At 39.2% G+C, this 144,179-nt stretch overlaps 2 protein-coding genes and 1 long non-coding RNA gene across 18 annotated transcripts; 1 reads left to right on the forward strand and 2 right to left on the reverse strand.

The window, feature by feature from the left end:
- The first annotated feature begins 514 nt into the window (after positions 1–514).
- Positions 515–104,110, forward strand: BLNK (B cell linker). Of its 11 annotated transcripts, none has more exons than XM_061459082.1 (25): positions 515–814; positions 10,670–10,732; positions 35,691–35,737; positions 74,432–74,497; positions 79,502–79,558; positions 81,535–81,584; positions 82,196–82,236; positions 83,093–83,249; positions 84,301–84,470; positions 84,990–85,071; positions 85,822–85,902; positions 87,324–87,349; positions 87,904–87,932; positions 88,243–88,329; positions 89,096–89,138; positions 91,445–91,472; positions 91,778–91,850; positions 92,405–92,435; positions 93,479–93,521; positions 94,301–94,379; positions 94,831–94,862; positions 97,507–97,586; positions 101,016–101,099; positions 102,110–102,265; positions 103,496–104,110. In XM_061459082.1, the coding sequence occupies exons 1-25, from the start codon at positions 740–742 to the stop codon at positions 103,613–103,615; spliced, it is 1,800 nt and encodes a 599-aa protein (XP_061315066.1). In that variant the 5' UTR covers positions 515–739; the 3' UTR covers positions 103,616–104,110. The 11 variants fall into 11 exon arrangements, with proteins under 11 accessions (XP_061315066.1, XP_061315074.1, XP_061315068.1 ...); XM_061459081.1 differs by lacking the exon at positions 515–814 and adding an exon at positions 5,334–5,716; XM_061459090.1 differs by lacking the exon at positions 35,691–35,737.
- Positions 42,588–55,282, reverse strand: LOC133272216 (uncharacterized). 4 transcript variants are annotated; one of them, XR_009744367.1, is made up of 6 exons: positions 54,961–55,282; positions 51,827–51,912; positions 51,222–51,284; positions 51,027–51,091; positions 50,397–50,632; positions 42,588–43,294 (listed from the first exon to the last, which is right to left on the reverse strand). It is a non-coding gene; the product is annotated as an uncharacterized LOC133272216 (long non-coding RNA). The 4 variants fall into 4 exon arrangements; XR_009744366.1 differs by having other exon boundaries at positions 51,027–51,094; XR_009744365.1 differs by having other exon boundaries at positions 50,397–50,654; positions 54,961–55,281.
- A 4,603-nt stretch (positions 104,111–108,713) lies between the features above and the next one.
- ZNF518A (zinc finger protein 518A) lies at positions 108,714–119,083 on the reverse strand. Of its 3 annotated transcripts, none has more exons than XM_061459077.1 (3): positions 118,926–119,083; positions 116,805–116,920; positions 108,714–114,387 (listed from the first exon to the last, which is right to left on the reverse strand). In XM_061459077.1, exon 3 carries the CDS (start codon positions 114,267–114,269, stop codon positions 109,611–109,613), a length of 4,659 nt encoding a protein of 1,552 aa, XP_061315061.1. In that variant the 5' UTR covers positions 114,270–114,387; positions 116,805–116,920; positions 118,926–119,083; the 3' UTR covers positions 108,714–109,610. The 3 variants fall into 3 exon arrangements, with proteins under 3 accessions (XP_061315061.1, XP_061315062.1, XP_061315064.1); XM_061459078.1 differs by lacking the exon at positions 118,926–119,083 and adding an exon at positions 118,172–118,328; XM_061459080.1 differs by lacking the exon at positions 116,805–116,920 and having other exon boundaries at positions 118,926–119,073.
- Between the last annotated feature and the right edge of the window lie 25,096 nt (positions 119,084–144,179).

The raw sequence follows: 144,179 nt of genomic DNA on the forward strand, positions 1-144,179 counted from the left end.
AATACTTCAAAAGTACATGGGAATATTGTAGAGACAGAAGTGGCTACTACAGGACAAAGAACAGCATACTGAGATAGGTTTGGCCACCCTATTTTTAAATTAAGATGGATCCAAACTGGAGTGTGCTGAGAATGAAAAGACTGAACAAGTTTCCTAAATTTCTACATATGGACAAATGCTAATGAAACTTGGTTTGCGTCTTCAGGGAAGAGATGTCCAGGTCCCGCCCATATGGAGTTTAGACAGCAATTATCCTTAGAAACAGACACTTTCTCTTGCACCCTCCAGCAGTAGAGCACAGATATTAGAGTTCTTCCTCCTGCTGTGCCACCCATGGACATGGTGAACCTGAATCCCTAGTTAGAAAAACAGGTTACCAAACTGGTTTCCAAGACTGAGCCATTTTGGTCTAGTTGTATGTGATCCTGCCCCTCTGCTGAAGCCCTGCCTGAGGTCCCTTCCAGACCAGATTTCTGTTGATTGTGTTATTTTTATTTCCTGTTAAATGAAAAAAAAAAAAGACATAACCAATTAGCAAAACTTTATCAAACTTCTACACAGATAGCTGTAAGTAAGCCTTCATTCTCTGACATTCTCCTTAGACTTATTCAGACTATGAGATTATTCTAGCTTTTTACTTTAAGAATGTTTTCCTCCCACCCACTATGAATGCCAAGCCTGTCAATCATGCTAACAACAACAAAATACATATGGGACAGTTTAAGGAGGAAGAACAGACATGAGAAACTGCTCCTTTAACTCATTTGGAACCAACTCCAGCACGCGTGCCTGGGAGAAGAAAAATGAGTATATGGTAAGTCATGTTGCTTTCATTATTTTTTTACAAAATGGGCAAAAAAGGCAGTGACAATGATTCATATTTTATATACAGTAACGCTTCACTGAGTTATTTTGTTCAAGTATATTTTCCCCAAGAGCAGTATTCCAGCGTTACATCCAGTAAAATAAGTTGCTTGCAGCTGCTATGGGTTTTTGCAAAGCAGAACTTGATTTTGAAAGTTTTGAAATAAGTTTAACACATTTAGCGCTTATGTTCATGAAAATATATAGCTGTATTTAGTGTTTAGTAAGAGATGACAGTGGTATGATCTAGGAATCAGGTTTTATACTGCTTATTAACTGTTTCTATGAAATCAAAAACTGAGAACTTACTTTATGAAACTCCAAGAAGCTGTAGCCTGTAAAAACATGTATTTTATGTGGCTTGCATGTTTTAAAAAGTAGAAAAAAAAAAGATAAAATCATTGAAATATATATTTTAAAGGTGTGTTAACTCTGCTTTACATACAAGTTATGCATGAGAGTGAATTTCTGTTCAGGTCAAATTACGTGGTGTGTAAAATGCACACAAGAACTACGACTCTTCTGAAATTTGGTAGTTCTCACGTACTAGACATCATTTTTACTTAGGGCTCCAGAAAAAAAAAATTTAATTTCTCAATGTACAGAATCAGATTTCTGTCCTTTTTTTTGAGAAGTGAAACTAAACAGTAAGGATGAAAATATTAATATGTCCAGTTAGATATAAGTTTAAAATGACACATTACACTCTGCACATGTACCCAAACACATTTTTGACTCTGCCAGTACCCATGCCAGATCAAGATGCTCCAGAGAATATTCAGTAGCAAATGAGCATGATCTGCCCAGGGCTAGTGCTTGTTGTTATTCAGCTCTCTACAATCTGCTTGAAAGTTATGTGTAGGCACCTGGACATTTGAAGAAAACAATCTGTGGCCTGTCTTCACTTGGTGGACTTGAAGCCTGGATATTCTGCTCAAGATTTCCCCCACAGCCAACATGTGTTCAAGTGCACATATTTTTACTTGGATTGCATGTAAGTGATATACTGCACAGAGTAACTAGAAATATGAGGTAAATAAGTAGAATTGGTAATCAAATCTGGGGTCCTTCTAGCCAACAATTCTTGAAATAATCCCCTTGAGGGCAGTGGAAAGCAAGCGTAAGTGCATGATAATTTTCTCCATTTTTGTTGCACACACTTAAGGAAAGAAAACTACAGCATTGATCAACATCAGCATCAAAAGACTAGCTACAGGATTTCAGATGAGCCTCCCCGCATACCTGCTGGGTTTTGTTGTTGTCGTCATCATTTTTAATCTAAAACACTAATGGCAAAATATTTCTTGTGAGCTACAGTCCCCGTGGTTCAATCACTTCTGCTACAGCCCCTTTCGGAACCCAAAACTGAATATAACCTTTCCAAATAGATCTCTGTCTCTCTCAGTGAAGAGGTGAACTCCATAAGCACTGGCCTCTTGAGAACACTCTCCTTACAAGCCAGAATACAAATTAAGGCAATGTCAGCACAGGCAACGAAAGGAGAATTAGACAGAAGGTAGTGCTGGGGCAGAGCAATCAGAGGTAAGCCAGGTGGGTAAGAGGGAGGCCTGGGCACAGGAGGTGGGTGAGCTGACAGGGCACAGCTTCAGCTCACACTGCAGACGACCAAGCAGTGTAGGAATGCGACAGTGGAGGGCAGCAGGCAGCAAGGAGCAGCTCCTGGCATACCAGTACTTCTGCAAATGCTAGTGGCCTAATGGGCAATCGTAGGAAGAGGAGGAGCAGGTACTGCTGGCAGCATGCACTGAATTGCAAAACCCTTAGCACACTATTTTTAATTGGCCTTTGAGATGTTCTGAACTGCTTACACCTACTCTGTAACCAAACCCAGCCTGCACTGCATAAATAGAAGCTTTGCTGTGCTTCACCTTATTCACGTTTCACACCTGATGCCATCTGTTATTTTGTTGCTTCCCCACTGCAGCCATTAAGCCTACAACTGATGTATCTCCCACCCAGCTGCTTCCCACCTCCACCATACATGAAGACCCTGGCGTATAAGCTGACACAATTAATTACTCCTGCTTTCAAACTAGGCAAACAAAATCTACTGAGGAATACTTGCACCTCTTTCCACTGGTCCTCGCACACAGTAAAAGAGTATCACTCCCTCCTGTCATCCAGGGAGATGTTACCCCCTCCCCCCCCTCCTTGGAACAACTCAGCCAACACTAGGAAACATTAACCACTATGAAACACTACGGAATTCCACATCATTTTTCTTACAGTGTGCCACCAGGCACTTGGAGATTATTCCGAGGCAGCCAAGTTTCAGTTGCAAGAGCTTCTATCTCAATTCTGCATTTCTGAAATTCCAGGAGTTGAGTTTTGCCAGATTCGATATTCTGCAGTCACAAGACAGCAAACTGGCAGCAATTGACCTGTCGGTCACTCTAACAGCAAAAAAGCCATGCAAGAAAATCTGAAGGATAGCACATGAGACATTTCAACTTAGCTGAAATACACTTTAATCTTTGAACATGTGCCCCAAATCCATTTTGCACTGGGCAATAAAACAGGAAGAGTAACTGGAAAGCAGAACATAACATTCCTTCGTCTCCAGCCTTTTATGGAAGCTTTCATGTTTGTCCTGTTGTGGTGACTCAGAACTGCTGAGCAAAATAATCTGGGTTTGTTTCAGCAGCTGCAGCTGCATCTTTGCAATTTTATTGCCCATTCTATAAAGCAATGTCTCAAGCATTTCCCCCTTGCTCCATTTTAGAAGATGCACCCTGCCCCCCCTCTCCAATTTAAGAATTGCATATGCTGCTCCTCCCAAACTTCATTCTGTGTTAAAGCTGAAGAGGCAGAGAAGGGCAGTGAGCGGGGCAGGCATGCAGCTCAGAGGAGATGGCTGGAGGGACAGGGGTGGGAAAGGGCAGAAGTTCCCATCCTGAGCCTCATCTGCTCTCCTCTCTCTTAACTCCATCTGAGCCCCAGCCTCCCATAAAAACATTTGTCTTCCTCCTCCTGCAGCCCAGGAGTGATTCGCGGCTGTGCCTGCCCAGACCACTGCACATCTCCCTCACTAAAGGACAACAGACATGGATCCAAATTAGGAATCATTGGTGTAGCATATCTCATAAGTACGCATGCAGCACATGTAGAAACTACACCCAAACCAGCAAGTCCCTGAGTTCAAAATGGTTGTCAACTGGGAGAATACTATGGAATTCTTACATGCTTGCCCTGCTTCTATACAGCTTTCTAGGTACCACACTTCTGACCACAGTCAGAAAATAAGATGCCAGGCTGGATGAACTTGTGGTCTGATTCTGTACAAGCATTTTATGCTAGCCCTACCTTTTGAAAAGATAATGTAGCACTGGAATGAATTTATTGAGAATTTGTTCTTTAGCAGTAATTATGGGAATAAAGAATGTGATTCTTTGATGTGACAATATGGAAGTAAAACTTCCGCAACTGAGCTCTGTTTTTAATGTCTAAACACCACTGCACAATATATCAAAACCCACAAGCAAAACAAATACAATCTGAAGGCAAATCCAGGCAGCTGGATCAAGGAGTTCAGCTTAGGGGAGAGACAGCTATTACTAACTGGTTTTGTATAGATATAGAATCATAGAATCATAGAATAGTTAGTTTTGAAAAGGACCTTAAGATCATCTAGTTCCAACCCCCCCTGCCATGGGCAGGGACACCTTATGCTAAATCATATCTCCCAAGGCCTCGTCCAACAGGTCTTGAACACCACCAGGGATGGAGCACCCACAACCTCCCTGGGCAACCTATTCCAGTGCCTCACCACCCTAACAGGAAAGAATTTCCTCCTTATATCCAATCTAAACTTCCCCTGTTTAAGTTTTAACCCCTTACCCCTTGTCCCGTCACTACAGTCTCTAATGAAGAGTCCCTCCCCAGCATCCCTATATGCCCCCTTCAGACACTGGAAGGCTGCTATGAGGTCTCCACACAGCCTTCTCTTCTCCAGGCTGAACAGCCCCAACTTCATCAGCCTGTCTTCATACGGGAGGTGCTCCAGTCCCCTGATCATCCTCGTGGCCCTTCTCTGGACTTGTTCCAACAGTTCCATGTCCTTTTTATGTGGAGGACACCAGAACTGCACACAATACTCCAGGTGAGGTCTCACGAGAGCAGAGTAGAGGGGCAGGATCACCTCCTTCGACCTGCTGGTCACGCTCCTTTTGATGCAGACCAGGATACAGTTGGCTTTCTGGGCTGCAAGCGCACACTGAAGCCGGCTCATGTTCATTTTCTCATCAACCAACACCCCCAAGTCCTTCTCCGCAGGGCTGCTCTGAATCTCTTCTCTGCCCAACCTGTAGCTGTGCCTGGGATTGCTCCGACCCAGGTGCAGGACCTTGCACTTGGCATGGTTAAACTTCATGAGGTTGGCATCAGCCCACCTCAGAAGCGTGTCAAGGTCCCTCTGGATGGCATTCCTGACGAAGGAGTTGCCATATTTAAACCTCTAAGATGGTGATGGCAGAAATGTTTTATAACCAATTTCAGCAGAATTTAACTAATTTCAGTGATGACAGATATTTGTATATGTTGATATAATAATTTACAGTTTCCTTACACTGGAAAGAGTTACAGAAGATTACTGGTACTTCCTAAATCATCTTTTATATGCGTTCACTTTAAGTGAGCAAACAGGAAAAAAATTGCAAAAAGGACTTCCTCCTAGGGTTTCTAAAACAGCTCAGTAAAAACCAGTGAAGCAACAGTTCAGTGTTACTCATAGATCAAGTCTTTCTCACTGGATAGCAACATGGCCACAAAACTACCATCTCAAGAGGAATTTGAGAACTGGACAGCTTTTCAAGTTGCAGATCTCCTAAGACAGGTACTGAATGTATAGGTAACACTTTAGACAGCCCAGTCTAGCTAGCAGAAGCTCTTACTGGATTTATCTTTGAAAAACAGGTATCTTACCCTAAAACTAGCACAGATATTCCAAAGTACTGAAAACAGATTAGTCAGCAATTGTCATCCCCAAGAACTTATTAATTTTACGTATTTCCTGGTGCTCTCCTGTTTTTTATAGAAATCTAATTCATAGTAGAAGCTGCTAGCTAAAATCGTCTACAAGGCAAATCATATAAAAATGTTCACTTACAGTGATATCTCTTATAATAGAAAAAGTATTTAATGCCCCAATTTATTTCCTGCTGGGAAGAGAGAAATGTTTCACTGAAAGTGGGTCTAGATTTTATATTTGAATATTGCTTTAGAATTTATAGCTTGTCAATAAGAATCTACTGTTCATCTTTTCTTTCCAATGCATATATACCAATGGTAGTTGATAGATATTGTTTAAATTTAAGATTTAAATTGAGATTTTTTTATTGGTGGTGTTTTGGTGGTTTTTGGTTTGGTTTTTTTTTTGGGCAGAGGGGTGTTAAATCATTCCTTTGTCTGTACATTTCCTAGTTCTGCAGTGTCATTTTTAGCATATGTAAAATAACCTGAATTGCACAAAATAGTCATCCTTTTACTACTTGGATAATCTCCTCCAAAATACATTAAATATATCCTCTGTGATACATTCTTTTTTCGTATCAGATTTTTTCCTTGTAAGTACTGAATACTGTGACTCAGGTTTTAGACTTCTACCTGTGTTAACTTACACAATAAACTCCATTTTGATATGTGGTCTCATTTTACATTCCTTTTGGGGTTTGGTTTGGGTCTTTTTAATGCAAATTTGTCTATACAATTTTATATATAGGATTTATCTGTCTTGTGTTCATCCTACTTCTAAATGTAGCACTGATCCATTAACTGCTTTACACCAACAGTGAGAATGTATCATTAAGTTTTCTCACCCTTTTCAACTGATGGAGCATACATTCTTTATCAAGGAAAATAATGCAGTGTAATGAAGTGTTTCTACAAGATTCCAGTTTGTAGTCATGTAAAAAATAAGCCAAAGTTTAGAATGTCCATGATATATTTTTATTTCTCCATTCTGCCTTGTGCAGAAATAAATATGCTTGTTCATGTACAGATTAAAAAAAAAAAAAAAGCAAAACCAACCAACAAACAAACCAACCCCAGAGTTTTACAATCCAGATGTATCACAGGTGGGTCACTATCCCCACACTGAGAAAGCTGATCTGTTCTATAGAATTAATTCATACCATAATGATAATGTATCAGCTAAACTGTGAACGTATTACTGTGAACAGCTACTCAGAGGATTAATTAGCTCAAAGCCTTTCAGCTTAAAGGAAATCAGACTAATTAACAGAAGATATAATGATTTTAAAGTACCCTGCAATTCTACAGCAGAATACAAGGTAGAAAATTAATCACAATTGTTCAACAACACAGAGGCTTCCAGGGAAATTTCAGCAGGCACACCGTAACTACTGGCTTCATACTTGCTAAGAGAGAATCTTCCAACTTTATAAAAAGCTGTTAAAGCCTATGCTTACATTCGCATCACTGATTAAAGCAGCTAAGTGATCTAATTACTACAGTATAACCAATATTAAGTACTTGGCCATTCTGCATATCAAAGAGTAGCACTGTGAAATAGCAGCCATTTGCCTGCAGCCACCATGTACAGAGCTGTTCAGTTCTTGCTACCAGCTCTCCAGAGGGCCACAGCACCAGACACTACCATCATTTCCACAGTCAGCTAACATGCCGGGGCCTGTGCTAGATCTCCCCTGCTCCAAGACTGGCCATACATGTGCATGAACCTTAAAATAATGCTGTTAAGGTTGCAGAAACAAGCACTTAAATGTGACAGAGCTGGGATTACCTCTATAACCTGAATTTACCCTCTTTTACATACATACCATGATAGTCTGTAATTGCTTCTTCATGTACTACCTTTTCTGTTCGCAAAAGCCTTCCTCTTTCGATACAGAGAAACTGGTATGTTTGGGCAGTACTCTGGACCATTACAGAAATTGTAAGGTGTGCAACGCCAGTGCTTGCTAAAAAAGAGAATGAATTCATGGTGACATTAATTAATTCTGCCTTGAAATATCAGATTCCGTCAGTACCCCAGCATTTTAACCTGAAGCCATGAAAGTCAACCAGAAAACACATGATAATTCTGAGAGCTTGACTTGAAATTTCAGGCTCCAATTTGCAGAAGTGGTGAGAGGTGAGATTTGCAACCACAGTGGCAGCTCTGCTCAGAAGATAAAAATGCCAAAATATTGAATATGCAAATATACATGTATAGCTCACAGATCCTAAATAACTATAATTAGGCATACAAAACCACTGAATACTGTATGAGTTTTATCATGCCCCTCAATCCCCCTTACTAATAGTTTTAATCTCACAAAAAACAAAACAAAACCAAAAAACAAAAAACCCACAGAAAACCCAGTTACTTAATGTCTCTGAAGCAACTGGACAATAAAATGGGTGTTGTGGAACAGTTCAGAACAAAGAAAAATGCAATTCTGAATTCAAAGAAGGTTTGAATAATGTACAGTACAGGTATACAAGATAGCAGACAAGCAGTGAGCACTAAACAGAACAAAATATATCAAAGGGTGGTTCAGGAAAGTCACATCAGTTTCTCATGCTGTGGTTGAGGCTGGGTCTTCTAGAGCAGGTATACTGAGGTTGGTGCCATAACATACATGTACAAGGCATATGTGCAGTGCAATTTTAGCATGTCCTTAACTTTGCCTTAATGATGTTTCCAAGATAGATTTTTGTGTGTCATAACTACAAAAGTTATTAACTAGCCATTTCCAGCCTCATGAAAGGCATTTGCATGAAATTAACAACTTCACTACTAAAAAAATAATCAAATAATTTTTACTTTTTTCCTCAAAAGTAAGTGAACATAATAATGGAAACCTGTTAGCCATGTGCATGTATTTCCCTGTTATCTTGCTTCTATGCTATAATTGCAATTACACTGAGATATTCCATGTTGCATTCAGTTTATCTGCTTCCTCTGTTTGACATGTAGTCTAGTCCCTGTTCTCAGCACTGATCTTAATGCTGTGGAGTTAATCTATTCGTAAGAAAATGAAAAGTTCTGTGGTCATTATTAAACACAGTAGTGACACATCTGCTTGTCTGACAAGCTAACAACATAGAACAAATAGAGTAAAAATCTAATTTTACTTTACACAAAGGTTACATGCTTGATTAACAGCATAAGACAAAACACAAAAGCAAACCATCATGGCCAATAATTGGAGATAAAGCAAATAACTAGAAATAGATGGGCAACAGCCAAGAGCAGAACGTGTGCATTACATTGATTCTTTTCCTATCCTCCAACATCAGTGCAACTGATGGTAAATTAACACATCCCACAACCATTGGTCCAACACCCACAGTAACCCTCTTCTCTGAATTGTGATCTAATCTGTATTGCGAATGAGCAAAACTCTCTTACTCATACAAAAGAACAATTTATAAACTCAAGCATATTGGCTTATAGGCAAAACAAAATATCTGAAATTCTGAATACGAAATTTTCATATCAAAAAAGTAAATAAAATACACTTTGTTTTTAAGTGGGATCAGTTTTAAGTATTGTAAAAATAAAGAATAATATTAGAAAAGCCATATAGGAATATTTATATAAGAAGAATTTATTTTCACTAATATTTCTGTGTTAGTAGTTGGTAATTACTGCTACAGAAATTTACCACTAAGCATTACAAATACTTAAAAGCTCATTTCAAATGCGCTACATTTTAAATAATAGAGTTGTAATTTTTTTACCACTTTCACAGAATCATAAAATGGTTTAGGCTGGAAGGGACCTTAAAGATATCTAGTTTCAACCCCCAAAGGTGTCCAAAGGGTATTCAAAACCCCATCCAGCCTGGCCTTGAATGCTGACAGGGATGGGGCATCCACAATTTCTCTGGGCAATCTGTCCCAGTGTCTCACCACCCTCGAATCAAAAAATTGTTAGCTAATGTCTAATCTAAATCTCCCCTTTCTATGCATAACATCGTAATTTCTTTGAAAAGCCAGGCTAAACCATCTAACATGTAGTGAGATTGTTGGGACATCTTCAGCCCTGCTCCATTCCTTGCTATTTTTAAAAAAAGGAAATCCAGTGTGTGCACTTTTTTTCCAAATTACTATTAAGCTTTCTGTCATAGATACTACTTCCAGACATTCCTGTTTCACTTCAATTTATAATCAACATCAACTTTCTTAAAAAAACACCACAACCATGTTACAGAAAAGAAATCCCGTTTCTGAACCTGAATTATTTCCAGCAATGCCCATCTATCATGGGAGTTGCAAGACACACTTAGCCCAGTCATCTGGTGCTGAAACCAAGCTACCAGCCAGAGCATAGAGAGGTTGGTAAACAGACAAGTAACAGACCTTTCTCTTAGATAGCCTTAATTTTCCAGCAGTCAGTGATATAACCACTTCCTGAATTGATTACACAGCTACTGATGGACTTTTGTCACAAGCTACATTTTAACCTGTTTCTGATGCTGGCCTCCTCTTATATCCATAGCAATTAAAGTTCCACAGTGTATTTCTGTTGGGCTCATTGTTCCATTTGAGTTACATTTGCTGCTTTATAATTCCATCTTGTCTACTTCATTCATGATATTCTTGTTAAGAAGTAATATTGTATCTTATCTCTGATGTGGGAGTCACTACCTATTTCTAATAATTACAGTTATTCTCTCCAATACTCTTTTTCTAATTATCCATGTCAAATAGTATAAAAATTTCCACAACCTCAAGTATTTGAGCATGGAAATATTAATTAGTTTGTTTACAAATGTCAAGTTTTATACTTTTGTAATAATTCTACTTTTTCTCACCTCAGTTTGGAATGCCTGAATCTGCTGTGGTTATAGAAAAACTGGGCATGAATGGATCTCATTTCTTGGTAAGCAAATATTTCAGAAGAGCTATCATTCAAGCATATTTCAGCATGAGGCTTGTATTTCTTACAGTGCCAGGAAATAATATAATATTTTTCTTCCTCATACACACTTCATCAGTTGCTCTGATTTTCCGCTTTAGTGGGTTGATTTACGTCTCTAACTCGAGGAACACCCTACACAACAGAAAAACAGCCTGCCCCATCAGAGAGTGTGCAGATATATAGAATCAGCCATTAGCAGAGAGCTATAACAGGGGATGTCTCATGAAGTATGACTTAGAGGAATTCAGGGCTTTTTAAAGAAAATACATATTTTTTAAAGCCATTGTTTATGTAATAGCTTTGTCATAAAACTTGCATGATTAAGAACATTTATCAGTACAGAATTCTACATGAATTTTACAATAGAAGTTTACAGATACCAGGAACAATTTTTGAAAAAAAAAAAAAAATCTGATAACTTCCTGTATTGACCGTTGAAGAATTTTTTGCGTAAGAGTGTGGTCAACTGATTGCAACTAATTAGAAGAGAGGAATAGAATAATGAACTGGGGTGAGTCCTCTACTTCTAATTCCATTTGCGTAGGTGCTGAAGTAAAATACCTTCAAGATCTATTTGAAAGGTAAAATAATTGTTATATTTATGCACTGCAGAGAAATCATGCTTGTTTGGCTCAACAAAACTGTTTCCTGGATGTATCAGGAGTTATATTTGCTGATTACATTAACAAGGGCTTCAATTCTACAAAGCAATTCATTAGATCACAGCTACTCAGGTGCACACAGGTTCACTTTGTTTAAAACTGCATGGTCACAGACTAAACCTGGGTTTTACTAACAGTTCATGCTAACATAGTAGGGCTAACAAAGCCAAATACAGACTGATTCCTGTCCTGTTCACACACTATACGTTGAATCGCTAAAGGTGCTGTAATCCCCATTGCCAGGGAGTGAAATTAAAGCTAAGAGTGAATGTGTTGGCTTCTTGTGCCTGCTGCAAGCAAATGCAGTGGAAAAGAATCTGACAAATATTTTCAGATATGAGTGGTAACCTAATCAAAACACAAGTGAAAAAAGCAAGGGGAACAATGAATGGTCTCTGGCGATGGTCTGTGATACAAAAGCAGTATGATTAAAAATGAAAGCGTCTGCCACTATGTTCTCCTAATATGCATTCTCTTTAACACATCTTTAAAGATTATTTTGCACTGCAGAAAACATGTCAGTGTATGTGTGATGCAATGAGCAGCATCCATTTTTGAGAGCATTGTAGAAAAAGTGAGACAGGTCTCGTACATGGCAGCAACCTTCTTACAGCTTTCATGTGTTCTTTAATTGATTTTTCACTAGCATTGTCAATATAATAAGTAGGTATACTTGAAACAGAATTATGAAAATACTGAAAAAATTATGATTCAAGAACCTATATTATGCTATCATTAACAGCAATATCTAAAAAACTACAAGATACTGTTCTATGTACAAGTGAACATGTATATTAACTTGTAAGTAATTCAATCAATATTCCAGATTTTTTATTCCAAGCTCCTAGCCTAGTATACAAGAAACCTGCACTATTCCAAGAATGAAAAGTTCCTTCAATGTTCGGAGGTGTATAATTTCAAAAGAGCACCCTTAGTAGATCCACCTTAACAATAGGAGAGAGTAACCAGGTGGCCAAGGTACACACTTCTACTCAGAAAATCTGAGTTTCTGTCTACACCACTTCAAGCACCATACCCTAAGCAGATCAACTTTTTTGCATAGAGGTGTCTGGAAATCCAAAATTCAAAAATCCTGATTCTCTTATTGTGTCTGTTTATTATCCTTGGCAAGAACCTTAGGTTTTGCACCTCAGTTTATCATCTAGTTATAAGGGACGTATGATTTATTTCACTACACTCTGGGGAAAAGCTGCCCATCTATCACTAGACAGCGGTGAACAACAGAAAAAAAGAAACAGCCTTCCCCCTGCCACCCCCACCCACCCCCCACCCCTCCCCCCCCCCCCGAAAAAAACACTACACAACACAAATCATAAAACAAAACACTTGAGCAAGCCTAATGCCATCTACTCAATAGGAGTAGCAGGTTTACCTTCATGCATTAATTATTATTAAAAATCAAATACAAGCTTGCACCTACACAAGTGTGCACAGAGACACTATGCACATGTGTAGATGTCACAGTATCTGCACAGCATTTCTATGTGTCTACCTGATGTTAGATGGATATTTAGATGCAGATCTGTAGCACTGGACAGATAATCAGGTATCTGTCAGGTAGCACTGGACAGAAAATTCCTTCTAGTCTGGCACATAAAGAAGAAAGCAATTCTGTGGTGTCTTCCATGCCAAAGTAGTGAACTTTTCACACAGTCAGAGGCACAGTTTTCTGTTTTACCTTTGCAGGGTCAGAAAAACTGCTTTCTGCAGCAATACCCATGGGTGGGAAACATGTCAGAGTGCCCATGAGGGCTGAGAGCACAGCCTGAGTGGAGCCGACTCAATGCCTCCCAGTAGCCCTTCACAATTCTCAGACATGCTCTTCTTACTATAAAACTTCTCCAGCCAGCCCAAACCTCTGCCATGGCACTGACACCTTGATCACGTGCAGCACAGGCTTTTTGTGTTAGTGAGACATGCCAAGAACCAGAGAGGCAACACTCCTCTGGGCAGGCAGCATGCTGGCCAACTGGTGGGCCTCACTGGATGGTACATTACCTGGGAAGCAACACATGCCACCAGCGTGCTGCACATTTACCTCAGGACATAACCGCCAGCACACCAGATGTGTCTCTGTTTGCTGTGTGGTTTCAGTGAGGATACTCATCTTTTTTATTTTTCCATAGAAAGAATGTTGCCAAAAGCTGGGGAAATGCTGCACAAAGTAACTATCCTAGGGTTCACCACTTCACTAACACAAAACTTCTTAGGGGCCTTTCCTGCAAAACCCATCCTTTGTGTCAAATGCAAATTGCGTTTTATTTGAAAGTGAATCGGCTGGATTTATCAATACTAAGGTCTTTTTGAAGTTTAAAATGTTCGAAGTTGACTCATGCAGGCACTGCATCCACATAATCTGTGATAAGGTGGCCACAGTATCTTAAATCAATTTTTACTGGTTTCAGAATAGAAATAATCAACATTTATATAGAAATTTCTTTGAATATTTCTTGCCTTTGAGTGGCTAAAAGACAATTGTTTTTATAGCAATATTATATTATGCTTCATAAACATACTGAGTATCAAACTGATCTTTTATAGGAAACAAAATTACAGGCATTTTATAAAAATTTAGACGTAATAGCTCTTCTATAACATCTGTAGAATCTAAAATTGCAGAGGTGTGGTATGTTAGATCTGAAGTGCACTGTGCAATTTCATTTTTTAGCAATAGTACTATACCGGTGATCCTTATTCAATATGCAGGTCACATCTGAATGGTTCTAATTGAGTCCTAATGTGCGAATCAGCATTTAGCCGCAGCTGCATTGCAAAGAGAATATTATAGTCTCTCTTACTTTTTAATGTCTGAACTTGCTACACTGTACTCTGCTTTTCAGTTCCCTCTAAGAGTAGGTTACTTGTATGATGGAGTTTTTTAATTGTGTTTAATTCCGAGACAGATTGAAAAAGATGTAAAAAGCCAATGAATTTTGACTTAAACTTCAGAACTGAAAAAAGGTAGACTTTCTCATTGGATTTGTAGGTAGAATTAAAGAATTATTGAACATAGCAAAATAGTCAGACATTGATTCTGATCAACTTTTGTATATTTCTCCTCTTGTTATTTCAAAATGTGTTCTGAATCACACAGCTGGAATATGGGTGCCTTGGAGAAAACTAGACCCATTTTCTTTACCAATACACTATTGGGGATTTTTGAATAACATTTAGAGAATGAAATCTGTGCCTTCCTGTGGGAGACTCATACCTCCCTGCCAGTGCAAAACACTGCCAGAGCCTGCCAGGTTCAACTCACTGAGGCTGTACTTTAACATCCATTTATGACAGCACTGTACTGAGATAAAGCAACCATCGTCTCACTTCGATGCTCCTTCCCATCCCTGCAATGCAGAAGCAGCAGATGGGAAAAGACAGGAACCACATTTTCTTTCTCTAGTGACCACAATGACAGAACACACCATGCCTAGAGGCTCCTATGTTGCTATGTTAATGCTGCAGAGTCCCACAACACCTTAATCACTTCCCCACTTTCAGCTAAAAGAGTGTTTCCCAATACTGCCAGTGGTATTTTAGCAGCATCAGGTAGGGGAATCAGTAGAAGAACAGACTAAAATTGTTTTGGCCTGCTTGGATATCTGTTAAGAAGGAGCTAACCAGCACCAGGTTTTGTTTAGTCTGATCTGCCATCCATCCATCCATCCATCCATCCATCCATCCTGTATACTTAGTTTCACAAATAAAATGCAGACCATGAACACCTTGAGTTCCCAGAAGGGAAGGGAGATTGGGGAGGGGGGAAGAAGGGGCGTGGGGTAGTTTCAGGGAAAGTGATATTACAGAAATACATATTTTCAGCTGCCAAACATTAATAGACCATGTAAATGCATTAATTTAATTGCCTTTTTGTACTGTTTCTACTCCTCTGACATTCTTTTCTCCTATTCACATTATCTAGCATCTGATACATACCACACTCTTCCCAGCACACTCTGCCAGGGCTGAGAACCACTTTTCCCCCTCTGCTTTACACATCCTTGCCTCCAACACCTGGTGCTCTGCTTCTGCTTGGCTTTTAGCCAGGGTCCTCCTTCTCTTTACTCCTCAATCAGGTCTTACTGTTCAGGACAGAGTTGGACAGAGTCTTGGGTGACATGATTTAGTGTGGGGTGGCTCTGCCCATGGGTGGGGGGTTGGAACTACATGATTTTAAGGTCCTTTCCAACCCTAACTATTCTATGATTCTATGAAAGGAAATTTCTCCTGTTGACACTTCTCATTGATTTGCAGTCTGACGGGCTTTCCTCATTTCCATCCTTCCCAGCTGTAGAGGCTCTCCATCAGAAGCAGCTGAGCAGGCTCAAATATAGAATCATAGAATAGTTAGGGTTGGAAAAGACCTTAAGATCATCTAGTTCCAGCCCCCCTGCTATGGGCAAGGATACCTCACACTAAACCATGTCACCGAAGGCTCTGTCCAGCCTGACCTTGAACACCGCCAGACCAGGCTAAAAGGGAAATATTTTACAGCTTCATATATCTGCTGCTTATCAGTCATCTTCAATTAAGTAGTAAGGTACAAGGGCATTACATATTCTTATATCTTCACCAAAGCGTAAGTCATCTGTAAAGTAAAGCAAAATTTGCAAATTTATCCTTATTCTTCAAAAAACACCAAAAGATAAATATGAAGACAGGTTACTGAATGTAGATGTTTCTGAAATCCAGGCACTGTAAAGTAATGCACATAAGAAAAGTGATTTTAGCGATCAATTTATTAACTTCAAAATATATTAATATTAGTAAACATTCAAAGGAAAATCAGACTAAGAGGCAAAGTCAAACATCATCACCAGATTCCCATGAACGTTAGCTTAGAAACTGAATTTGTATCCAATCATTCCGAATTAATTTCCTGCTAAGTTTTTTCAAATATCTCAAAAACAATTTAATAAAACAGTCTAATGTCATAATCTAGCAATGTAATACTGTAGTAAGAAATCCCAAGCCAGTGCAAAAGTATTCATTGCAGGAGTGTCCCCCTAATTTTTTCTGTAACATAACATTTCTATTCATATTCCAAATGGTGCTGCCAGAAATTATTTGAACATAAATTTGTTTAATGCAGTGGCTGCAAATGATGGGAAGTGTTTGTCTGCTTTCCAATCTCTAAGCTCTGGCACACAACAATCCAATCAAATTCTAAACGTCAAATTAGTCATAATTACATTAAATATAGATTAAAGGAATATATTTTGATGCAGAATTCTTTGTTCATAAAGTTTACTGTTAATTTAAAATATTATTAAAAATATCCTTGAAGTTTTGTGGACCTTTCAAATTCAAGGAACATGAAAAATAATGTGAAAAGTTGTGGAAAATTTGATGCCATTGTGTCATAGTTTCCAATGGTGACTTTGTAAGCCTTAGTCTGAAAAATAAGAAAATTCCACACAGTCACAGGCTTTCCAATTTTGAACTTCCTCCCTAGGTTTTGCTTTATTCAAAAATCCTAGTTACATAAATGCACCCCCTCTTTAAACACAATTTGTGATTTGAAGAATCTTCATTTTGGGTTCTTTTGTACTCTTTCCTTCCTGAAAAATCATGATTTTTTGCAACGTGTGCAAGTTGGAATTTCACAACACTAATGCCTAGAATCATCAGTCACTTTTTTAAAACCTAGCCAGAAACTATAATCACTCTCCCATTGTTAAATACCAGCTGCTAACCATCCCAGAAATCTTCTAGAGTCCCTAAATTGTCACTATTTAGTCCTTCTGCTTTCATATTAGCTGCTTCAAATACAGGGCTAAATACTGTAAATTACATAAAAATTATTTAACAAAGTAATTATAAGTTTTGGTGACCAAGTGCCACAGGAAGTCAGCAAAATATCTCAAACAGGGAAGACAGCAAGTTTTCTCTTCTCCCAATACATACTTTGCATATTAAAATTACTTATACATATATACACATATGTAAGAGTGGACCAAATGTGTCATTACATACTAATAGCTGCAGCTCTAGCAATGCAAAGTTACCAAACTAGACAATTATAGCCAGTTTCACCTGTGTTTGCTCGGCTGTCACTCAAGATACATAGCAGTTAAAAAACATCAGCTGATTGTGGGTTGTAGAGCATTTGATGAAGTCATACGTTGTGCTTTTCTATTAACGAAGAACTAAACTGGAATAATCAGTGAGAATTTCCCAGAGTCAGATTTAGACAAGGCCACATTTATAAAATGGCTACTCTACATTTCTGGCAGAGTGGAAGAGAACAAAGCTCAGCAATGCAAGCTTTGCAGGAGCACTTCTAAAAATTAAAGACTGTTTTCAAAGAATAAGAAAGACCTGAATTAACTGGTGGGAACACTAATCAATTTGCAAGTAGCATTTTCTTCTGTAAATACTGCTTCCCATGAACCCAAAATGACTGAAAAAGATTAAAGAATTAAAAAGAAAAACAAAGAAACAAACAAAGAAACAAACAAAGAAACAAACAAACAAAAAAAAAACCCCACATACCTCTTTTGCTCCTGCTATTATATATTTAATATAATGAGAGAAACAGTAAAAGATTTACACTCAATTTTGGGTCCAGTTTCTTTTTCAGGAATTTTTTATTATTATAGGGTTTTTTTATAGATTTTGATTTATAAGAAAATTTACTCATACAACATGAATTTATAATGGCCATAGAATTACCCTGTATAGTATTGTTTTTAGTAATCGTGATAGAAATGCAGCAGAGAGGACCAGAATAAACTCATAACTCAATTATTCCTTAACATTATGAAAATGAAAAGAAGTTGACAGTAAATTCAAAGTAGAAACAATCCAAATCTAACTAAACCAGGAATTCCACACTGATTTAACTGTCCTGTTGACGATATGAACCATAGTGCTTTTAGCCTGGAAGATATTTATGGAAGTTTTGGGGAAAATACATCTTTCTGCAGCAAAGACTAAAACTAGCAGAATATTATTGATTCTCATGAAAATTACGAACGAGGTTAAAAATCAATGTTGTAAAGGATTTTTTTAAGAAAGGGACAACTCTTACGAGTCTGCTGGTTTGGAAAGCTGAATATATACAATTCCACTGAAAACAAGGAAATCCTGTGAGAAAGACAATATAGCAGAGAGAAAGGGCTCCTTGGGAACATGCCAGGAGGAGTCTGAAGTTTGAAGTTTGAAGTAGTTTACTTCCTCCAGGTTCAGAAAGGGAAGATTTCATTAACTTTCTATGTAAATACAGTTTTACATTAAATATAGCTGGCTTTAGCATAAGTTTCTATTGCAAACAGAGGGAACCTGGAAAGGTCCCAGTTATTAACTACTTGGGCCAGTGAGTGATGCTAGTGACAAAATAAGATAAATTTCTAAGGAGATACATTTCAAGCTGATGAAATCAATGTATAACTAATTGAAGTCCTGATTGCAGAAATGAAAGATGACTAAAAATAATTATTAAAAAATAAAGTAACTTTGATTTCCAAAAAAAAAAAAGCAGAGAAGTATACTTTGTTGAAACAACTTCTAAACCTGTCTGCATATTGCTACTATAAAGCTATCAAATATAAAGTGACATCAACTGAAGCACAGAAGTACACAGTTATTCCCAAGAAGACATTCACAATGGTGTTACATGAGGATGATTATGCCAGGACTGTTCTGCTGGTAGATTTTCATATAGATGATGTTGGAACTTAAGAGCTAGATATAACCCGCAATAACCTGAGTGCATTTTGCTAATGCTGACTGAGCTGTTACAGCTGTATTCAAAGGCTTAACACAGCTAAAATGAAAATCCATGAAGTCTTCAATGAAATTTATAGAAACAAGAAACCCAGAGGCAGACAAAGACCAATTTACCAAGTGTCAGGTTTCCCTTAGTAAAATGAAGCCAGCCTGTTTCTTTTAGTTGATGCCATCTGCTCTGATTAAGCATGCTGCTGGGGGACCCAGAGGGAGAGCAAGCAAAACAGGAACAGCAAACCTGTAGATTGCTACAAATGTAGTGACTGCTAAATTTCAATGTAGTATTGCCTTTAATTTAAAATTATCAGCAGATGGCTTGCACAACCTGTCAGTTAACATACTGTTAGGAGTAATGAAAGCTGGCAGCCATTCCTAGAATAGCTCAGTGGACGCTATTAAATATTTATCAATCTTCCCATATCTAAAAACTCATAGAATTTGCCCACATTAAGGAAAAAAATAAAAAGAGAAAAATAAATAAAAACCCCCACAACAACAACAACAACAAACCACGCAAAAAATCAAACAAAAAAACACACACAAAAAAAAAAACACAAAAAAAAATCCACTACAACAAACAAATGCAATTGCAGAGATTCTTCATTAGGGAGTTTTCCTGGTGCCAATTCTGTGTATAAGCAAAGAATTTAGGATTAGGGAATCTGGCTCGGAAGTTTGTGTTGCATTGCTGGAAAACCACATCACACACTGTGCTGAGAAGGAGGCGTGCTGGAAAGAATTTAGAAATCCCAGAGGTCTCACAAAACCAGTGCTTAGAAGAGTTCAGAATTTCAGTCATTTCATCTATTTTAGGCCTCTGAAATACCAAAGGGTAAAATCCATCCACAATTCACATTAGTGTGGCAAATGCAGAAACACAGCTTTTACTTGTAGGGTACTGTATGTGAGTTACCATTAAATGTTAATAATCAAATAAAATAGGCACAAAATTCCTGTGAAAGGTATTTTAAATGAGTCATTGATATTCTTGAGACCTGCTGTAGAATGTTTTCATTTTGTCCTGTGCATTTCTTTTTATTTTCTCCATTGTTCCTGTGCAGCTGGGCTACTTCACTTAACAGTGTAACTATCTTGGCCCTCGCCACTTGAACATCATCTACATTTTTTAGAAGTCTTATTGTCTGCATTCATTGCAACACAGTCCTTGAAAAAAATAAGATTGAGAACTATTAGAAACTTACAAGTGCCCAGGATGGATTTCTCATGCCTGATAGAGTAAAAACTTGATTTTCCATTAAACTTATTTAAAAGTCCCAGTATACTAAAACATCTGATCAGCATGAGTAGGCAGGGTGCTTAACCATCTGACAAGATAAAAACAAATAACTATATATGTTGTACAAATTTTTTTATTATTAAAAAATAGACACTAAATTATATATGTTTATTTGATATTTATAGCTGACAACTTATTTTACTTGTTCAGAACTATCCAAGGAAAATGTTGACATTTAGCCTGAATCCCTAGTTTGCTGTGAGGGAGGAAATGAAATATTTTGCTTGTGCATTAGATTGTCTGGATCCTGTAGTATATAAAACGCAGATTAGAGAGAAGTCTGTATGTACCAGGATCATGTTTTCAGTGAAGGAGATTCCTCACTGGAGCAAATAAAAAGCCTTAAAACTCACCCTCTTAACTGAATTATTTTGATTCAGGTGGCTCATGGAGTATCTGAAACACATCTGTACAAACAGAACACTGAATCTTAAAGAGGCAATATGAAGAAAAGCAAATAAAATCTGTAAGAATGAGGGTATCATCCCCAAGGCCTTGGGCTATATTTGGCCATAGCACATGAACGTTCCCAACAGAAAGTCCTCTATCAACAAAATTGCAGTCTTTTTTAGAACTGTACCATGCATTATGTATGGTGTTATCATTTCTTCCTTTTCCCTGTCCAATTAAATATTCTTGAACTTTACAGTGTAACACCACATTTTTTTGTTGGGTCTTGCAGGATTTTTGTGGCTCTGTTCATGAATAAATTCAGGAACATAAGAAAATGAGGAACTCAACAATTAGGTCATAAGACATTTCTTTTCTTTTATGCTTTTTGTATTTTTCATCCTAACACAAACCACCACATTGGTTCCAAACAGGAGAAATATCCATTTGGGCAGCACAGATAAAATGGGTATAATCTGACATTTGTAGACAATAGCTGGATTTCTACAACATAACATTAAATATGGCTCCAAAGCCAAGAATTTCTTGAATATGATTTTGCCTTCGTTGAGCTTCAATTTGAAATAACACATATCCATGAATTTTAATCAACTAAAGCCAAACAGAGTCACTTTCGTCATGCTAAATGATACCCAGATCCACAGACACTCCATATAAGCATGGCCATCAGTCAACAACTACCCCAGCATCCATCATATGAAAATGCGTGCGCTCACATACACGTGAATGAGCTGTAGATTCACTCTTTCACATACATATAATAGTGGGAAGGAATATTAATTTTACAAACATGTTAAAACAGGAAATGTCAGGATCTTTACTTGGCAGGTGGTGCAGTACAAAAAAGATGTTTAGAAACAAATAATGCTTTTAAGTACTTTAGAATACAACTGGTCGTACTACACAGGTGTATTATACAGAATCATAGAATAGTTTGGGTTGGAAAGGACCATGGCTCAGTAATTCCAGTCAGGTAAAAATCAGTAGAATGAGAGACTACTTAAGGAAAGGTAAACGAACTTTTACTAATTAATGCTTTATTTTTCTGGAGTAGAAATATAATACTTTCATTTAGGTTTCTGTAGGAGGGGCACATTATTATGGGTTATTAACTTATAAGGAAAAATTTCTAAATGGATTTATTTTCTAAGTCTGCATGTCTGAAGTTTAAAAACTCTTCTTCCTTCCTCTCTAATACTGAGAAAAATAAGTGAAGATAAACTATAGATTTAGCAACAACACCCATTTTATGGCCATCTTAATTTACTAAGGAGAGATGGTTTTTTACATTTTTATGTTTTAATTGCACCAGAAATAGCTACAAGTGGTTGTATCCTGTAATTGAAATGATATGACCATTGTCAGTAAAGCATTAGTCACTAAAGTGAATGTGGAAAGCCATGCTGAAGAATAATACTTACTATATTTATTGAAATATGAAGAAAAAATCTGTAATAAAAATTGACTGATTTTATCCATGAAAGTTACTTTATTTTGCTTGTGGTCAATAAAATTAGGACTGAACTCACATTCATATGGAACTCTTTATGAACCTTTTAATAGGGAAGCGAATTAGCTCCTAATACCTTTGCAAAATTTATCAGCATTTTATATTAATTAATTGACCCATATAAAAATTCAAATGTTTTTCTCTTTGTGTTCTCGTTCTGTTTTACAAGTGTATGCCCCGGTGTAAGGATGGCTGTTATATATGATCATTGTCCATTATTGCCTCTTAACTTTCACATTTTCCATCATTTAGAGAGCAGCATAATATTTTTATATTAGTGCTCAATGTTCATTCAATTTCTAGTTTGCTTCTGCATGTAGATAATAGTACATGACAGTCACTCTGCAGTACAAATGGGTTTAAAACGTTGATTAAACATTTTAAATGGCATGTAAGCAAAAATGGAAATATTCACAGTAAGTTAGATTTCAGTGTTAGTCAATGGTTGGAGGGTGAGAAAGGGAGAGAAAGTGTCAGCCAACAGTGACTTTTTCCTAAAAAGAAACTTACTCCCACACACAAGGCAACTGGGGTTGGGAGACTAATTTAAAAATAATGTATTCATTTCTTTTGTGCTAGAATAAATACCACTGGCTTTCAGATACCATTATAATGATAGACTAACATTAGAACTGGCTGCAAATGTATATTGCATCCCTGGAATGAGCTTATTTCTGAAGCCATGTGAACCTTTTGAAATTACTAGGATGTGAAAGCATATTTGCATGTACAGTTTTGACCTCTTCTCTTGCTCTTTGCCCATTAATGTATCTCAGCTAGCTAGTCTTCTAACGTTCCAAAACTTTCAGTAGCTTTCAAAGCTTAACTTTTCTCAAAGAAAAGATGCTGCTTTTCCTTTCTCCTCCCACTCTGAACTCTTCACAAACTTGCTTAGAAATGTAAAGACGGTCAGATGGTATTGGACTGAAATTCAGATGTGAATGTTTCATGAACTGCCAGGAAAGGAAACAGTGTCTGTATCTCAGTGGAAATTTAGGATTTCTTGTAAACATTTAACCTTGGTTGTCAACATGTTGGGTCATTGACTTGAAAGGCTTGAACAAAGACACTTCTTTTTAGACATTTTAAATAGATACTCTACTACTGCTTTCACTGCAAGAACCCCACATGCTAAATATTGTAATTTAGATTCAAAAACCTGACAGAAACAGGTTTTTCTGAAAGAAGTTAATGTATGCTTTTATATAGTGGAAGAGTAATTTCAGTGACACTTGGCATCATTTCTATAACCTGGTTTTTAATTGCCTATTCAAAAGTAATTCTGGTCACTTAAAGAAAGAGCCAAAAGGAAATCTTTTTCATATCCATTCCTGAACAGCATCTAATGCTATAAAATTAATGCAGAACATACTAAGAGCAGGATTACACAGTTTGAATATTTAGAAGATTTGGGAACTTCCCATACAGATATGGACTTCACTTGCTAATGCCAAGTGTTAAAGGACTGATACTTACACACTTGAAGATTCACAGTGCTGAGAGGGAAAAGAATGAGGTACAAACTGTGTGTCTCAGGACCTTGAATAAGTACTCAGATCCAGCATGAAATTCAAATAAATGAGCATCTGAGTATAAAAACCAAGCAGCAACACAGAAGTAGGAAAACCAGAAATACTGTATTCATTTACGTACCAATTTTCTGCAGAGAAAAACACATGCACATAAACACTAGCAACTAATTTAACCTAATGAGATCTCCTTTTTCCCACTGAAATGCAACATGCAGTAGATTGATAGACATCACTTGACAAATGGGTCACTATACTGTTAAATTTCCATATAAGAACAAAGGAGATTAAAACATTCAAAGCACATTTTCCTTGGCTTCTTTCTAACTGGCATTATCTGTTCCGCTCATGATAGCTAAAGTAAAAGGAAATCAAATCTCTCAAATTAAGTTACTCTTTACCTTTGTAGCTATCCCCACAACAATCTATCATCCAGAAGCATCATTAGCATCAGACATGTTGCACTGACAGAAGATATTGTTTATTGCACTGGACCAGAAAAGATTTTAATTAAACCATTTATGCACACTAACAGATCTAATGACATCCCAGAAGGTAGGGGATGTTGGGGGGGGGGAGTGTTACATTTACAGGCTGTCTTTCTAATTTCCAAATTGGAACAATTAAAGCAGAAGTTTATATCAAACATCTTTAACCTCTTTGTAGCCAAGTACTTACCAAGAAAATTTCTGGAGCTCTTTGTGTCACTGGTAAGCGTTGATTAATACTCTACTAGTCTTTGTCTTTGCCCCATTAAGAGGTGGCTCTCAAGATTTGGGGCTGCCCCAGCCATAAACCACTAAGCAGCACTCTACATAGCATCACAAAGTAGGAGAGAGGTTAACACTCTATGCTACACGTCTCCCACCCCTTCTTGGAAGTCCTCATCCACACTTACAATGCTGTGGCCCCAACATGGATGAGGTTTATGCTTTGAATGGAGACATCTACTGACATGTGCCTTTCTCTGGTGGCTGTAATAGTTTCTTTTGTTTCAGTCAGCAGTATCAGCAACTGGTCTCTTCAACACGAAACAGTCATGAAAGCCGAGTTCTTAGAACAACTTAGATCTAGCGTATGTGTTTTACAGTAAGGCATCTTCATTGTATTGAACCTTGATAACACTGCTCCTTACCTAAATCACTACAGCTGTGTATGGTGTTCCTTCTCTTATTTGTAGTGACCTGACAACACCTTAAGGTCTATCTTTTCACAAAGCTATTTTGGCCACTGAAAGGCAGCAGCCATGCTCTTGCTGATGAACTCAGTGATTACTCACTATTAGTGTTGTTGCTTACTGTGGCAGAGTTAATATGATTCAAGCTAACCAACTACTCATTTTCAAGATGCCTACAGTTATACGTACACCACACTTTTGTGACTTTATAAAGAGTATCTACACCAGATAGCTATAACCACTGTTGTCATTAAAATGAAGCTGAACAGTGGAACTAAAGCACTACTTCAAAAATATAGAGCAATATCAAGGAAGGTACAGCAAATCTATCCCACTATCCGGGGGATACTGTCAAAGTTAAGTAGCTCAGCAGATTTCTGCGTGGGCATACAATATTGTTACTTCAATGTAAATGTGCAAGGAGCTTATGAATGAGGTTTATTTCCAAATAGAATGTGGCCAGCTATCACAGCATTTGGAGCTGCCAGGCATGTACAGTCACACTTGTTTTATAATTCCACAAGGGCATTTATTCTTAACATTAAGATTAGCTACTTCTCATTCCTGTGATGAAATTTAATGTACTTATAATTATGCATATGATCCTTCTTAATATTTCAAGAATACTCTCACATATAGGCTTTAGTTTTAAGACTGCTGTTGCAGTTTTAAGATTGCTAATACTATGCTTCTGCCATAGTATTTGTTCTGAGAGGAGAAACAATTCTCACATCCCTTCTGTACAGTCTTTTCAGGTTCAGCTGTTTCCCAGCCCTTGTTATAATTATTGGTTTTGTCCAGATGCAGGAAAGCAGAAGGCAGCTGCTTCTGCAGGAAGTGTCAGCAGGGAGCACTTCTGCACAGTTCCCAGGCCCCTGGCCAGCAGGAGAGAGCTGAAGGCCTGAAGTCCCTCACTTTCTGGGATTCTCCAAGATTGATTTCATTGCTCCCAATAGTCTGAGAGACCGGTGGAGCCTCTGTATTCAATTATTTGTCCTGGATAGCAGCATTTAACTAGGATGATGGTTACTTTCCCCAAGTAACAAGGGTCCTTGCTAGACTTGCCTGTTAGTGACCTGAGATTTGATTCCTGCTGTACTATTTCCTGTTGTCCCTCATGAGAGGAGGACGGAAACTCTTAATTCGCAGAAAACAGAGGACTTTTGTTTTTCAATGCAGTGCACAGAGCATCGTCCACAGAGACGGCCTCTTCCATCATGCCAAGACAATAATCTTCCTACTAAGTCAATATTCAAATACTGAAAATACCACCACCAATACCATTTTAATCCTTGCCTCCCTCTGCTCCCCCAGTAAGAAAATTAGATTAACTGAAGGCACCATTTCATACCTGGGCAAAGCGGAAATGTTCCCCCTTCCATGTTCCCATTAGACACACTCTTTTGCTAGCACTGGTTGTGATTTGGGCACAAAGACAGAGCGTCAAGCTTCTATGAACATCAAAACTTCAGGGTATTTTTAGTACGGTGATTTTTCAGACATACCTTGTCTTTAATCCAGCTTCTCATAAAACTGCTGGTGACAGCGAGGAGAAGGTAGAGGAGGCACAGTGCCCAGAGCATACACCTTTCCAGGAGGTTTAAAGCAGCTGTGGAATACAGCTTCAGTATAAGATTTCACAGAAACCCAGACAACTGAAAAATATGCTGCCAGGGATGGTGGTGGGTCTCCTCACCAATAATTTTCTTCCTCCCATCCCTCTCTTTCTCACCAGAAGCTACCCTTGGTTCAAGGGAACTCCCTTGTTTAATTTACAGATGGTTCAATTCACAGAAGCATTAGAGAAGCACAGGAATGGGAGAGACTCCTCCAAGGCAGGAGTGGAGGGAGAAGCGAAAGAGCAGGTACGGCCCTTTTAGTAGCTGCAACCACTGTGATGTTCAGGTGCCTCATGCTCCTTCCCCCCAGCCCTGCTTGGTGACATCTTGCTGGCATCAGAAAGCGAGCACCAGAAGGGCTCCCTGCTAGCTGTGTCTTATCAAACACACACCCCCCTTAGAAATAAGATACGAGGTAATTACCGTAAAACTTGTTTAGGTTATCTAGAGGCAAGAGATGCTGTAAGAGGTAGAGAGGATCCTGGAGGAGCCCCCCTTCTCTCACCTCAGTAAGAGCCTGGAAGACCATCCATGATGGAGAAGTCTGTTCACTTAAGAAAATACCAGGTAGCAAAAACAGATGTAGTAAGAGAAGATGAGCTAGAAAGAAACTGCACACAACCACATGGCCGAGGAAGAGTCTTTGTTTTCACAACTGCATTGTTTTAATAAGCTAGACACAGAAGGGCACCACTTGACCCAATTCACCTGCATGCAGTTATTGGAAAAGGATTCAGGTAGCTAGAAGCAGCAGCTGACTCAGACAAAGGGCAAGGTTATTAGAAGCAGCTGACAGAGTAAATCCTTTAAGATGTCACTATTAAACTGGGTCCAAAACTGGTCAACAGCATAGTGCATTCCCACCTTGGGCTGAGTCCTGTGGAAAGGTCAGTTCCTAAAGCATCCGTTTTGCTTCCAGCAGAGCCCCATGCTGAAGACACTTCTGCAGAATGTCCTATTTCTTGGAGATCTTGGGTCACTGGTATCTTGACTACAGAGTAGAAATATTTTCCAAGCCATTAATTCTTCAATGTGGCCAAAAATGGAACTTCTGACACTTCAATATTGCCCTTTGTTCTGAATCAGAATGAACAGTTGCAAGTTTCCCATAAAAGTAAAAATAAAATGCTTTGGAACCCCTAAAGCAGTAGCACCAACGTGCCTCATTTGGGCCTCTTACTTTATATTAAAAACATCAAAATAAATTGATTAAATTTTCCCAAAATGTTTTATAGACTCTTAATCATGATGAAGGGAAAGCAGTCCTGCAAAACAATGTTTTAATTGCTGAAGCATTTTTAGAGATAGATGGTTCTGCTAGAAGACTTTCAGCTGGCTATTCTGAATTCTATTTTCTCAAAAAAAGAAGTAAGACTTCCTAATCTTGCAGCCCACACCATCAGCAGGCTCTGCTATTTTTTGCTGAGGCTAAATTTCTAGTAGTCATAGTTATTATTTCTGTCTATGGTGACTTGCTTCCTTTTTCAAACACTAAAACCCATTTTAATTTGCCTAAGCATATAGCAGTGCATTACTATAAAAATATGGGACATGGTTTTATTTTCTGTGTTCCAGTAAATGTCCTTGCAACTACATGAAAACATAGAGGTCAGCCCAGAGATCGTTACACTGTTATTGAGAAAGACAATATAGTTTTTGAAAGAACCCTGGAAACCTCTCATCTCTTCATCAGGTTAACCTAAGACTAATTGGGACACTCATGTTCTAGGAAAAACAACATGAATTTTCCCATTGTGTGCACTAAAAAGATTTATGTTGCAGATCAAGCTTTACTGTCTTAAATCAAGACTATTTCTACAGACAGCTTTCTTTCAGCATTCAAGATTGAATACAACATGTTCCAAAAAAGTCTTGGCTATGCAAGTGTGAAAGATTAGTTCCTGGGGTATAGAATGGGCTGGACATCCTAGGTCATAAACAAATAAATCATAGGCAAACCCACTCATAGCATATATGAAAACAAAAGATCAACTAGTTTAATCTTGCATTGGAGCTCTTTCAAAGCAAAAACGGGTTAACCTTAAATGTGTGCACTATTGCAAAAGGCAGCTTCCTCAAGATAAACCACAAGGACTCACTGAGCTACTGCTGCAGGAAAATATCTTTCTTAAAAAAAAAAAAGTCAACTTTCTGACATCTCAGCAGTTAAATAAATGTGGAAGAATAAGCAGCACAGGCTCCTCAGCCTTGGAGTTCTCTCAAAACCATAACGTAGTACAATGTAGTGCAAACCTAATCAAATCATTCATTAAAATACTGTTTTTCACTCAACACAACAAAGAGATCTCCATCAACAGTACTAAAATAAACTTAATTGTCCTAAAAAATGTAAAATACTCTACTGTTCTTTCCAGCATGATGGACATCTGGATTTCAAACCCCTGTAACATGAACACAGCTCTTAGTAACACATTAGACAAGCAGTTTTGTTTAACTAAACCATGTCTGAGGACAAACACCAGCAGCACTTCCTGACGGCTGACTAAGAATCTCATCCCCACAGTTCTATTTACAAGCAATTCCCACATGTATTCCTCTACCTACCAACACTGCTCCCAACACAAATTCATTTGTACTTTGTGAGGTTTTATTGATATTTATATCAACAATTCTGGCACTACTAGCATGACTTATCCTTAATGTTTTCACTACTCTGGAAAAGCATAGGAGTCCAAGCAGTAAGGAAAAGCCTCAGTGAGTGCAAAGCCAGAGTGACTCTGCACACAACAATTGGCCTCATGTCATTGCAACCGCTCTCACATTCAGTCCCAAAAGGTCAGAAGTGTATTAGAATTGTTAAGCACCTGCACTGGATTATCAGCTTCAGGTTAGATAAAACTGTATCATCTAGTTCTGGCTGGTGCAACTCTTAACAAATAATCTAGTCCTTACAGAGCAGCTCTGTGACAAACAGGATTTCTGCTCATCTCTGCTTTCAGGTTAAAGCAGTAGGCTCACCTATCTGAAATGACAGCAGCTGTTTCTTATGCCACTTCTGTTACTATGGCTTTAGTTTCATTGCAGAATATCAACATTTGTGTTCAGCAAATATGATTCACCAGGTTTTGAAAGTAACAGAGACATAATGACAGAGGCAGCATAGCATGATTCACCTCAGCCTTGAAACTGCAGAGAGCTATGTTTCACTAGAATTATTTTACCAACATTTGTTACCTCTGAGATATCTGAAACAGTTATTATGAACCAAGAAGACTGTAAAATAAACATTTACAAGCAAAAAAATGACCAAAATAGGTTGACAATTCCCACCACAAACTGCCAACCCTGAAAAAAAAAATCAACTGATTTTTATTTTTGCCCACTCTTAATTAGACTTTCATTGAAGCATATTTCCTTTCCTTCTTCCTTCAGATTTGCTTTTGTCTTTACCCATCCTTCTGTTGCCGATCTCTTTCACTTATTATCTGGAATACAGATTTGAATAGTGCTTTTAAATATTTCTATGTCCATTTTAAGTTGCATCCTTTGACCATAGATACGGTACCCCTGAGCCATATTTTATTTTTAAATAAAATTTCTTTTTTTAGCAGCTTTGTTCTTTTTCTCCTCTTTATTAGCAATTAGCCTATTGTGTATATAATGGTACTAGAGGCAAAGCTAAATTAAAGTCTCATTGGGGTAGTTATCATGCAGAGTTTTAGCAAGGGCTTTTTCTTCAAAGACACCAAAACCAGAATAAGATAGAAAAAATGTGGAAGAATATAGGTAAGAAAAATATTTTTTAAAATACTATTTGAATAATAATATGGATGAAAAATTAGGATACCACCCATGACTCAGAAAACCAGTTAAGCACAGACCCCAGTAAATGAACCCTTCTTGCTTTCACTGGGAATGACTGAAGTACATGCCTGTATGCTCCGTTGATTCAGATCCCACACATCTTGCCTCAGCTCACATGAGATTTCAGTTTTGGTCATAAAGTCCTGCTTCCTCTCCCAGAGAAGCTTACACTTGTGAATAATGCCACACCTGAGACATGCATCACAGCTCTGAAGCCTGACTTCTGTTTATTCATAACAGGTCTAAAATTCACTGCTGAACAATTTTATTGGTGACCCTGCAGAGATTCTTTAACCCTTATGCTCAGCTTTCTGGATGGGAATATTTTATTCCTAATGCTCCTTCCAACCTTTTCCTCTCTAATGAAACTATTCATCAGAATGACACTTCTTTAGCAGGAGTCCATGCATTTGTAAAGATGAACAGACACCACCAACTTGAATTATAACAATCAGGTATTAGTAAAAGGAGAAATGTGTAATTGAAAGGCTCTGTAAAACAAAGAAATTGGATTTGAGTTAGGGTAAAGTACAGAGAATCAAAAATCTAATATATAATGCAGTTATAACCTGTTAATCTGCTTTGCAAACTGGTCTCACTATAAAACCATTTTGCACAAAAAGTGCTCTTGCTACCACTAGATGTCAGTTTGATACACTTCAAAATGGATAAATATCCTAAAAACAGTAATCTCTGCTCACAATAGAAACATACGTCTTTTTTATTCCATTTCTACTGCTCCAACTTTTAATTTTAAGCATTCCACACATTATTTACCTTCTTGTCACCTGCTTTTTTTTCCAACCCCCATGGGGCAGAGTTCTGCTTTATACAAAAAAAACAAACAAACAAACAAAAAAAACATAAAATTTTCCACTATGCATTAATTCCATTATTTACTCAGTCTGGGACACTCTGACACTATCTGCCAGATATCACAAGTCTATAGCTTGCGTTGTATTTCTAGAGGCCAGCATTGAGATCTTATTCTTATTCCACACAGATATTTTTATATTCCGTAAGGACATTTTTACTAAGAAATGCTGTATCTTCTCCTAAATACAGACAGTCTACTATGCCAGTTAATAAAAGATATCATTAACATGGCTTAGTACAATTCTATGATTTTTCAGATTTTTATTCCTATCGACTACCTAAATGTAGACCATTCTTATTTACACTCCAAATTTCTGTCTTTTGGAAGCAAAAAATACAGCTGTAGGTTCCTCCTGATCCTGGCTTCTTTGTCAATACCAAACAGGTTCCATGAACGTAACAGGTCTTAACAAACTTGGTCATACTGAATACAGAGCTTTTCTATTATGCATTTATTTTCACATAACAACCTTTAAATTGTTTTATATCAAGTAAAATTGGGTCTTTATTCTGCCCCCCTCCCCAAACATCTCCAAACTGGTCAAATCTCAGAACTGACCGTGCTACAGAATATAACTCAGCATTATTGTGAAGTAATAATACCGTCATCTTACATGCACCTTTACTGCCCAGATATTGATAGCTTACCTAGCAACACCGTATATTTATCATAAATTTAAATGAATCCTCTCATCCTCTTTCACACCAAAATTTGACCTCTTCAAGCTCCTACTGATCCTTCACAGCGTTCCTGGATTGTTTAGGGTATTATTTGCATCTGGCAGCCATAACCATTTTGTACAGGTGCTTACTACAAGAAGGGGCTGAAAAGTAAGGAAGAGGAAACAGATGTGCTTCTGTGAACTACAAAATATGGCTGAAAAGACTGTATCATATGATCAACTGTACCAACAACCTTCTTCAAAGACATATGAAATCTTTTTTGAGGCAATAACTGTTAAAAATACCCCTTAGCACAACCTCAGCTAGGAACTGTGAAAACATGGCAAAAAAATCTCTAAAGCAAATCTGTATGGCCAAACCCCATGCCTTCTGACAGCCATGTTTATGATATAGAAACCTTCCTTAGAGAAGTGCTAAGACTGGGGCAGGTGAACATGCCATATATGCTTCACAATATGTTATAATATTTTATCCCATGTCAGAGCCAACTTCTCTTTACCTTCCTACCATATTTGCTGTTTTCTCAAACCAGGAGTCACTTGCATGCTATTTATCCCTTATCAACCTACCAGTCATCTTCTATATGTCCCCAGATCTGCAAGATGCCATAAATCCCACCCATCTAAGGCATGTAAGCCACTTGCACATGTGCTGACCGCCTGTGAATCACGTGCACAGAACTAGAGCACCTCAGACATGCCAGTTCACTGTGTGTCTACTTCACAGTCCACGTGCATGAGTCAGTCTAAACTCTTCCAGTCAAAAGTGCATAAAACCTACTTACAGGTCTGCAGCTCCAGCTCGTACAGAAATTTGGCTTCTCTTTGCTTTTGATGTAAGGCTTCCCCTTTGTCAGCACCAATGTTGGCAAGCTGCTACAGCAGGATAGGCTCAGATCCAAGACACGCTTCTGTGAGTAAAGGAGCAAGAGACACACCTCAAACATTTGCAGTACTGCAGCGTTTCTTCCCTTCCATGATGCTATCTGCAGAACGAAGGTGGCTGGTTTGATCTGCAGAACGAAGGTGGCTGGTTTGATCTGCAAGCTAGGAGTTTTGATTACTCTTAGCTACTAAGTGAGCTACTGAAAACACTGATGTCAGGTGAATGAAGCAGCCAGTAGAAAAGAAAAAATCAATAGCAGGTTTGAAGAGAACATAATTTTTATATATTTTCTAAATCACACTCTAACCTGAAACTGTAAATATAAAGGAAAAAAAAAAAACAAACCAAGAAACCCAGTATGTCCCCTTAGTTCTCCATTGCGTATTTAGCAGCTCAAATCCCTTCAGAAAAAAAAATACTGTAACTTCTTTATCACGCATATTAATTTGCAATATATTCCATTCACACCAATATGAATCACTAACAACATACATCAAAAGCAACAACAGGAGCAATGGATAATTAGAACCTGGAAAAATTAGTCATGTTACAGAAGCTGCCATGTAATTTTAAAGGTGTTGAGTTTGCAGGATATTTCTGTATTCTTTCCTTAAGCCAGAACTTTGTTGCTAAAATGCAACAGCAACTCCTAGTTGCAATCAATGGTTCAATTTACTGGAAAGCAAAATAAAAATAAAAGGAAAACAACAACAACAAAAACATAAAAATACGGAAAGAGAGCTTTCAGCTGGACCCATAGACGGCAATCTCCTCGAACCTCAGGGAAGCTTGCAGCTTAATCCCCTTACTGAGGACAGTTTTGGAGGAGAAAAAAAAAAGAAAGACTCAAATTAAAACTCTCTCTATAAAACATTCACAAGTACAAGAAGTGCTTAGATCCTTAGCTTCCTCCTCTACCAAGCTCAATTGCTATTTTAAAAAGTGCTTGATCTGACCATGCAACACAGCATTTGCCTGTGTGGAAATAGCTGCTTACGGCAGAGTGCTGCTTAAGCAGAACATTCCGGCAAACATCAGCTTGAGAGGCAGAGAGAATTACACAAGCTATTTGGCTGCAATCACCAAGCAATTATACCTCAGCAACTTTAATACAGGCTAGTTAAGGTTTCAATATTCTATTTTAAACAGAAAAAGGAACAAATAAGAGTCGAATCCTTACAACAAAGAGCTTAAGTGCCTCCTCCTCTTACTTAAAAGGTGCAGAAACAGGGGAGGAAATGGCCGGAATATTTCTGATCATTGACCTGCAGAGGCATTTTTGGTGAGTCATCATTACAGTTGACAAAGTCTGAACAGCCCAGATGGCCTATGTCAATCAGACAGCTCAATATACTTTTAGATTTCCTCAGGAATTTGGTGATTTCTAGATCTGCTCAATCACCTGCTAATTACCATACCCACTGGATGAAGATATGCAGCTGCTTTTTGTTCCAGTATAATTACAGGCTAAGTATTAAATGTAGGCGGTTCTCTACTGTCTGAAATGGCATATTTTCCCAACAAATGTAACAAAGTATGCACAGATTCATATGAACTTAAATACAGACCGAGGAAATCTGCTTTCTCTGAGATCTTGCATGTACTCCACTTGATCTCCTTGTCTCATTGGCTTGTTATTAGTGTCTCCTTTTGTATACCTGATAAAAAACTCATCTATCATGCTGATGAGGTGATGAGAGAAAAGGCAAAAGAGTTTGGAATGGGTCTGATAGCTGGGGGATTATTCAGAAAAACAGCTAGGGCTGGCCAAACATCAGTCATATTACGATAAACTCAGTAGCACTAAAGTCACTGGAAAGTATTTGTTTCAGAGTTTTCACATCTATTATAGGTGTGCTTAGGAAGTTTTGTGGGGGGAAAAGGCAAATTAATTTCCTCTTCCTGTCAAAACCAGAAGGAGGGTTAGAATTGTATCGATTAAATGGATGTATTTTCAGCCTGCCCTATCTCCTGTTGAAATCTATGCTGAGAAAGAGGGGATTGTAGTATTAGCAGGTTTCTGGACTGAAACCATGCAATCACACACTTGCTCTGAGTACAATCCAGTGATTTTGCTGGAAATTTTGCACTAAAGGAAAATACATAGATACAGAAAAGGTTTCATTTAGACTAGCTTAAAACCCTGACTTAAGAAGTTCAGCTGCAAGCTGTGCACTAGCTTGGTCATTGGAAGTACTTCTACTGCTTTACTGTGATGCGTGGACTTTGGCACGTTGAGTGAAAGGTATATGGAGCTACACAAACCTAACTGGGAGTTAATAGTCTCCAAACCATTGTTAAAGTAATCTTCTACTCGCCCATTGTTATACTGGTCTGCTGACTTCAGTAAAAAACCCCGAAGAAATTCTGTGGTGGAGCTGGAAAGAGACCATGTAAAATGGCTTGCTTATCACTTTTTTGAATGATTCATTAACCAGTGTAATTTAATCGGCCTCATGCCCAGTTGCATTCCAGTTTAACAATGTAGTGTGTGCTACCAGCCTTCCAGAAATGTTACAACAGGCCAGTAATAAAAAGTTAAGCATTAACCAAGATGAGACAACCATGTAGCTTCAAAACTAAAAATTATTTTTTAGGTTTTTGCTTAGTTCCCTATTAAAAATGTGTTGAAATTCACTTAATTTGTCTTGATTATATTGATTTAAAATACAAAACCTATTTTCTCTCTTTTTAGAATATATCAGATTATGAGCTGAGCCGGTTCAAAATAATGCACCAGCCGTAAGTTTCTCATTATTTTCTGGTTCCCCATTAAATGACCAATACTCTGTTGTACTCTGACAGTTTCTCTGTTAATAAATAAGGAAAATGAGAATTGAAACCTGCTCATGTAAATGGCATTAATTGATGTGGGTAGAACTTCCTCAGGTTTAGGATCATAGGAGGGTCACAATAACTCTGGTTCAGATCAGCTGACATGAAAATCTCTTCTGCATCAGTTGCTGTGTGATATTTTTCCTCAAAACAGACAGGGACAACCTTTATAGTAGGGAAAAGTACAAGTTCAAGTTCTTACAGAATACAAAAGCTCTTTGCTTGTATACTGTATAAAGCCAAATTTTCAGAAGATCATCTGCTGCTTAGGGATCAATTTAAGTGATCAAATTAACAAAGTGCTATATTGAAAGTAGTTTAACAATTTAAACAATTTAAATAGAATACTGAATAAGCAAATACAGGCATAACAGTTACAAAACTCCCTCATGTAGTTGGTGACAAATCAAGTTAATTTAGAAGGATATCCTTAATGTTCAGGTATATTATTTATCCTGTGTTACTTCACAGAAATAATGTTTGGGAGTTTTATCTATGAGCAATGAAAGAGTTCAGTTCAATATGGAGTGAACTGTCCTGTTTCACATAATGGTTGTTATTATTTCCATGTAGTTGTTGGTAGTGTTTTGTTGTTTTGTTTTGGGGTTTTTCTGGGGGGAGGAGGGGGTGGCTCCTAGCTGGGAAAGTTTTATATTTATTTATATAGATGTAAGAATAGGATTTTAATGGGTAAAAGTGCTTCCAAGTTCCTCCAGTTTCTTACCAATAGAGTGGGATTCAAAAAACTGTTTCGGGTTTGTTTTAATAGATAAGTAAGGATAAAAGGATGTTCTTGCAAAGCAGTTAAGCTTAATGGGACATTTTGAGAGAAAAGGTGGAAAGTATGAGTATGAAGTTAACTAAGGGTGTGACCTCTGTTTCTATGATATCCATGAATAGAATAAAACTCCTTATGCTATATCCCTAGCATAAACTTTCAGTCTAAAATCTGTTGCTCTCACATCTTACTACCTGTTATTGCAAAAATTGCCTGAGTTTCTAGCACTCAAACAGTTTGCATGTTTTAACTGGAAAAAGTCTACATTGATCCACCTAAGTCAGATGAACAGGCCTGTTCAAGGTGTTAATACAGCAGCTAATCCAATGGACCAAAACACTATAGACAAAAAAAAAAAAGAAAGTAGTAATTACAAGGTGAGACCAAAATCCTGTTTCTCCTGGCAGTGGCCAGTGCTTCAGGTCTCTGCCTGTTGTGAAAGTTTCTTTAAGACTTCATTAGACAGAAGGTCCCTTGACATGTCACCGTCAAAAGCTCTTTGCCTTTCCCATTCTAATTCTCACTACCACAACACTTGATGTTCTTCTTTTACTTAAGAAAGATTTTGAGTCTAGAAGGCTATAAATGCTCAGTGAATCAAAACATGCAGTTATTCTATATTCTCCTAAGAAATCCCATCACAGGCGTACCAGGAGCATGGCTGCAGATGCAGCCATGCATGGATATGCTTTCCTGACTTCTGCACCAAATACCTCTGCTAACTCAATGGAAGGTTCTTTTCCCTCTAGTCAATACTATACCTGTTCTTTAGGGGAGAAAAGATTACAGGGGCAAAAAATACAAGATGTTTTCTCTGGGAAAAGTTTATCGTAGCAATTCTGGTTTGGTACTCGGAAATAAACTCTTTTTTAACTACTTCTGTTTTAGTTCTGTTATTTCAAAATTAATATTGATTTTCACAGCCTAATGACAACCTGATGTAAACTACTTCCCATCAACACATAAAGCCACAGGTCTACCCAGATTTCTTCGGAGAAGCTACTGAATATAGTAGAGAAATTATCAAGGTGCAATATCTGCTCGTGTCCTATCTTATCCTTGAAATGCAGTAACGAAAGATTTCCTTCCCCACTTCCAAAAACAATAACATGAGAGGTTCTGATTTCAAACAAGGGACAGCTAGTCCAAACCTCTCTGAATCTGGCTGCCAGGGCTGTGCAATGAACTGCTCTCACAGGTTTGTATGTTTTCAACAGTCCTGACATCATGTTGAAATCTTGAGCTTTGCTTAAAGCCCTTCTTCCTGCAGAAACACCACTTGTATTTTTCACTCCACACTGCAGACTCAGTTGATACACTCTCATCCTGACAGCCTAGGTTCACCCAAAACACTGAACCAGTTTACTGTCAAGAATGGCTGTACAACAGCACTTTCCAGATACTTCCCATTGGAGAAGTCTCAAACATATCACAAACTACAGTCATGGACTCACTTACTCAGTGTTAAAATACATACCAGGAAGAGCACTGTGTAGAACACGACACTACATTGAGTAGCACTCTTTAAGAGAGCACAGCAGAATCAACCTCATACCACAGATATTTCATAATACTGGAACTTAACTGCTTTCCAAATAGCCTGTCTTGCTATCTCTACTTAACATTTTAAGAAGCAGTGCAAATAAGACTGGTATTCGTATCTGTGTTCAGCAAAACTGGCATATAAACTATATCTCAATTATGAGCAGCCATCTTTGGAAGCACATCTTAAGAAAGAGATATAATTACAGCTCAGCCACCTCAGTGTAGATAGTCCAAGACTATCTACACCAGATGTTTACCAGAAGTTGTTTCACAATGCTTTCGGCTTACTCAAGTTTCACTTTCCCAGGGACTGTGAAATTAAAAGGCCTTCTTTATAGCTAATGTGATTAGAAATTCACTCCAAAATCAAACTCAGAATAAATTCTATTCTCAGCTCATGAGCTCTAGGGACTGTTTTACAAAATCAGGACTGAAATCTTTCATCAAAATCAGTGCTCTTTGTCACATGCAAATTTAGAAGTCTGTTCTGGATGTATTGGATTGCTAAGTAAATGAGAAATCTTCACCTGCAAATCAGGCATGAGATGTTAAGCCTTGAGTTTACCATTTGTGTATAACAACATGCAGTTATGGAAGATCCCGGATAATAAGTGAGCTATGATAAGGAACACATAATTACAAACTTTGCTTAATTATGGTGTGGGCAGCATTTGACCTCCTTTTCTTGAAATAAACATCTACCAATTTTCACTGCTGTGAAAAATGTTACTGGCTTATTTTACCAGAATTTTATAGTATATGCAGAAAAGTTTACTATTTATAAATCAAGTGTTCTAATTAAGATTGATTTCTAGACTAGTTTCTAACATTTTTTTTTTTTTCATTGTTCACAATTTTTAATAACTCTCAATGGAAATTTATCATCCTTGCCTTCTAAGCAAAAGAGATGTCTTTTCCTGAGACATATGAATAAATTCTCAAACAACCTAATGTGGAAAATTAACTTTTTAGCTTTTTCACAGCTATTAGAATTTAAATCCATGGACAAGTTCTTCACACATGCAAAGGCTTAGATCTCCTCTGAACACCTTTGCAGCTGGGTAGGGGAGTTTTCATAAGGCACAGTATTTTGTAGCAATAACATCCAATAATCACTAAACCTGGATTTCATAAATGTGGATTTGAGACCTTACTTTGCCTAAGTAAACTCAGCGATATTATTTTAGCATTCCCTGCTTTCTTTCCCACCAGCAGTGTGAAAAGAATAGTATTTCCCTATCTCACAGGGGTGCTATAATGGAAAAGCATCAGGAATTTGGATGTCTTAAAATAGTAAGGAAAACTGTACAACTGCACTGCAAGTGAAAGCTGTAACTTGCTTCCCAAGTTCCCATTCCCCAGCTGTGATGCCACAGGCCTACAGGAGATAAATGCACTGGGGACATCTGAATACTGCAGATATTTCTGGCCAGGCAGTGACCAATGCTACTCTCACTGCAGCTGCTGAACAGACCTCTTGTGTTGTCAGGGACCACCCCAGGCTTGCAGGCAACTAAAGAGAGTGATGGTTCAAAGGGCAAACAGGCCTCTGCTGGTAAAATGAATTGTACTCTACTCATGACAGAGATTTACATCCATCTTTTCTCCACACTTTAGTCAGACACTTCAATGCATTTTAACTCACTGTCTGTGCTTCAAGCAATAAGCTTTGTCTCAAACACTTGCATGCATAATGCATTTTCTGCTGTTACGTTTTTAATTCTCATTAAAAGGCTAGGATAATTAAAGGCATAAACAGGATGACAATAATTAAAATTAAGAATAAAATAAAAGTGGAGTCAAGAAATAAATCGGTAGAATTCTAACAGGCTACAATGACATTCAAATTGCATATGTAGAAAATTTCTAATCCTGTTTGGAGGGGAGATTACATAGTCATTATTATTAAATTTATTCTTAGTTAATAAATGCAGGGTGTGCAACATTCTACTTTCAGTTTCACTTAGAAATATTTTGATTTCCTGCTCCTGTATTTTTATTTCAGAGTGTTGCCTAACCAAAGACAAATCCTAATAAAAAAAATAATAAACCCAATGAGATTTCTATGAGAATTACACTGTTTCCTTAAGAAACAATAAAGAGAAAGAGCTTTTACTGTCTCTTTAAGCAAGTACAGCAGTACAGAAATCTTGTCACAATTTGCATTTGGACTTGTCCCACTCCAGAGAAAGCTCCAAGCTGAAAAAGCAAAGGTGATAGATGACTGCTATCCCAACACTTAGTAAGCAGGAATGGTTTTCCCCTCTCCTTGGGATATACTATAATGGATTTTTAATTACCCTATATCCTTCAAATACCAGTGCTGAATCAGGTTGAAAGTTTTATGCCTAAGTGTGTAGATTTAGTTCCTTGCTTTCCTTAGTTTTTGTTGTAGCTTAAATGTCATTTTAAAAATCTCCACTTATTCCAAAAACTGGAAAAGGCCAGGGCTGCAAATTCAAAAGATAGATACCTCTTCACACAGCGATGACCCAAACCTAAAAGAGATCTGAAGAGGTTTCCAGTACATAAGCACTCTAGTGTCATAAAAACATAATACAGGGCACTTCCTTGGTAGTTATATACACTCCAAAGGATGAAAAAGGAAACCCACCAACCTGCATTTGACTTTAAATAATATTTTATATATTATATACTCATTTTTAGCATAGAAAGGCTATAACAAAAGTCTACTCAGGCATCAAACATTTAGAGGCAGCCACTGCCTGCTGATTAGAATTAATTCTGGATAGTCTCCTGTTTACAGGAGGACCTAGGAAATATTTGCTCAGCAAAGCAGCACCATCTTGCTTTCTTTTACGGCAACAGATTATTACACCCCTGCAGCAGAAAGAGGGCAACAGACACTTGCATTATGGCAGTTTTATTTCCTTCTGCCATAAGCAATTGAGACTTTTGCAATTACACCAGTTACTTGAGGAGGAAAATCCCTCACAGCTCAGGAGCATACTGTGTTCCAAGACCTTTTAGGAAGCTCACTTCTGCTCTTGTAACTGTTCACCGTGCTATCTTGGATCTAAAGCCAGGCCAAACTGGTATTCTATATTGAAATGTTTTGTGAAAGCTTAACAATGAAAGAATGGAAAGATCACAGCTTTAGATGCCTTGTGGCACTACCATACACCACGTGGATCTGAACCTGAGACCACAGTTTTATCATAGCACTTCTCCCATCTCAGCTCCGTGTCAAAAAAACTACCTAGTCAGGTGAATACAGACAGACACATTCCAATACTATAAATCTGTAACTGGGCATTTCTTAGTACTAAGGGAATACAATTTTATCAAGCTTTGTCATATTTTTGGGATTTGCCCAAAATGTATTATATTCTACTTTGGCAAAATATGCTGTCCACTATTTAAGTCAAATAACCTTTAATACAATTCCATAGAGAAACAGTGAATTTGTATTTTATGCATTGCTTTTTATCAACAATAATACATAAAGAAAATAGTACAAAGTAGAAACTATTTCTGTACATCATATTCTCCTACAACTGCACCCACACAGAAGGCATTTTCAAACAAACTATCATTCAAAACTGGACATGGAGATGCAGGATGGAGTTACATTAATGGCGTTCTAGGTGGGATGAAAAGCAAACCCAATATAGAAGCTATTCAAGCTAGCAACATGTTCAGCTGAAGGGCAACTCAGGGTTAGAGATACATTGTCAGAGTTGGAGGTTTTTTTCCATTTTAATGAATATTACACCCACAAACGCCAATAAAATAAAATAATTTTGTCCTTTCTCCCATCTTTTCTTACTGAATATAATCCCGCTCTCAAACAGTGAAATACCAATCGATATTATCTGGATGTCAAAAAAGAACTGTTAGGATATGAAGATATCAGAAGAAATCCCTATTTTTCTTACCAACACCTGTGATGGAAACCAGTTTCCAAGCTGTCTGAGTATCTTCCCTACCCTCCCTATCCCAGTTAGGAAAACACAGAGAGGCACACAGAGTTTGCAGTTTTAACTGGCTTATGTCTGTATATATAAAATATAAATCAATACAAGCCTGAACCACCTCCAGAGCCTCCTCCTCTTCTTCAGCCCCAGGATTTTCCACCACACTCTGTTATAGAGCCTGTTCAGAACAACTTCTAAACTAGAAAATTTTCAGATTATTCAGTCTTGCCCAGTTTTCTTTCATGGTACCCTACTATGCTTAGGCATCTACAGAATGGCACTTGGGGGTGAGTTAACAGTATAATTATAGAAGTGTTTCTTTGATATTAGAAACACTATGCTCATTTTTAGAAATGTTAAGCAAGATAAATCACTGACACTTTTGATAAGTGTAACAAACTACTGTTAAATAATACTAGATGACTTTTAACTCTTTGAAGAGAAAGAGTAGATCAGCCTCTGAGAAAAAAAGCATGGGCTGATCCATCTCTGTAGAGAGAGCCAGGTCTGCAATAGCTTCACCTCATTAAGTTTTAGTGAAAGTAGAAATATTTATCTTTGTTAGTATGACTCTAGACCAGCCTAAATAGTAATAGGAGTTGCACAGCATCTCAAGTTGGTACCAAAAAAAAAAATCAAAGAAACAAGTCATCTTTTTAAATCACAGACCAGCTGAAGTTTGTGCACAAAGCCAGAAGGAGAACCAGAAATGGAAGCTGTAGCCCAAACTGGTTCATCACCATCATTGTATATATGGACAGAATCTTCTTCTTTCACCCTGTCAGTTGATGTGCTTTCCTTTTCTTTATTACATGGCTGTACTGAGACCACAGAGAAGAGGTCGTTGTAGTTTCAATTCACTGGTCTTTCTTCCCTTTCAGAAAATCATATTTGGTAGCTGGAAAGAGCTGCACCTGGGACTCCAACTCAGAAGAAAATAACTTCTGGCTCATTCAAGCAATGAAGTGTGAAAGACTATTAATTTATAATCTCATTTTAGCAGAATTCCATATGTGCCCCAGCTCAGGTACATACTGGGCACAAAACAGAGCAAATGTCCTGGCTCATTTTGTTCCAAATCTCCAAACTGGAGTCCTCTCAGTTTTTTAAAGGAATACAATATTTAATTTAGAGCATGTTGTCGACACACATTAATGTTCTCTGCAGGACAGACATTTCATTCTTCTCACTTTAGACTAGCCTCTGTAAAAATGAGTGAAAAACATAACCTTATTTTACTTTCATATAAGCATGCAGAACTTCATTCATTAGTTCATACATTTGTGCTGTGATGGCAGATGCAGTATTTCTAAGATAATGAAGGAGAGTATTAAACCCTTTCATTCAGACTTTAATTCAGAAATGATAAGAGAACAGGTAAATGGTCAAGGTAAGATACTCAGCCATGAAAACTGCAGTGCTTAAAAACGGGGTCAGCTAGGCAAGGATGGTAGAGAAGCTGAGCTGCAAGAAGTTAAGGGACTGTGGCAGGGAGGCCTGTTGCAGCTGCAAGCCAGACAGTTGGTGCTGTAACAACCAGCCACTTGAAACAGCTTCAGGAGAGGCTGCTCAGCACAGCTGGCCTGGCAAAAGATGAAGTACAGTTGGTAGGAATGCCACAGCATCCCTTTGTGCAACAGAATTCAAGACCTGAAACCCAACAGCCTGTATAGCTACAGGTGACAACCTATAGAATTCATAAATATGGAAAAAAAAATGCATTTCAAAGACTTGGCCTAAACAAATGCAGAAATTGCATTAAGTATGCAAATAAATCATAGAATCATAGAATAGTTAAGGTTGGAAAGGACCTTAAGATCATCTAGTTCCAACCACTCACCCATGGGCAGGGACACCTCACAACAGACCGGGTCACCCGAGACTCCTTCCAACCTGGCCTTGAACACTTCCAGGGATGGAGCATTTACCACTTCTTTGGGCAACCCATTCCAGTGCCTCACCACCCTCACAGTAAAGAACTTCTTCCTTATATCTAACCTGAACTTCCCTGTTTAAGATTGAATCCATTATCCCTTTCCTATTGCTACAGTCCCTTATGAAGAGTCCCTCTCTTCATACAGAGGGATGAAAGGGCATTCTCCAGAGTAGGGAGGCTGTTCAGCCTCCTGGCCAAATCTGTCTTGGTCGGGGCTGAGACTGAAGCTAAAAATTCTGATGGAACAGTATTGCCTGGTCTGTTTTAAATAATAGTTTATTTTACTCTTCCACAACTCATGCCTGACATTCTCCTTCTGTTCCCAAGAGTCAAGAGTTCTGAGGGGAAAAAAAGGTTATGTATTTTACAGTTCTTATACTGGTTCTCCTGTTTTCCATTGTCTTCCACCCACTGCCTTTGCATATTTTAGGTACCCTCCAATGACATCCTTGACAGAGCATGAAGTCTCAGTTTCTTCTTCACAATTCTGGCACTTCAGTTTCCCCAGACACCTGCTACCACAGCTCTGTCATTTCTCCTGTTTAGTTCCTCACTGCTCAGTTTCATGGCTTATTATTTTACGGAGCTCTCAGAATATAGACAATAACTTAAAAATACATTACCATTTCAGTTCATTTGCCTTATGATACATTTCATAAAAGTAATCAGATCCTTTTCTAAATCGCTGATCTGGCTGATATAATTAATTACCTTTATCAGTATATATCTTCCTTATCTCATTCTGCGGGCTGAAGCAATAATATTCTGAAGAAATACACAGGAATATAAGGCATACATACACATGCTCTTACTTTAATGAATAAATATTAGAGTTCAAGATGACAGACAGGAAAGGACTGTATTGCTTGAAATGTCAGCATGAACTACCACCTATATTCCTTTTGTATCACTGGCACAAACAATGTTTTAGACATTATTCACAACTAGGTGTTTTCTGTCCACATGTAGCCCACAAACAGATTTAAATATACCCTGTAAAAAATTTCAAAGTCAAATATTACCTGTCATTATTTTCTCTTTTTAAAGAAATAGAAATGTAATTCACATGTACAGTATTACAGGTATCCTCTACTATGTAATATTTTTCCAGGGATTTACTGAAAATTACAGATAAAACCAAAATTTCAACAATTTTGGCTTGTAACCAAAAGCAGCACTAAGCATGTGTGATATACCTCCATCACCAGGCAGCTCTAAGAAAACACTGACAAATAAATAGCAAGTATAGCTAATTCAGATCACAGACAAGAAAGAGCCTTACAGATTATGTCTTTCCAGCAACACTTCTCTACCATCATCAAAGTGAATACGGTATCATATCCTCTGTTAATCACAATGAATAATGGGAATAAATTCTTCAGGATTAAAGATGCAAATGGTCCAGAACCAGCCTAAATAAAAACCAACATATCAGTATATATCTATACCTACAATGTATCTTGCAGAGTCTACAGGATAGAACTCCAGTTTCTGGGAAAGCCCCACTTTCTGTGTAGATTTGAAGTACTGCTCATTCACAACAAATGCATCAAGAATGTTTTGAAACTCAGCCCCATGGCATAGCTCCAGCAGATACCTGAGCATTTATTTTATTTTATTTATTCTATACTAAAACTTATTCTACACTAAGCTCAAAATTTTGCTTCTTTATTATGGCATTTTTTTCTATTCCAATATTACAGAGTATTGGGTGGCTTAAAGTAAAGTAAGCCTGGGTCAGATCAAAGGTCTAATTCATGTGACATTTGTAACACTAGCCTGCATCAGGTGCCTTAGAGAAGATAAAGGCAAGCAAATGGGTGTGAGTGGGTGCCTCCACCTGCACACGTGTGAAGGGTACATCACTTGCTGAGCTGGTAAAACACTCCAATGCACCACACTTAAATAAATTTGCTCTGTGAACTCTGATTCAGGAAAGGGTTGGTGGTGTCAGTTCCACCAGGAATAAGAATAATAATAGCAATCTCTAATTTCTTTAGAGGCTCATGATACTTTGAGGAGTCTTTTTCATAAAAGGGGAAATTCTCCTGTGAACACAATTATGAAAGTTAACCAACCTCGAGAAAGGCTTAAGCTTGAAAGTAATCAGAACCCCAGGCAGATCTCTGCGACACAGAGAAGGTTTAAGTACCCAAGTCCAAGTCCATCCTGTAGATGTTGGCAAAAATCTTACTAGCTTTCAGAAATTAAAATCTCATAAAACTATCATCTATGCATATCATTTCTAAACTAACCATTAAAAACTTTCTCTAATCCCAAACATTTTAGATTGTGATTTCCTCAGTGCAGTGACCTTCTTCCTGTTCTTTATTATAGCAATGTACAATGAAAAGGGATAACACTTTATAAAGCAGACTGCTATGTACTACTGCAATACAATAAATATTCAAATTTACATATATGTATTTCTTTCTATGTAGATTTCTATCAAATTTTCCTTCTACTTTCACTTCTCCCCTAGTTCCCTCTATATTATAAATCTGAAGGGATGACAGAAAAAAAAAAGTAGAAATAGTTATTCTGAAACCCAATGTTTGATACTAAATGTAGATTTTTTTTCAACATATTCTGGGAGTAGAAAGACACAGGCTTTTATGATCACAAAGCAATAAATGCTTTGAAATAGTACATATAAAAATAATAATCCACTGATATATCGTGACACTCCTATTCATCAGCTACAGTTTTGTTGGTTTCATGCAATTAAAGTTACCAACTGTGTAAACATATTCTTTGCAACAATTCAAAAAATTTGCAGTGTTAGACAACAGAAAAAATCATGGCTATAGTTACAAATCTGAGTAATTTTTCTACACAGAGTATTCCATGAAACTCTTTATCTTTGGTCATGAAATGTTATCTTATTATTTCAAATAGTAGTTTGCTACTTAATTAATAAGATGATAATTTCTCTATTTAGAAAGTCCCCCATCTCCTTGATCACTTCACTGTCTTTTTTTCAAGGTGGTATTTCAAATGCACTATACTTGTGGGTGAGAAGGACTTTGGCGATATTTCTGTTCCCAGAACATAGTGGTAGGCAATTCCAGTTATCCAAGAAACAGGAGAGCAGTCTTTAGAAGATGGAAACATATGAAAACAAAAAAGACTACAGACAAAAGTATTTTTCCTGTTCCTAAGCAGGAACAGGAAAATGCTCAGACAGCAATTATTGTGGTCAGTGAAGCAGTGCAGATTACCAAATTGTACCAGACAAAAGATGCACCAACACATACATACATACATACAACTTGGTTGTATGTACTGCATCTTGGCTCTGCGTATTACAGGCCAGTGCAAGACAGGAAAGAAGGGGTTTAAAAACTATTGGGTTTTCAGCATTTTCCAAGTACTGAAGACATCATGATATGTCTAAACAGTATCAGCACTATACAGAAGTAACCTCATTTTAAAATATCCCTTTAAGTTTGAAAACATTCTACAATCTTTTGTTTGTGTGAGTGTATACACAGTGATTTTATGAGGGACAAAATCATATTTAGACCATTCACTATCAATGTCTAAATTTTGACTGATGCTCAGTTGGCACATGCAGAAAAGAGGGACACAAAATACTTCTTCCCAGTGCTCCTCTGCCCCATGCAAGTCTCATTCTCAGTGCCAGGGCTAAATAACCCACTCTGCTAAACACTCCCACTAAGGCTCCTTGGGTACTCTCCACGGTAAATCCACACCCCAAACAGGAGGACAGAGGGAAAAACAAATTTGTCCAAGGTTTAATCCAGTTGCAGCAGGAGGCAGGAGAGCAGGGTATGCAAGTCCTGGAGAAAAGTCAGAAACAAGAGAGGCTTGCCAGTCTGCAAAAAAGCCTGTGCCCCTACACCTGCCTGCCATGGTAAGGATCAGAGCTAGATTAAACCTGGCCAGCTACAAGTATGTTCATTCCAGTCACTCCTGATTGCTGGAAGGGGCTATTTGCAGATTCACTGTAGCTGTTGGCTGGCACCAACACAGGTCATTGCCTCCAAGGCAATCTGACCTCAAACACTTTCAGTTTAACATTAAATAATTAATCTGTCTGAAAGAGCAAATTTTGTGTTTCTGTGTGCATGTGGAACAGATGACAGTAAAATCGAAAAGCAGAAGTGCAGCTTTTTACACAGTGGGTTTGTCCCCAGAGAAATAAAACACATTTTCTCAGCAGGTGTTAAAATGAATTTGCTCAGAAGCCCCTTCATGAGAAAATCCTGTTAAATTCACTGTTTTCACATCTTTGCCTACCCCACAGTACATGCCTACACATACAGCCTGTTTCCTCCAGTAAAACTACAGACAAACCTAAATCCCTAACAATTGAATTGAATTTTCAAATGCATCTCCTACTGCTAGTGCTATATGAAAAACTTTTAACATGCCATTTAGTGTCCAAAGTGATAACAGATTAAGGCTTTAAGAGTTCTAGGGCAGTTGCTAGGAAACTTCCAAAATTAATACTGTGGCAGTGAACCATTTGACTCACAGTGAGGAGACTAAAACTGAAAATTAGTATTATTTAAAAGTACTTAGGACAGAGAAGTACCTCCCTCTCATCTGCTAAGACACACATAAATGCCCGCATGTAATTTTTCCTGTAAAAGTAGTGTTTTCTAGTTTAAAACAGCTTCTATGCATCCTGAAATTGAAAAAAATCCATTTAAATAGACTAGTTAATGAGAGTCTGAGAGCAATGCTTGGAAAAAACAGAGATGCAATATTTTAAACATGAAGCAGCAGTGTTCCCCTGTTTACAGCCATTCCTAAGTAGTAAATAGAGATAATGTCTTGACAAATCATGTTCCATAACCTCATGGTTTCTGAATAGCAGCCATGGGATGCTGAATGGTAAGTTAAGTAGGCAGTGTTATCAGCCAAAATAGAAATCAAGGAGAAACAAAACTATGTCTAAATTGGCATAGTTTTAAACAATAGTTTTGAGTGCTCTTTTGGCCTGCAAATTTGCATTCAGACCCATATGATCAAGCACAAAATCCTCCCGAGCAACATGTGACAGTCTACTGCTAACTCTCCATTTCCCCTCTGCTCTTCATCTGCACCGCATATTGCTGGCATGTCTTCCTACAGACATTCTGAAAGCAGAAGAGATCAAATACATACAAAATACTTTAAAATAGCAGGTTTTAGGAAAAATTCATGCCTCCAACATGGTTACGGTTTGCAGTTCAGATTCAAGTGGTATGAATTTGGGCTGTTTTCCAATTTAGATGTGGGTGGTATCCATTTGGGCTATTTTCACATTTCCATAGCCTCAAAAACCAGAACTGTAGCAATCATTTACTGACTTTCATGTGAACACAGACTGATCAAGCCAAATTCCTGTTACTGACCAACTACATTTACCTTCACATTACACTGCTTCCAAGGTTGGAGTTCTCACCTTTAGTGCTATCCCAGTAGTAGCATGAAGTCAGAGCTCAAGCAGTAGACACAAATTTTAAATAGAAATCCTTTAAATAGAGAATAAATAGAAGCAATTATCAGAGGCTGAGAGATATTTAAGACAGCATGTAGATATAGGCAGGGAGAGATGAAATACTAAGACCTCAAGTAAAATCAGATGGACATTTTTAAGTGAATTTTCAATCGTTTTGCATATTGCTCAGGAAAGCCTACATTGCTGCCCTTTTTTCTTCAAGGAAAAGCCAAGCAAAAGCTCACAAAGCTGTCTCATAGAGTAAAACCTGCAACATCCTGTGGTTCCCCACACTCCCCAGAAGTGGGGATGTCAAAATGAAAAAATACGCTAACCACTTGGCAAGAGAGGTTGTACATAAAATCCACTTGAAGAATTCTTTCCTATGCAGAACAGTTGCATCCTTGCCTTCTGAGTAGTTCTAAGAAAAAACTTTTGGCACAATCCTCTCTATTAATGTTGGAGACATTTTTTGCTAATTGAGAAGGGGTTAAGAAATGTTTTCTAGCATGACTGAGAGAAAAAGTAAGTCTTATTGAAACCTCATTATCAAAGCAATTGCTTACTTCAAACCATGTTTCTCAGCTGTTTTATATACATTGAATGCACTCGACTGAATCTATGAGCATTAATGTATTCTGTAAAAAAATAGCTTCTTGAAATAGTCATGCATAGTTCAGTGAGATCATCTGATGCAGCACTGTCTCCTCAAAGCATTAAAAATAAACATTAAAAAGATTTAGTGTAAACTGATATTTTAAACTAATCTATTGCAGAAATCTCCAAAATTTCTTTTATTCACCTTCTCATTGTTAAATTTTTATGCCACATGATACAGTTTACAAATATCTGCTTTTTATTTCAATTATGTGAAATCCTAGAAGTTCAGAAAGGGCAACTGAGAGCCAAGGCTGTACCTGTGCACTGGCTTGGACTTTTCACACTCATTCCTGCAGCTTGACTGCCCATCTGTCCTGTGTGCCACAGCTTCTGCCTGGAACACGTTCCTAGAGTTTCTTGTCATGCAGAAGAAACTATGGGCAAATGCGGTTGCATCACTGAGCCTCACCCTGCTTTGCAGTCAGGATGTGGCTTCGGCTGCCAACCCAGATCAGGAACTCCAAAAGAGTTTTTAAACAGGCCCTTAGGTTCCCTAGATTTAACACAGTCACAATCTGTAATCCAAATTAAGACAATGGCATGAACAGTCTCCATAAAAAGGTGTTAGTATCAAATCTTATGAATTTAAAATAAAGATACGCACAGCCGATATCTGATATATTAACATTGTAATACAAATTATTAGTAGCTTGAGCAGGAATCCCTGACAAACCTAAAATCATCATACAAGCCATGTACTGCTATTAAACTAGAGAGCATTAATTTTAGTGGCAATCACAAAAAGAAGTCATAAAAAGTGTCAAGGGAGAAACCTTCAGCCAGGAGAAATCACCAGCCATATCAAACTCTGGATTTTGCCTAAAGATTTCTCTACAACAGTTTGCTCTGTATCAAGATGCATGTTCTGATCTAGGTACAACACTTACCAATGACCAAAATGTTTCAGGCAAGTCTTCCGATCCCTTGTTTCTGTGCTACAGGAGTTTTTGGTCTACTTAGAGATGGAAAGTCAAGCTATAAATTATCTTAACAACAGGGTACAGAAAACTGGAGCCCTGAATAAACAGGAAATATCTGGGAATTCACAGCAAATTTTGACCAAATGAAGGTACAATACTCACTGTCTTGGACAGAGTTTGTTCCACCGAGTTTTGCTTTGGCCATGCCTCGATGACCTCACAGCTCTTAAATAGAAAACGGAACATGCCACCAGAGTGAGGCAGCATGTACAAGGAATGATCCAGTGGGAAGTAAACAGCAGAAAATAGCACAGGGGGTAAAAAATAATTATAGTTTCTGAACATACAACATAAAAGTTGCTTTTAAAAATCTTTTTTATTTATGAGAATAAATAGAGAATTACAGTCATACTGGTTGAGGATCAGAGAGACAAACCCAGACTAAGCCACAACACTTGCGGTGATGAGGAAATAATGTTACAACAGTCAGTGGCATTTAGGAAATCTGTCCAAGCATTTAGAAGGCTTTTCCAAAATTTCAATGACATTTTGAGCATCAAAAAGAAAAATAAGAAAGCATGCATGTTCTGATAACCATCCTGTCAAGGGAATTTACTGGCAAATCCTGCATTACCTGTGAAAGGTAATGGCAGCAGGAATTTATCCTGTATCTCCTGTAGGCGTATACAGGAAAACAAACTTAGTGGCTATCACAAAACCAGCAGTCTGTGTGAATGTGGTTCTTAAAACATTAGATAAGAAAACACCAGTTAGGTAAAGGGCTTGAATGATGATGCTCCAGAAGACCACTGCAGAGTGGTCTTCCAAGTGATCTTCCCAGGTAGGAGCACATCTGCAAAACACCTTATTTAAGACATCAAGATATATTCTCCCAGGACACCAGCATGCCCCACACCCCTGGGACATGTCCCTCAGGCTGGTTCAGGCTGCCAGGCCATGTCTCAGTGGGCAGCAGCATTTGCCAGCCAGTGACCATTGTGTCTCACACTGGCCCCATTGGCCCCAGATGTGCCAGGGACCATGGAGGTGGCACAGGCATTCCTCAAAACAAGTCTCCTCTACCAAGACCAGCTCCCGTGGCTGGGGAGAAGGTTTTTGCGTTAACCATCACTATGGTCAAGATGTCACCCACACGGTAAAACAAATCCCAGTTCCTCTTTGGCATTTTCCAAACAAACATATTAGGTCAAAGAGGGACAGTTGCTGAGGCAGCAATTACAAAAATAGCATGACATTATGTTTGCTGCATGGCTCAAACCTGCCACTGCCTCCACGCTCCCAGGGTTCCTGAAGAGGAAGACAGGGTATTTCCCCAAGAGGGGATTAGTAAGACCCTACCTCACAGGATCTCCTGAGGCACCGTTTTGGAGTGAAGAGTAACGCTGGAGGGATGGAGGAACTGCTGCCACTCACCTGTCCCATCTCTGGTGCAGGTCTGCAGGGCCCTTCTTGCCAGCTGCATGTGGTGGCTTGTTCCTCTCAGTACAGACTATATAAAAACCACAGGCAGGACCAGAAGTTTGGACTCTGAAACCACCATCTGGGCAGAAGAAGAGGCAGAGGGCTGTGTGGAGGGGCTTGGACATGTTCTTTTTATGTAAGGTTTTTCTCTAGTGGTTTTCCAATCTTGTTGATCCAAGTTTTCTCAACACTATGGCAGATGGTCAGATAGACTGATTTGTTGGCAGACCAGAAAGAGCTAAGCAGGCTGTAGTAATGTTCTAGTGAGGCTACACTCAGATCCAAATGTAATTTGTATCTGAGTAATTTTCTGGTGAGGTTACACTTAGATCCAAATTAGATCTGGATGTTTTGGATGCACATACATATTTTAAATGGGGAAAAAGAGGAATTTCACTGTAACTAGACAGGCTTTGTTTGGCATTTGGGGGACAATGGCTTCCTTCTCTTAATTTCAGGACTTTACCTGCACTTGACTCTCCATTGGTTTCCTAGGAACATCATATTCCAAGGCAGCCACAAGAAATTACTCTCTCAGATGCCTTGCGTTTAAGATAACTGTGGGACACTGGGTCCTGTATATGCCCTCTGGGGGGAAAGGGCCTAATTTATTCTTTGCCCATGTTCTGAATGAGTAAAGAGTGACTGTCTAGGCCACATCCCCTGCTACTAGTAACTGCTAATTCTAGGCCAGGACTATTTTATCCTCAAGAAGAAAAAACCCTTTCAGTGTGTCTTGCTATGTGTGAATATAAAGGAAGGCAAGATATGCCTTGGCTGTGAGGACAAGCATTTACCTCCTTTGCCTGTACTGCTTTCCAGACAAGTAAAACCAAGCCCTGATGGAGTTGTAGGATAGGGGTTGGTGGTTTTTTTTTCTACAAACTGTTTATAGATATTAAAGCGAAGCAGGACTGTGCACTGGGCCATGTGTGTGCATGGCAGAAGCAAGCAGGCTGAAGTATGACCAGTGGACAGGCCCCACAGCAGGTACCACAAATTCTCATGAGCAATTCTTATGCAATGGAGACTTTCTTAGGAGTAACTTCTTGGCAGCAGTACCAGTCTAAGCAGTCACACATCCTATTCCTCCCACCCCATGCTGCACCCTAGCAAACATCTGTGCACTGAATCAAATCAAGCCCCTAGCACAAGGGACTTGGGGACTGCGCTGAGCATGAGGCACCAGCAGCAGCCTCTTCCTGGGAGCAGCAAAGTGACAGCACTACAGAGACAGGAGTGAAAGCCCTCCCCACTGGGCACTGCAGAGCATTAATACTAAACCTGTAAACTGTTGGGTCAGGAAGAAATCAGGCAAAACCAGCACGGCAGTGCAAATGACAGGCTGCCTCCAAAGATCTCAAAGGGAAGCCGTCTGGAATTTCTGCAACAGTCAGCGAGGAGGTTATTGTGTAAGAGAAATCACTGCATGAGCCCTCTGAGCAAATCCCATATTCTGATACGTGTTTTAGATATAGCAGAAAGACTATACAGGCAAAATTACATTATTCCTTAAAGCCCACAAACTTCATGAGATACCCCAAAAATGGCAATTTCTTCACTATGGGATTTCCCTAGAGAAATACTGTATGCAGGTATCAAGTGACTTCCATGCTAAAAGCTCAGATATCAAAAATGTCAGCCCTGCCAAGGTCAGAGCAATACTATTATCAAAGACACAACTCTTGTGGCAGGCTGTTTCCCCATAGCCATCTGCACTAACCAGGAAAGTTTGGTTTACTGTTAGAATTTCATAAGAAAAAGAAAAATAGTACAATCTTGGGAGGAAGCACATGCATCTGAAAATCTAGCCTAAGTGGCAATGAGAATCTCCCTAAGAAGTAACTTTGGGTGTGCCGAAAACATATTGCACTTATCAGAATATATTAACATGACACAAATGTACATTCTTAAATAAAACAACAGGTTTCCTGCCTAGAGCACTTTGGCTTATAAACTAAGCTACAGACAGGCCGAAGATAGAGAAGAAAGTGACAAGACTCATCAGCTAAAGGTGCAGAATCCAAATTAATCAGTGCTTCAGGATAAAGGCTAAACATTATTATCTGCTTACACAGCCCCTCAAAATCAACCAGTTGCCTATAAAGCTCATGATTTAAAAAGGAAAAAAATATGCAAAAAAAAAATCCCAAGACTCTGAGATACCAGAGCCATAAAACACAGATCAGCTGCCTATATTTTGGGTGAGAACAGCCTGGTCCAGTGTCCTTGGAGGATCATCATTTACTCCTGCCTTAGTTTAAAGGTTTAAAGTTTAGAAGTTTAAAAGTTTAAAGGTGAGGAAACTTTTTTCCTCTTACAGGTATATTCAGAAAGATGGGGGTAACAGGATGGTTTTCTCTAGCTTTGCTAGAGAGCCTCTGGGAAGGGAGAATTTCCCACGGCAGCATGTTCCTACCTGTCGCACATCTTCACCAGGAAGCGCAGAGTGAGTAGGAGAGGGAAGCCTGCATTGTCCCCCGCAGCCTGCAAAGTCACCTGGGGCTGGAGGCGCGGCGAGGAGGGGGTTAGCCTGCCCTGCCACAACCCGCTGAAGCTGAGCTAAACGCAACCAGCTGCACACCAGGGCAGCCGAGCGGCCGGCACATCTTTCCCTGAGGCAGAGGCAGCGCTTCCCTAAGGCACAGCAACAGGTCTAGAGGGAGGAGCGGAGCAGAGGCCTCGCGTTCCCATTTCCAAAGACTCCACCTTGGCTCCCGGTACTGCAGCCACCTGTGCGCGCCGCCGGACAGGAGGCGGGCGTCGGGGCCGGGAGGGGCTGGCCTGGGCGCCCCGATCACCGGGTCCCTCCTCTCTCAGCGCCTGCGGGTAGGACGGGGAGAGGCTTCGGCAGCCCGGTACGACGGCGGCCGCCGCTTAACCCCGCCGAGGCAGTCATCGGACAAGTTTCGCCGCGCCCGGGCACGGCGGTAGGAGGAAGCCGAGTCGAGCCTGCCAGAGGGGGCGGCCGCGCCGGCAGGTGCCGGGTTGGGGCGATACAGCGTGCCCCGGCGGGTGCCGGAGTAGCGCGGAGCATGGACAAGCTCAACAAGCTGACTGTGCCGGCCGGGGAGAAGCTCAGGTAGGGTCCGGTCAGCCTTGGTCTCTTCCATGAGTAGCGAGCCGGGGCTTGGAGCTGGGCTTGGGGCTTCGGGGTGACGGGGAACCTTGTTCTGCACCGGGGTAGCGGGGATAGGGAGGCTCAGAGGCACGAGGAAGCTGGTAGAAGTCTTAGAGGAAAACGGAGTTACTTCTGGTTGCTAGGGTGGTATAGGGAAGCGTGGAAGGTAAATACAGGTCTGGAGCCATTAATCGGACACGGCTTTCAAAGCCAACTCTGTCTGCTTCATCTGCAGGGAAAAGGTGAATAGTTTTAAAGTGTCTGTCTTCAAAGCTGTGAGAAGACAGTCTTTGGCTGACTAAAATGTATGAGCCTCATGCAGATTAGAAAAATTTAATTAATTGCTTGATGGTTTAATCAGAGTGGCCTGTGAAGATGGATTTTGCAGTTAAGTTGCATGATATTTTCTAATCTTCGAAAGAACTGGTGGAATAGAGGGAACTGGAAAACGGGAAATGTTCCTAAGTGAACAATGTTAAATACAGGCTTTGAGAGGAAAAAAGCAGAAGCTGACCATTACTGAAGTATTTTTAGTGTGACTTGATTGGTGTGCTGCTGGAGTTGGCACCTCAAGGATCTTTCATCATGGTGATTTTTTCTGAATAGTTAAAATAAGCCCTGTTTCAGACTGAAGCAGCATCCAAACTTCTTCTGCTGCTGGAAAATAAGAATGAAATACTGAAGAAAAAGTTTTTCTAAAAAAAACCTCATACTTAAGTACTTGATACAAATTTATAAGCCATTCTCAAGTCTCTCTCCCTCTCCCCAGAAGCCTTCATGCAAATCAGAATAATCCCTTGTAAAGCTAATTCTGATGGAAAAGCATTTTGTGATATCTACTCTTTCCATTCTGTTGAAATACTGGCAGGGAATGGAGGGGATAGCTGAAGAGCAGCAATGACCCTCATATCATATTCCTTAGCCAGGCACACATAATAAAACCCTATCAGACTGCATCCTACAGCCCATAAAAGAACTCTGTGGAAGGCTCAATGGACAGAGGGAAGAACACAGTGAATTTCCGCACTGTCTGCAATTTACCTCCTTAAATAGTCTAAAAATACCTAAAATAGTGTTCAGGACTGGTCTGAACTGTCTATCTCAAGATAATAGGCTGAGTGATATGGTGGAAAGCTTGATGCTACCTAGACAGTTACTGGTGCATAAAGAAATAAACTACTTTCGTCTGTGATAAAATTGTAGCTGCATCTTTTGTGCCTTTGCAAATTATTAAAGCAGGATTACTTTCAAGTATACAGAAGATGATCTACATGTGAGGGTTGTAATACTCCAAAACTTGTGAACTGATTCAGAAGCCCTAAACCAGAAAGGCAGCCATCACACCCCTGCTGCATCTTTACTCTGGCTGACACCCTTCATCTTGTCTTGAGGTTTTAATATTGTTGTAAAATGAGGAAGAGGTAGCTCGGCTTTTTTCTGTTACCTTGAAGTATTAAAAGGTACTTTTTCTCTCTTCCTCAAGGCCAATTCACCCTAGTTGTGCAAGGAACATATGAGCATTTCTTAAGTGTGACTGTTCTCACTACGTATGGTGGAAATGCATGTATGCTTCTATTTTAGCACATCGAAACACCTCCTTAGACAGAAACTTGGGTGTTTGGCTACACACTCTTATTACAGCATCGGGCTTTAAGAAACTTAAAGCAGAACTGTCTGTGAGTACATATTCATAGCATACATTTAGGAGAGATGTGCAAATTTAGGAAGAAATCAGCATAACGTGGCAGCAGCCTTTTCTTCTTTGAAATAGCTGAATACCCCATTGTGCTACATGACTTATTGACAGTGCAGTTGACTTCCTAATATAGCCTCCTGTCTGCATGGAAGACACATAGATGGTTCAGAGTTTGTCCTGAATGTTACACAAACAAAATGGCTGCATTAAAAACCTACCTTCCTCCATATGCTAAGACGCAATGCCAAGAAATATTCCTACCAAGCATAGTTTCAATTGGTGTAATTATAGTTCACTTTTTTCTAAAGACAGCTTTCTTAAAATTTCCGCTTTATAGCAGCAAAAAATTAAAGTAGCACTGCTCTTGAGTCAGTGTCTGAGCGCAAAGCTTTTGATTTTTTTAAGTGTAGACCTGAAAAGCTAGATATTATGTGGTTTTGCTATGCTCAGCTGTTCTCCATGGTTATATTTGAGCCTACCAGATCTAGCTTTTTGTTGCATTAGCCATTCTTATGTCAGATCTGAATTCTTAACATACTCTGTTTGTTTGTTATTGCAACAATAACAACTGTTCAGTGTTTTTATGCGCCCCTGTACCTACCATGTTGTGGTGTGTTTACTGCAGTTAAGTTACTCAATTAACTTTAACATCAATTAGATAGGAATGTTGGAACTTCTTGGAATTCTAGTATTATTTTTATATAGTGTTTATTATAAGGTATGCACAGTATTATAGAAGTTTTCCTCAGAGTACATTGTGTGTTCTAATTGCTTCCATACAGTCAGGAAAAAATGAATTCCAAAGGTTGTTTATTTATCATAAGAAATTAATCTGTGATGCATGCAAGTAATTCCATATTTTGAATGGTTTTCTAAAGTGTGGAGTGAATATATGAGCAATAGCCATGCTGCCATGGCAGACTCTCATGTGCCTTGATTTCAGCAGAAACAGGAGTTAGCAACTCAAAACAATCAGCATTAAACATTTGCAGTTCAGCTTCTTGGACTATAAGCCTATAATTCTTGGTCTTCAAATAATTTCTAGCTACTATATACTACTCTGTTACAGCATCTCATTTCAAAGGCATCATTACCATTGTCACTACTGTGATGGGCAAACCATGGCATGAAGCATAAGTCTACCACATGTTTTCACTTGCCCAAGGTCATGCAGCCAACAACTTCCACATTGCAAACAGACTTGCCGAAGAGGACAGTTTCATGTTCATTTCAGATGGCTTCATTAATTTGCCATAGTTCTTCCTTCTCTCTCGCTTCACCCAGAAATAACGCAGACCATTAAAGTCACTGTTTCCAACCTTAACTCCCAAATAAAAAGCAAGCGGGGGGGGGAAAGCAACTGACTTTTTTTGCTCAGGTTGGACAAGTGTGACAGTTAATTTGCAATATTTTATTTTTACATCCTTTGCTAAATAGGAGGATTAAGTCCTAATTCTATTAAAATCAAGAGGAGTTTCTTTAAGGCCTGAATACCTGTTAGTTGTCCATCAAATCTGAAGATAGTTATGGTCTTCACTAATTTTCTACTGACAGAGGGCTTGACTGTAACTGCTAGGTCTTTACCAGATTTTCTGGTACCATTTCCTCTTGAAAGTGTATTAGCAGAAAATGAATTCATTTGGTAATCAAATTATATTTAACTGTAAATTGACATCTCCTATGTACAGGATGTTTTAGCATAGTGAATGTTTAATTTAGAGAAAATGAATGGGGAATAACTGAGCATTAGTTTTCCACTGCGAGAAAATTTACAGTATTATATTAGTATTACAGTAGTTTGACTAATCCTTATTAATAGTTAATTGTAGCAAGCAAACTTAGAAACTGAATCTTTTTTCAAGTCAGATTTTAACATCATTTAGTGTTATCAAGGGACTTGAACAAGATAAAAGAACCAAAATAAACTCAAGCAGGAAAGAAACTGGAGTTTCAAAGTAAGCTAGAGAATGCTCCCAGTGACACAACTGGGCACCAAAGTCCACATCCGACTTTAACATCTTTTCCCCTTTTTAGTTATATAGACTTCAGAGGAAAGGTTAATCAAATGCCCAGTTACTTGAACACTGCTCAGTAGCCTAAACACTTGCATCAGAACTATTCCACATACAAGATTTTTCCAGACTAACCTCTTCTAGTTGCTATCTCTTCTTCACAAGTCATGGCCCCCTTAATTCTGCTCTTCTACCTGCTCTGTTCTCTTTCTAGCAAAAGTCTAATCTGCCTCCACAGAACATAACAGCCATGAGGGTCTTCTGGGATACAACCCACCGCTACCTCCAGCAGCCTTCTGTCTCAGCTTCCAGTTTCTCCTGTCAACTTTCCACTGTGCAGTAACCCTTTGTCACAACAGCAGCTTTTGTGGCTACATTTTAGCCCAACAAAATGTAGACAATGTAAGGTCACATGAAATCGGTGCCAGTGGCATGCAGTCTTTAAAGTTGGCTTTCAAAGGCATGGAGGGAAAGGAGGCCACCAGCTATGTTTGCCCATGCTGGTGAGTAAAAATGAAAGTTCTTTCTGTAGGATTGTTCGGTCCAGTTTGCCATTAAAAGCATGGGATTTTGAGTAAATGATAAAGCTGTATAATCTCGATTTCCTCTAGCTTTCTGTCAGCTTAGACAGTTCATTAATCTCTCTCACCTCTGGACTTTGGAATGGAATGAGATATGAAATGCAAACTTCCCCAAATACCACTGTAAAACCCCCTTTCACCCCCAGTGTGACTTCTCTAGCCAACTCCTCCTGTTGTTTCTCTCTGACCTTGCTTCAGCGTAGCATAGCCTCCACCCCATCTATATTTGTTCTCCTTTTTCCTTTCTCTCTGCATAAGCATTTCATTCTAACAAGCCTTTTAAAGTTTCTTTCTTTTTCTTGCTTATCATCCTTCTTTCAGCTATGTCATCCTGCCTCAACCAATGTCCAAGCTGCCCTAGGAAAAAAAGGGAAGAAAAAAAAACCCAATGTAAACACATTAACATTTTTTGGGGTTTTGTTGGCTTTTTTAACCTAAAAAGCCAATGCTGGCTATAGAAAAATGTGTTTAAGTGTGACTGTGATCTATGTTTTAAATGAAAATATGGCAATGTAGACAAAATAGTCTACACTGAAGTCTAATATTGAAACTTTGGTGAAAATCCCTGGTTTAATCTCTGCCTGTTGGTAGTATGAGAGTATAATCTGATCAAAGGTAAGCTACACTTATGCAGTACCTACATTCTACTTGTGCTGGTAAAATTGTTCAGTCACTGGCATAGTTTATTCCACCAGCCGCTTATATGCACACTCTTCCAAACAAAATTAGATCTTCTAATGACATTGTAGCTTTGTCAAAATAACTGTCTATGGTAGGAACATTTGCCAACTATATAATCTCAAATGACATCATTTTAGGCCTGTGCCCATCAGTTTTACAGCAAAGGATAGTAATATAGAGTGGGTCTAAAGACCTGCCTTTTTTTTTTTTATTAAGTGAAACAATAAATGATCAATAGCCAGGCAAATAAACCAATAAATTAATATTCTTGGCCATGGAAGACATAAAATATTCTAGCAAACTGTACATAACCTTTTTTCACCATTAGTTTAAAACTATACCCCATACAGCTGTGCAGAGTGCTAGATATTTAATCATAATATGACATTGCAGGTACCCAGTGATACGTTGATACCAGAACAAAATAGGTTTGTATTTTACAGAATCAGTCAAAACCTGCACACGTACTGCACACTACATTATAATGTGATAGATGCTTTTCTTTTGGAAGGCAAATATAGAATCACAGAATCGTTAGGGTTGGAAAGGACCTTAAGATCATCTAGTTCCAACCCCTCTGCCATGGGCAGGGACACCTCGCACTAAACCATGTCACCCAGGGATTCGTCCAACCTGGCCTTGAACACTGCCAGGGATGGAGCATTCACAGCTTCCCTGGGCAACCTATTCCAGTGCCTCACCACCCTAACAGGAAAGAACTTCTTCCTTATATCCAGTCTAAACTTCCCCTGTTTAAGTTTTAACCCATTACCTCTTGTCCTATCACTGAGTTCCTAATGAAGAGTCCCTCCCTAGCATCCCTATAGCCCCCCTTCAGATACTGGAAGGCTGCTATGAGGTCTCCACGCAGCCTTCGCTTCTCCAGGCTGAACAGCCCCAACTTTCTCAGCCTATCTTTATACAGGAGGTGCTCCAGTCCCCTGATCATCCTCATGGCCCTTCTCTGGAGCACACTGGAGCCGGCTCATGTTCATTTTCTCATCAGCCAGCACCCCCAAGTCCTTCTCCTCAGGGCTGCTCTGAATCTCTTCTCTGCCCAACCCATAGCTGTGCCTGACAATCATAAAATGTTGCAAAAAAGCCCTTCACACTGTTAATGGCCTTTGTCAGCTGTAACAGTGTTGGAAGGCAAAATTACATTACCAAGAGGGAGGAAAAAGTGTTCCCGCATTGGCAGAAATTGCTATAAATACCTCTTTACTTGAAAATAAGGATTGTTTTTAGTGGCTTACTTTGGGAAATTCCTCTGTTATTTGATTATCCCTCTGAGCTGTCCGATAGTCTTTGGAAGCAAAGCTTGTGTAAGTCAACAGTTGAAAAAATTAAGAGTAATGTAATCAAGTTTTAGTTCTGCTTTTGGTGAATTTAGTTTTGCTAAACTGTTTACCCTTATCAAAAATCCTGACTAACCATCTTCACATTCATAACAGGCCATACAAGATAAAACTGGAACATTTTTAAATGTCCTAAGAATTCCATTGGTTTTGCTTTTTTTTTTCTTAAATGATGAGTGAAATCTCAGGTTTCAACACTGCTGGTAGTTTCAGCATTGTGACCAAGCCTAGGGGAAAATATAAGATTTCAATTATCTGCAGAACAGAAACTGAAAAAATGACAGCTTTTAGAGTTTAGACCATTTTTACTTACCATTCACAATGTAACTGAAAATTTTGACATGTAAAAAATTTGAATGTTTCCTTTTAGTTTGTTGGACCAGTGTAGTTCAGGATTCAGCTGTGCTTCTCCATTGTAGCACATTGCTGTATGCACACTGCAGTAATGAAAATCTGTGACCTGTTCTCTTTGATGTATTTAACGGAAATGCATCTTCAGATGGCTAAATCGCCTATTGCGGATAATTTATATATCCCTGATCATTAGAAAAGAAAGAACACATCTGCTGGTATTTTTTTTCTTATGTTTTATGTGGTTTTAAAAATGATTGCTGCATCAGAAGACTGACTTTAGTTTATATAACATCTTCTATAGCCTAAGTACCCTAAAGCATGTTACAAGATAATAAGCAAAAATTTCTTTTAAAAAGCAAGTATCACTGGTTTTATGTGCTCAGCAGTCAAAAGAATCGGAAAACTGATGGAAAACAGTGTCTGAAAGTGACAGTATTTGCTCATTTCGCTGTAGGGAACCATCTTAGATTTTTGGTAGACTGTAAAAGGACTTTACATACTGTGTAAATAAGTTTGGATCATGGCAGCTATAGCAAATGACTTGAGGGGTAAAAAGCTTGGAGATTTTCTTAGGATCTGTATCCTAATCTGTTAGTATATATATTTTGGACAGGTTAATTTTCCAGATGTAAGCAGAGCAGATGTCTAATGCTACAGGTTTATGACCTGAACATAAGTTATGTACTACACAGTAAATACTTTAGAATGAATTAAAATAATGCGTCCTGAGGCAATAATATGGAAATCATGAGTATATATTTTTCAAGCCTAATGCAAGGGCAACTAGGTGAAGGAGGATATTCATACAAGAGGCTACACTATGTGGCTAAATGATTCGTTCATGTCTTAAAATACAAACGCTATAGGCATCTCTGCAAGAAGCACATAGGCAGCTAAGTGTCACTGGAACTGTAGTTATGTGGCCAATTTAACTTGGGATAAGTCTGAGCTGCGGCCAAAAGAGTAGGTCCCTTTCTTCCACCCTCCCAATGCCCTGCTCTCCCTGCCCCCTATCTCCACCCTCACCCTGGCTCACCCGAGTTCCCATGATCACGTGATGAGGCTGGATCCTGCTGCAATCTACATTGGCAAAAGAAAAAAGAAGTTAGTTCCCACCTGGAAGTTCCATGATTCATCATAGCTGGGTAAGCACCGAGGGCAGAAAAGAACAGAATTTCCCCTTTCAGTGACAAACCACGTGGGCTCCATTAAAGTGAATGTATAACCCTAGGGGCTAAAATACTTCTCCAAAGTTCAGATAAAATTTAATCGATCTTAGTGCAAAATTAAAAAAAAACCCACCAATAAACAAAAAAAAAAAACCCCAAACCACAAAAAAGCAAACAGCTCCATCAGGAGCCTCTAGGAGATCCCTGCCAGCACCACCCCACACCTCTGGTGGATACAATGCTTCTGTAAGCCTGAGCAAAAACACTTTCAGCCCAGTTACAGCAGTGTTTGTTAGTCTTCATCAGATGTGTTAAAAATGTATCCATTATCCTGCGCTCCTGTCATTTGGATTCTGGTGAGGTGGTAAAATCACTTCAGCTAAAGGGGGTTTAATGCTAAAGGCATTCAGTATAATAATAATGCTAAAGGCATAAAATACGATAACCACTATTGTTGCTTTAAGCATTATATGACCTTAGGAAAAATACAGACAGGAAGTTGCTACACTTCAGTTGCCAATGGGTGAGAAAAAAATGGAAGTAAAAAAAAAGGTATGCATTAGAGAGGAACAAGAGAAAGTTCTTGTCTCCCTCCAAATCGGGCATTCCTCTGGATGAACTGTCTGGGAGAGGGAGAAATCTTACCAGAGAATGGGAAAGGAAGTACTAGGCCATAAACATGAGCGCACACTGCCAGCTCATGTTCAATTTCTCATTGACCAACTATATACAGAAATACTCCTGTCTTGGAACCAGTCTTAGTGACTTGTGAATACTGGGGAGCATTAAGATATCTGTGGTTATTTTGTCTAGGAGTAGCCCAAGGGAGTGTTCAAAGTTTAATGGAATATTAAGAAGCTCTGCCCTGTTTTATTTGGTGGTCAGAACGCTATTTCGTAGAGCAAATGCAGACCATTATACATATAAATGCACTTTTGGTTTAGGGAAGAGTTAAAAGGTTGTTTAGAAAAGCCCTTCTTTTGTCTAGTGCACACAGCACCTTGCCATCAAACTACTAAGTCCAGGAAGTTTTTCAGCCCACTGAAAAAGCACACCATTTTTCTTAGCCTTCCACAGTCTGTGAACTTACTGGATTAAAATCACATAAGAAATGTATTTTACTGGCAATCTTAAATGACACAAAGACACTGAACACTCAGATCATGAACTAAATTCATTCATCTTGTGTCAGCGCTTATGTGCCCACATTAGCAAGACCTTAACACAAAACCTAAGTGCTTGCCTAACTTGAAGGTAGTTGAAGTTAGACATGTGCTTAAACATCTGGCTAAATCTTTGTCAAGCCTTTATGTAGTTAGACTTTTTAGATGTCTTTCAATTGGTAATCAAGACTAAAAATGGCAGATTGGAAATTTGTGGAAGAGGTGAAAGAGGAGGAAAAACTGAGGAACTCACTCTGTTGGAACACCAAATCAAAGTTAAGCCTTTATTTTTCTGTGTTCAATTCACTCAGTTTTCTTACATTTTCATGTCTTCCATGTCCCTGTAGTAGTCTAAATCTCCATGCCTGCAGAAATGACAGAAATGTTGTCTTGCCTTTTAAAAATGCTTGTAGAATTGTGGCTGTAATTAATGTTACCATTGACAGGAGGTAATTTTCTGGGTCCGTACCAAATCCTGTCTTTGTGCTTCCTCTTTTTGGTGAAATATAAAAACCTCTTTATGCTCTTAAACTTCACCTACCAGGCTGTAGGGTACTAGTCCTCTGGGGAGGTACAGCACTCAGTTTTAATGGGAACTTCATTTTAGAGTAACTTAATGCATTTAGCTTCCTTCTGCTACTTGCAAATGTTTCAGAAAAATGGAGTAGGCCTTGTTGAGTGTAGCTTCGGGGGGGGTGGAGGATGGGAGAGGGGAGCATGGTCTTTTCTTGTCCCACTTGTCTCGGTCCCACCAGTAAATCTGCATAGGTTTTTTTATTTCACCACAGAATTCTCAATCACCTCAAAGTAATTACACTATTTAATTTCATTTTAGGACTGATTTGTGCGAAAGATGTATTATGCCTTTACATGCTACATATTTTCATTTACTCAGTTTATGTTAGTACTTGCTGCTACAAGAGAGGTTAACAGCTTCTTTGTGAAGATATCATAGAGGGCATATGTGGATGAATAGTATATTTAGCCTTTATTTATTTATATTTAAAAGCCAATATTTAGCCTTTCTGCCTTTCTGTGTGTAGCATTTAAACACACACCTGCTCTAATTATGGGGTTTGCCTTTTGACAAAATAGTGGATAATTGAAAAGCAAGCAGAATAGGATGTTACTCAAACACAGCTAAACTATTTATAGTCATTTCCTCTTGTGCATCTCATGAACACAGCAGAAGACTATTGCTCCTTCTTCCTCTCATACAGGTGTCTGCAACTGACTTTTCCCCATAAGCAAACCTCTTTCAGCTTTTATTCAGAGCTTTGAGATAGCCTTATAGATAAAGATCAAAGGCTGGGTGCCTTGAACTGATGATTTGATGTCACAGGTTACCACCTCCAGCTCCAAACTTCCTCCTCTCCCGCCACAAAAGGCATTGCAGGGAGAGAGCTGTGAAAAGCCCCAGAGTGGATGGTGGGCAATAACCTCTATCTTAGACCAGCAGCAACTGAAGCAGTTTATCTGATTGCACCTCAAGAATTCAGCTGTGTCTTTATGCATCATACACATGTAATAGCCATTGAAAACACTAGCTTCAACCCAGCCAGCTGATGCCAGCCTGCATTTATTTCCTCGCAAAGGAATTCCGCTCTTGTTGTTCCAGTTAGCATATGATATAGGAGTGCGTGCATGTATATGGAGGTCTGAAGTGCATGAAGGAGACCTAGTAAGAGGAATTAGTTGCATTCTATATTTGGGAACATCCTTTTCCTTTCTACTGAGCAATTGGAAGGTGGAATGGAAGGGGATGGAGTTTTGCATCTGAAGCAACCCAATTAATTACATAAAGCAAAATTGGCAAGTAATATGAAAATACATCTTATGGAGACACTCACCCAGTTCACTGTGATAAGTTTTCTTCCACGAGGATTTTGTCAGGAGCATTATGTTAATAGAAGCCAATTGGAAGCAAAGGTAGTCTTTTCCTGTTTGTTAATTTGGTTTCTTTCTTTGGTACTTTCACAAATCCCCTTCTAGGTGACCAGGCCTGACCATGTCCATCCCCTGCCCCACCAAGCAGGAGTCTTCCCCTTTGTCCAGAAACAATTACTTTCTTAATTTGGTCACCTGCACACCTGTATATAAAACTGAAGGCTAATAGAAACACAAAATAAAGACCAGGTGGTGGAATTATTGTGTTGTGATAAACAGTAAAGGAGGGGGCTGGGCATGCTGTTCCTTCTTTAGTTTCATGTTTTAATGTGGGTTTTTTTAAATAACAGAGGTAGCTGTACTCATTTTTAATTTTCTGCTCTTTATTTTTCTTTTTTTGTCTTCTAGAAACTTAGCTTTTATTCTCCAAATTCCACTATACACTTCCTTGCTTTCTGTTCTTTTTTTGTGGTTATTTTCTCTAAAATTCTGTAGCTGACGTAGGTGGGGTCTTGGGGGATTGTTTTTGTTTTAAGTCTAGATTTGCACTTACTAAATCCCATTCTAGGTTTCCAATGATAAGCATTTGAATTTGCCTGAAAACCAAGAGATAACTACTTCATGTTTTTACATCATTTATTACGATGCTTTTCTCAAGAGAAAAATGAGGGGTACACCTACCTACAGTCTAACTGAATGCAGGTAGTAATGATTTTCAGAAAATGGGACTTTCTAGAGACAGAACTGTAGGGGTACCCTATCAGTAAGAAAGAGATGTACCCAAAAGGTGTAAGAACTAAAACTGGGGTGCAAAGTGACTGATTTACAGTGTGATTTTTTTAAATTTTTTTTAATTATGATTATGAAAGCAATTCATCAGTTAAAGACCTAACTGATGTTAGAATGAGGAGAAGGAATGTGCAGGTCACTTAGTACTGAATGTATCAATATTGCTTACAAAGCTCCCCTTGTATACCTGTCTGAATAGATGCTATTCAAAATTCTGCCCCTTTTTAACCAAAGAAGGAGGTCTGTGGGTGCAGATGGAGATTTTCCAACAGGCAAACCAGATAATTCAGACGTCCCTGTAAGCACCAGAAACTGAAGGTATAATTCTGAACCTCCAGATAAACAGAAATAAGCATACTTGTAATACCCAGAACTTCCTGTGATTCATTTGAAACTGGTTTTTGTTTTGCCACCACTCCCTACTGATGTTGCAGTCCGCCCTGTTTCCAAAAACATGATCAGGACCACTCCCAACTGCAAGCGCACACAGCTGTGCTCACAGCCAGATGCACTGAAACAACTGCGCCCAGTATGCCCACCCCAGACCATGTAATATATTCCTAGAGCAGAGGGGTATTAGTTGCTATGGGCTGTCACTCACGAAGTGACATAGGCAGATGCACAGCTAAAATACTGACAACCAGTGTGTGTGTCCTGAAGGTCCAATGTACTTTCATTTAGTACAAGTAGGTGAACCAAGCAGTTCATGCACACCAGGGATCCCTCTCTGTTCCCAGAAACAGGGGAATGGCATGGCCACTGAGGAGCCGTTTGTGCTAACTGCTCTGAGCCATACTATACATATGTGCGTAATATATATTTTTAAATGTCTTCATAGATTTGTAATACTGATAAATACAATTTCTCAAAAAATTGCCTAAATTGTAGGAGAATTCCTTGTTACACAGATCTGTCTGAAGACAGGCTCCTGTTTCTCAAGTACGGGAATTCTGTACTTCATCTCAGATCTGAGTTGAAAGCTTACTACACGTTATTGTTTGTGTTACTTATATTTCTCTCTTTTTTTTTTCTTTTTTTTTTTTAATTATTATTTTGACTTTGGAAAGCTTTTGTAGGATAGCTTCTACGCAAAAATGTCAAAAGCTTCCAGCTAATGTTTGAAAGTGGGGATGTGTCAGAGGCCAGGCCCACCCATTGCCCTTCACTTGACATACACTCCTCATACGCTGAGCTGTGACCAGATCAAAGAGAAGGTGGTTTTGTTTCATTTTGTTTTATCTCAGGGCATCTCTGCCAGTCCTTGAGCACAGCTAGGCATTTTGTGACACAGCAAATCATTCTTTCAGGGTATGTTGTATCTGCAATGGTAAACTTTTCCACCTGCATTTACATACGTATCACAGCTAGTGATCCCTTTGTCAGTACATCTGATGGTCCTGAATTGCTGGAGGTCAAAATTGGTTAAGATATGAAAAATAGCAACACAGGGCGAAAAAGTGCTTCCTTTTAAGAGTCATTGGAAAGTCTTTTTTTGTGATTCCCTCCAACATACAGAATTTCGAATGTATTTATTAGAAACCTAAAAGTTTTTAGAAGCCCCTAGAGTCAAGACTTCCGATTTTCTTATCTGCAGAAGTTTGAAAATCCGTTCTGTGTGCAGTGAGTTCCTGATGAAATGGTCCATTTAGTCTATACATGTCACAATTAAACTAGATCTCAGAATAGCTATCTATTGCTGAAACGTGCTTTCAAAGATCAGCAGTGACACATACCAGACCTTTATCTGCAAGTGTGATTTTACAGAAAAAGCTCTCAACCAAGCTGAATGAAGTTAGCGCTTGTAGTTAAGAAAAAACTCTTAAGTTTGACCTCTTTAATTATCTTTAATTACACATAATGTATGGTAAAACTAGCATTACTTATTATTTTCATTTACGGTACTAGCCAGTTGAGGTTCTTGAATATCTCTAGTATCTGTTCATGCCAAGAGAACAACTAGAGAATAAACATTAGTTGGTAAATGAGGTCCTGACTCAGATGTGTTGTGGAAAAAAAAAAAGGTTGTGGTTATGTATCTGAAGCAAGGGATGTCTACATTGGGCCGCAGTAGCCTCCATTTCCTACGTACTCTCAGTGCTGCTGCTCTGATAAATTCCTCCCACAATGAACCTCTTTCCTTGTAGCATTGTCTTAAGTAAAGAAAAGTATTTGAGAGCTAATCAGATATGCAGATCCAGGCAAAGTGTTAAGTAAATTCCCTGCTGTGCTTCACTTTCCTCATTTCTCTGGAATGGCCTTTGGGCTTGGGTTTGAGACCTGTAAGATTTGGAGACTCCTTTTGCCACAGGGTTCTCTGTCTGCCTCTCATTTCTACTGTCTGAAATCACAAGTCAGACAGCTCTTTGTAAAACTTGTCAGTTGTAGCCTATTGTACCAGCTGGCACCTCAAGAAATCTCAGCCTCTGGATAACTGCACAGACTGGTTTTGCAGCTTGTTCAACTTCATGGGTCAAAGGAGATTCCACTTGAACTGGAGATCATCCATTCATGACGACTTCCTACACTTACAGCTCTAAAGTGCCCTGGTTATCTGCCTACTCTCACAGGTTAAGTTGTCCAGAGGTAACAAGCTAAGTATTCTAGCAACTCCTACAAGAGCTACATAACTTTAAAAATTGAAAAAAATCACACAAATACATGTTAGGTACTCCCTAATTTATTGCAACATGTAATTAGAAAATTAAATGGCTCCAGAAAAAGAATGAGAAATACAAGGCAGAGACTTTGAGGAAATCTCATTATGCAAAAATGAGAATGTTTTAATTTCAGTCCAGCAGGATGTGCAATTACCTTTAATTTAAATGCTTTTTTTTTTTTCATAGAAATAAGTATAAAAATGTTCTTTTAGACTATAGCTTTATTCAGTACATAGGGGACACCCACGATAGTCTGATCAATTCACCTAAATATGATGAAATGAAAACTGTTCTGGGTACTTGTAGTTGTAAATTTGGGGGTGGATTTTATTTGTGTGTGTGTGGATTTTCTTAGAGACCAAAGTGAAAATGTAAAATAAAATCAGTCACGTGAAAAATCAAACACCTTGGGTCCTATCTCTAACAAACAACAAACACAGGAAGAAAAATGACTTACACTTGCATGCATTTCTAGTTTAAGGCTGGCAAGCTTTTCTGAAAAGGACACAAACACTTGCAGACAACCATTCTCCACAAACTAGAACTAAACCATTTAAACCTCCTCTTATTCTTTTCATTACTGATTACTTTGCATTTATAGACATTGCCAGGCACCAACTGGTGTACGAGACAGAAAGAGCAAACTGCAGAAGGTGGGTATTTGTGATGTTTCAAGCATAACCAGAAGTTGGCTCTATTTAGGGAAAAAAAAAAAAAAAACAACAAACAAACCCAAACAACCAAACCCCATGGAAAACAAGTACTTCTGAGATCTTCACCCCAGATTTGCATATTTAATGTATCTGTTTAGTGTAGATAATAATCCTAGCTTCTTACGGAGGTAGTGCATTGTTGCAGGAAATCTCAAAACATTTTGCTATGCAGCTGTTTCTGATACCTATAAGTATCAGTATTTTTTTCCCCTATATTAGCAGGTAACACTATATCCTTTTGCTGTAAACTAATAGTGGTAGTTTTGAGCTAAAGACATGCTTTATTCACTTATTATTTGATTTTTTTGAGTTGACAAAAGAATAGGTTGACATTGGTTTTTTTTTAAGTAAAACTGAGCAGCGATTTAGGCTCTAGGAATAGTCTTTAAATATCAGACTTTTGACATAGCCTGTCAGAGCAGGATATTCCATGTTGTATTACAGGGCTGCTGAAAATGTGGAATAGTTTTCAATCCAGCCAACATAATGAAAGGAGCAGTTTGTTGTGTTAATAAACTGTATTAAGACTAAAATTAATCTTTATTATTTAATTCAGGACTCCAACAACTTACAAGTACTCAGTTATTTAACTGTTCTTTTTAAGCAAATCTCATAAAGTGAGATTAAACGTGACTAACTACCACAATTGCCCTAAAATCAGTAGCAGAGGTAGGAAGGTTCCTTTCAGCCTAAGCCTAATACTCAACTGCTGCCTGATGCCTTTGTTGGCTACATGTCTATTCAGCCTGAACCAGGGACTGCAGACAGATAATCACATTAGTTCAGTCATTTCCCAGTTTTGTTTAGCTAATTCCTATCTAATTCCCATTTCCTTTGAAAAAGCTATTTTACTTTTTTTTAAGAGACAACCATAATTACTAATGATGAAGCTGCAAGATAGCTTTTTTTTAGCGCAGCTGTATGCATTACTCAGCTTTCTGAATAATAAGGTTTCAAGTTTAAAGCAAGCTTTAAAAAAGAGAAAGAATACTTGGTGCTTGTACTTATCTTTGTAAGCCAAGCTTCCAAGTCATTTGGTAGCCTTATTGTGCATCAGAGATGAGGTAGTCAAGACTAAAATGTGGAATGACGTAGACAACTTGTTATGAAGAATGGATAGCAAAAATTCTTTTAAACCCTTTTTGAAGAAAATGATTGCTTTCTTTTATTTTGATAAAATCTTCAGCTCAGGTCTAATAAAAAATTATTAGTTTGGGTGAATGGGAAGAACATATCCTGTGTGAAAAAAACCTAAAAAAAGTATGCATTCTGTGGCATTTTCTAGTATAGCCAGACTTCCAACATGTTTCAATGTAAAATCAGTCTTTTGCAGAAAGTTATGTCTGTGTTCCTGACATTGACATGATTTTAGTGGTGTGGGGTTTTAAATGAAAAGGGAAGTGGGATTCTAAATTATACTTACTGAGTGAAAAATGAGATTCACTGCCTTGATTACAAGTAAAAATGCAATGAGGTCAGTGCAGGTGATGAATGAAAACAATCTGTGATTCCGGATATCAGTCCATGTAGCTGGAATCTTAAGATAGCGAATTTTCACAGCTCAGAGTTACAGGTACTCTAACGGTTTCTCAGATGGCCTGGGCCTGGGAATGTACCAGTTCCCCCCTCCTATTATAACTACAAACACTATGAGAATGAGGTAAACTGACTACTGATAAAATGACTCACATAAAGTGAGAAATCAGAGGGTATTCCCATTAGCTGTGAAATACGCTAAGCTATTAATTCAGTCAATGTTGTTATTTCTTGATGCACTTAACTCGAGTGTTTAAACTGTGCTTAATTGTATTAAGAAGGATAACAAATCACGCCAAGGAGCTCTGTTAAAAAGGAAGGAAAACTTCATATAGAAAGAATTTAGCAAGTAAACTACTTACTGAAAATACATTCAGCATAGGTTAGGAAAGCCAAGGCCCAGTTAGAATTAAACTTGGCTAGGGGTATTAAGGATAACAGGAAGGGATTCTACAAGTACATAGCAAATAAAAAACAGACCAGGGAGAACGTAGGCCCCCTCAGGAAGCTCTCGGGAGAACTGGCTACACAGGATTTGGAGAAGGCTGAGGTTCTGAATGACTTCTTTGCCTCAGTCTTCACTGGCAAAGGCTCTGACCAAACCACCCAAGTCTTGGAAGGCAGATGCAGGGACTGTGAGAATGAAGACCTTGCGCCCACTGTAGGAGAGGAACTGGTTCAAGACCATCTTAAAAATCTGAACATGCACAAGTCCATGGGTCCTGATGAGAGGAGAAAATGGATGACCCAGGGAATTACAGACCAGTCAGTCTCACCTCTGTGCCTGGCAAAATCTTGGAGCAGATTCTCCTGGAAGGCATGCTAAGGCACATGAAAAACAAGAAGGTGCTTGGTGACAGCCAGCATGGCTTCACTAAGGGGAAATCCTGCCTGACCAATTTGGTGGCCTTCTATGATGGGGCTACAGAACTGATGGACAGGGGTAGAGCAGTTGATGTCATCTACCTGGACTTGTGCAAAGCGTTCGACACTGTCCCACACGACATCTTTGTCTCAATTAGAGAGACATCAATTTGATGGATGGACCACTGGGTGGATAAAGAAGTGGCTGAATGGCCACACACAAAGAGTTGTGGTCAATGGCTCAGTGTCCTGCTGGAGACAAGTAACGAGTGGTGTCCCTCAGGGACTGGTCTTGTTTAACATCTTTGCCGCTGACATGGACAGTGGGATTGAGTGCGCCCTCAGCAAGTTTGCCAATGACACCAAGCTGTGTGGTTTGGTTGATACCCTGGAGGGAAGGAATGGCATCCAGAGGGACCTCGACACGCTTGTGAGGTGGGCTGATGGCAACCTCATGAAGTTTAACCATGCCAAGTGCAAGGTCCTACACCTGGGTCGGAGCAATCCCAGGCACAGCTACAGGTTGGGCAGAGAAGAGATTCAGAGCAGCCCTGTGGAGAAGGACTTGGGGGTGTTGGTTGATGAGAAAATGAACATGAGCCGGCTTCAGTGTGCGCTTGCAGCCCAGAAAGCCAACCGTATCCTGGGCTGCATCAAAAGGAGCGTGACCAGCAGGTCGAAGGAGGTGATTCTGCCCCTCTATTCTGGTCTCGTGAGACCTCACCTGGAGTATTGTGTGCAGTTCTGGTGTCCTCAACATAAAAAGGACATGGAACTGTTGGAACAAGTCCAGAGAAGGGCCATGAGGATGATCAGGGGACTGGAGCACCTCCCGTATGAAGACAGGCTGATGAAGTTGGGGCTGTTCAGCCTGGAGAAGAGAAGGCTGCATGGAGACCTCATAGCAGCCTTCCAGTATGTGCAGGGGGCCTATAGGGATGCCGGGGAGGGACTCTTCATTAGAGACTGTAGTGACAGGACAAGGGGTAACAGGTTAAAACGTAAACAGGGGAAGTTTAGGTTGGATATAAGGAGGAAATTCTTTCCTGTTAGGGTGGTGAGGCACTGGAATAGGTTGTCCAGGGAGGCTGTGAATGTTCCATCCCTGGCAGTGTTCAAGACCAGGTTGGACGAGGCCCTGGGTGATATGGTTTATTGTGATGTGTCCCTGCCCATGGCAGGGGGTTGGAACTAGATGATCTTCAGGTCCTTTCCAACCCTAACTATCCTATGATTCTATATTATCTTAATTTATACAAATGTGTTCAACCACATGCTAATTTTAATGCTTGTTTTCTTTACTGTCTTACAGGAAGCTTCAAAAGATGGTGCATGACATGAAGAAAAATGAAAGTGGGATAATAAACAAGTTCAAAAAGTAAGTTTTGAAATGCCAATCCTAGTTTGCTAGAGGAAGTTCAGATTGCTAGTATAGTGTATAGTACTTTAGCGATGGGACCATGTTATTCTAGGGGAATGTAGTTCAGCTTTTGTGAAGAGCTTCAGTCCAGACTGCAACATACAGAATTGTCATCATTAAGATTTTCACAAAGTAGGTGCAGAACTGGCCTCAACTGGGAGGTGGTGTTAGGAGCCCTGAAAAACAGCATTTGGGTAAAATGCATTTTTATTCTTTGGGAATGATCATCACTTGTTTGAGTGTGTGCCTTTCTCCTCAGGCCACTGCTGAGGTTGCTTGCTGCAACTAAACTCATTTGAGCTCCACTTTGAACAAACTGGTCGGACATCATAGTTAGAATTCCCATAAAAACGTTAAGTCCTCCTGTGTTTCAGTCCCAGCATTACCTAATATCCTTATTCCAGTAAGAAGTGCTGAAGAGCATGCATATTGATGTCACGTGCATATGAGTATCATAAAATATTCATGTGTATTTATACATGGAAAGAAATCCCTGTAATTCTGCATCCTTGTCAAATGAATACACTATTCACTGTTTCCAGTCAAACATCTATTTAAACCAATTAGCTATTTACTACACTTTTTCTTAATGTGCTCATTTGCATTGAACTTCCATTTGGGTGCTATTTTGTCATTCAGATGTCTGTCTTTACATGGGTCATTGACGACAAAAGTACTGAGTACTTTGAAAGTTAATTAGTACGTTGTATCTGCAGTGTTTCTAGGCTCACCATATTAAATTCCAGAGATAAGAGCTGTAGTACATAAAATCACAAACAAATACTGTTTAAAATTGCTCTTTAAGAGTGACTATGATAGGCTCAGTTCAAGGCAAAGAAAACATTATTTTAAGAGCTAATTCTAGGTATATACGAAGTGACCAGTAGGTTGGTGGGAAAAGCAGTAGGGCCCTGCCTGGCTTGGCTATTCAGGAGCTCTGGAAAGTTGTGCTGGCTCAGCTACTGCCCCTGCTGCCAGCCCAGGCCCCTATTCTTGGCAGAGGAGGGGGACACACTTCTAGGAGCAGCAGCAATCACCTGGTTCTCCCATTCCCTATGCAGGAGTAGTAACCTGAGCTTACAAGCCCTCTTTTGTGGCCCCTTTATCACAGCTGTGTTTCTGTCCACAAACCTTGAGCAGGCTCTGATGGTGACAGCTGATGTATTATAATGTTGAGATCACTTCTTTTCCTTTACTCATTCTCTTTCATTCTAGCACTACTGCAAGTTGCAGTAAATCATAGTCACATGGTATATGTACATGTTATTTCCACACAAGCGCAAAAGCAAAATTTGAATTAAAATTACCTTCTTTCAACTATTTGCATCTTATAAATTAAATCTAAGTGTGGTTTTGTATTTAACACAGTGTGTATGTAAACAGAGATCCATCTGCAAAATCTCATAGTTTCACCTGGGACCTGCTCACAGGGAAGACCTTCTGGGCCTTCAATACTTTTGGTGGGGTTTTGGAGAGGAGGGAGGGTTGGATTTTTTTGTTACTGCCTTTTAATAAAAGGTGGCTTCCTACTTCACAGTAGTAGTTTAAGTGTAGTTAGTGTTAATAATGCTGCAGTGGGTCCAGTTCAAATGCCTCAGAGGGGAAAGCAGATGGCAGAAACAATAGAAGCATCTGAAATGTGTAATTTAAGGCAACACATTGTCTCACATAATTGTGTGGACTTGAATTCTGCTATTAATCGGTATTGCTGTGCCTGTGTGTCCTTTCCTGAGAGTGAGAGGGGAAGGACAGACAAGGGAGAAATAACAAGAACTAAATGTAGCTAAAGCTGGAAAGGTCAGGGGTGCCATCATTAAATGTCACATACAAGATTGCTGCTATAACACTGCAATTCTTTGATTCTCTAAAGATTAAAAAGAAAATCTACAAAAAAGAGCAGGCTCATAAAAACTCTCATAATATCACTGCAGCACAAAGCTCACATTTCAGCTCCCCCAGAGATAAGAATACAAATGGAGATGTAAAAAAAATAAATGTATATATAATTAACTTTCTGATACTTGTATGGTTCATCTCAGTTATATTCATCTCTTCTGCAGTTATGAAGATCAGAAAGTTTTGTAAAAAATGAAGAAAAAATTCTCACATTTGCACATGGCTTCAGAACTCTGATCTTGAACCCAGCACATAATAGGACTTACAATAAAAGCCTGAGTTGACAACACTGATAAGGATATGTACAAGAGATGCCAAGCTTTGCAGAGTTAGAACTAGCTGTGTTCCTCTGAATGTCCCTTTTGGTTTGTTTTGTATTTTTTTTTTCTTTGATTTTTAGATGCTTTTCTAAAAAAAGACTGTTTTCCAGTTGCTGACTTCCTCCATTTCAGTTACAGGATTATTTTATTAAATATCAACAATGTAAACATGAGTTAAACAAGAAAAAATGTATAAAAAAAATTGGCATTATGTAGCACAGATTTTGAATTTATCTGTATGATGGAAAAACATCATTTTGACTCAAGTTCAAACTTGGGTATAAATAGAAACCATTTCAGAGAAGTCACATAATGTACATGCTTATCCCAGACCTAAAGTCATCACACAGATGTATACTGTAAGCTTCTGCTACTGAAATTGAAAGTGATCAAATACTCATGAAATACATCTGACTTGTCACCAATATTTCTTAAAATGCTTCTCTAACCTGTATTGGCTCTTGACTGCAGAAAACTAAGTTCTTGGATCAAGTGTCTTGCTCTCCAATTTAATTCATGTGCAGGTGGGGCGGGATAAATCTACTATATATGTCTGTCTTGTCTAAGGAAAGCAGCCTGAACAGTGGTGGTAACAGAAAACCGCAGATTGTGCCTTCATTGCTTTAAAAGTCCCTGTTATTTATGCCCCATCCTGACTCAAAATTTTCTGACACTAAAAATACAGCCCAGTGCTGGAAAGCATTCATCTGCTTGCTCTTAATCATATGCAAAACTGTTTATAGTACTGTAATCCCAGCTGCTGTGCACATCATGATGTCAAAGAGGATATCTGCACAGGTGTAGAGGCAATAGGTATAGCCAAAGTTGTATAAACAGTGAGAGCTGGGGGCATTTTTTTTCTGTATTGATAATACAGAACAGGGAAGTAAGAGGGAAATCGGAAGTTTCACACTGCAGGACAGTTGCATATGCTTGAAACACACTGGAAATACAGACATAGCATTCATAACCTTTAAACCTCTAGGCTAGATTCAGTGGAATCCTAGCTGTATTGAAGTCAATGCTGTATATGCAGTAGGACTTTTAGCAAAGTCAGGATATCACCCTAAATGTTGCCCCGCTGTGTTGAGTAAGAAACTAGAAGTTAAATCATACACTTGCAAGTATTTATCTAACTGAACACAATCCAAATATGTCCATTTCTTGAATCACATTTGTCACCTGACCTGAAAAATGCTAGTAAATCCATCTCCATCTCATCTGCTTTATATTCAGCTTTTTAGTTGGGTAAGTTTTTACTTCAGAGTTGTCTGGTCCATTTTACTAAACCATTTATAACTTCAGACAGAAAAATGGAGTTATGTCACTAAATGTCCCTTCAATCTGCATAGCTTCAACTTGAAGACATCCATGATCAAACCCTTGGCAAAGGGAAAAGTGGTGTTTTATGGACCAAACAATGAGAGAAAAGTACTAAAATCAAGATGTATCACATTCAGAGAAAGAAGCCAGGGAAAAGTATAATACCTAATTTTAACTGTGCACTTAAGAAACACAAATTTCAGTATGTAGCTGAATAAATACTTTGAGCGCCAGGATTTTTATTAATGTAGCAATATTTTATCAAAGTGCCGATAAATAAATGACAGCTATATGCCATTTCACTGCCACAGCACATTGTAAAGAAAATCTGTGAAAGAGTAGTAATGACAGGGTTTTTTAAAAGCTTCAGATTAATTTTATTTTGAATACCTGCCAGATACTGCCAAAGCTGTTACGAACTATTCCGCTAGGTCATGAGAATACAGCTCAGGAAGAGTTTTATCTGTCAGCTGGATTGCACCTGTTTGGACCCCTGAAAAAGTTTATTGCAAAGTTCAATTTATCTTTTAATCACAAGTGTAATGATTTAGTGACCTTAGGACTAATAGAAACTATAAATACTCAACTCAGTAAAGATATGTTAGTAGGTAAGTTAGTATTTTAGTAGCCTAAATGTTCTGTTGGATCAGCCTCAGCATCCTGTAGAAGAGGAATCTTGGAATACATTGTATTTTACATTGAAATAGCTGGCTTTCCTAAAATTTATTATGAATTTCTTTACAGTGCATTCTGCTCTGTACATAGTAGGATGTGTTATGTCACTTTTAAAACCTGTAAACGTACTCTCAAAAATGTGCTTGGATTTTATGGAGTACTTTAGAGCTGAAATTTCTCAGGGATATTTCAAAATCTCCAGAAAATTACTTATTTTGCGTTAAAATTTAGAAAAATACTAATCCTTTTAAAATAGCTGGAAACTTGAAATATTTGATTGTGTTCTATCATAGAAAGTAACCCGAGTCTAGATCAGAGTAGCACTAGAATATTTTACTTGCAAATTACTTGCTCATTTGGATGGCATTTGATTCTCTCAGTCCTTTCTTACTAACTTCAGGGGAACAGGATGGAGTCCACTGTCACTCTCTAAGCATCTATGTGGATGTCAAAATCTGAAATAGCTAGGTAACCACGCCTTGGCATAGGGATTATGTCTTTTGAGCAAGCACTGTGATTTGCACATTGGGTAAAGTTCTGGCTCTTGCAGAGTGAAGCTCCAGTTCACTTCAGAATAGCTTCTGTTTCAGTTGTGGCACTAAGTAAGTCATACCAGTACAGTAAGAAATATGTTTTTTTAAAGGAGATTTGAATAACATATTTGAAGAGATTCTAGCAAATACAGATGTGGCTGTGAATTGTTCCAGGTCTGTGACAGAAATATTATTTCTTTTCTATTGATATTCAGGTTCCAAAATGAACAAGTGGCCTTAATTTGCAAAACTGGGAAAGATACTTGGGATCGGTATGCTATTTCAGAGCTGCACAATGGCATGATAGGCTTCTTAGACACAGACCTCTGTTCTGTGCTTCATATGCTTTCATTATAACATATTTACATTTTCTGTCGGGGCCATTGCCAGGATTTACAGGGCCTGGGACAAAGTGTTGAAGTCTTCTGCTTAGCAGCTTGCAAATGTAAGCGTGGCTAAAGCCACATACTTTACCCTGTGACCCAGATAGCCACTTACTATTTCCTCAGTTTCACTATTCACTGTCTCTGAACAACTCATGATAGCCATGCTGCAAAGTGCATGAACAGATTTTGGTCTAGCCTCCCCAAGACCTGAGATCTGCCCTGGCAGTGGCCCTGAATTTCTCTTTCTAACATGCCTGTGCTAACCTGGACATAAGATAACTGCAGGGCTGTTGAGAATGCCTTTTAATTTACTGTTTGCACACTAAGTTATGTTGTGCTGCAGGAAGTTTAAGACTTGGAGGAGGCAGCTATCTATTTGTTAGTGTTGTTAATAACGAACAAAGCAGGTAAGCACTTCAAAAATTATGTGCCTAGATTGGTGGGGGAAGGGAGTCTTGAGCTTTAAAAATGCCTGCACCATTTAGTCATTGATTCATGCACATGCAATTTGTGTGTGACTGTCTGAGCAACAGAATTGTATTAATTCAACTCAAAAGTAGCCAAAGTATTTCTCAAAACAGACGGAAAAAGTTTGTCAATTGATATGTTAGTGCCAGCATGCCACCACCCTGAGTTACGTTGGTACCTGAACAATGATATTTAAGCAACATCTCGGGACCTAAATACTGAGTGTCTCTTTCTTAGAGATCACAAGAAAATATTTTCATTTTTTTCTGGACAATTTTTTTTGTAAATAATTTGCTTATTTTTGCAAATTACTTTGTTAGAACCTGATAGAAGAATGAATGAAGTCATCAATTCAGTGGATAAAGGTTCAGGTCCATGGTGAGGTCCCATCAGTGATGCAGAGAAGGTGTCAGACAATCACAGAATCACAGAATCCTAAGGGTTGGAAGGGACCTCAAAAGATCATCTAGTCCAACCCTCCTGCAAGAGCAGGGTAACCTAGAGTACATCACACAGGAACTTGTCCAGGCGGGCTTTGAATATCTCCAATGTAGGAGACTCCACAACCCCCCTGGGCAACCTGTTCCAGTGCTCTGTCACTCTCACAGTAAAGAAATTTTCAATGTTCAAGAGTCACTTTGAAGAATAATTTTAATGAAAATTGTGCTAATGTTTTATATGGCTACAAAAAGAAAAGGTCTCTGATGGACACATGCACCTTAAATTTCGAGTTCAAACACAATTTTTTTTTTTTACATAAATAAATACCAACTGACTGTAATTCAGTGTCTCCTGTTTGCTAAATATATATATGTATAGATATTTATCAAAGCCACAAAGATCCTTTCAGTATTTATAAAAACTACCTTTCAATTCACTTGGTACAACAAATGTCATTACAACAGCATTTACCAAAAAAGGGGCATAATGCCATAAAATAATAGTAAGTGGAAACGGAATCTGGCCCTGAGAAAGTGCATGCAAAATGACAGTTATAAAAATACAATGGGAGAGTGCTGCATCACTTTCTTATGCCATAATCTTAGCAAAGCCCCTGTGAGCCTGAACAGATTTTCATGTTCAGATAGGCGTGCATTTATCTTTGCTCTCTATCTTACCTGTTTCTGCACTGGAAATTAAGAGGAAGGTGGGTGGTCAAGGAAGCTGTTCCTTCAAAATATGTTCTAAGGAAAACAGAAATTAAAATCTCAGGTTAGATTCTAATTTCTTACGTTTCTAGCTTTTCTCCTTCAGCTATTTGCTAAGCATCTGTGATGGTAATCTATATTTCTTCAGCTGCAGGTACCTTTTGTTATCAGCTTTTTTTATGTGTCTGACTAATGCTGCCTTCTACTGAATGTTACTTGTATCATAAATGTAATTATTGCTTACAGGCTAAAAAAAAAACCACCACCAAGTCTTCCACGAAGGGATTATGCTGCAGGTAAGGCTGCATTAACATAAACTTAAACTGCATTAATATTAATATTATTATTATCATCATCTTAGAGGTGGAGTTTGCTTATATATTTGCTTATCATACAGCATTTCTGACAAGCTTGTTAATGCCCATTTTTACTGTCTTGTCAAGGAAACAGTGATACAAAAACTGAAGCAGAGAACAGAGTTTGGAAGTTAGTTCCATGTTTAACGTAAATACTTGTAATTAGTGTGCTGTCTTGGAGCTTTAACTAAGAAACAAGAAAGTGCAAGGCCCAGAGGTCACCAATAGTTCCATTATGTAGCAAATGTTATTCCTACTTGAAAATGAGATTCATTAGCAGGATGCTCTATATAAAGCACATGCTCTGCTATTCAGACCATGTGCAGTTTGCCATTTTCTAATGCTTTTCCAACAGCTCTGAAACAATTTACAAAAACAAGCAAACAGGCATTTCATTTACTGTTCAATCCAAACCAGGTGTATTGCCCCGAACTGTTTAAGAAATTTTGACTATTCTTTTTTAACTGAATATGATAAGTATAGATTGAAAGAACGATAAACTTTTATGTTCACTATTCTGTCTCCTTAAATAACTCTGATGTTTGGTTTAGAACATGCAGACAATGAAGAGGAACAATGGTCAGATGATTTTGTAAGTACATATTTTGGGGTAGTAGGAGGTTACTGTAGCAACAAGTTAGGCCAAGCAATAATAATAAAAGTCTATTTTTAAATCATTTACTTGTGGTTGAACTTAATACTACTGAAATGTTATTTCTTAAATCAGCATTATTTAGAGGTAGCCACTGATTTTTAGCTACCTCCATTTTTTTTTTTACATGCAACTTGGAAGTATACTGTGAAACACTGTTAGTGGTAGCTAAGGATGCTAAGCTTTTGGCATAAGTAAGCCCATGGCATCAGTTTGAGGGACTTCTCAAACTAAATAATGATTTCAGAAACTAATAAGATGTTCTACTTTGGAGAGAGAGGGTGGGAGGGCTGAGGAGGGAAAAGCCACTTTTTCGTAAAAATGAAGAACTTCTGGTAAGATTTTAGAGAACATTAGAAGGAAACAAGTCATGGTCATAAGCCACATAACATAATGATGCAACCATCAGCCTGAAGTGGCTAGTTTCCTTTGGAAGTTAGGTGCTGATTATCCTTTTAATTAGGAAAGGGAGAAGAAGTAACAGGACACATCAAGAGTCACATCTGGAACTAGGAAGAAACTGTTCTGTGAAGGGAGAAGAGCTGTTGGTCTGTAATTTGAAGGCTGAGCTCTTGGTGTGAAAAGAGTCCTTGGAGATAGCAAGGACACAGGAGGAGGAACGTTCTGGGAGGAGCCGAAGGGAAGCCGGGTGGAATTGAGTATTTATTTAGAGAGGGAGCACTAAAAAGGAGTGTAACATGTCCTTTTAATTAATCCTGCAAGACTATCTGTCATACACTGCTATGAAGCTGTAAGTATGTGATGAGAAGAGAAATGGGAAGTTCTGTCTTTCTAGGACAGTGATTATGAAAATCCAGATGACCACTTTGACTCTGAGATGTATGTAGTCCCCAGTGAAGAGAATCCTGATGACAGCTATGAGCCACCTCCAAGTGAGCAGGAGAAAAAGAAGATTCCGTCTGCATTCCCTATTTCTAGGGGTGAATATGCAGGTAGTTATAAAATATTCAGCTATGTCAGCTTTATAATTGCTTATTTATCAGTACCAGAAGAAAATTGGCCTCAAATAGACTAAATGTCCTTTTCTCAAGAGTTTGCTTTTAATTCTGACAGGCCTTCAGTTTTCAGGGGTATGATTTGTTATTACAGAATGAAACAAGAGTTGGTATTGCTAGTAGCAATGTTTAGAATTTTGATATGTGTCCTAGACATCTACTACCTACAGAATTCCGGCAGCAGTGTAGGAGGTATCACTACCCTGGCTCCAGATTCATCTGCATATTTTAATGTAGTAATTCATATTGAAGATCAAGCACGTAAGACTGGACAGGTCCCTTCCTAAAGTTTTCTGTATCTCAGATCATTATTCCAAAAGCAGTAAAAGAGAGGACAAAGGAACCTAAATATTCACTTCATGTTGTCCTCTGAGATTGGTACTGAGGAGGATAAATATCCAGAAAAACAGGACAGGATCAGTATTTTATTTACATCAGTTCAGCATAAAGATGTGGGGTTTTCCTGTTTTTATTCTTTTCAGCCATGGGCAGACAGCACCAAAGTGAACAAAAGTTAGCTTCAGTTAGATGAAGGTTTGAGCCATGGGGAAAAGAAACATAGGCTTGATGCCTGCTTCCATTTTGATGTGACACAAGACTGTTACTGGTTATATAATCATAGAATAGTTAGGGTTGGAAAGGACCTTTAGATCATCTTGCCATGGGCAGGGACATCAAAGTGCTAAAATGACACATATGTACACATAAAAGTTTATCAGCACTTCACCTACATGTTCTTTGAGAAGGGGAGTAATTTTTAAAATGACAGCCCAGAGGATCTGGCATAATTTGTATTTCAGTCCCCCCCTTTGTGCTGTGTAACAGTTGTTTTTCACACAAGTCTCAACATTAGGACCAGCACATGCTCATGTCTGCCTTTTGACCTGATCTGTAGCAGCAGTGAAGACTTGTTTGCAGGTAATAGCAGATAGTCCAGAGGCTAATCCATAATTTTAACTGAAATTGTTGTTTTCTTCCATATTAAAAGACAATCGCACCAGTCACCAACAGCTCCCTCCCATCAGCAAAGCTCTCCCAAGTACACCCAGTCCAGCCACATCTAGACCAAAGAAACCATCTGTGCCATCCCTGCCAGTGCCGTCTCCTGCTGCAAAACCAAAAGTACCACCAAAGCCTAAGGAGTGTAGTGATGATGAGGTAATGTTTATAGATAAACTTGTTCTGACAGTTTAAATATCACCAGTCATAAGATAGACTACACAGCAATGCTATGGCCTGGTCTCTTTCTTAGCTTCTGGGGTACAAATAATTTTGTACATCACAAACAGTGACCTGCAAGTACCATGCTGATTCCTAGGGGATATATAGCATGAATATCAAATGATAATTCATACTAGATTCATATCTAGGGGATATCAAATATGAAGGAGGCTCTTTAGACATAACAAGCTGCAGGCAATGGGGAGAGAGCAACCTCAAAGGTTACCCAAGGACCAAAGGGAAGAGAGGGTTTTTACCCACTAGTCTAGAATTGAAGTACTTTGGTAAAGGGGTTTCAGTCTTGGGGAATCCCATCCGCGCAGGATGATAAATGCCTGAAATGGCAGTCACTGTGAAATGGCAACTATTGTAAAATGCTGCCAGGGCTTCAATCCCAACAGTTTGTTGATACAATGGAGGTTTAACTGGTAGATTTTTGTCATGCATTTCTCATAGGATAATTACATTGTGCCAGTGGACAATGACGACGATAACTATATTGAACCCACAGAAAGCAGCATGTCACTATCTACAAAATGTGAGTTGTAGTCATTTAAGCTAATAGTTACCGCCTTTTTAGGGGCAACAGTGGAAAATATTGATCAGGGTCAAATTAATGTCTATTTCCACAGTTCAAAGAGTGGAGGTGCAGCTATTAAAGAGAATGCAGCCTGCAAAAAAAGGCATTTGGCTCCTTTGGTCCATGACAAAGCCAACAAAATGTATTTTTAACCTTATTGGAAGCCCTGTTTAATTCCTGCCTCTCTTGCTCAGCTGTTTCATAGTCCAGCCCTTGTACAACAAGGAAGATTTTCATGTTATGTTATCTCCCTCCTCATCCAAGGGAGCCACAGCATTAAAATTCTCTGTTTGCCTCAAGAGAAGAACAAGTGTTTTCAGATTTTCAGTAGATAAAGACAGACTTTGATTCATTACTTTTTTACCTCACTATTTGAAGTATATTCAGCTGGAGAGTGAAACTCCTACAGACCAAAGGTGAAAAGTAAACAGCGAGTGTGTAGTCCTGCTCTCTGACATGACTGACAATATCAAATCTGTTCAGCAAGGCATGAACACTAAATAATGTTTCCCTTTTAAAATGAGAGCTGCTTTTTGCCCCAGTTGATTTTTTCAGGGTCCCACAAAAAGGCTGTCACTTAGACCTACTTAATATTTACTCTTATTTTATGAATGTTACCTTGTTAGTTCTTAGTACATGTGTATTTTTATATATACGTATTTATACACACATGCATAAGTATATATGTATATGAATAAAATCTTTTAGCTCCTGTGAAGGCATTTATGAAGACAACAAAGTCAGCCCCCCCTACTTCTCCAAAGCCGCCTCTTGCTTCTGATATGCAAGGTATGTGGAGTTTGTATCACTGTTAAAATAATTGGAGACTGAGGATTACTAAATTATACTTGATGTATTCACAACACAAACCATGACATCTTCAGTAAAACAAAAATATGTTCCCCTTTAGGTTTTTCTGTGTTGTAGTAGTTGTTTTGCCTAGCTTGAATGGTAAATCTTAAGAATGAATAAAGCTAGAAAAAGTCGTTTGCCCCTAAGTAATTTATTTTTAGTCTTTTGCTCTATCAATGGAATGCAAATGGACCAATACAGCAAAGACAGTTACAGGACTTTGTATGTTAGTAATCCCATTTCACAGTAGGAATCAAGACTCAATACTTAAAACCATATCAGGATTCAACTTTGAAGAAATACAGTCTAGGCTGATGTTTTCCATGGTCTGTGATAGATGTTCCTATTTATGTTCTATAAAGACCAATTTATTTGGAAAATGAAACAAAAGCAGAATAAGGGGAATCGTATTTCCTTTTGTAAGAGCAGATATACTTTGTTCATCTCCCTTAGCTGTGCTAACTCCAGGTTTTGCATATCCTCATCACTCATTAGTTGCTTGGAAAGTAACCTTTACAGCCTGATCACACAGTTCTTTAAAAGTCTCTGTATATTCATTAGCAGTGTGCTTAGCTTTCAAGTCGTAAACTACAGAAGTGTTTCTTTTTTTTCTGAATGACGTAAGATTTGTGTTACTTTTCAGACATTTTAAAATACCTTTTTCCATCTTAGCCCTTCTGTAAACCAGTGTCGAGCAACAACCGGCTCCTCACCGATGTTAGTACAAAATAAAACAGCTCCCCCTGGTGGGAACTCGGATACTTTTCAGCCCAATAAAAGCGGTGAAGCGGGACATACGTGTTGAAATACGGTTCAATTTTCGTTGAAAACAGTGGACATAGATAAGGATGCTGGTGGTTTTGGTTTTCGATATCTGTGAATTAAAATACACACGTGGGACAGCGCAGGGATGGTTGCTGGCCATGCAAATGAGCCAGCTTGTATTTAAGATTCACCAGCGCTCTTCCTCCCAGAGAGTCACAAAAAGGCTAAATGCTACCACGTGTGCAATAACACATCTTTTCCAAACTGTCCCAGGTTTGAAGAACAAAAGCATTCACCTTGCTGGGGGAGAGGGAGAAAAAAAAAAGTTGTGGGGTGTGGTGAAGATTCATACACAGGTAACTGTTTATCAGGCTTCCTGGGACTTTTGCTGAAATCTCCACTATAAGGCCAGGGGTGAGACTACCCCAGAGTTTTGGAGACGGAGTCATGCTCTGAGCGGATTCTCCAAGATATTTTTTCCGGAGGCAGAAGTGATACAAATTCTGATTATTTTTTTTCTTTTTTTTGGTAACAAGCAGTGTGCTTTTGTTAACCAAAGAACATGTTTGTTTTTTTCTCTCTCTGTCCCATAGAAGTCTACGAGGTCCCTGAAGAAGAGGTAAGGCCTTTTGCTAGTTTATGACTCGCATTGCCCCCAGGCAGGGCACAAATATGACTGTAAAGAAGAAAAATATAAAAAGTCAGTCTTTCAAAGGGGAAAAATTGGGAATTAATCTCTGTCTCCGCTTAAAACTTTCTGACACATAATTCACAGAAAAGCTGGCAAACCAGTTCAAAAGGTCTGCAGAACACAGTAAATGGGAAGGGGCTGAAGTGTCCCAGTCCTGTGTGATAGTGATCCAGTCTGGGAAGCAGCAGCCTAAGGCAATGCTTTCCAGAAGCAGAACTGGAGCAAAGTAGCAACAACAGTTCTGACACAGTCATTTTCTTCCTGCTTGCTAGTACTGACATAACATATGGCCAACACAGGATCAGGGCCTCACAGATTTACTGGTGGTGACTTCTTGCATTTCCCATCCTAGTGCAGATTACCAGAGTTCTAGTAGAGATCTATACCACAATGTGAAAATAAGATACAAGATAACATAAATAGAATAATGTGTTTTATGAAATCAGAAAGCAACAAATAATTCAGTGCATTTCCTCTTACAGGAAAAACCAGTACCACCACCGGTAGCCAGGTAACCTAACTGCTGTGAATGTTTGTGCATTATTTAAAACTTGTCAGAAAATAGATTTTCTCATCTAGATACTATAAGTTTGATAATTCTCTCTAGAAGATACAGTAATTCTCTCTTTAGATTATCTAAACAAAGATTATCATCTATTTCTGTGTTAATTTCAATAACCCAAAAGTAACACATATTAAAGAGAAATAGTTCTTAAAGGTACTTTACAAAATTTTGAGAGGGAAGGGGAGGAGAAAGAGAGGTTACTTTTATTTTCACTGCTGTTATATACAATTTTCTTTCTTAATTCATATTTTACTAGGTTTGCTAAGCCACTTCCATCAGTGCCTGCTCAGAACACGGAGCACTCCCACACGCACAGAGAGTCACCTAAGCTGGATACTTCCAGGTGAATCAACAGCAGCTTCTATCAATAGGAAACAAATTTTTTTCCTCTCTATTGTGTAGTCCTCAGACAATAATAAGTAATTGTCAGGACATACAAATATCTAGGGATGTAGGAACAAGGTAAGAATTGAAAGTTCTCATTTCCTTGTAAAATTCTGTATTCAAGCCAGATTGCCAAATGGGTTCCATCTTCTTGCATATCCCTTTAGGGAGCCAGTGCAGGCATAAAATATCCCTGCAAACCTGTTTAAAGTCCTATTATCCATCTTTGCACTCTTGCAAATGAAATGTGTTGCAGAGGATGGGGCAGAGGTTTGCTTGTAAAGAAACTGGGTAAAGTAAATCAATAATTTATATTCCAAGCCTCTGGAGGAAAAGAGGTAAAGGAAACTTGAGTATGCAGCCTGTTTCACTCCACAAGTCCTCAGAAGCACAGGGAGCTGCTTCATAACCACTGCCTCATCTCTAGAACATCATTTTACAAAACAGGCCATATACCCCAGGAAGAGCAGGTGGCATCCAGAACACTGTGTGTGTTACAGTGTTTGAGGTCCTGTGCACAGCTGCAGGGGACCTGAGGTCCAGAACCAAAGCTCTTCTAGAGTAGTTCCACACTAACGACACAACATCACCACAGCCACTACAGTGGTGGATAGCTGCAGGTAAATCCATTCACTGCAGAATTCCTCTAAAGATCTTGAAACACATATCTAAGCCAAGCAATTAAATAAGTAAATCCTACTCAACTTACTGTATATATTTTCCAGAAATATTTTGCCTCTTCCCAGAAATCGTCTTCATCCAAAACCAGTGAGTAATTAATGTGCTACTTTAAAAGAATGTATTAAATTTAGGCTGTTCTGTGTTTTATGTATATAAACAGATGGATGCTTTTTATTATCTGGATTAAGTAACAGAAACAGATGACTGAATATCAGACTGATCCAATATTGTAACTGTGGGTATTGATCTATTGGACTAAAAAGCACTGAATATCTGTACTGATCAAGAAAATTTTCAAATATTTTAAGGGATGTATGTTTCAGTCCACAAAAAATAATTTCTTGTACTAAAAACCACCAGTTGAACTCCAGGAACCATACTTTCAGTAGCAATGGGTGATTTTATCCACTCTGAAGCATCTTCCTTGAGCTTCATTCCTCTCGAATGATGAATGATTAATACTTTCTGAAAATGAAATCCTTTTAGAATGTGTAGTCTGAGTAACCAGTATCAGTAGAAAATGCAGTCCACGGAGTAATTACAGGATCTGGGCTCCTAAGGCTGTGTTTGAGTCATTCTTCTTCCTCTACTTTTGTCCCCAGTCTGTCCACTGTGCTGGCAAAAAGGTTTTCTGAAGCAAACTACTTGGAAACTTGCTAATCCACAGCAAAAGGGCAAAAGCAAATGCATAGAAGGTTCTTTTATCAGCCAGATTAATTCCATAAATTGTTCTTCACCAGAGCTCTGCTAATAGTAGTGCCACCACAAGGGCAGGTGTGCATGAGGACCTACCTACCAAGAAACAGGGTGACAGTAGCTTCATCAGTATCTGTGCCAAAAGCTGTGTGCCTTAAACTCTATCCCAGCCCAATGCTATGAATTGTCCTTAAGAAATAAACAGTCTACTACTAACTACATAGAGAAATTAGACACTTAAAATCAGGAAATCGGGGTCATATCATAGCATTAGACATTATAGTAACATAATGCAGGTGGTATAAGAACATCTTATAGTCTGCTTTCAGTCCTTAAATTTCCAATTATACCAAGTATATGGGGGGATGGGGGTCTGCACACAACTAGAGCAGCATTTTAGTTTCCCTTCCACCTCATCTCATCACAACGAGGATAGGGAGGGGGAGGAGATCCTTCTGAAGGAAGAATGTTGGACAGAAGTTCTACTCTCTGATCAGCACTAAAAAAAGAATACTGCTTCAGAACAGGCTCGAGTGACATATTGTAGCTGGAACCTCTCCATTAACATTCTCAGAGCTTACCTGGTGGATGGCTGTCATGGATATGGTATCATCTTAGCTTTGCAGACAATCAAGAGACACTATTGTTTTGCGTGGGCCACAGACTGAGTTAGTTACATCACCAAGGATGGATGTCCCAAACAAACACTCATCCATACAGTGGGTGTATTCAGCTCTGGGGTACTTGCAGTTACCCAGTTTGGCACAAGAGTGAGCCTAGGAAGGAATTACCCAGTGTAGTACAAAATTTGGGTCTTTGCTTGTGTAAATGGCCAGCCCTTACAGTTTTAAACAAAAACATGCAAATGAACGTAACATTTTTCAATGCAATGCCTTTCCATCCCTGACTATGCATACTGACAAAACAGAACAATAACCAAAACATCTGTTAACTGTTCCCATTCAATCCATTCTCAACAGTAACCAGCAATTATCATGTTAACAGAACTGTAACCCTTGTTCATCTCAAAGGCCAGGGCTGACTGGGAGAAAAATTTCTCCATCTCACTCTTTCAACTGTTGGATGATGGATTATACCTCTCCAACCAGAGAATGGATGCATTTGTGACCAATGTTAGTGAAACGCCATTAGCCTGGTGGATGAAGAGGGACAAATTAATAACTGGTGCATCTTTGAAAGGTACTTATCAAATGGGAGTCCGATTCCCTAAAATACAAGAAGTGGGAGTCAAAAGAAAGCATCTCAAAAGAAGGCAGAGAATGAGCTGGATCACTTTGGTTCTAGCATGGCGAAAAGTTTCCTCTGTATCATTTATTCACTGTCAGATACGTTCTTAGTATATTCAAATCTGCTGCAAAATTTCTGCTTTCCAGCCCAGTCATGAAACATGAACCAAAAGGTCTTGCTGTGAATTTCAGGGTAAAGTTTTCTCAATACTAAAGGCAATCTCAAGGTTATTAGAATGTTCAAAATTAGATTGACCTTTGCTAAAATTTTTCAAATGTCATCATAAAAGCCAATGAAAAGTATTTGGGGTATTCTATATATTCTATGCAAATATTTCTTTAACTATCACTGCAGATTACCAAAACCAGATTATTTATTTATGCACTTCCCATTTAATAATTCCCTTTTTAATAGTTTCTTACCAAATCTAACACATTTTTCCATTACAGGAACATGAAGCAAACAATAATCATGAAAGTAAGTATTCTGCACTGAAAACATGGCAATATGAGTGGGATTTGTTTTCAATATGTCACTGGTGACCTTAATTATAGCATGTAGCGGAGTGTGTCAGTGTAAATTTTATCTGTAATGTCAGCAATAAGCAAGAAATATTGCTGAACTGTTTTCAAGTATAATGAGTGTGAAAACACGTTAAGACAAAAATTAAACTAATGGATATTTTTTACTTTTATTATATGAACACTGAAATGGCAGTGAGGAAAATCCACTATCCAGTTGCAGCTAATACTGCATACTAAATATGTCATTTGCATCTCTAGATCATAGCTTCAATAACACACGAGAATCCAGATTTCCCACTGGACCAGCTCCATCTCCGTTGCCAAGGGGCCTGTGAGTAAAAAATAATAAATACTTCTTTGACGGGGGTGGGTTAGTAGGTGTATTAGGAGCTAACTTCTCCCCTTGCCTATGTCAATCAGAATTTAGGAGTAATTTTCGTTGCCTTTCATTAAAGATAGCCTGAGTAGGTAAAGGCAAGCTATTAATTTTGTTATTTCTGGAAGAACAGCATTTCTATGCCAGTGGCACTGTCCTCCACTCTCTGCCACTGATGGCAGATGCTGGCTGGCTTGCTTAATTTAGTCCCACAGTGCAGCAATAGCACATGCATGCCTATAAATGTGGGAAGGTGTGTTTTTCATTAAAACTCTTCTGACCCAGCCAAGTTGTCATCTTAAGTACTGGTATCATAAGTACATTACAGCTGGCACCCTTATTATTTTTTTATTTTTCTCCCACATTCCCCATGTGCTACAGCTATGCATTATGGAGATGCATCCCATCTTGGCCAGAAATATCTTGGGAATCAATGAACCTGATGCTTACTCGCTAAATGAATTGATGTATCTGCTAAGTAACCATACTCTTTTTCCTTCAATCTGCAGAAAGAAAACTTCTAATGTAATAAATTCACCAGTAAGTTGACTTGTAGTTGTGTAATCAAACAATAATTTTACAGGTGATTTTTAATTTACTATAAAACTTAATTTTATCATGAGTTTGGGTATGACATAAATGCATAAAGACAATAGGGGAAACAGAGCTATAGGGAAAGGAAATATTTGGGTACTGTTATATGAACACTGCAGCAGTGAGAAAGCTCAAGTAGAAAAATATTTTGATTAAAGGGATGTTTGGATTCAGTACTCTAGGATGTAACGATAAAAACAGTGCAAGAGATGAATAGAATGAGAAACAACTGGGAACACAGACCATTCGGAAGTATTCCCTGAAATATACAGGGCTGCATATGGGGAACATGGATTTACTGTAAGAATGACAGCTCAAGGAAGATGCAGGATTTTACCAGAACTTGTCAGAGTATTTTCAGTAAGTATTTCATCATTAGAAAAATACTCCAAAACTTCTTGTGGGAGAAAGTGAGAGAACTGGTTGAAATTGTCAAATTAATTTGGAAAATGCTTTGAACCTGACAGCTTATTGTCAGTGTTTCAAGAAGGGGGGGAAAAAAAAGAAAAAAAATTGGAAAATTGGGCAAGTTTTTACTGAAAACTTAAAAAAAAAGTTTAATTCTCAGTAAAAAGAAATTTGTTCAGACATTTGTCAAAATAGCTTGACAAAGATTAAAATACTATAATTTTGAATCTCAAGTATTTGGGATAGACTTCATTTTTGATATTTTGAGATAAGAATGAGCCATTTGTTACACCATAAGCTTACATTGAAAAGAAAAGGCATGCATCTCTAGATTTTAATTCTGCCCATCTATTTATATATACAAACTGGGATTCTTTCCAAATCCACTTTACAAAATCCCAAACTTCAAGGTCATAGAATTAGAGGCTCTTCACAAAATGGCCATGTCCCTGCCTCCTAATCCCTCCAGGATGCTGTCAATTCTAAATGTAAACTAGTTCACATCAAGTATAAAAAAAATAAATATTTGCTGTACAAGCGACGTGCCATTTAATATTCGGTTTTCTTCTGGTTTATTGCAGAAACCATGTCTACCTCCCAGAGAGACCTTAACTGCAAATGAAGGTAAATTATCTCCACTACTGAAAAAAAAAAGCTGTTTATCAGAATTTTGTTTTCTTTTTATTAAAAACATGAAACACCACCACATTAAATTTAGTCAAGGGTTTTGAGTGAGGTTTGGTTTTAGCAGTCTCAAACTGGATCTGGCCAGCCTTAGTTGCACTGAATATCACTGTCCTCTAAAAGCAGTCACAGTAAAACAGTTGAGGTTACTGGCAGGGTAATGTAGGACATAATGGACCAGCAATATGCCATACAGTCCTTAAAGTAGGGGAAAGGTAGGCGAGGTTTGAGCACATCATTCTAAATTCAGCCAGAACCGCCTCACACAGAGCCAACTCCTGGCAAAAGCCAGTCCCTTGCACAGGCAGAAAATGCATCTCGCCTCTGTGCAAGTCGGCAGTTCCTCCAGGCACAAGCTCAGCAGGAGCTGCCGTCTAACACAAGGGTAAGATGCAGCCAGCCAGCTGCACCTCCTCTGGCTGAGCTCTTGCAGACAGCCTGCCCCAGCATCCTCCACTATGTCATGCAGCTCGCCTCGCGGAAGGCACATCTCCCACTGAGCTCCTGCAGGCATTCACAGCGCAGCTATTTGCCTAGAAATTTGGTGGTATACCACTAGTTAATAAAGCAAGCAGCAGGGTGGCAAGCTGCCATGTAAGGGAAAACCCCAAAAGTTACAGTAATAAAAGAAAACCTCTTTCAGCTACTCGGACAGTCTTATCTGGGACAATATATTTCTGAGGAAATCTTGACTCTACAATTTGTTTCCCAAACTACAGAAAAACCCACAGCAGCAGAACAGCGACGAAGTTCCAGCCAAGAGCTTCTGCTTCCACCTTTTCCAAGTGGTGTCCAAAAGTAAAATCCCTTTTCATTATCTTTTGACTATTTCAATGCACCAGCTCCTACTGCTCAGTCTGAACACAGCTGTGAGCAGTTCAAAGGGGAGCACTATTTTCTCTGTAGCTTTGTTGTTTTTTGAAATTCATGTTTCTTGAAGCCTCACAGTAAAAAATATAAAACATGGCAAATGTATCCAAATACTATGAACACCACCAAAAAGCATGGGAGGATATAACCTTTAATTAGGTGATGGAGATTTAAACCATATGTTTAAATTCCTAATTGTCACTAGTGGGATATGATTTTTTTTTTTTTAATACCTGTATATGGCCCTTATTTCTCAATGAACAGATGGGTGAGATGGAACACATCCTACCACTGCATGCTTCAAATACACAAATTTAATGTTTTCAGAACTGGGTAGAGCTCCTCAGACCTTTCTGTAATCTGTTCAAATTTATTTCAGGCCTTTGCTCCCAAAGTCCTCAATTCTGCCAAGTAAGTATAATTTAGATTTTGAGTTAAAATGTGATAAACTTGTAATTTCCAATTAATCTCTGAATTAAGACTATTTCAAAATACCGTGCATATTCATTAGCTTGGAATTAACATTTGTCTCTCTAAGGCACACAAAGAGGAGATCAAGTATCCCAGGACTTAGCTCAGCTAGTAAAATGGAGTATGTCGGGGTTATTGGATAAATTGATGGAAATTGGATACTTCATTCCTATTTGTGACCATTGGAAATTGCTACCAAAGACAGTTTGGGTCAGTTGCCATAATAATAAAGATTCCATCAATCTTCCTTGCCCCAGAAGAACACGAAATATGACATTTCTGGGCTGTTCCAGGCTTCTGTTGCCTAGAAGCCAGACAGATCATTATTGCATCCAGAAATTTATTCTTTCTTTCTGGGGAGGGGGTGGGGAAGAAGGTATTTTCATAATTGCAAATGCCAAAGCTCTTCTGTAAGTAATATTTTTAAAGAGGGACTTTGTTTCAGTTTACAGTTCAAGACAGATTAGGTGATACGTATATGAACTCTCTTTGCAAAGAAGTCTAAATCAGATCTAGTATTTTTCTGTTCTCTCGTAAACAGACATTTGCCTGACCTTCCTACCAGCCCTTTTCTACACATACTTCAGTCTGAACCTACCTTCCACACTGTAGATGGATTATGAGAATTTCATTTAGAAATCTGCATGTGGTGTAGCTTAAACTTACATGCTGTTACTAGGAAATGTTTGCTTGATTTATGTTGCAATTGTATCTCCTATGGTGTGGAAGTATAACGGTTCATATTCATGCAATAGGCTGATGCTCTTAACATTTGTCTGCTTCTGTGACACAACAGATGTGCTTTAACTTGTAGCATAAATTCTTACCCTACAGTATTAACTATTCCTTAAGGTCATCGGGTGCTAAATCATGCTCTGATTAGTAATTTGTTAACACACTCTTACTCTGTGCCAGGTCCAATAACAACTTCATCACATATACAGTTGGTCCCTATCAGTAATGTCGCTTCAACATTTCTTCCTTGTCACCATGCAAGCATAGTGATAACTTTCATCTTCTTCATAAAAAATACTAATCTCCAATATGGCACAGTATCAAATGCTCTACTAAAGTAGAGTAAGTACAGTATTCTCTTTGTAGAACTCTGTTGTTTTATGAAAGAGCTATAACATTTTTAAATTTTGGATTCTTCTCTTGCTAGTTGTACCTTTACCTCCAAACCTTCATATTCTTCCCCTGAGTTATCTCCTAGGGCCTTGTGTTCTGTGGAGCAGGACAAAAAGGCCTGTAGTTGCTCAGGTCACTTTTTCCACTTTAATTATAGCAATTGTTTGGTATGCTTTAATCACATGGTACCACCCTAACTTGAAATCTATTTAAAATAATTGTTGCCAGCTCTGTAATTTTATGTGCCCACTTTTAAAATTTGTGCTAAGGATTATCTGGGCCCAGCAGTTCAACTGTACCAAGCTATATGAGTTTTGCTTCCACTTTGGTTGTGGAAATTTCCATTTCTGTACCAGAACTACTATTGGTTTAGTTACCTAGATTATCTTTAAAATCTATAAAAGTCTTTCTGCAGACAGCCAAATTTCTCTTTCTACAAAGCTAAGGAATCTCTTATTCTTTATTTTAATTTCCTTTTGTGAAGTCTAATTCCATCTGACTTCTGATAATTCTTTATTTATACAACATTCTTCTCAGCTGTAGCTTTGGCAGCTCATCAGTCAAAATTCCATAGGAAAAAAACAACAAAATTCTTCATATTGAGTAGCCTTCTTCATGATTATTTATTCATTGAGAGCTGAAACTGCCCCTTACAATGTCTCCTCTCAGCTTCATACAGTTATCTTCTTTAGCATAATGATACTGATCTTTACCCAACTCTGATCACAAGTACTTATGGCAGGCAGCTGTACTACCTTTGACCAAGATTCTTTTTTACCAGAAAACAATTATCTATACTTATTTCCCATATTTCTACCGTATCATTATTATGCAATGCTACTCAACCATTTCCCTTCTAATTTCTTAAACATTTTGACATCTGTATTTGTGCGCTAGTAGGTATTTTCTACTGTGCATTGTTATAACAATTATAATTTTAAGCTTCATAAATCTTTCCTACTGTTTCTGTTTCTCCATTGAGCTACCTAGACTTCTTGCACACACATAGAAACATTTCAATTGGACTAAATTAGTGAAAAAATATCTCTGAGCTAGATAAATTCTCCTGACACCCTCACTTATGACAGCTACTCACACTGGACTGAGTGCTTTTTGCATCGTGTTCCTGCATTTTCCTTATCCATTGCTACACTGATTCACTTGGGGTGGTGTGGAGGGGGGTGTGTGTTTTGCATTTGAAGTCTAGCTCTGGCTATTAACCAAGTTGTTACTCAAACTGTTATTAACCAAACCATTTCTTTCTTTTATAAGCAAGACTCCTCTTTTGTGCAGGCAAGTGTCTGAGGCACTTATATACAGCCCATCCCATTTACAGTAGATAACTTTCCTGAGTCACACCAAAGGTCAAGCATTTCCAGATCTTTCAGTAATAAATCATTTTCTTACAGCATAATATAACTGAAAACTTATACATGTTGTTCTTTCTCTTTTCTAGAAGTGCCAGAAGCTGCAAACCGTTCTCTGGGTACTCCCTCTCACAGCAGTATTTCATCTATTTCAAGTACTGCAGATCAGGTATAACATTAGTAAATTTGCATTACAGAAATCTTACCCCTTACTCTAGTTTTTCACCTTTACCCCTTTCTAAATAAAAAACATTCTCCTTTTGTAGAGAACATGCATGTCCCCTTTTGCACAATTAATCTGAATGTTAACTTTCATACAAAAAATATGCTTAGAACATAAAGCACAGGAGCTTTAACAAGCTGTAGAAAAAGATGTAGATAGCATTATACCAAACCTTGGCATTCTACCAGTCACTTTAAACAAAAGCTAGAAAAGCTTCTTAGTTTCAGGTCCTCCCGACTCCCCAGTTCATAATACCTCAACATGATTTGAACAAGGAAATCTAGTCTTCGATATAGATGGCTGTAGAGAGTTTTTTAATTGCCTTTTTTCTAACTTATAGCTGTACACACTGTGTCCTGAAAAAAAGATAGTATGCACCATGCAGACACAATGAAGCCATCTGCAGCTATTAGCATTAGCCTGCGCTGATGTGATATGATAAGAAATTCCAGAAATTTGTAGAAGGAAACAGGGATGCTCTGCTCATTAGCCCAACACAGCAGGATGCAGAGGGTAGAATCACTTTTATGAACATTTCCCTATTTATTGTGGTTTGGGGTGCCAGCAAAGATTTAAGAACTGAGAAGAAAGTCACTGCTGCCCCTCTCAGAGGACGCTGTGATGCCTCCCTTTATATGTTTTAGTCTTACTCCTTTCTGTTCCTTTAAACAGACCTCATTATGGTTAATACTGTCAGTTTTACGGCCAGTTCTTTTTGTGTTTCATTGCAACATGAAGCTTTGAAATGCAAAGTTATTTTCATTTCAGTGCTATTCCCCTTAAATTTTGGATGGAGACTACAAAATACAGGAAGCCATTCTTATAAGCCTGGTAGTCACAAACAAGGTAAAAATAGTTCTGTTGAGTGCAAAACAAAGGCTGTTATACAGAGCCAATAACATTGAATGTTCTAAAGCCTGACATGACAAAGATAATACAACATAAAGAACACAAAGAACTTGAAGTTCTGGAAAAAATTTAACAGTATGTCATACTGGATATTTATTATAAAAATTGCTTTCAAATAAACAATCCAGCAGACACTAAACAAACAGCTTGTAGCAATTACATTTGCAGCTTTTATGTAACAGCCATGGGCAAAACCAGAACTTAATAAAACGTCCATTTTGTTTTGTTTGGGGCCTTTTTTGGTTGTTTTTTTGGGGGGGGGGGGGGGAAAGTGTTGATGATGTTGGTTTTCTGTTTTGTTTTGTTTTTTTTTAAGGAAAGAAAATATAATCACTGTTAGTGTCGTTTTCCCACCTATTACATACAGTGGTATCATTTGCTGCAAATTCTTGCACAATATTGGTGATTGCAGACATGATTCATACCCATAAGGTTCATTATTTGCTTGGTTCCCATCCAAACTTTGGCAGCAGCTCTCTGCTTCCAGATTATAAACCACAGATAATGCTAGAATAAAAGTTTGGAGGTAGTTGATTCCTTGTTCTGTTGAACAAGGATTGGTTTACTGGACTCATTCTCATAGTGGCCAAATATCTGCATACCTGCAATTCCTCCCATCCTTTTTCCAATGAATAGTGTGACTGGAGAAATAAATGGAAGAACTTTGGAAGTAAAGTTACATGTTATGGCTTGAGCCAGTTTAAGAATTTAGTGTAATGCCCCCCAAAATGGAGGCTTTGCTCTTTTCTCACTGTAAACTCCCTTCCCTGCCATAGGCTTTTCTGGTGTTCCTCTGATCCTGCAATGGGCTGAGCCAACTCATTAAATTGACAAAAAAAACAACCTAGAAGGCAAACACAAAACAAGATAAACAAAAAAAGGATATAATTATTTCTTTTTTCTGTGAGATTACTAAAGTGAATTATCTCATGGTAGGATCAGATTAGCAAAAAAATGAATGCAAGGGGGAAGCCAAGACATTCCCTTTTTGGCAGTGAGAAATAAGCCAGCTAGACAAGCCCAACCAAAATGAACAACTTCATTTTTAATCTGTTTTGTACAGAGGTGACAAAGCTCATAGAATCGTAGAATGGTTAGGGTTGGAAAGGACCAATGAATTTTATTATTAAGCTTGTTACTATAGAGTTGGAGCAAAACTGTTCAAATGACCAGGAAGGTTAACACCCAGAAGTATTCATTTGGATGTGCTGCTTCCAATCGCTCATCCTGTCCTTCCCTTGAGTATCTTTTCATACTTCTCTAAAATCACCCATTCCCTTCCCCTAAACTCCACTCTTGTTCCTTAATGTCCACTCAGTCCTGCGATTTTTCTACAACTACTTGTCTTACTCAAATGATCATCTCTTGCCACTCACTCCCAACTGCTATCACCTCCTTACAGCTTTTTATCGTTGCACTTCCTGTGTTATGAGATCTTTCATCTTTTAAACAGAACCCACCTATCTTTAGGGTGCAAATCCTTCTACCCTGTATCTACTATGTACTTCCCCATCCATAAAGCACTTTGCCCTATGTTTTCCACTGGAAGACCAGGTTAAGTTCATTTACTGTACAGAACACTGGCAGCATTTAATGACATGGAGAGAAGGATGACCTTGGTGAGGTGTTCACCAGAGATAACAGGCAGAAATGAGGCACCCAGGAGATACAATATAAAATACAACCCACTCTTGTATTCTCTTACTGATGTAATCCTTCTCCATAGTAAACATGATTTTATGCCTTTAGATAAGAGCACTGTTTCAAACATAAGGATATATACAGACTCAATCCAACAGAATAGTGGAAATGAAACCGTGTCTCGCATCTTGGTTAAAAGCACTGAGAGCTGAACTGCTGTATTAATAGAGAAAATAAATTAATTATTCCTGTCTTGTAGGATTCTATCCAGTTGTCTTTATTTAACAACAACAAAAAGAGCAAAAGATGTACTTAACCCAACCTCCGTGTTATCCAGATAGAAGCAGTCACGATCATGTTCACAAAGAGAATGACATATATAGGAAACTTCATTCACAAAGCTTAGACGCCTACCTAGACACTCCATTGACTAGCGCACAGCTGAGCAGCACTTATTGTTAATGGTCAATTTATTCCTCAGTATTTCCTGGATACCCTCTTCAAGTTATACTAGCACAGCTTCCTGCTTTAAAAATACCAAACTATCCTCCAGTTGAATCTGACTACTCTCCTTAAAGCATCTTTCTCTCGTCTGTCAAGTATCAGTCTTCTATCACACGTGTTACCAGTTTTGACACACTAGATTGGTTTTCTGTCCAGCAAAACCCATGAGCTCTCAGTAAAAATTTTCTAAGAATTTTGTGTTTTCTAAAGTGTTCTGCATTTGAGTTTTTCACAGCTATCATTATTTTTAAATAACTCCCATACAGGCCATATTCTTTATTATCATTTTTGACTGGTGAAACACTGTTTCTCTCTTTCTAGGATGCTGGTGTTCATAGTAAAGCATGGTATGCTGCTACATGTGATAGGAAAACTGCAGAAGATGCACTGTACCAATCGAATAAGGTAGGTCACTTTATAGTATTTTATGGGGGAAAAAAACAACAACAACAATCCAACTTCAAATAAAAAAAAAAAATTAAAAGACAACCAGAAATATTCTAAGAACACCAGCTGTATTCTGAACAGGTCAGAATACTGTGCCATGCAAATACTGTCAAGCATGAAATTACTGTGGTCAAACTAACTATGGTTTCCATCCCAAGACAAAGTTGCATTAGTGTAACTTGGACTGGTGCACTGCAGAGAAAGCTGTTACAGACTAGAAAGCTGAGGAAGATGTGACAGCTCACATGCATCCATTAACAAACGCAAAGCCCTGCAACTTTTACATGGTCTCCACCACTGTCCAATGGCTCATGTAAAATCAGCTACTATTCTGAAAGGCTGATGCTGCTATGTATTTTGAAAGAGCAACACTGCGCATTTAGGTATTTGGAGAATTTGAGTTGCCTCAACTATTCTGTGTACAAAAACTAGTGTCACAGAAGGGAATAGTAACATGCAGAGTTGCATCCTCAGCATCAGGTACATTTCCACTTTTGCCTAACTCTACACAGCAGGATAAAGGGGCAGAGCATTGGGGTTAGCAGCAGTGTAGGCTACTGCTAGAGTACTGGGCTACAGCGTCAGCTGTAGGTGTAGACTTTATCGGAGTGCATTTTACAGATCTGGACAAACAGTATCTCCACCTCTCACTGCTTTCTTGCCTACCTATTGCCACTGAATAACTTAATTTCCTAATATCTGTAGACCCCAACACACTGCTACCACTGTATCTTCATTTATTCTTTCTCTGATTGAGAGAAACCAGGTAGCAGAAAAGCTAACTCTTAAATGACACCTTTGTAAGCTACTCCTGTACAGCAGGAATGTATTCTATTTCTCATCTGCTGTACAGTTTTTCTGATGCAAGAAAAGGGTTTAATATTGATAGAGATGAAAATGTTAAGCTAAAAATGAACTGAAGTTGTTGGAAAAAATAAGCTGAATACACTTACTACTCTTCTCTTTAGGATGGATCTTTTTTAATAAGAAAGAGTTCTGGACAGGATTCACGGCAACCATACACACTGGTGGTGTTTTACAACAGAAGAGTGTACAACATCCCTATAAGATTTATTGAATCAACAAGACAATATGCACTGGGCAGAGAAAAAAGTGGTGAAGAGGTGAGAGGATGGGGAGGGGCAGTTCCAAACAGTTTTCAGCTATATAATTTTAATAAGCAAGGATTAACTGTATTACACTATGGCAAAGAGGATTCTTCTTATATCAAGATAAAAGTACACCCTGTATAATAACTGATCTATCAAGCTAGAGAAACCAGTGTAATACCAGCTCCTGCATACTGTAATAAGAACTGTGAGTAATAAGATCACGTTTAAAACATACTCGTAGAACTTTTGAAAAGTTGTCAGAACCAGAGCTGCAGTGGCTAGATAAATTCTCCAGCTGTTTACAGTCTTCTACCTAAGACTCTAGTAAACTAAAGTTTCTTGGAAAACCATGAAGGAAGAGCCATGTTCAAAAAAGAACCCAACCAGACAACAACAACAAAATACCTATAAAATGAATACTTCTAATCCCACTTTCACATAAAGAAAACACTGTAGAACTCAAGTTCTAGAGTGCAGAAATCACTGATTGGCTATTATCATATACAGCAAAACAGAAACTTTGAACCTAAATACCAATAAAAACTGTTATCGCTGCAGAGTAGGCTTTTCAGGGATTGACAGTAGGCTTGCTTTAGCCTAATTATCTGTTTCCCCTGCAATGCTTTTGAGGTTACAGAATTAATAATAACTCATCTGGCCTTCAACAAGTGGTCAAAAAATGACCTCCAGAGAAAAAGGGAAAGGAAGTCCAAAATCTGGTTTTGACCGGAGAACAAAAGGAAAAACAACAGATGTAGCATATTCTCGATATTAATTTACATTAAAACTGCATAACTAAAGTTCTCATTGATGGCTGGCCTTACCATATTACTCCTGGAGATGACCTTCCCTCTGAGATAGCAGGACAGCAGATGAAACAGCTTCCAAACTGGCAGTTTGCAGCCTGATATATATTAAGGTAAACTAAAAGTTATGGCAGTTCAATATGCCATGTAACAACCTCTGTGCTTCAGTTTGTACAGGTAGCAATCACAAATGGAAAGGAGCATGAGGTGAGAGATAGCTAGTTATCTTCCATTGTCCAAATTTAATCTGTTTATTACTAGAATCAGGACTAGTAAGAGCAGGATCAGTGCTCTTACTAAAAGGCAGAGCATCTCACTTGGTAACAGTTATAGCTCCACTCTTCAGTGTTGGGAGAAGCAAAAAGTGATGCAGGGATCACTGTTAGTACTAGAGCATTAAAGGAAGCCAGCACTAATTCTTGTTTTCTCTATCCAGCGCTTTGACAGTGTTGCTGAAATAGTAGAGAATCATCAGCACACCTCCCTGGTTCTAATTGACAGCCAAAACAACACAAAAGACCGTACGAAATTGAAACACATTGTAAGAGTTTCTTAATCAAACTGAACTGCTAAAACGAAGACTTGTAATCATTTACTTCAACAACTGAAAACATATGGATTGGGTATTAAAAGAAGAAAATCAAAACTGATGGAAATACTCTTTAAGATCACCTACTGAATAAGAGATGGAGTTCATAAAGTTCAACCCCGCATCACTTCTATCGGAAAAGTACTCACATTTAACACAAGAAGCCAAAGCAGATACGCTCTCGTCTGTGATTTCCATCTGTGAACAACTGTATACCACAGCCTTTGACTGCTATTTAAAGATAGATTTCATCTAGGACATTTTCACTGTAAAAGTAAGAATATCCACAGTGATCTGCTCTTCATTGTGTTTACCACAGATCACTGCTTGCAGCAATGACTTTATAAAGTGCACAGCCCCAGAAGAGCAACTCAGCCTAATGTACTACTGTGTAAAAACTGAAAATAGGACTGTACTTCAAGTGATTAGTGGCAATAAAGCTGTCTCAATGTTTTAGATTGACATGTGTTGTCCTTTTTCTCAGCTTTAATCCGTTTCATTAATATTTGTATTTTCAAATGTCTAAATAAAAGAGGCATTGCTGACATTTCTCAGCATTCTTCCAGTAAGAAAGCATTGCTTTACTACCAATGTGGTTTTAACCTATATATTTGTATGTGCTCCTTTGCAAGCTGTTGTTATGAAAACTTATCACTTTTTACAGCTTTAGCACATATACTTAGCTTAACAGCTCTCAAAGCTTTTGTCTTCAGCTTGCCTACTGCTGGTGACCAGTTGATAAACCAAACTAACTACCCACCCAGTTCTTGCAGAATGGGTTTACAGACACACAAGCCTGTTCTATCACAGTGGTTTACTTATTGTATTACTGTAAACAAAATTTCACAAAGGTTGAAGTGGTTAAAATTAAATTTGAATATATAAATGGCAGCAATGAAAAACTTGTAAGAACAACTGTTAGTTAGTTAGTTCTAGAGGTGTTTGATTTCCCTGGACCTGAAAATTCATCTGTCTTAAAGGTATTTTTCTGTCTCCAAAGACACCTGCTTTGTTCTGTTCCAGATTAGGCAGTGTTCTCTAAGACTATCTGCAAGGCATTTAAGGCAAAATTGAGCCAAGCCTTGAGAAGTCTCAGCCAGTCACTTAGAACTATGGTGTAGCTGTATTCTGCCACTACTTCTTTGCAGTTTTGATTAGTTACTTCTACACATAATGCCCCTGTCTTCTAGAAAGAGCTGCTTACTGATATGATGATAATGTTCAGCAAATGGCTACCTACCTTGCTGCATCTCAGTTTCTTCCCTCTACAACACAGGTAATACCCCAGAGGTGAAGCAAATGAGACACTGGCAAGTCAGAAACAATGTATACACACTTTACACAAGCCTGCCTATGACAGGCTGCTCACAGGACTATATAAATGCTGTGTTTAGTATATTGGTCAGTTAGAATTAACTGGTATTATACTAATACTACACTTCAGTACTAATGTTTAGACCATCAAGATTGTCAAATCAAGGCCTCAAAATTAACACAAGTTCTTGGTCTCTGCAAGGTTAATTTACTTCTCTATGTGTACTCTTGATATTTAGTTACATGAAACATCATTTTAGGTTACTGACTTCAGCAATACAGTAGAAAATAATACTCCCATGAAAAAGCAGCCACTCAATATTTAGCTTTTTTTTTTTTGCATTCATGTAGTCCTCACCTTATTCACTGACATGCTGCATCATATTTAAACTTTCTTAACAAAACTGTTTCTTGTTAACCTTTGTATGTTGCTCCTCACAAAGTGTCTAGATTCTTAAAGCACTGCTTTCAGAGTTAAATGTGTAATATCAACATCACTCTAAAGCTGTGGGGGGAAAAAGCATGAAAAAGTGTACCTATAGACTTCCAGATGACAGTCAAAGTATCAGGTATTTAAGGTAGTTAGCAATATTGAGCCCTTTCTCTACTCAGAGCACTGCTGCTCCTGCCCCTCAGCACTATGTGCTCAGCACCACGTGTAAATTTGTGGCTGATTTACAAATACGCTCTATATAAACATTCGGCCACTTTCATCCTCAAATCCTTCTTTTTAGCCACATTCTACATCATTACAGGGGTACCTCATAGTTTTGACAGAATAAGGCAGGGATTTGATAGGCAACACCACCTTCCACAAAATAATCCATTCATCCTGAGAACATTCTAGACACAAAGTTCAGGGGGATGACACCAAGCCTACCAGTATGTGATCACCTATTTTCCTATACTCAGTTTTATACAAGAAGAAAAGAAGCAGACTAGTTACACTGCTTTCCATACCTAAGATAGATTTTTTTATAGCTTGGACAGGCTGTGGTGTAGACATATTCTGAAACAGTTTAAGCTGGAGAAAGGCTTGAGCAAGCTTCAGGTATAGGACTGCACCAAGTTACCACTTTTAACACAACATGCTCCATCCCCAAGTGCTAATTTTGCATTTTGCAAGGATATAAAATGAATTGTTGAAAGCATTAAAAATCCTAACACTTGATTCAGCAGCCACCACAGAATCTAGGAAATGGTAACTCGGTGCAATCCTATCCCTGAAACTTTATCTTACAACTGTTGCAGTGCCAGCAGCTGCCACCAGTTAGTGCTGTCCAGTGTTCCCACCAGGTAGCAAATCTGACCTCTGACAGACACAGCAACCCATCTCTCCTTCCACATTTCTTAATTGTCAGTAACTGAATGGGGGAGGAAGGGGAAACAGAACTAAAAAGTTAGCTTTAAAATGAAGTGTATTTTTTGCCTGAGAACACAAGGCAAAGTATCGTATTTACTAATGTACAAAGGAGGAGTGTTGCCTGCCTACCTGATGCAGAAAGGAGAGTACAATGAATACTGCACATCATTCCTGACAATGTTACTCCATGAAAGGAGTAAGAACTTGCATTCTCAAAGACCAGGTGTTCATACGTCCAAGTTACAAAACTACATTCCTCCTTCAATCTAAACCACCAGCAGCAGGCAGAGATTCTTAGGAAATGTAAAAAAAAAATGTCTCATGACAACAGCTCTGGAACAAATACTGAACACAAGTTTCAAGTTTTTTGTTAAAACACTGGAGGTGCTCAGGAAGAGAAACTATGCCTTACTGATGACTACGCATCTTGCAAAGAATATACAGTGGACTAGGTTTCAGGTCCCTTTAAGGCCACTTTACACAAACACATGAATACTGCACAAACAAACACTTTTTGACCCTCCACTTGCACCTATTTCTGTATGTCCCCAAATATGATAACCAAGTTAAGGTCTATAACCAAGTTAAGGTTTTCTTGCTATACACACAATGTTACAAGCAATCTTAAAATGTCAATGGTTGCATAGTCAAGCATTCAAAACACTCTTCAAATCAGGTTACCTGTGCAAACTTAATTTGTCACATCAAATATATTCATTATAATACAAGTATTAAACATATGATCGACTTTTTCAATATGGGTTTATGTATTTCACTTGGTTCACACGATACTTCAGGGATAAATAACATCTGTGTAATGAAAGAATGGTTTGTATGGTATTTTGTAAGATACACCTTTCCCATTCATAAAAGATGCCGAGAAACGTGCAAACAAATATTGCAGGAGTCAGAATGTGAAAAGGTAGCCTCATATTGTTAAAGCAGTGGAACATTTTATTGAAGAACTGTATATTGTCCCTGTACCACCCACTGCAATGCTGGTCAGACTGCTGAAATCAGACTTTCTCCTGACAATCATTAATTGTGATCTCAATTTCATTGCAGTGTCACTTAAAATTCTTTGAAATCTGACCTGTATTAAGTGCCAAACTCTTAGGATCTCAAACAAAGCATTCTGGAAAAACTCGTAAGAAAAAAGGTATTATATGTTCAGAACAGTGCTTGAACAATATGTGGTAAATAATGCAAGGACATAATGAAGGGTGGGGAAACAAAATACTCAATCACTGGTCAGGAGGGAACAACAATTCTCTGCACTGAATGATATGGATGGTCACAGAAAAGTGACACATGAGAATGCATTAAGATTATATAAAGCAACCTTATTTCAAAATTTCCTAGCTTTAAAATGATCATTTTCACAGTATTGTTTAAGGTTACCCAATTCATTGGAAAACAAGCTGGAGGGGAAAAAAATTCCAGTGACAGCTGTCACTCTCATGATTCACTAATACAGAGAAACCCCCTAGTCCTACACAGAACTTCCACCTCAGGTCTAAGTAAACTGAACAAATATTGGTCATTTTTGCTGTAGTTGCATCAAGTAGTTTTTATCAACAAACTTCACAGGTATTTATGCCAAAGAAGACAATGGCAATGTCCAGAATAATGTCAGGATTTAGAGAGCAAGATGAGGCAACAAATAGATCCCTCTAGTCAAAAAGCTTAAAACATTTTTGTGCTTTCCTATTGCTGTTTCATTCCAACACACTTCCTCACCACCACACTGTCTTCTTCAAAGCTCCTAGCCAAAGTAATGTCAGAACTCAAGCCCACTGTACAGCACAAAATGATATGATTTTGATACAGAACACACACCAACTGTATATTAATTCATCCAAACTATGCTGCCTTGATTGTCTCAGATACTTCAGCTGGCTCCCATGCATAACTCACCAGCTACAAGGCTAGTGTGCATCTTCTTGCCAACAGACACATCAAGAAAGAAAAACATAGGTAGGTACTGAAGATACTTAAGATTTTTTTTTTAAATCATTTTCATTGTAACACCCTTTAAAATGTAACATAAGTCAAATTCTGTTATTGGTGATATCCCTGTGACATCCATGGAACACTTCCAATTGTTTCATTGGTAGTAAGTCAATCTTCACTTTCATCTTGTAGAAACAGTCACAGGGAACTATCCCTAGGCTTGCACACAACCTAAACCTCAGAGATTTAAATAGCAGAAAATACTATTTAGTCATTATGGAAACAAATTACAACCAGCTAGAATAAAACTGCAATGCAGTTAGAGGTCTAAAATGGTGCTTTGCACTTCACCATATCCTGGCCTTCCTGTAGTTTGTGGCAGACATGGTACAAAGGTATTTTCTATAAATGCTCACAGTCATAATCTGTAAACACAAGTTATAACAAATTTAATAGTGACAGAGTCAATACAGATTAGGAATGTTCACCATTCTTAAACACCATATACATTATGAATATATATACTGTATCTTTTCAACTGAATCCATTCTCAGGCTCACCATATTACCACAATCGTAACATTTTATTAATTTATATGAAAAATACTTCACTAAGAAAGTAGACAAACTGCACAGAAATAGTACAAGTGTCATGTGCATAGCTTAAAGCATTCACATATGGCTTTGTTTAAATGAAACTATTGGGGAAATGGGCCTATATAGACCTATGGTTACACAACTGACATAATGTAAACTGCTTCACATCTTTTAGGCACTTGCTAACAATAGTGTTCAATCCCTGAAAAGCAAAATCAAAAGTTAACAAGTGAAAATAACAAAAATCCCAGGATAACAGCTGTGTGTAGTTGAGAAGATTTTAAAAATTGTTTTTAGTAGTGCATGCACAGAATTGAAAAACTGGGGGGAGGGGCAATTTCTGTGCAAAAATTATAACAAATAACTGAAAGGTATAAAAATATTTACATGTTTAGATTTTTTAAAATATATACAGAATAAAAGCCCTGAAAACTCATTCTATAGAATAAAAATATAGGACATGATAGTAGTAACAAAAAATAACATATTTTTATGGAATTGTATTTGCAGTTAGTTACAAGTTATCTAAACCACAAATCTCCTTGATCTGTCTCAAAGCTTGATGGCTACAGAGAATCTGCTCTTCCTTTTAAAAAACAAGCACTCTGCATCTTTTCTAAACCTCAGTTACAATACTGAAATACAAAACAAAATTACTTATGTATCCTAGTTCAGTTGATTCTCTTTGAAAAAAATCTGTAATGTATGATACTTAGATTTTCTTCACTGGTCATCATTACATTAATGAATTCCAGTCTCGAGTAGCCTCCATCAAATGCCTCTGTCCATGTCCTACCCAATTATCCTGATTGTCAAATATTCTACCACAAAACCAGCAGCTAAACTTAGCTTTCAAGGTATTATCAGAGGTAGTTTTTACAATCTGGTAATTGTTTTTGCTAGTCTTTTTCAGTGTCAATTTTAAGACAAACCTTTCTTTTACAGGGCTAATAGGTTTTATTGTCCTGTGCCTCTTTTGAGAAAGATCATCAGTAGTTCTGTCCAAAGGATTGCAGAAAGCTGGCTGCAAAAGCGCTTCAATAGTTCTTTTTGACAATGAAACCTTAAGAACATGTCCCTTAAATTTAGCAACGGTTTTCATTACATTTACAACTTCAGGAACATCTGCATCAGGATGGTTAAGCACAACAACTGGTTGATTTCTCCGGGGGCATTTTACAAGCTGTTTAGAGTTAAAAGGAAGTAATTTCAAAGTCCTCACAGTTTCTTTTGATGCCCTCAGTTTGTAAGGGACACCTGATTCACTAATAACTTCCGCCTGATTCTTTTCTTTACGCTTTCTGTGCAACATTATTTTCTTTCTTGGAGGTTCTGGGCAATTATCCTTACTTTTCCGTTTGGAATTCTTTTTTCTTTGCACACCCAGAGTTTTGGAACTTTTAGACCCAGTTTGTTTTAAATGAGGTTTTACTTTTGCAGTTCTGTTTCGGGTGCTCCATGTGGACTTCTGACTACCAAAGTTATTCCTGTTGTTAGCAGTACTCTCAATAGAACCATTTTGCAACCATGTCCCTGCAGACTTAGTAGAATAAACAGGTTCTACAGGAGGTACACAACATGCTGGATTACAGCTTGCCAAATAGGCATCTGCTGGCATTAACCTACCTGGTAAGATTAAGGCATCATTAGAAGTAAGATTAGTTTGTTTCTGTGCTAGTGCAGGAGTAAGGGACTGCAAGTTATCCAAAGGCAGTGAGGGCACTGAGTTGCTAACTGACTGAGTTGTACCAGCCAGTGTATCTGAAGTCTTAATTTTCAGAAAAAGCTTTTGTTGCATGGCTCCAGTTTTCTTTGGTTGACAATTTTGATAATGAGCATTGTCCTGAAAAACACTATGTTTATGAACTACAGGCTTGTTTGGTGTCACACATTTCAGAAGAACTGCCTGCTGTACATCAGGCAAAAGTGCATAAACATGTTGTTTCTGTTTAATTTCCTGCTGGTTTACTGACTCCAAGGAACGGCTGACAGCATCCTGATGCTCTGGTAACACCTTCACAGAAGAAATTCCTCTCAGAGTCGACTCTGATGAGTCTGTAATTACAAGAGGTCCTTTGAATGGCATGCTACTCAACGAGTCATTTGCTGTACTACATGCTCTCCCATTACAGGAGCTTCTCATGCTTCTGAAACTGTCATTTTTCGCCTCCACTTTTGAAGCTGGCATGGTTATTTTACCATATTCTCCAGATGCAACTCTCCCTAAAACCTGAGAACTATCACTAGGTACATTTGCAACTGTTCCAATTGCCCTGCTAAAAGTCAAAATCATTCCAGGTCCCTTATTTAAAACAAAAGATGCTGGAACACCTTTAGTCACATGCCCATCTGACGGACTGGTTGATGGAAGAGATTTTCCTGAAACCACCCGTAGTCCAGGCTGGTTAGCAAGGTGCAAAGGAACAAAAAATCTTGATGAAGGGGACTGAACTAAAAGGGGTTTCTTCTGCTCCTGAAGAACTGGTGACAAGCCGCGAGGATTTGGGGTTGTAGACAGTATTTTATCTTTTCCTAATTGCTGTGTTACAACTGTATCTGTAGGAGTCTTTAGCAATGAACCAGCACCTGGAGTTCTGGGCAATTTATCCATTCCCTGTGAAGCATATGATGTCCTGGGTGTCTGTTTTTCTCTCCCACAATGTGTACCTTCATTTGTGCTACCTCTTGTGTTCAACTCTCTCTTACATAAATGAAAGTCTACATTAGGAGGGGGCCTCTGAAAAACACATGGAGTTGCAGAGCTTTTTAAATGCATAAAGGTTTTATTCCCTGTCTCATGACCAGAAAGCAGCTTGTCAGAATGAAGTTTTATGCAGTTATTTGATTTGCTGTGGGATTCTTGATGAGTAGTTGCTTTCACTTTTAAAACATCTTGAAGTAACTGGTTTATTTCAGGCGATAAATAATTAGCTGCCTGTTCACTCTGCAATGAGAAAACAGATGTGATTTTAGGCATTAAGACCGAGTTAACACAATCAGAGGCATTTTCTTGGAATTTTTCAGCTACATTCTCAAAGCCTTGACGGTTGTTAGTGTCCAAATACTGCTGGCCATTATGTTCGCTCTCCATAAAACACTCGCTGTCAACAACACATTTAGACTGGTTTTTAGAAGACACAGAGTTATTCTTAGTGTTTATGTGCCCATAAGTTTTATTAATATTTGATTGGATTGATACAGCTTTCTCTGGTTTTAAGACGTTCACTGACTCCGAATATGAAGACGCAGATTTACTTCTACTCTCCTGAAAAGGAAGCGTTTTGCTATATATAAATTCTTTGTACCTGTCTTCTGCTGACATCCAAATGCTACATGGATCATCTGAAGTGTCCATTTTGGAATAGTTGTGAAAAGATAGCAATCTTTCATTAGAAGAATCCACTGAATTTGAGTAATAGAGATTGTTAGTTCCATTACTATTATTCAGGCCACCATTTTGTATTTTCAGGTTAGGAAAGAAGGGCATTTTCATAGGGTCATAGTGAAGCATATTTGTAATAGGGGGTGGCAATACCTGAGGGTGATTTGGAGGATTATAGCTTCCCCACGAGATATTACTTCGAGTTCCAACTTTTGTCACCTCACCACATGGAGGTACAGTTGAGCCCAGCTTCATTGGCAAATAATTCATACTTTTTCCTACAGCTACATTAGAAGGTGCTACAGCTTCAGAAACACTCCTATCATACAATAAGGAGTTACTTTGTTTTCCCACTTTTGCTTTTCCCGAATGAGAAGTAGAACAAGAAAAGGGAGGGGGGGCTACTGGGTGAAGAGAACTGTTCTTTAAGGTTGACTGATCAGTTACATGTGGTACAGCACCTGAAGACAAGCCACAGGGATCAGCAGTCTGTAGCAAAGGAGTTGTAGATCCATCTTTAACAGGATCAGCTTTCTGACCCAACAAATGTACATTTTGCTTATTCGTAGGTAACAACTTTATAACAATATGTTGTTTTCCATCTACCATTTTAAATCCCATAAATTTAGCACTGTAATTTGCTGGAACAGATATTTTATTGTTTTTTACCATCAGTACTGTTGGCCCATGAACAGCATTTTTCAATAATCCCAGGCCGTAACTTGTTCCATCACCTGCTTTATTATGTTGTGCAGTAGTAGCAGAGAGCATTCCACCCGTGAAATTATGCTTTCCTGTATACATAATTTGATCTTTTTGTTCATTTGTTTCCACACTTCTCATACATTGGTTCAGCTCCTCATCTTTTGTTTGTGTTTTATTCACACTTGTTAGCACTTGTGCATTGTTTTCTCCAATTTTGTCACTTTCACTGTTTATTTCTTTCCGTCTCCAGAGTGGTTTTTTTGATGCTCCCATTTTATACCTTCTTAACACAAGCTTCAGTCCTTCTGGAGTCTTCACTATTTTTTTTTCACATTTCTCCTTTTCCAGTTTTTCTTTTGCATATAAGTGGTCTCTGTGCAAAGCTATGATGTGTTTTAAAAGACAGTCTTTCCGAGGTGTCCTGTAACTGCAATACTGACAACCAAATGGAAACATTCTGGTATGACCAAGATGATGTTCCTGGAACTCCTCTTTTGTAAAGCTTATGTGATGACATTCTCCACATTTATATGGAATCTCATTATGTCTATGAATGTGCTGAACAAATGTGCCCACATCCCGGGTAGAAAACCCACATTTTTCACATTGGAAGTGACCATTTGCACAATGCTTTGATTTGAAGTGTTTTGTCAAATCTAACAAAGTGTAAATACGCTCATCATTACAGAGCTCACATTTTACTAAAGTGCTACGATGGGTGAGCCTATGCTGTTTAAGTGACTGGAAGTCATTGGCCGAGAAGTTACACATCTCACAAGGATACAAAGGCAACTCGCCATAGTGTAACAGCTGAAAATGTTTGTGCAGATCATTTGGGCTGTATCTGATGTTATCCTTGCACTTCGTACAAGTGAAATTCAGTATTTTTGCTGCAGTTTTCAATCCTTCTTCAAATGGCACTTCTGGTTTATTTTGCAAGTGGTTTCCCTCTGAACAACTGGGACTGCTTCCATTTATTTTCTCTAGACTTACGGACTTTCTTGCAGTTTGCTGCTTACACTGAAAGAGTCTTCTAAATCTATCAACTTCATGTTTCAGTAATACTTCATTTGGAATGTTCACCTTGGGTAAATCAATTTTCACATTTTTTAGTTCATAAGCAACACCGACATCTAAAATTGCTGGTTGAGTTACCATACTTAAAGGATCATTCACCAAATGATCCTTTTTTTTCAAAGGATCTGTTTTTCCCAAAGTAGTATCTGTAGAAAAATTCTTCGCAGCATTAGGTTTTAACAAAATAATTTGCTTTTTATCACAAAGAAACTGTTCCTTTTCAGATGGCATGATTTTAGGTTTTCCTTTTCTTTAAATGATTTCTTGAGATTAGACTTAGTTCCTGCAGCAAAAAAGACTACTGTGCCGAGTTATTCTCAAGGTTCTAGAACTTCCCCATTTCATTCTCCTGAAATTAGAAAACAAAGTATTACTTTTTTGAACTAATGCAATTAGAATGCCCATTACAATTCATTAGTAAATACATGCCAATCTTGGAAGTTGTTGATTTTTGTAATAGCATTTGAGATAAAAAAGGATGAGACATTAAACTGTAACCTATGTTTGTGTTTGGAGTGGGGTTGTTTATTGGTTTGTTGCTCGGAGAATGTCCACAAAATATACATAAATCTTGAAAAAACAAGCTTTAAAGAACAACATCTACTGAAAGATTAAAACACTGAAATTGTAGGTCATCAAATTTGGGGTTTCTCCCACACCACGACATCCTGTAAGCTTAAGAAATCACAAAAGCTGCTTTTTAAAAATTAAACTAGCATTTATTACTTATTCAGGATCTCAAGCAAATATAAATACTGTACCTCCTCTGTGACATGGACCACTAACTGAACCTAGATGAAATACTAAAAACAAGCCAAATTCAGCAGGAGCTGATATTTTTATTACTCATGTTTGCTATTTTATTGTGTTTAGTAAGAAAAAAAAACAATCTGACAAAATATCTACTTCACTAATGTGACATTATCAACACCAGGAAACCCACCACACTCTTCTACAATAAATTTTCCACATGCCTACCTTTAGTATCACATGAGTCTGAGGTGGTAACCAGATACACGTTAACTCTTGTTTCTCACCATATGTTCCTGGGTATAGGTTAATCTTTTCAGAACAAGCGCATGGCTGACAACAGTACTCCTCTACGGATTAAGAGGCTCAAGTAAGTATGGTCAGTATTACTGTCTTGCTACAGATTTAATGTCAGTGCTTCCATAACAGGCTACACTAATAATTTATAGCAGCTCAAGTCTATGCTTAAACAACACTCCCACATGTCAACATAAAATCAACAGAAATGGAATAGCAGTGAAAATAACTTGGATTTTGAAAAGTGACACTGAAAAGGAAGAACTCTTTCTATACTACTACGTAACACTTTACACTAAAAAGTTTTTCCATAGTAGAAATCAGTGTCACTTTCCCCTTTATAGCAAGTTAGTAAAGTATTAGCTGAAATCTGATCAGCAGCTCTCTGTCTATCCTCCTGCCCACCCTGAAGCAACACAGACTGGGAACTCATTAGATCATCCTATTGACATTCAAACTGAAAAAATTACCATATCCTCTCCCTCATTGTGATGAGGTGCAAGAGCTGCTCCTGGAGCTCCAGGCCATCATAAGCATCACCACTAAAGTCTTCCAAATATTTTCACATAGTCCTGTGAGAAGGAAGTATCTAACACTAGACATGTAAATACCGGACAAAGAAAATGGAGACTGAAAAGGCCTTGTTCATGTGTCACATAGCAAGAAAAGCATGTTCCTTTTATGCTTTACTGCATTCCTTTGGAAAATATATTAGCATTTCTGCACAAGTCAAAACAGATTTTGACATTTTATACAGACTCCAATATCAAATAAATTCAGTTAACTCCTCCAGCAAAATGGTGGACTCCCCAGCACTGGATTCAGCTGGGCAGGGTGCTGGGCCATCTAGTTTGTACCATGCTTTGCCAAGAAAGGTTGGACCACATGATTCCTAAGGTCCCTTCCAATCTAGTATTCTCTGATTCGATGATGATTCTATGAACTGTGTGCTCCAGCTATGAGACATGCAAGACATCTGACATTCAACCCTGGCCCCAGAAAACTAAGCAATCAAAACAAACCAACACCACCACAAACCACAGACACATAAACGCACACACTCACTCCTTGGGAATCTTTCCAAGCTAAAACACTTCAGAAGGGCACAACTCTATGTTATATTCCATTTTCACCAAAAATACTATATTGTAATACGTTCTCTTGTCAACAGCAAATCTCTTATTTGAACAGGAGCAAGCTGAATCCCCACATAAAAGAATAAGTAACTAGAATCTGTTTGCTTGAAGAACTTCTTCAATACAGATGCAACGCATGAATATTACAGGTTGCATGATGCAATACATCACAGAACCATAGAATTTAAGGTAGCTGCCCATCATGCAGGTTAAAATGTCATAATGTTAAATACTGAAACCTAAAATATGTATGCAGTTAACACTATAAAAAACAGAAGTGGATCAAGTGTTAGAGTGAACAAGCCTCAGACTTTTAACATGAGGCCAATGTGGTCCAACTGGACAACATTTCGCTAAACCATTTATGTTTGGCAAAGGGTCTCCGTTGGGTATATTCAAATCTGATTAGAGATCTCCTTTAACCACGCAATATATCTCTATTATTATTGGGTAGCTTGCAACTATCAACAAGCACCTGCAGCACAATAAATTAAAATAGTTAATAGAAACAAACAACTAGCAAAAAAAAAAAAAATCATAGGAATCTTTAAATGTACATTATCAAAGAAGAAACCAAACTTACACATTAAGAAAAGACTTCAATTCTTCAGCCTTTTTAACATTTTTCCACATACATAGAAGAGGTAAATATGTAAGGCTCAGAAAAGGCCACAGTCGGGAGAAATACTGAAAAAAGGTCTGGAAACAAAAGGAAATAATAAGCTGAAAAATAGAAATCCTTTGCATTTTTATAGTATGCACATTTTTAATACACTGAAGACAGAAAAACTGTAAATACATGTTATGCTCTCTCCCAAAGGACTCCACCAAAAACAATAAAGAGTCTAAATTAATGGGTAGGATTAAAAATCACTAGAAAACTCCTATTTTAACCTTAGCTTTGTCACTACATCTCAGGCATTCATAACTGGTAGGCATAAACATATGATAACTTAAAACCAAAACAGAAAGTAGTAACTGGTACCTCAAAATGGTACTTGGACTCAAAGTAACACTTAAATAAAAATTGTAATAACTTCTATAGCAAAGACCTAATTATAATTTTCTAGAAAGTTCTGCAGAAATTTGGGAGATAGAATGTTACATCAAAATAAATATTTGAAAAGAGTAAGCAGATTACAAAGCAGACAAGGTGAATACAAACCCTGGAAATACACAAGCATGCACCACAGTTAAAACTCAAAAGAGTTAACACACACAAAAAAAAAACACAACAAAAAAATAAAACACAAAAGACAGACCAAAACACTAAGCACAAGCATACATAACCACTCGAGGCTCTAAGCCTTAATTTTCTTCCCCAAAAGTGCTCCAGTATGTCCAATATGTTTAAAAAAAGTACACATGGAGGAAAAAGTTTTTGCTATATACTTTAGTGAGAAATGATAGATAGGAGTAAGACACTCTTAAGTTAGTTACCTTTTACTTCTTTTTTTTTCCTCACTTAGAACAGGGGAAAAAAAAAACAAAACAAAACAAACAAAAAAAATTAATTCCATAGACATGCCCAGGCAGGCAGCATTTTGGAGATTTCTATAAAAATTGTCTACACTTATTTAATTTTTACTAAAAAAAAACAAACAAGCAAACAAGCCAAACCAAACTATGCTAAATTATTACCCATGCTCGTCTCATCCTACGTGTCTGCAAATCTAGAGTGGTTTGCATCTCTACAAAGCCACGGACACATGCAGGAACTTACAGAACTCGATTGTCAGAAACCCACAGAGCCGGCGCTTCTGGCGCTCAGATAGACTATCTGACGCAGCAAAACGCTGCTTTTGTAAAAATAAAACATAAAGTAAAAACAAAGTACCAAATCCCTCTCAAAGCTAACGAACACAGGCACCCGTGCCATACAGACAACTTGCCATTTACAAGGACGGCAGCTCAAGGCTTCAGTGACTCACGGTCACTGCTACAACCTACCTACAGACAGCCGCTTCCTCAAGCCCACACCTGCGATGCCGAGCGCGCTGGCCGGCTACCCAAAGGGGGCTCCCGGCCCCGCCGCTAACGAGCCCCGTCCCACAGGCGCTGCCGGGTCTTGCCGAGGGGCCGGACCAGAGAGCGGGCTGTGACCCCGTCCCCCGCGATGTGGAAGCAGGGAAGAGCAGGGACAAAAAGCGAAACGGCCGGTGACGCCTGAACGGCGGGGAGCCCCCGGAGCAGCCACCGCCTCAGGGCGGTGTCGCAGGCTCCAGCCGACCTCGCCGGCAGCACCAGGCACTCCCCAAAATTTAGGGTGGGGGCGAGCGGGGCGCCTGCCCTCCCCAGCTGCTCCGCAGAATGCACCCGGCTCCTCGGGCAGCGGCTGCCCGCCGCGGGTCGCCCACAGGGCGCCGGGGGTGCCGCAACACCTCGCCCGTCCGCCCGTAGCCCGGCGGAGAAATACGGCACCACAGGCAGCCCGGCGCCGGCCACGAGGCACTGTCACCCACTCCCCGCCGCGGCCGGGCGCTGCCCGCCGTTCCCGGGCCGCCGCCCCGCCGGACCCAGCCGCCCCACGAACTTGCGACGCGGAGGGCACGGACTACTTAACAGCTCAGCGCTACCACGGGGCGACTTCCTGCCCCGCCGCGGGTGGCTCTTCTTGCCGCTCCTCTTGGCCGCAGCTCGCTTCGGGCCCCCCGCACCCCGCGGAAATCCCCCTTCCCCAGCCGGCGCCGCTTGGCAGAGTTACCTCGCCCCTCGCCATAGGCCGTCGAGTCGCTGTTGGCGGCCATAACAGCTTCCATCCGGGGACTGTGGGGCTGCGAGCCCAGCAGCAGGGCGGCCGCGGCGGAGGGATATGCGTTCACCTGGGGAGACGGACGGCGGCCGACGAGGTCCAGGGCAGGGGAGTGCTCGAGTTGGGAGGAGGGCGGGCCCGGCCCAGGGGTAGGCGAGGCGGCGGTGCGTGGAAGACTCCGCAGCCGCCTCGGTTCTTTTTCTCCTTCTCCTCCTTGCGCCACTTGGATGTGGTCGCGGGGCTGCGGATGGGAGGAGGGCACGATGCTGGGCCGAGGCCTTCCGCCCCCCTTCCCAGGGGCTGCCGCGGCCTGACGCTGGCTAAGGCTTATTGCCAGGCGAAGAGCCTTCCGCCGGGCCCTGGCCACATGGCAGGTCCACAGGTACAGCGTCGCCGCATCTGCCATCGATGACTTTCAATGGGTTTGTGCTTCCACCGCCCCCCGGTGCGTGTGCTCCAATGGCCATTAATGGCGCTGTCAGGGGTAGCTGATGGCCCATCATAGAACATAGGTCCTCGCCTAGGGGGTTGTGGTCCTGAAACTGATGAGCTGCATAGATGCAACATGCAGGGCTATCTGTGAAAGATGGCAGCAATTAAAGCGTTCAGAACATTTCACATGGGTTACATTGGTTCATGGGTTTTCACAGGCTCAAAATAAGAGCTGAAAATCACTACAAATTAAATTCTTGCGTTGTTAAAGTATCAAATACGAATTGCTGCTTTGAGGGATAAACTGGGCTTGTTAGTAGTAGTGTACTCTTCACATTTGGGCCAAGTTTCAATGCACGTGGAAGATCACTGAAAGTAAGATTGCCAAAGAGTATGAAGGCATATGAGAAGTAGAAAATACAAATGTACTGTGGCCAAAACTAAGGGACAAACGTCCATAACAGAGATAGACTATAAAGAGGAATTGTGAATGAAGAGATCATTGAAAGGGAAAGCCTCTCTCCACTTACGAAATAGCATTCAATAATCAAAGGCAAAGAGTAGAAAGATTTACGTTTCCAAAGGAAAAGGCTTAAACTAACTCATGAACAATTTAACTGATTCAGCTAACTTTTTTTCCCAGAAACCTTGTTACATCTTAAAGTTGCAACAAAGTTTAAAAGCCAGACTTTTTACACAGTTTAAAGAGAGACCACGGAGGACTGTTGCTATCTTTTGAGAGTGTGTGTCCTTGTCATAGGGATCCATTAAACACAAGCATATTTTTAATTCCTTGTTCAAACTGACATCTCTTATTTCTCTTGTGTCCTGCACTGTAAAAGAAATTTAATAGAAGTCATTTGGGGATGGGTTCTTTGGCTCTAAAGAATATTTTCAGGAAAAGAATTATATCATCGGTAGTTTTGCTACACCCAAATGAAAACATCTGTGCCAAAAGCAAGCAGAGAAATGTACTGGTTTGCACGCAAATCTTCAAATTCTCCTGGCTTCAAATTCGTTATGTTTTCTAAATGGTCAGAAGTGGAGATTGTACATACATACCCATAGTGTTTTGGAGAATCTGAAAACTAACTGCTACTGAAGACCAAAAAAAAAAGGAGAAACGGCATATCTGGCTGCAGCCCTGAAGTCAGTAAAGATAACAGAACATAGTTAGCCATGAAAATCTTCAGTCTGACAAACAGCTAGAGTATCAGATTTGTGTTAGAATGCTGGTGTTCCTAACCTGACATTAAAATCTACATCATCTTGTCACCTATTCATCACAACAAATTTGTGTATAAAGATAGAAACAAATATTTTATCCATATTTTTTACCATATTGTAATTCAAATTTAGAACACATATGGATATCAATCACAACAGAGAAAAAGAAAACCTGTGAGATAACACCAGGAGAAAGAAAAAAGAAAGGCTAATGTCTAATTTATCATGTACATTGAGATTCTTTGTAGCACAGCAGAAATCCAAAAGGATGATGTCAGAACACAGTACTAACAATAAATTTGTATTAGGATTAAGATTTGTAAAAAAAAATGTGTCAATCCCGTGAAAAAATCGCAATGTGCAAATCCACCAGAAAGGCTGACATTGTGTAGTAGCCTCTCCACAAATTCATTAAGCAGCTCTTTAGGCATGAGAGTCAGCATCCACAAAAATGCTCCCCAAAATGTCTAAGAGCCTACAGTCTTCCCATTTTGCAGTACTAGGAACCCTTTATGAACTCTGCTGCCTCAAAGATCTTTTTGAATCCACACACCCTCCACTGAACAGAGGACCAATGAATGCAACAACTGCCATCCTACCATGCTCAGAGTAGAAACTCAAAGCCGTCATGGAAATGCAAGTAAGACCAGTCTTCTCAAGTGGTTCGGAAGTGAGTGCACAGAACTGGAGAGAGTTGCTGGCAGTTGACCCGCATGTGGCATCAGGCATGAAATGAGACAAAGCACGTGTATGTCAACTTAGATATTTTAAGTATTGGAATATGATTTCTTTAAAATGGCATCACACACTGTTCTATTTCAAGACTCCTTCCAGGATCAATGAATGTTGCATGAGGACTAGAATATCTTTGTATTCTTTTTCATAAAGACAGATCACACATGATATATATGGATAGGCATGATATGTACATATCACTCTTAAATTCCCACATTCTTAAACATCAAGGACTGAATCCACATAATACTTCAGTCCTTCATTCTTTTTCAGAAGATAAATTGAATTTGGTCCACCTTACTGTTTGAGATCCTGTGAAAAAGATGTTTAACCGTAAGAAAGTCTATATTCTGTGAAACAGAAAGCATCCCACAGCACTTCTTACTTTTCACCTCAAAAAATGGTTCTGACATGTGCAGTAACTTTTTTTTTCCCTCTGCAGTGTTGGCTATTGTCTCAAGAAACATGTGTAAGCTGTGTTGTATTTTGGCAGCTTTAAAGGTACTTGTACTGTTCCAGTGCTCATTATATCGTATTATTCTGTGCATCTGAAATAGCAAACAATGACAGGACTTCCCATTACATATGTCATTAGTGTTAGCGTGTTATAATCTGGTAGTGCAATTAAGTGCAAATAAGTAGCCTTCATAATCTGATTTTCATTATTGTTGCTATTAGTTCTGTATATATAGTGTTTTAAAATAGAAAACTCAATGCTTTCCTCAAATAGATGGTTGTCTCTGCATCTGTGGTTTCATTTAGATATCCAGTTTATTTATGTATAGTGGGGTGGATTGGATTAATTTATTGCATAATCTGTTGAACTGTCAGAGATTACTTCTATCAGAAATAAATCTATACCAAATCGGAACTGACATGAGGATTTTCTCATAAATTCTCAGACAAAAAAAAAAAAATAATAATAATTTTGCAAGTCAATGCTAAGGCAAATTCCAAGAACAGGTGATTGAATAAAGCTAAGGAGCTCTTGATTTTTTAAAGAAAACCACTTCTTTTTAATGTGAAGTTGCTCATGAATTTATCTGAAATAACCGAATTTGATCACAGACATGAAAGAGCATCTTCCTGAGTTAGAAACAATAATGAAGTATTACTGTTAGCATGTTCCAATTTATTTTACAAATTGGAAATACCTGGCTAAAAGTGAAAACCTTATTTCAGTTAGTTCCTTTATGAGCTAGTCATATTTGTTGATACATGTAGGAAAAATAGGCAAATCTCAAACAGTTTTTTGATCTATGACAACTTTAATCATGGTTCTGTCCCATTCTTTCTTCAATCTAACACGAACTTAAATTAGTTTGTGTTTCTACAGATGTTACCACTGCTGTAGATGTCTTCTTTTTGAACTTTTATTCCTGCAATTTTAATAGTTAGGGTTTAGATAGCTCCAAGACTAATTGGCACCATGAAATCCACAAAGAAAAATTACTGACTTCTTTTGCTCTTTCACACTGCAGATTTATAGGTAAAGCCATAATGAGAATTTGGTGTGGTTCTGATATTAATGATACCATTAGGTGTCAGCATTAATACTGCTATGTTTATAAGATAATATATTGTGAAAAGGAAGCCTTACCATTATGCATTTCAACTATTTTAACTAATGAAACAAAACCAGGCTATTTACACTAAAAACAGAGAGTAAAAATTAAGGTGTTTATTTTACCTTTACAGTGATGTATAGGTAACCATACATTGCAAAATACTTGATCATCAAAGCCAATAATCTAATGTATGAGGAACTGGTTAAAAAGACAATTTTCTTATTTTCACACTGTACTGATTTTTTATCTCAGAGAAAGAAATATGGGACTTCTCCTAAGGTCATGAAGCAGCTCATTCGTCTAAGCATTGTTTGAAGTATGCTGTACTTTTTGAAAGAAATTAAGTCTACCTAGCCAATGTATTATTTATTTTGGTGACTAGCACAGTTTGCAGCTTTTTGTAAGCAGATCACTATGGAAGTAATAGATTAGAAGAATGAACTCAAAAGGGCCCACCAAAAAGCTTTTATGTAAGAACACATTAGTAAATGAAAAATATCAGTAGATGAAGAATAATACAGAAGGTTAAGTTAGCACCTTTAAAGAGGTGAACTGGTATGGAACAGGGTAAAATAGGTATATTTTCTTTTAATCCTCCATTTATATTATGTTGTTTATCTGTAAAATTGCACAAACTATTTGAAAGTCATTACAAGAATTTTAAACAACCATCTAGCAGCAAGGCTTTTCTTTGGTGTCACAACAGTTTTTTTCTAACTCTTATGAACCAGGTATTCTTGAAAGAAATAGCAGAGGGATCTCAATTCTTTTACACTTTTAGTTAAAAGACTGTCCTCCTAGGCAGTTTGCCTGCAAAGGCTAAATAAGGTCTGTCAATTCCTAAACTTTATTTTCTTTCATCTAAGTATGTTTAATCACTGGTTCCTTCCTTCATAGATCTCCAGCCTCTGCTACCTGTGATATTATTCACTCAGTTGTACCACGAAGTCATCTCTTTTTAGATACTTTTCATGAACATGTTCAGAACTTGCTGTCTTCTGGAAAAACAGATAATCACTTGAGCTGTTTTGGTGATACGAAGCAGTAGCTGTAGCTGCCAAGCAGTACATAAGAATATGGATTTTAATCTCATTACAAGCCAGCCAGTAAATGAATATCAATTAATTACATTTTATAAAGTATATATAATATATATTTTTATATATATGCTTATATATTATATATATACTTAATATTATACTTAATATACTTAATAATAAATGCATTAAATGCTGAAATAGACAAATGCGTGTGATTACGTTTTACTTACTGTTACTAAAAGCCACAAAGTGATTCAGAATTTTATCTGCTATAAACAAGGAATGATTTAGCCCACATCTTACAAAAAATATCAGAAACAGGAACTCTTCCAGAAAATCTGTGCAACCAATAGATGAGCAAGGTATAAAATGAGCACTCAGAGGTCAAACCACAGGAGAAAACCTGTAAGAACAGACTTGTGGCAGTTTCTGCATTAGAACTTTTCTGTATGGAATATGTGTGAAAGACTGTCTTAAATTATCTGAAAGTGTCAGTAGAAAAGGCTATAGAACAACAAAATGAACAGTAGCAAAGTCAGTAACACCAGAGCTAGAGCTAGGCATTCTTGTGAAATAAAGAAATAAATGGCTGCATGATTACATCTGAAGTGTAACTTTTCACTTAAAACTGATGTGGTGCCAAAAGAATAGAAGGTGACATACAGGACACCCCAATTTTTTACAGGATTTATGAGATGAACCAAAGACCTATTAACTAGTAACTCTTATGTCCATACAGAGCAAGGCGATAGAAACTCAGAAAAAAAAAAAACACCAAACACAGAATACAGGAATACATGGATTTATTGTATAGTATTTTGTAAAGCTTATTTCTTGGAAAATACCAGGAAGTCCCACAAAATTCTTTGTTAAAGCCTGCACTGCTCTGTATATTCATGGTGCAGAAGGGTGAAATAGCACCGTGCTGAAGTCTGATGATGACAGTAAGCTTTTCAAGTTACAATTTTCTGCAAAGAGCTATAGACAGTGTTCATGATGATGAAGAACTGGGCAATAAACTAGTAGATGGAATTCAGTACAACATCACGAAATGTGATAGTAACTTTACATAGAAAGTAACAGGCCTCAAACTGGCACACAGAAAAAGGACCTTTGAGATGTGATAGATGTTGATATGAAAACAGTGTCTGTATGCCCGGTAATAACTGTAAAAGCAAATAGAATGTTAAGAACCAGTAGAAAAGGAGTAGAGAACAAAACAGTAAATATAATAGTGTTGCTACAGAAAATCTTGCTAGGGATGTGTTCTGGCTTCCCCATCTCAATCACAAAACCAGGAGAGTTACAAAGAAGGAGCCCAAACATGGAATGACTTTATTAGAAGAATAAAGAAACTTAGACTTCTCATAAAGAGGGATAGCTTAAGAGCCAGTACAATAGAAGTGAAATGAAGGAAGTGAGCAAAAGATGACTGCTCCCCATTTCTTATAGTAAAGGAATTAAGAAGACAAAAAATTAAGTTATCAAACAAGTAAATGGGGTGCTATTTATAAATAAGGTTTAAATTAGGGAGCATACTCTTGAAAGAAATGAAGGATACCAAGAATTTATATGAATTTGAAAGGGTATAAGATGAATTCACAGAAGAAAAAACAAACTATTAGAGTGAAAGGTACAATCTCTTAATCAAGAATACCCTAAACTTCAGATTGCTGTGCACTGGAAGAGCAAGCTGGGAAAATAACAGCGTTTGTCCTCCTCTTCTACAGCTCTGTTGGAATCTGCTTTTGGCCGGATGATGCTCTGCTAAATAGACTCTGGGCAGCAGTTCCCTCTCTTAATTATTATAATACACCCACCCGATGGACACATCCAGTTAAGAGGCCCTATTATAACTGGCTATCCTACATACACTTATTCTCAGCACAGCTTTTTCAAGTACGATTTCTCATCACTTGCGTACAAGGAGTCTGTCATATGAATGAGGAAATATTCTCAGGAAATTACTGAATCATTTTTGGAAACTTGCGGAGAAAGCATCTCCTTGCCTTCCTATTATTTGAAATGAGTAAGAGACAATTATTTATTATTATGATTATTATTATGGCATGGAAGCTGCAGAGGGAAGAGGCATTCTCAGAAATGTCTAAAGAAATTTTTTAAAAAGTTTATTGCAGTATGTACAGCTCTACCACATGTAATTCAATCAGTAACAATCTGCTGATAAAGGAGATTCACCTACATGAGTAACTTGTCTTGGTACCAGAACTAGAATTTCTACATATCTATCAGTTGATTACACAGTAGTAAAGCCACTGTCCTTGGAGTATATCTTAGTCTCCTGAAAAATAAAGCTTGCATGGTTAAGTGAAATGAAGACCAGATTTGGCTCACTATTTGCAAGTGTCTTCAGCATCAGGAGCAGTCATAACTGAAACAAGGTCAGGAGGGCTAACTTAAAGCAGAAACTAGGGCTGGAAAAGAAAGAAGCAAGAGCTGGGATCTAAGGCTGAACAGATCAAGGGCAGGAAGTAGCACTTAGGAAGAAGAATGAGGACAAGGTCTAGAAAGCAGAAAATTGGATCAGAATTTTAGATAGGATCCAACATTCAAGAGCAAGAATCTAGAGCACAACTTAAAGGCATTAAGGCACCTAGAGCATCCTGTCCCATCTTCCTTATATCAAGACAGGTTACACCAACCAGCTGACTCAGAGATGAGGCCATTGCCATTTTGAAAACTAGCTATGGCCAGATGACTAAGAGATGCCTGGACTGACCTTGGGAGACATCTTGACTTTGCAGCTTTCAGTGACAGCTGAGCTAGCAGGATGTGTTGTGTGACGCAAGAAGCTTCCTCACCAGCAGGTACTGATGAAGGACCCCAACACCCTTTTTATTTTAGTAGTGAAGCAACATGTGAGCAGTGAGCTGGAACACAATTGCCCAGATGAGACTAGAGAGATTGGCAAACCCAGAAAAGTTTGAATCAAAGCAAATTTCAATAATCTGTAAATGCACAGAGATGCTGAGAAAACAAGACAATCCTCAAGCCTTTCTCAAAATGGGGAAGATTTTACTGTTGGTTGCAACCACACACCATTGCACATATTGTATTTATGATGCAACGTTACAAAATACATCCCGAGCACTGGTCTTGTTTTCTTTAGCAATGTGGATACCAATTTCCCTTTTTGGAAAGTACAAATACACAAACTGAAATATTCTAAATCACAAAGTTGTTCTGTGCCATAAAAATATTCATGGCATTATATATTCCATAACACTGTATATTCTGTTCATTTTGCATTTCTAATAGTTACGAGTATCTTCCAGTAGAGCCCTCTCTTGAATTTTTACCACCTTGGTGCACAACTGTACCTGCACAGTTCAGGTCAGATCATTTAACCTCTCTGCCTCAGTTTATGCAACAGTTGGAGTGAAGAAGTACACTCATGAGGGTCCAGAAAGAATTTGTTCTTTATAAAACTATTTTTTTCTGCAACAAATGCTATTATATTAGCTTAAAATCTTTGTCTTACTCTACCAACCAGCAGTGTTGTACTTTCACAGAATCACAGAATCCGAAGGGTTGGAAGGGACCTCAAAAGATCATCTAGTCCAGCTCCCCTGCAAGATCAGGGTAACCTAGAGTACATCACACAGGAACTTGTCCAGGCGGGCCTTGAATATCTCCAACGTAGGAGACTCCACAACCTGCCCACAACTGGGCAACCTGTTCCAGTGCTCTGTCACTCTCACAGTAAAGAATTTTTTCCTGATGTTCACATGGAACCTCCTATGCTCCAGTTTACACCCATTGCCCCTTGTCCTGTCACTGGACATCACTGAAAAAAACCTAGCTCCATCATCCTGACACTCACCCTTTACATATCTGTAAACATTGATGAGGTCACCCCTCAGTCTCCTCTTCTCCAAGCTAAAGAGTCCCAGCTCCCTCAGCCTCTCCTCATAAGGGAGATGTTCCACTCCCTTAATCATCTTCGTAGCTCTGCGCTGGACTCTTTCAAGCAATTCCCTGTCCTTCTTGAAATGAGGGGCCCAGAACTGGACACAATATTCCAGATGCGGCCTCACCAAGGCAGAGTAGAGGGGCAGGAGAACCTCTCTTGACCTACTAACCACACCCTTTCTAATGCACCCTAGGATGCCATTGGCCTTCTTGGCCACAAGGGCACATTGCTGGCTCATGGTCATCCTCCTATCCACCAGGACCCCCAGGTCCCTTCCCCCTTCATTACTGTCCAGCAGGTCAGCCCCCAACCTGTACTGGTACATGGGGTTGTTCTTCCCCAGATGCAAGACTCTACACTTGCCCTTGTTGAATTTCACCAAGTTTTTCCCTGCCAACTCTCCAGCCTGTCCAGGTCTCGCTGAATGGCAACACAGTCCTCTGGTGTGTCAGCCACTCCTCCCAGTTTAGTATCATCAGCGAACTTGCTGAGGGTACATTCAGTTCCCTCATCCAGGTCATTCATGGAAACATTAAACAGCACTGGTCCCAGCACCGAAAGAGAGAGTCTGCAGGAATAAAGGCAGAGGCAAAGAAGGCATTCAACACCTCTGCCTTCTTTATATCCTCTGTCTCCAGGGCACTCACCTCGTTCAGCAGTGGGCCTATACTGCTTCTTGTGTTAGTTTTATCTGCTATGTATTTGAAGAAGCCCTTTCTGTTGTCCTTAACCCGACTTGCAAGATTAAGTTCCAAGGAGGCCTTAGCTGTCCTAATTGCCTTCCTACATCCTCTAACAGCTGTCCTATATTCCTCCCAAGTTGCCACCCCTCCTTCCATAATCCATAGATTCTCTTTTTCCGCATGAGTTTGCCCAGCAGTTCCTTGTTTAACCATGCTGGTCTCCTGGCTCCCCTACTTGACTTCCTACCCATTGGGATACTCTGATCCTGAGCTTGGAGGAAGTGCTCCTTGAATGCTGACCAACTATCTTGAGCCCCTTTACCACCTAGTACCCTTTCCCATGAGACTTCCCTTAGCAATTGATTGAAGAGGCCAAAGTTTGCTCTTTGGAAATCCAGAACTGTGGCCTTGCTAGGTATTCTATTCCTCCCACACAGGATCCTAAACTCCACCATCTCATGGTCACTGCAGCCAAGGCTGCCATTGGCCACCACCACTTCAACCAGACCCTCCTTGTTGGTGAGTACCAGATCCAGCAGCACTCCTCTCCTAGTTGGTTTGTCCACCATTTGTATGAAGAAGTTATCATCAGTGCACTGGAGGAACCTCCTATACTGTGAATGATTGGCTGTGTAAGTCTTCCAGCAAATATTGGGGTAGTTAAAATCCCCCATGAGGACTAAGGCATATAGTCATGAGGCTGCTTTAGGTTGCCTGTAGAAAGCCTCACCAACTCCTTTGTCCTGATCAGGAGGTCTATAATAGACCCCCACAACTGTATCACCCATACCAGCCTGTCCCTTAATTCATACCCACAGACTTTTCACTTGCTCCTCATCTGCCCCTGGACAGAACTCAATACATTCTAGTTGCTCTCTCACATAAAGAGCAACTCCACCACCTCACTTTGCTGATCTATCTTTCCTAGAAAGGACATAGGACATAGCCCTCCATGACCACATTCCAGCCATGTGAGCTGTCCCACCATGTCTCTGTAATTGCTACCAGATCATAACCTTTAGACCGCACACAGACTTCTAACTCCTCCTGTTTATTCCCCATGCTGCATTGGTGTACAGGCATTTCAGGGGGGGAGCAGAGTTCTCTTCAATATCTGTTAGGAAATTCTTGAGTTTCTTCTTCAAGGGCTGTGTGACATTTCTAATGCAACATTTTTCTCATTAATATCGACATGGCTTCCTGCACTTTAATCTCAGGTACATACATACACTTCAAACCAAAATCCAATGGGAGAAGTAAACAACATTTAGGTATGAGTGTTTACTTCCTGTAGAATTCTGTGGAAATTGTGGAAGCATCCCTGTGTAGAATTGGACATTACTTACTTCCTCTCTGCTGTTTGAACAATAACTTCCATTCCAGTCACTGCTGATAAACCTCTCCTAACAAAATCCCTACCAACCTTCAATATAATTGGAAACTAAACTGCTTTCTTTTACTCAGATACCTTTGTAATTTTTTTGTGCATTTGCTATGCCACCACATGCTGGATTTTATCTGGACTTCTAGAAATAGCTCTGAAAAAGTCTACAGCTGATACAAAATCTCATCATGGTATCAAGTTAGACATTGACAGAAATCTCTCCAGTTTTATCCAATTTTAATGTTTAATTGTCTCCTTACATGGTTTCAAATGGATTTTAAAGTATTAATGTTAGACTAAAATTGATTCTTTAATATAGTCAAAAGTTCTCAAACTGTGCGTTATCTTACATTTTGAATCTTTAGCTAACACATCCCCTCCTGCACTTCAGGTCTGGCAAAGACAGCAGCACAAGAGAAGATTCTCCTCATAGCCCCACAACTATGTCTTTGCTTTTAATTATCTATAATCACACTGCAAATGAGTCCCACTTCCATATTAATCCTTGGCGCTTTTGCTGAGATTATTAATATCAGGTGGTAACTTCTGCAGAGTGGAGGCAGAACTCCCCTTATGTAGGAGCCCAGGCCATGTGGTAATGGGCTAACCTTGAAGTAGGAGCCTACCATGGAAAACCCTTGGTATACCATCCTCCATCCCTTGGTAAGATACATAGTTTCTTTCTAGGTATTGCAAAAGGTGTACGGGAGACAGCAGGTGCCAGGTTGCCTTTTAATTGTGCCCCATGGTTTTGGATTTCACTGCCTAATGGCAGGAGATAAATTACACTACATTGATGTAGTTTAACAACAGGCTAAATAAAGACATTTTTGTTTTTCTGGCTCCTTAATCCATGGGATATGTGTTACTTAGTATTTTGAATGTCTGTGCCCCATGAGGCTTTCCAAGCAGTTCTCCAGACTTGTGCATTGTACCCATTCTTGTTTACAGAAACAGAGCAGACTACTGGTCTGAACACGTTTGTTGGTTTGTAATGAAGTGTCTTTCAATTGGGGAAACTAAGCCTTTAATTAAAACCAGATGGCACTATAAACTGTTTCACACTCCATAATAGTGACTGTGGTTTTCAGTTAGGGAGACAGAAAATCAGGGGGTTTCCTCGTCTTAACTAAAAACTCTGTTGCTGATTTTCCTCTTAAAGATGGAGTGCTCCATCCCACACAGGAGGTGAGTAGAACAACTACATCATAAAAATTTTATAAACCCAAATGCTGCAGTATCTGCATCACAGACAGTTTTACAAATAAACTATGTGATATCCTTATTACTGTTTCTGCAGTGCCAGTCAGCCAATTTATTTGAGTTATAATAAAGGTAAATACAGACTCCAAAAAGTTCAGGAAATATCATGCTCCTCGGTAACATCTGTATTGAAAGTCAACAAGGGAGATTGGCCAGATGTGCAGTTTTGAGAATATAGGAGATCAAGAAGAGAAGTACAACATTGCTGCTAAAGTGACAGCTCCCATAAGCAAAATCCAGCCTTATTTTTTCCATTTCAGTAATGAGTTAGTTTAGAATGAACGCTGTTTCATTCTTTTCCACCTCATGAAATCTGCTCCCGCAAATTTAGTGACTTTGCCCAGAATATTGCTTTTGTAAATTTACAAATATGAACTCATAAGGTATTTGCAGAAAGAGACTGCAGTGATTAATAAAGCAAAAGATTAGGAGCAAGGACAATCTGGGTCTTAATCCCAGCTGAGCCACTTACGGTGTACCCTTGAGGAAGTTACTTGACCTTCATGTTTCTCAGCAAACTCTGCTGGAAATGGGACACCAGCTGGACCTCAGAGAATACCAGACACGTCTGCTGAGCTCCTCTCAATTAGCGATGTTAGAATAACGGTGAGCAGGCTTGCACTATGATTGTGGGGTACTATGCACATAAATACACTCAAGGATTAATGACCCCCCTTCTCTTTCCTGGCAGGGCTAAACTGATGTTAAAAGGTGGCCTACACACTACACATCCAGTTCAACTGTTGGCTATATCATAAATGAATATAATTGCAGATGCGAGGCAACCAGAGTTTAATCAGGATTCCAGCTGTTCCCTTCCACCCAGCATTCTCCTGCACTTCCAGCAAGAACATTTCATCAGATTATCTGATTAGAAAGATTAGATTTATAGGGCCAGACTCTTAGTTGCATCTATGATGGACTACCTGCACTTCTTTAATATGGGATCAGTTCTACTCTGCTGGAAAAGGCAAGTCCAAGAGGTGGTAATTCCTAAGGTGAAGTATCATTCTGGCCACATTAACCCCAAACACCAATGATCCTATGCCAGTAACTTTATATCACCAAAGAAATTACCCATGTCAAGTATATCCTGAAGTCCTTTAATGGAATTAGTGTATTTTCGTAAACTGAGCCTAAATTTCATTCTGTCGCTATTTTTTTTTATGATTTATTAAGAAAAAAAATTGAAAAAACAAAGCATGAACACAGGACACAGCAGAGAAAGGCTCAGTCTTTAGTAGCTTTGGCAATAAAATGATGCAATCCCACGTAATCCTATAATCCTCAGACCTCACAGTTCACTGAAGGGAGAACAGTGAGAAGACGGGTGTGCTCACATATGGCTGCCATTATATATAGTTCAGACATGGTTCTATAAATAAGGTAGCAATAAAAAGAATATTAAATGCCTAAAACATCACCATGAAAGTGATTTGAAAACACAGATAATGAAACAGCACCATATTATCATATGAAATCTTCTGTATTTCATAGAAAAAAAAAACAGTTATTTGCAAGTAGCTAATACAGTATAATAACTAATGCCCTATTTCAGAATGATCAAATCATCAGAAAGCTGTGATGTGCAGGCTTAAGTAAAATGTGCATTATTTTGTTTTTATTGTGGTCCTCAGTCAGTATGGTTGTTTCTTGGTTTATTTATTCACAATAGTATGGAGGTAGGCTCTCCAAAAGAAATGTGCAGTATCTGTCATGCAAAGATTTCTTTGAAATTCCTCTGTGTGACAATCCATGACTCATTTAGCCTTGTGGGGGAGGGTGAGCAGGGATTTTTGACAAGTAACTGCTAATTTGCTGCAACGTTATTAATCCATTATTTATTGTTCTATTATTTTACAACCAAATTATTTTCCAGCAGAGCCATGGAGACACTCTCACATGCCCTTGAGTGCCGTCTTGGTGGTGGTGCTTATTTATTTGCTAAACACCTATATAATTGATTTTAAGTCCTCTCTGTAAAGGATCTTGTAGGACCATGTAAGACTTCAGCTGATCAGTTCAGCCAGCATGTTGGTTGTCTAAGCATGCAGCAGATGTAATACAGCTGAAAATACTATCTCAGAAAAGAAAAAGTAGGGAAGCAATTATGTCCACTGTCTGACAGGACTTTTTTCTGCAGTTGGTACAGCTCATGACTCATCAGTTTTTCCTCTATGCCAGGACCACTTGGGTTACTTGGGACTACTGGTAAATTCTGCAAGGATCAGCTCTTCAGGAAAGCACATATTATCTCAAGGTTCAGCACTCAGCATCACATCTTCCTAGATGGGAAATATGCTGGCACATTCCTACTGCTTCCTGAGAGACCTGGGGAACAGCTACAAACACAAGATCTCTGCAGGAACATGGGAAACACTCACATTTCTGCAGTGGTGTGGAAGTCCCAGTAAATTGTATCCAAGCAGATAAATCTGATTTTAGTTCATCTTCTAGGTGGCCCTGCTCTTCAGTGTCCCATTGCCATGATCTAGCTCACAGCAAATTCTGATGTTTGGTAAGGCACTACATTGTCTGTGTCAGCACAGGTGAAACTACTATCTATTGAGTTGTGACAGCACTTATCACAGTATCACGGTATGCTAGAGATTGGAAGGGACCTCAAAAGATCATCTAGTCCAATCCCCCTGCCGGAGCAGGAACACCTAGATAATGTTACACAGGAATGTGTCCAGGCGGGTTTTGAATGTCTCCAGGGAAGGAGACTCCACAACCTCCCTGGGCAGCCTGTTCCAGTGTTCCGTCACCCTCACTGAGAAGAAGTTTCTTCTCAAGTTTAAGTGGAACCTCTTGTGTTCCAGTTTGTACCCATTACCCCTTGTCCTATCATTGTTTGCCACTGAGTAGAGCCTGGCTCCATCCTTGTGACACTCCCCCTTTATATATTTATATACACTAATAAGGTCACCCCTCAGTCTCCTCTTCTCCAACCTATAGAGACCCAGCTCCCTCAGTCTTTCCTCATAAGGGAGATGTTCCACTCCCTTAATCATCTTAGTTGCCCTGCGCTGGACTCTCTCCAGCAGGTCCCTGTCCTTCTTGAACTGAGGGGCCCAGAACTGGACGCAATATTCCAGATGCGGTCTCACCAGGGCAGAGTAGAGGGGAAGGAGGACCTCTCTCGACCTACTAACCACCGCCCTTCTAATACACCCCAGGATGCCATTGGCCTTCTTAGCCACAAGGGCACAGTGTTGGCTCATGGTCATCCTGTCGTCCACTAGGACCCCCAGGTCCCTCTCCCCTACACTGCTCTCTAACAGGTCGTTCCCCAACCTATACTGGAACCTGGGGTTGTTCCTGCCCAGATGCAGGACTCTACACTTTCTCTTGTTATATTTCATCAAGTTACTCCCTGCCCAACTCTCCAGCCTGTCCAGGTCTCACTGGATGGCAGCACAGCCTTCTGGCATGTCAGCCACTCCTCCCAGCTTAGTGTCATCAGCAAACTTGCTGATAGTACACTCAATTCCCTCATCTAAATCGTTGATGAATATATTAAATAATACCAGTCCCAGTACTGACCCTTGAGGCACTCCACTAGTTACAGGCCTCCAACTAGACTCCGCCCCATAGACTACAACTCTCTGACTTCTCTCCTTCAGCCAGTTCACAGTCCACCTCACTACCTGATCATCCAGTCCACACTTCCTCATTTTAGCCGTGAGGATGCTGTGGGAGACTGTGTCAAATGCTTTGCTGAGGTCAAGGTAGACCACATCCACCGCTCTGCCATCATCCATCCACCGTGTTATTTCCTCATAAAAGGCTAAGAGATTGGTCAAGCATGATTTCCCCTCGGTGAAGCCATGTTGACTGCCCCTCATAACCCTCTTATCCTTGATATGCCTTAAGATGACACCAATGATAAGGTGTTCCATCACTTTCCCAGGGATGGAGGTGAGGCTGACCGGTCTATAGTTACCCGGGTCCTCCTTCTTGCCCTTTTTGAAGACTGGAGTGACATTTGCTTTCCTCCAGTCCTCAGGCACCTCTCCCGTTTCCCAAGACTTGGTAAAGATGATGGAGAGTGGTCTAGCAATGACTTCCGCCAGTTCCCTCAGCACCCGCGGGTGCATCCCATCTGGACCCATGGATTTATGGATGTCCAGATTGCTCAACTGGTCTCTAACCCATTCCTCATCGACTAAGGCAAACCGCTCCGTCGACCTGACTTCATCTAAGGTCTCAGGGGTACAGGGCTCTTCAGGACTGCCTGCAGCAGAGGAGACAGAGACAAAGAAGGCATTCAGTAACTCTGCCATCTCTGTATCTTCTGTCACCAGGGCACCCACCCATCAATGGGCCTACATTGCCTCTGGTGTTAGTTTTGTCTGCCATGTATTTGAAAAAGCTCTTTTTGCTGTCCTTGACCCTTCTTGCCAGGTTTAATTCTAAGGGTGCCTTAGTCCTCCTAGCTGCCTTCCTACATCCTCTAGCAGCAGCCTTATATTCCTCCCAAGTGGCCAGCCCCTCCTTCCATGACCTGTAAACTCTCCTCTTCCACTTGAGCATACCCAGCAATTCCCTATTTAGCCACGCAGGTCTCTTGGCCCTCTTCCTTGACTTCCTACGTGTTGAGATGCTCCGATCTTGAGCACGGAAAAAGCAGTCCTTGAATGTCAACCAACTATCTTGGGCCCCTTTACCTTCAAGCAGCCTTGCCCATGGGATTTCCCCTAGCAATTGCTTGAAAAGGCCAAAGTTTGCCCTGCTAAAGTCCAGGGTTGCAATTCTACTTGGTATTCTACTAGTCCTACCACACAAGATCCTGAACTCCACCATCTCGTGGTCGCTGCAACCAAGGCAGCCCTCAACCCTTACTGCTTCAACCAGATCCTCCTTGTTAGTGAGGATGAGATCCAGCAGCGCTCCTCTCCTGGTCGGCTCATCCACCATTTGCAGGAGGAAGTTATCATCCATACACTGGAGGAACCTCCTGGACTGCGGCTGGGTTGCCGAGTGGTCCTTCCAGCAAACATCAGGGAAGTTAAAATCCCCCACGATGACCACGGCCTGTGACTGTGAGGCCGCTCTCAGCTGCCTGTAGAAGGCCTCGTCAACTTCCTCACCCTGATCCGGTGGTCTGTAACAGACACCTACAACAGTATCCCCCCTGCCAGCCTGCCCCTTAATTCTCACCCACAGACTCTCAACTCGCTCATCATCTGTCCCCGGACAGAACTCTGTGCACTGTAGTTCCTCCCGCACATAAAGAGCAACCCCACCACCCCGCCTGGCTGGCCTGTCTTTCCTGAAAAGGACATAGCCCTCCATGACTATATTCCAGTCATGTGAGCTGTCCCACCACGTCTCTGTAATTGCCACCAGATCATAGTCTCCTGACTTAACACAGGTTTCCAACTCCTCCTGCTTATTTCCCATGCTGCGCACATTGGTGTACAGGCATTTCAGGGAGCGAGCTGAGCACACCGATTTCACCCTAGGATTGTAGGAGGCCTCCCAGTCTTCATTAATTCTGGAACGCTGCCCCACTGGGGCAAGCCCAGCTACAGCCCCATCCCCCTTCGAATCTAGTTTAAAGCTCTCCAAATGAGCCCTGCTAATTCGTGCCCCAGCATCCTTTTCCCTCTGTGAGACAAACCTTTCTCACTTGTCATTGTCCAGACTGGTGCCCTATAAAACCAGCCGTTATCAAAGAATCCAAAGCCCTGCCTGTAGCACCAGTCTCGAAGCCAATTGTTCATAAACTGAATCTTCCCATTCCTTCCCACATCATCAGTGGAAGATGGAAGGAGTGAGGAGAAGATCACTTGAGCCCCAGACTCTTTCACCATCCGCCCCAAGGCCCTGTAGTCTTTCTTCATCCCCCTCAGACTGCGGGAAGCAGCTTCCTCCCCACCTGTCTGGAAGACCAACAGCGGGTAGTAGTCAGTCGGGTGCACCAGGTTGGGGAGCTCCCTGGTGATATCCCTGATCCGGGCTCCAGGCAGACTACACACTTCCCTATGATGACGGTCAACTCTGCATATCGGGCCCTCTGTTCCTCTCAGAAGGGAATCCCCTACAACAATGACCCTTCTTTCTTTCTTAACAGAGGCAGTCTTGAGGTGCAAAGTCGACCCCCTTTTCCTGTGTGACCTTATTCCACCTTTCAGATTCATAGGTTTTCACCTTGTACTACCCCTGACTGAGAAACTCTCAGGAAGAACTTGTGCTTTATTCCTATGCCTGTCTGAGATCAATGCAACAAATAATTTTAGCCTTTGACAATGTGAAATCTTGTTCTTATTAAAATCAAAAAGTACTTTGTGCTTGAAATATAATTGAGCAGAATTGACCCTGAAAGACATTATAGAATTAAAATAAACTAGATTGCCTTTTCCAAGAACACCAAGGGTAGGATTAATCCAAAATAAGTGTGATGAGTCAAGTGGAGATGCCTGTCTTTCTTCATTAACTATAGAGGGAATGCGAATAACTATTTTGTCATTACATATTTAACCATTAGATAGCTAAAGATATATGGGCTGAGTACCATCTTTAATGGGTTAGGAACACTGTAATGCACATGCACACATGCACTTGTCACATACTGATAGCATTACTTGTTACAAGCCAACTTCCATCCAAAGCACCAGATTTCAGTTGATTGCAATTTGATAAACTATGGTTGATGTGAAGGCTTCAGTCTTTGTCTTAATGTCTTAAATGTCTTAATGTCTAAAAAAAAACAGTCAGGAATGAGGATCGGTTAAGGAACATTTAAACAAACTGGACATACAGCCCATGCGACCTGATGGGATGCACCCTGTGAGTGCTGAAGGAGCTTGCTGAAGTCATTATGAGGCCACTTTTGATAATCTTTGAAAAGTCATGGCAACTGGGAGTTTCCTGTCACGTATCTTCAAGAAGGGCAAGAAGGAGAACCTGTGGAACTGCAGGCCAGTCAGCCTCACCTCAGTCTCTGGAAAGATGATGAAGCAAATAATCCTCAAAAACCATTTGAATCATGTGATGGACAAGAGGATGATTGAGAGTCAGTGGAAATCATGCCTGAAAAACCCAATGGCCTTCTATGATGGTGTGGCTGTTTATCTTGACTTTAGGAAAGGCTTTCAACACTATCTCCTGTAACATCCTCACTGACAAACTGATGAAGTGTGGCCTAGATAAGTGGAAGATAAGGTGGCTTGAAAACTAAACTGCTCAGAGGTGCAGAGACTTGCAAGGACTGGCATGAAATCTAGTCACTAGTACTGGACCCCAGGGGTCAATACAGGGTCCAGTACTGTTTAACCTCTTTGTTAAAGACTTGGATGATGGGACCAAGTGCATCCTCAGAAAGTCTGCAAGCCATACAAACTGGGAGGAGTGGTCGATACACCAAATGGTTGAGCTGCCATCCAGAGAGACCTCAACAGGCTGAAGAAGCGGACAGGCAGGAATCTTGTGAAGTTCAGCAAAAGAAGGAGGCTGGACTAGACAGTCTCCAGGGGTCCTTTACAACTTCGCCAGTTCTGTGATTCTGCAAGCCTGAACAAGACAAGATGAAGGGGTGAAAAAAAAAAAAGAAAAAGAAAAAAGAAAAAAAATACTATTTTCCTATTTTCCTTACATTAAAAAAAAAATATTTATTAGCATTTTTTTTTGACAGCAGTACCTCTTTCTTAACTGGCTTGAAGCAGTAACTTGAACTTTGGCAGAGACATGGTTTTGTATCAAGGATACTCTTAATTGCTTTCCTGATGAATAGTCCTCTAGGGATGAACAATCCATAACTATGCAATAATTTTACATATGCTCAGTAGGAATTTATTAGAAATGAACAGCTAAAATTCCAAATGTTATCGGTAAGCATGGTAAAACTTCCTTGAAGCTACAGATGGAATAGTCAAGGATACCTCTTTTCACTTCTCTCTGAAAGGCTGATACAAAATTTCATTCTACGGATAGCCAAAAGCCTTCTAGCTCCCAGTCTGATTTTGCTCCTGATGAATTGTAACCTTTTCTCTTACACTGATACTATTATTCAATGGTGAACATCTTGTTTAACATTGTAAAATGAAGGTTGAGTGGAAATGAAAGATTCTGTAAATGCATGAGAGCAGTAGGTATCAAGGAAGAAGCAAGTTCAGGACAATGGGTGTGGCAAGAAAGACGCAAAAGAAGAGGAAGGACTGCCTTGGCAAGGAGATTTTGTTAGGAGCTACTGGCGGCAGAGGCAAACTAGGATTGGGAATTGTTGAGGAATGCATGAGTAGAACCTCAAGGCATGGGCAGAAGAGATGGTTTATGTGACGGGACATTGCAGCTAGACAAATTTTGGTACAAGGAATCCACATGGAGAAATATGGGGAAGAAAACTTACAAGAACCTGAGTGTGGAAAGATAAATGGAATACATGTTGTGAATAAAACTGAGGAAACGATGGGAAGGGCAAGTCTGAGACACAGGGAAGAGTGTGTATGAGACTGAAACTACAAGCTGATGACATAACCGAGTCAATATGTTGCTCTCTGATAGAGTCACTCATGTGGAATTCTTAATGAAGCTGGGAAATCATGTTTATAGAAGAGTTACTTAGTCAAAAACTTCAAGAATAACAGAAATAACATTGCTCCTGAACCTCTTAATTTAACTTCATTGTGCATATGCAGCCCTTGCTCCAGTTTCAGAGAACTCACTATGGATTTAAACTGGACTGTGTAGTAAGGGTCAACATTGTCTGTGAGCCAAGAAATGTAAAGTGGACAGGACAGGGGATTGCAGCAAGAGTGAGAATAGTAAAAACATGCTGGAGAAATGAGTTTTATGCCTGCCTTTTCTAGAAGTCCCCTGGTATGATGATCAGGACACTGAAACACCATTTTACATCTGTTCACAATTTCAGTGCCTCATTTTCTGAGTAAAAGCTACTTAAAGTCCCAATGCACAGAAGTAGTACACAACAGTTGGATCCGCTATCCCACACCAAATGTCAGTATTCATAGTGAAGTATCATGCTGAATTCTCTGAAGAATTACCTTCCAGTTTTCTTAAATTGGGCACCCAACACTAATTCCAATGTTATTCTCCCTGTACCCTAGGTCCACTTCTACAAGAGAGAAACAGCACTTACTTCAAAGAGATTTTCTGAAGAGAAGTATTAATGAAGAGATGTATCCTTGTAACCATTACACACCCATGAGAAAATTCATACTTATCTTTTCAAAAGGGATCTAGTTAGACTGCAGTGAACAAGGTATAGGTACAAGCTTCATACAGAACAATAAGAAAGAAACAACACAATGAATAGCTATTCAGTAAGTAAACATTGTTCTTCCTGTGCATTGAGTGAGGCAGGAATCCTGCAGGAAAAAAGCAAGCCTTTTGGGATGGGTGGTCTATCCTGCTCTAGGCTGCACTGGTCAGGCACAGGGCTGATCAACAGGGACTCTGCAACAGCCCTGTCTGCTTTATTTTACGTGCCTTCCCCACCAGCACCCTAAATAAGCAACACACCCTGTTTTACTCTTTCCCCAAAGGCCTCCACTTTCCTCACATCCATGCCACTGCTGTTGCCAGCACCACTGTGCCATTTGAGAAGCAACGCAGCTTGTACCTGAGCCACTCCACAGCAGTAATGAGTGGGTTCGGTTTTGTTGGCATACACTGCTTTGCTCTCTCCACAAGCCATAGTGACATTTGTAACGAGATGGAATACACTTCTCTTGCTGGCTGGTGACACTGGATCTGGTCCCTCTGCATCACCTGTTCCACGGGCAATTCTACATTGACCATCAAATCTTGTAACATCCCCCTGGTTGATGAACTTCTGGGGCCATTGGTATGTTGTTTTTCCAGCTTATCCACTTTACCTTCCCAATGAAATCAGTCATTTAGCATAAACTATTGTCTGTCTGCCCACACAGCCTTGGCAGAGTTGATGTAAAAAAGAAAATTGATTAAAGGCTGTGCTGAAAATGTGAGGATATAAAAACAGAAATAGAGGGTCAAATTAAAGGACCACCCAACCCAGTTTCTCCAATACGGGCTGAGTAAATTTGCAGGGAAGAGCACAGACCAGAGCAAGATGTCTCCACAGAAAATCCCAGCATCTAAAGATTAGTAGTTTGCCGCCAGCTAATGGTTGTATCCCTGGATGTTATAACTCTTAACAACTCATTTATTCCATTAATTTTTCCAAGTGCTGTTTGAAACTGGATTATGTTTTTGCATCTGACGTGACATCATGTTTCCCAGCCTAACCTATGGGTTACAGAAAAAAGTTACTCCTTCTGTCTGTTCTGAATGTACTACTTCTGAATGGCAGATAGTTTTATTTGATGTCACCTAGCTGTTGGATGAGAAGACACAGTGAACAATCATTTTCTGTTCTTCTCCTGTGCCGCTTTATCATACTCTTCACCTATCTGTCTCTTATCTGTGCAGAAAAATCGTGGTCAATTCAATTGTTCTAAATATTCAAACCATTCCATATATTTGGCCATCCTTACCACCATTCTCTGTTCTTCTCTGAGATGGGAGAACTGAATTTCATCCAGTATTCAAGATGTGATCACACCCAGAACATCAACCAGCCAAACTGTGTTCATAGAATCATAGAATCATAGAATAGTTAGGGTTGGAAAGGACCTTAAGATCATCTAGTTCCAACCCCCTGCCATGGGCAGGGACACCTTACGCTCAATCATACCACCCAAGGCCTCGTCCAACCTGGTCTTGAGCACTGCCAGGGATGGAGCATTCACAACCTCCCTGGGCAACCTGTTCCAGTGCCTCACCACCCTAACAGGAAAGAATTTCCTCCTTATATCCAATCTAAACTTCCCCTGCTTAAGTTTTAACCCGTTACCCCTTGTCTTATCACTACAGCCTAGTGAAGAGTCCATCCCCAGCATCCCTATAGGCCCCCTTCAGATACTGGAAGGCTGCTATGAGGTCTCCACGCAGCCTTCTCCAGGCTGAACAGCCCCAACTTTCTCAGCCGTCTTCATAAGGGAGGTGCTCCAGTCCCCTGATCATCCTCATGGCCCTCCTCTGTACTTGTTCCAACAGTTCCATGTCCTTTTTATGTTGAGGACACCAGAACTGCACACAATACTCTAGGTGAGGTCTCACAAGAGCAGAGTAGAGGGGCAGGATCACCTCCTTTGACCTGCTGGTCACGCTCCTTTTGATGCAGCCCAGGATACGGTTGGCTTTCTGGGCTGCAAGCGCACACTGAAGCCGGCTCATGTTCATTTTCTCATCAACCAACACCCCCAAGTCCTTCTCCGCAAGGCTGCTCTGAATCTCTTCTCTGCCCAACCTGTAGCTGTGCCTGGGATTGCTCCAACCCAGGTGTAGGACCTTGCACTTGGCATGGTTAAACTTCATGAGGTTGGCATCAGCCCACCTCACAAGCATGTCAAGGTCCCTCTGGATGCCATTCCTTCCCTCCAGGTTATCAACCGAACCACACAGCTTGGTGTCATCGGCAAACTTGCTGAGGGCGCACTCAATCCCACTGTCCATGTCAGCGACAAAGATGTTGAACAAGACCAGTCCCAACACTGATCCCTGAGGGACACCACTCGTTACTGGTCTCCAGCTGGACATTGAGCCATTGACCACAACTCTTTGTGTGCGGCCATTCAGCCAGTTCTTTATCCACCGAGTGGTCCATCCATCAAATTGATGTCTCTCCAATTTAGAGACAAGGATGTCGTGTGGGACAGTGTCAAACACTTTGCACAAGTCCAGGTAGATGACATCAACTGCTCTACCCCTGTCCATCAGTTCTGTAGCCCCATCATAGAAGGCCACCAAATTGGTCAGGCAGGATTTCCCTTTATTGAAGCCATGCTGGCTGTCAGCAAGCACCTTGTTGTTTTTCATGTGCCTTAGCATGCCTTCCAGGAGAATCTGCTCCAAGGTTTTGGCAGGCACAGAGGTGAGACTGACTGGTCTGTAATTCCCTGGGTCATCCATTTTCCCCTTCTTGAAAATGGGGGTTATATTTCCCTTTTTCCAGTTGTCAGGAACTTCACCTGACTGCCATGATTTTTCAAATATGATGGCCAGTGGCTTAGCAACTTCATTTGCCAGCTCCTTCAGGACCTGCAGATGGATTTCATCAGGACCCATGGACTTGTGCACGTTCAGATTTTTAAGGTGGTCTCGAACCAGATCCTCTCCTACAGTGGGCGCAAGTTCTTCATTCTCACACTCCCTGCATCTGCCTTCCAAGACTTGGGTGGTTTGATCAGAGCCTTTGCCAGTGAAGACCGAGGCAAAGAAGTCATTCAGAACCTCAGTGTTCTCCAAATCCTGTGTAGCCAGTTCTCCTGAGAGCTTCCTGAGGGGGCCTACATTTTCCCTAGTCTGTTTTTTATTTGCTATGTACTTGTAGAATCCCTTCCTGTTATCTTTAATGCCTCTAGCTAAGTTTAATTCTAACTGGGTCTTAGCTTTCCTAACCTGGTCCCTAGTTTCCCGGACAACATCCCTGTACTCTTCCCATGCCACCTGTCCTTGCTTCCGCTTATTATAAGCCTCTTTTTTCATCTGAATTTTCCTCAGGAGCTCCTTATCCATCCAAGGAGGTCTCCTGGCCCTCCTGCTGCACTTCCTTCTAGTTGGGATGCAGCACTCCTGAGCTTGTAGCAGGTGATCCTTGAATATCAACCAAGAGTCTGGGGCCCCTCTGCCCTCTAGGGCTGTATCCCATGGAACCTTCCTAAGCAGGTTCCTGAAGAGGCCAAAGTCTGCTCTTTTGAAGTCCAGGGCAGTGAGCTTGCTGCACGCTCTTCTCACTGTCCTGAGGATCTCAAATTCGAGCATCTCATGATCGCTGCATCCAAGGCTGCCCTGGAGAGTCACATTTCCAACGAGCCCTTCCCTGTTGGTGAGCACGAGGTCAAGCACGGCACCTCTCCTTGTCGGCTCCTCTATTACTTGCAGAAGGAAGTTG

The sequence above is a fragment of the Pezoporus flaviventris genome, unplaced genomic scaffold (genome assembly GCF_033815535.1).
Source record: "Pezoporus flaviventris isolate CSIRO_AGI_PZ_B2104156 unplaced genomic scaffold, CSIRO_AGI_Pfla_v1 ptg000029l, whole genome shotgun sequence".
Classification (NCBI taxonomy): domain Eukaryota; kingdom Metazoa; phylum Chordata; class Aves; order Psittaciformes; family Psittacidae; genus Pezoporus; species Pezoporus flaviventris.

Bases quoted from the DNA above. Each gene is read 5' to 3' on its own strand.
- BLNK (XM_061459082.1), top strand. From the start codon at position 740: ATGAGAAACTGCTCCTTTAACTCATTTGGAACCAACTCCAGCACGCGT. The intron at 84,471-84,989 runs GTAATGTTTATA...CATTTCTCATAG, and splicing joins AGGAGTGTAGTGATGATGAG to GATAATTACATTGTGCCAGT. The intron at 87,933-88,242 runs GTAACCTAACTG...ATATTTTACTAG, and splicing joins GTACCACCACCGGTAGCCAG to GTTTGCTAAGCCACTTCCAT.
- ZNF518A (XM_061459077.1), bottom strand. From the start codon at position 114,269: ATGCCATCTGAAAAGGAACAGTTTCTTTGTGATAAAAAGCAAATTATT.